Source organism: Canis lupus, chromosome 3 (assembly GCF_003254725.2).
Source record: "Canis lupus dingo isolate Sandy chromosome 3, ASM325472v2, whole genome shotgun sequence".
Lineage (NCBI taxonomy): Eukaryota > Metazoa > Chordata > Mammalia > Carnivora > Canidae > Canis > Canis lupus.
This window is the reverse complement of record NC_064245.1, coordinates 52,847,853-52,992,031: the sequence shown is the minus strand read 5'-3', so window position 1 is coordinate 52,992,031 and position 144,179 is coordinate 52,847,853. Positions and strand designations below refer to the sequence as shown.

The window sequence follows — 144,179 nt, the reverse complement described above, 5'->3', positions numbered from 1 at the left end:
AAGTAAATAAATAAGAAAAAAATTAGTGAAATTTATGTTTCTATCTTTATAGAAACATAAATTTTTATACCTAACTCATAGCTAATATTTAGAATAAAAACTTTAAGATCTCTATTTACATTTGTATGTTTATGCATTTATGTTGTGTACATGTGATATTATTCTAAGTCCTGATGGTATCACCCAAATTCATTTGTAACAAAGTTCTATTAATTGACTTAAAAAAAAAAGATTTTTAAAATTTATCTTAGAAACAGAGAGAGCACACATGAGAGTGGGGAGAGTAACTTCATGCCACCTCCTACATGGGACTCAATCTTCAGGACCCATGAAATTATGACCCTAGTGGAAACCAAGAGTTGGAGGCTTACCTGACTGCACCCAAGAAGGTACCCCTCTACTAACTGACTTTAATAAGTAAGTGCTTGGGGGCATCTGGCTGGCTCAGTCAGTGGAGTGCGTGACTCTTGACCTTGTGATTATGAGTTAAAGTCCCACTTTGGGTATAGAGATTACATATAAAAATTTTTTTAAAGGAAAAGTAAGTGCTTGTATAAATTAAGTCTTTCTAACACTTTAAAAGAAAATAAAAACTAACTTCAATGTGTTTCAGGTTCACATGATGTAATATTATCGTTAGTAAATAAGGATAGTTTACAATTGTTGGTTAGATAAAAGTGAGTGGCTGGGTGGCTCAGTGGATTAAGAATCGGCTTCAGCTCAGGTCATGATCCTGGGGTCCTGGGATCAAGCCTCACATCAGGCTCTTTGCTCAGTGGAGAGCTTGCTTCTCCCTCTGCCTCTCCTCCCCACTCCTTCTCTCTCTCAAATAAGTAAAATCTTTTTTAAAAAAGTAAGTACGTTTTCAGAATTGTCAGCACTAGACAGAGTGTAGACTTATAGTTATTCTGTCTGGGTTTACTAGTCAAATAATCTTCTTCTAGATATCTAAGATCATAAAATTATAAATTCAACCTAAGAACAAAAGATACAATAAAGATGAATTGCTTGATGTATATCGAACATGTCAGTAAAAATAAAAACAGGGGAGAAGGGAGAGACATATTTAACTTCTAGGTTTTTTGTTTCTGTGATTTTTTTTTTTTTTTTGATACTTGCCTGATTTGTCAACAACAAAAAATCAGGATGATGGCCAGCTTTATTTAATGTCTCATGAGGTTTTCATGAGCAATCCAAACATAATTATTAAGGCCAAGTGAATTAAATAAATGTAAGTGGGAAAGCATTTATAAATGAACTTTCTAAAAATAAGTTTGTTTATTTAAAGTAATCTCTAGGGATCCCTGGATGGCGCAGCGGTTTGGCGCCTGCCTTTGGCCCAGGGAGCGATCCTGGAGACCCAGGATCGAATCCCACGTCGGGCTCCCGGTGCATGGAGCCTGCTTCTCCCTCTGCCTGTGTCTCTGCCTCTCTCTCTCTCTCTCTCTCTCTCTCTGTGTGACTATCATAAATAAATAAATAAATAAAGTAATCTCTACACCCAACATAGGGTTCAAACTTATAACCCTGAGATCAAGAGTCACATGCTCCTTGGACTGAGCCACCCAGGAACCCCTGTAAATGAAGTTTTTAACAATAATTATGTCTTAAAATATATCCACTTAAAAATAGTTTCCAGGGGCACCTGTGTAACTCAGAGGTTGAGCATCTACCTATGGCTCAGGTCATGATCTTGGGGTCCTGGGATTAAGTCCCATGTGGGACTTGAAGCAGCCAAAGGGAGGCTGCTTCTCCCTTTGCCTATATCTCTATGTCTCTCTTTGTTTCCCTTATGAATAAATAAAATCTTTAAAAAAATAGTTTGCACAATCTATTTGGTAACTTGAAACCTTTAAGTTAGTATACTAAGTTTAGTTAAGTGATAGATATTCATTCACTATCTAGATCATTTCCAAAAAAGATAAAATACTGAAACATTAATTGTAACATAAATGTAAACTTATCTACTTTGGCTTCTCAATTTTTAAAGAGAGGCAAAAAGTACTTGGATCTGTTCATAAGCATGTCTTTTTTACCACACTGAAAAATTATACTATGAAAATTATGTAGAAATTATGAAATGGTATATTAATAAATTTACTAATCTGAAGAATGCTGACATACGACAGTTCACAATTGCCTGCTCCCCAATTTTCGCTGGAAATTAAGGTCATTAAGACTTAAGTATTCTAATCTATACATGTAAATGACCTACAAGAATACTATGGGTAAAGGGAAAAACTCTATGTGCAGAGCATGCAAGGAAAGTAAGATAGATTTTTAAGGAAAGATGAAAGGTATGACAGCTTCAATTTTTTAAAAATGTTTCTTTAGATTTTATTTTTAAGTCACTTTTGCGCCCAACGTGGGGCTCAAACTCACAACCCTAAGATCAAGAGTTACATACTCCACTGACTGAGCCATCTAGGCACCCCAGGATGGGTACAGTTTGCTGAGGGAAAGGAGAGAAATTTTGTCCTCATTTAGAGGTTATTTAAGGTTGTTTCAGATTGAGAAAGAGGAAAATAAAGGACAAAATTCTAAAGGGTGTAGGAAGCTAAAAAAAAGAAAGAGAATATCTTACCTTGTGGTGTCAAGCTGGCTAAAACTGCATGGATTTATCATAAGGGTATAAAGAAGCTTTAATATCAATAAAATACCAATGCAAATGTAGAATTTGATTTTCTTTCTCTGTTAAAAAGATAAAGTTTCCTGGGATTATTGGTCTGTTCTTAATAAAAAATGTAAAAAAGTGTTTGTCTTTTAATCTACTGAGTAATATGGCTAAGAAGCAAAAATCGCTTTATCAAAATAATTTCCTGCATTTCATGTTATCTCTAGCAAGTCTTCGATTAGTTATGAAAACAGTCTTCTCAGTATTAAAACTGCTAAGGTTTTTTTGGTTTTTTTGTTTTTCTTTTCCCCTCAGCTACCTTACTTCCTATGTTTGTTTTTGACATCTTTTATTGTCACTTCGGTAAATGAGTAAGTAAGTACTGCTTCTTAGTGATCTGTAATCCTATTTACTGATCTTCCTCAATTTACTATGGAGTTATGTCCTGACCAATCTACTGTAAGTTGAAAATCATAAATTGAAAATGCATTTAATGCACCTAACTTACTGAACATCATAGCTTAGCTTTGTCTACCTTAAATGCACTCAGAACACTTACATTAGCCTATGGCTGGGGAAGATAACCTAACACAAAGCCTATTTTTATAATAAAGTGCTGAATATCTCATATAATTTATTGAATACTGCACTGAAAGTGAAAAACAGAATGGCTGTATGAATAGCGAATGGTTGTCAGTGTGTCGGTTGTGATCACACTCCTGATCTAGTGGCTGAGTGGGAGCTGTGACTTGCTGTCGCTGCCCAGCATCATGAGAGATTACCGTACTTCCTATTACTAGCCCTGGGAAAAGATCTAAATTCATGATTTGAAGTATAGTTTCTGAATGTGTATTGCTTCTGCACCATTGTTAAGTTGAAAAATCTAAGTCAAACCGTTGTAAGTAGGGAACTGTCTGTAATCAAGTGCTTAAAACTTTTGGCATTTTCTGCAAACTTTACAAAGCCAAATTCTAAATAAAGTCTTTGATTTCAAACTGACTTTGAGGTTTTGTTTTGTTTTTGAAGGTCCTTGGGAAATCTCCAAGGATTTGTTCTCTTACCTGGTAAAAACAGAGATGTTAAGCTGATTAGGTTTATTTTACATGTCAAATTACACAGAAAGCATTGCCAAATAAGAAGTGGTTTAACCTTCTTTAGATTGTAATTGTATGGAGATATGTTATTAATATATTAATATATAATATTATATAATGTTATATAATTATAATATTATAATATTATAATATAATTATAATTATATATTAATATAATATAAAATTGCAATTTTAGCAATTGCACGAAATTCCTAGAATTGTGTTAATGTTATTATCCATGTACTCAGTCATAATTTCAATTAAAATCTTACATGCCACAGAAGTAACAAAATTTCCTTGTCAATTGCATTATAATGAACTCTCATCAGACATTTCACTGTGGCATTTTAAGTCTTTTGTAATTCATAGACACTTCCTTGAAATCTTTTATAATCAGCTGTAATCCAAAAGTACTTAATCCTAAAGAAGTCTGTTGAGAAGCCTCAGACAGACACTCTGGAGTACAGTTTTCTGATAACTTTCAAAGGATACCCCTTGACTAGGTAAGAATTTCCAGAACTCTAATAAAGAAATGGAAGACTACATAAAACTGCTGACTCAGGTCAGGTAGAAGAACATTATCTATAACAGCCAAATTATGGAAGCAGCACAAGTGTCCATTGATAGATGGAGAGATAAAGAAGATGTGGCATAGATTACAATGGAATATTACTCAGCCATAAAAAGGATGAAATCTTGCCCATTGCAGCAATATGGATTAGAGCTAAAGAGTATGATGCTGAGCAAAATAAGTCATATGTGGAATTTAAGAAACACAATAAATGAGTAAAGGGGGAAAAAAAGGAGAAAGCCAAACCAAGAGAGAGACTTAACTATGGAGAACACACTGCTGGTTACCAGACAGGAAGGGGGTTGGGGGGATGGGGGAAACAGGTGGTGGAGGTGAAGGAGGGGGCCTTTGTCAGTGATGAGCACCAGGTGACATACAGAAGAGATGAATGGGGCATCTGGGTGGCTCAGTGGTTGAGCATCTGCCTTCGGCTCAGGGCATGATCCTGGGGTCCTGGAATCGAGTCCCACATCGGGCTCCCCATAGGGAGCCTGCTTCCCCCTCTGTGGGGAAGCCTGTGTCTGCCTGTGTCTCTGCCTCTCTCTCTGTCTGTCATGAATAAATAAATAAAATCTTTTTTAAAAAAGGAAGTGTTGAATCACTATATTGCACACCTGAAACTACTGTGACACTGTGTTAACTAACTGGTATCAAAATAAAAAGCTTAAGAAAGATTAAGTAGAACAAGAAGTAATCATGGAGGACTGAATAAACTGATGAAGATGATTAGACATTTTTAAATGGCCTTTTTGTTTGAATTTTTGCTGGCTCTTTAATGTTCTATTTTCTGGATATAGGAAACACTTTTTCTCTTTTCTCACAAGCTATTTACAACGTACAGCAATGCATAGATCGTTTCTTTGTAAACAAAAATAACACATTATTTTTTCTCCCAACCTGAGAGACTGGGATTCCCAACACTATGGTGTGTGGAGGTGGGTCTTTGGGAAATGGTCAGGCCCCGAAGGTGGAGACCTCATGAATGCAACTACTGCCCAGAGACCCCAGAGAGCTCCCTCACTCCTTTGGCCACGTGTGGACACAATGAGAAGACCGCTGTCTGTGAACTAGGAAGGAGGTGCCCGCCAGACACTGAATCTGTTGGCAATGTGATCTGGGGCTTCCCAGCTTTCAGAAGTGTGAGAACTAAATTTCTGTTGTCTGTAAGCCACCTAGTCCGGAGGGTTCTGTTACAGCAGTGTGAATGGACTACACCATTGCCTGATCCCTCCAGAATTCAGAGATTCTTATTGAGCCATGTAACCAATATACCGTGGCAACAAGGAAGCTTCACAGTTTCCAAGGCTGGGTCAAAAGAAGCTCTGCAGTTCCTGCCTTGTTCTGTCTCCCCAACACTCTCTCTTGGAGCCCTGGGCTGTATAAGAAATCTGGCCACCCTGTTGGGAAGACTCCGTGGAGGGAGCTGAGACTATATTGACAGAAAGAAGGGCCAAACTGAGCTGATATTTTCAGCTCTTCTCCCTAGAGCACTAGACATGAGAAGGAAGCCTTCCTGGACTTTCCCACCCAGCAATGCTTATCAATATCATGTGGAAGCTGAAGAATCAGTCTTGCTCAAATTCTTGATCCAAAATATTGTGAGATATTTAAAAGGCTTTAGAAATTTTTAAATTTTATTTTATTTTTTATTTATTTATGATAGCCACAGAGAGAGAGAGAGAGAGAGAGAGAGAGGCAGAGACATAGGCAGAGGGAGAAGCAGGCTCCATGCACCGGGAGCCCGACGTGGGATTTGATCCTGGGTCTCCAGGATCGCGCCCTGGGCCAAAGGCGGGCGCCAAACCGCCGCGCCACCCAGGAATCCCTAATTTTATTTTTTAAATCACTAAGGGCACCCAGGTGGCTCAGTCAGTTAAGCATCTGCCTTTGGCTTACGACATGATCCCAGGGTCCTGGGAATAAGCCCCACATTGGGCTCCCTGCTCAGTGGGGAGCCTGTTTCTCCCCGCCTCTGCTGCTCCTTTTACTTGTGCTCTCAATCTCTCTCTCTCTTTGTCAAAAAACAAAACAACAAAAATACTAAGTTTCAGGGCAGTTTGTTACATGGCAATCAATAGCTAGCTGGAACAATATTAATACAAGTCAATCACCTTCATTTTATTTATTTATTTATTTATTTATTTATTTATTTATTTAACTCCAGATGCACAAAATTCGAGGTTTCTTTCTCATTGGTCTGTGCAAATTCTCTTTTGTTCTCTTTTATTACTTTTTTCTTCTATTCTTCTGTTCTTGTAGGAATTTATTATAGGTGTCTGACATGTACTCTTTCAAACTACCACGTCTATTTATTTAGATATATGTCTCTTCTTAAAAATATAGCAAGTCCTGTTTTTTTTATATACATTTATTTATTTTTTTAAAAAAATATTTATTTATTTATTCATGAGAGGCACACAGAGAGAGGCAGAGACACAGGCAGAGGGAGAAGCAGGCTCCATGCAGGGAGCCTGATTTGGGACTCGACCCCGGGTCTCCAGGATCAGGCCCTGGGCTGAAGTCAGCGCTAAACTGCTGAGCCACCCGGGCTGCCCTGTATATACCTTTAAAGTTATAGAATTGGTATTGTACTATAAGCCATGTTCATTAAAAAAAAATTTTTTTTTGCACTCAATTCGTAAGTTTCTGAGATCTCACAATATTGTTTCATGGAATCCAGGTTGTTTGTCCAGAGTGCTGCATAACATTCCACCAAAAACATACTCCATCTTTTCCTCATTCATCCTGTTGATATCAGAACCAGCAATTTGTTATGACACATGGTGTTGTTGTAAAGGTTACAAACTTCTGCAAGACAGTGTTTTGAGAGGTAAGGAGGGGAGAGATCGCTGTATTGTAGGGACTGTGTGTTCTTTATTTCACTATCATACTGCTCTGCCACAGCTACACTGCTTTAGAGTCATATCAGGAAGACCTGAGGGCCTTTTATTCCCCCACCTTCTCCAGAACTTGATAACATCTCACTTCCTGATTTTAGTGAAGTGGTATCTGTTGTTTTGATTTGCATTGTTCTCATTACTGGTAAGATCAAACGCTTACCGGAGGGTGAGTTTCCCCTTTAGTGAATTATCTATCAAATCCTTTGCCCATTTATAAAATTGGGTTTCCTGTAAAAAAAAAGAAAGAAAGACAGAAAGAAAGAAAAAAGAAAGAAAGAAAGAAAGAAAGAAAGAAAGAAAGAAAGAAAGAAGAAAGAAAGAAAGAAAGAAAGAAAGAAAGAAAGAAAGAAAGAAAGAAAGAAAGAAGAAAAGAAAGAAAGAATTGGGTTTCTTGTCTTTTTCTTGCTGATCTGCAGTTCTTGAATGTTCTAGCTATGACTCTGTTCTTGGCTTTGTACAGATTTCTCTCAGGCTGTCAGTCTGCTCCCTTGTCTATGGGGCACTTTACTGAACTCAAATCTTTGAATGGTTAAATCCATTGATTTTTTTTTTTAACTTTATGTAATTTAAAAATCTTGTTTAAAAGATCCTGCCTCCCTCTCCACCCAAGGTGATAAAGCTGTTTTTCTGTTTTCACCTGATAGATTTTACCCCTGACCTGCCACTGTACCATCTGAGATTCCAGGCCTCTTACCAGCAAATCCCTTGCATCTTCAACACTTTCTTTGAATGCTACCGTCACTGTCACCTGCTTCCTCTGGAAGAATCCTGGCTTTCCCTGGAGAATCCTCCTGAACTCAGGGTGGGAGGCTTGACTGGAGAGTGCTTTCTGGTAAGTTAGAAAAAGCCAGCCCCTCTGGAGGGCAGAGCCCCAGGCACAGGGATGGTGAGGGGAGTGTGGACGGGTCTCCTCCCCCACTGGCCTTCTCCCTGCATATGCAGGGCAGGGAGGGCACACTCCTGGCTATGCAGGGCACACTCCTGGCTGAAGTGTGGTTTTATCCTCTCCTCATCATAAGGATAAAGGATGATGATCCTTTATCATCTCCACCTCATAAGGCTGAATTCTTGAGGTACCTGGCTGGCTCAGTTGGGAGAACACATGACTCTTCTCAGGGCTGTAAGTTCAAGCCCCACACTGGGTACAGAGATTACTTAAAAGTAAAATCTTGACCCCCTCCCAAAAGCTCAATTCTTAAGCACTATGCTCTCTGCCCACCTCCTCCCATCCTTCCTGTTTCCTCAATGCCTCAACTCTGTGGGAACCTCCAGTACACCCACAGCCACTTTCTCAGTGTGCACCCACAGTTCTCTCTCTGGGCCCCTCCCTCCCACGACTCTGGGACACAGTTTAGCTCCCACCATCACATCATTATAACCACACTTTGTACCCCCAACTTGTCTGGAAAAACTCTGCCCCGACTTACCACCAACCTTCTGCTAACTCTGAAGCTGCACATGAGCTAACCAATGAAAAGTCAGGGTCATGTGGAATCATCTCACTTTTAAATTATGACCAAACATCTGTATGTCCTCTTGACTGTTCCTTCTACAAGGAATGATCCTCCACCAGAGGTCAAATGGTTCACTCCATTATTTGATTATATCTCTGCTCAGATCACCTCTTTGGAAAGGCCCTTATCAGACCATATAGAATCCCCCTCCCCCAGCACTACCTAGTTCCCATGACACAACTTTATTTTCTTTCACAGCACATAACATAATATTTAATTATGTACTTGTTATTTATCTTGCCTTTCCTCAGCTTGAATGGAAGCTCAGTAAAAGTGACTTGCCTGCCTATTCTGTTCTGGGCTGTGTCTCCAGTCTAAAATGCACAGGAGGCATTTAATAAATATTTTTGAAATTAATGAATGATGGCTGGCTCCAGGATGGATGTCCCCAAAGTATTAAAAACACTGATATGTTATCTGATATGTTTGATAGTATTGAGAGGCGTTTAGGAGTTCTGGTAGAGAATTTGGGTATGCATTCATGATAAGCACATAGAAAAGCAAGCAAATTTAAAAATAAGTTTTTATTTTATTTTTTTTAATTTTTATTTATTTATGATAGTCACAGAGAGAGAGAGAGAGGCAGAGACACAGGCAGAGGGAGAAGCAGGCTCCATGCACCGGGAGCCCCATGTGGGATTCGATCCGGGGTCTCCAGGATCACGCCCTGGGCCAAAGGCAGGCGCCAAACCGCTGCGCCACCCAGGGATCCTGCAAATTTAAAAATAAAGTAATTACTAATTCCAGGGATATAAAAACAACAAAAGGTTGTTTCCAGAAAAGAAATATAATTATAGAACCATACATGGCTCAGCTACAAATATTTATTTCATCATAGTAAGGTAAGCACAGAACAATAATTTAACCCCAAACTGTGATGTACCTATTTTGGCTCAATGGAAAGGAGAGAGAGAGAAGAGGAGGGACAGGTGTCTCTATGTCCATCTGGTGGGGGTATGTGGCTGGGATTTGTGTGTGTGCAGGTAGCTAATCCTAATCTTCTGTGGTGGAAAGTCAAATGGTAATATTCCAAACTGAAAAATCACAAAACACTTGTTTACACACAACCTACTTGTAAGAAGAGATTATAGGGAAAGGAAAAGCTTTCCTTGACCCTCTTAGCATCCCTGGCTGGGTCTGGAAATTAAACTGACAAAGATTAAGAGGAGAAAAGCCTACACATTTTACTGAATTTTTACATGTTCAAGGGAGCCTTCAGAAGAGAATGAAGACTCAAAGCAGTGACCAGAGCATGAAGCTTTTATACCTTTAAGACAAAGAAACAATGAATTTGTGAAGAGTTGATAAGACAAAGGGGTAGTATATATTGAAGAAGTAACTAGGAAGAGAAGGGTTAGTTTAACAAGGTTTATTTATACAGCCTCTTGGCCTCCAGTTTCCCATCTCTGGTGATAAGAATGTCTTCCTTCCTTCCTTCTGGTACAGGAAGGTACCTTCACTTAGGACATTTATGACCTGTTTCACAGTAGAAGGTTAATGGGAGGAGGGGTGATCAGAGTGACCTTTCTGCCATTTAAAAAAATTCCTTCAGCTTAAGATATTTCATATGCCACAGTGCCATATTTGGAGATAGCATGTCTTCAACGCTATCAAGCTAGATACCAGAAAGAATAATTCCTGAAGTTAAAATGATTGCTGTTGAGCAATGAGACCGAGGGTATGATGAGAGATGAGAGCCAAAATTGCTGCTTTCCACCAGAAGTCTTTTGGTTCTAGTGGCCTTCACAATGAACTATTTAGTTGTATCACTAGAATAAAAGATAAAATATTGAAAACATTAAAAAATTAACTTTTATGCTGCTAAGAACTAACACCATTTAGAAAACTAATATGGTATTATAATAAGATGTGAGGATTAAAATATAGGAACATGTTTCTCCAGAGAAGATCTACAAATGGCCATAAGCACATAGAAATATGATCAACATCTCTAATCATTAGGGAAATGCAAGTTAAAACCACAATGAGAGGGATGCCTGACTGTCTCAGTCTGGTGGAGCATAGGACTCATTATCTTGGAGTCGTGAGCTTGAGCTTTAACCTTGGGGGTAGAGTTTACTTAAACAAACAAACGAACAAACAAACAAACTACAGGGGCACCTGGGTGACTTACTTGGTTAAATATCTGCCTTTGGCTCAGGTCATGATCCCAGGGTCCTGGGACTGAGTCCCATGTTGGGCTCCCTGCTCAGTGGGGAAACTGCTTCTCCCTCTCCTTCTGCCTGATGCTTCTCCTGTTTGTGCTTTCTCTTTCTCCCTCTGGGTCAAACAAATAAGTAAATTAAATATATTTAAAAAAAACTACAATGAGATACCATTAGGATGGCTACTATCAAAAAACAGATTAAAAAAAACAACAACTAAACAGAAAATAGGGATCCCTGGGTGGCTCAGCAGTTGAGCATCTGCCTTTGACTCAGGGCATGATCCTGGAGTCCCCGAATTGAGTCCTACATCAGACTCCCTTCATGGAGCCTGCTTCTCCCTCTGCCTGTGTCTCTGCCTCTCTCTCTCTCTCTCTCTCATGAATAAATAAATAAAATCTAAAAACAAAACAAAATCAGAAAATAACAAGTGTTGACAAGGATGTGGAAAAATTGGAATTGTTGGCAATTTTGTTGGGAATGTAAAATGGTGCCACTACTATGGAAAACAGTATGGAGTTTCCTCCAAAATTTGAAATTAGAAATACTCTATGACCCAGCAACTCCACTTCTAGGCATATACTCAAAAGAATTAAAAGCAGAGACTTGAATAGATATTTGTGTGCCTGTGTTCAGAGTAGCATTATTCATAATAGTCAACAGGTGGGAGCAACCCAATGTCCATCTACAGATAAGTAGATAAACAAAATGTGACATATACATACAATGGAATACTATTCAGCCTTAAAAGGGAAGGAGATCCTGTCACATGCTGCAACATGGATGAACCTTGAGGACACTGGGATAAGTGAAACAAGCCAGTCACAAAAAGACAAATATGGGGGCTCCTGGGTGGCTCAGTGGTTGAGTGTCTCTACCTTGGCTCAGGTTGTGATCCTGGTGGCCTGGGGTTGAGTTCCGCACTGGGCTTCCCACAAGGAGCCTGCTTCTGCTTCTCTCTGTGTCTCTCATGAATAAACACAAAAAAAGCTAAAAAAAAGAAAAAAAAGAAAGACAAATACTGTATGATTCCACTTATATGAGGTGCATAGAGGAGTAGGTAGGATGGTGGTTGTCAGGGCCTGTGGGGAAGGAGGACATGGGAGATGTTGTTTAATAGAAACAGAGTTTCAGTTTTGTAATTTAAAGAGTTCTGAGGATAGATGGTGGTGCTGGTTGCACAAAAATATGAATGTACATAACACTGAACTTCATTAAAAATGGCTAAGATTGTAAATTTAATGTTATATATATTTTTAATGTTATGTGTTTTATACCACAATTGTTTGCAAGGTGAGATAATTTTACAATGAAAACAAAATGCAAAATTTGGAACATATAAATATTATAAGTAAACATGGGCTTAAAAAATTAAATCATGTTTAAAAATTTATAAATGAGGGGTGTCTGGATGGCTGGGCCAGTTAAGAGTCTGACTTTGGCTCAGGTCATGTTCCCAGGGTTCTGGGATTGAGCCCTGTGTCAGGCTCCCTGCTCAGCACAGAGTCTGCTTCTCCCTCTCCCTCTGCCCCTCATTTATAATTTTTTTTTATCAATAAAGATTTTATAAATAAAATCTTTTAAAATTTTAAAAAATGAAATAAAATTAAGTTCTGTTATAATCCAATTGTGCCTTTAATAAATTGGTCCCAATCAAACTCAAATTTTGTTTAGGTTTTTTTTAAGTGGGTTCCATGCTGGCTGTGAACTCACAGCCCTGAGATCAAGACCTGAATTGAGATTAAGAGTCAGACACTTAACTGAGTGAACTACCCAGGAGCCCCTCAAATGATATTTTACTATAGACCTATAGAAAATTTCTACTTAAACTTTCTGGGTAAACTTATTAAACTGTAATATTTCTCTAATTATTATTAACATTATATTAATATTTTATGTTTATAGTCACTTGATTTTATTTTTTGACAATCTTATGCTTTGGGGATTTCAGACAAAAACAATACTAATTTTAAAATTATGTCAGTTTGGGGTGCCTGGCTGGCTCAGTTGGAGGAGCATGTGACTCTTGATCTCAGGGTTGTGAGTTTGAGCCCCACATTGTGTGTGGATCTTACTTAAAAATAAAATCTTAAAAAATAGTAAAACAAAATAATTTCAGTTTATCCAAAGATTTGTGAATAGTTGGAGTTTAACAGAATAATGCCTGTGATAAAAGATAAATAATGTTATAGATAAATGTATTCACTAAATTTTTCAAGAGTCCATATTTACCTCTTCAACCTAAAAGCAAAAGGAGATTTTGCTTATACCTCAAAAGTGTGTATTTCTCTATATTCCAACTTTTATTACTCTTATTAAACTCTGTCAACAAATAGGTGTTCTCCCTAATATGTCCCTTAGGGTATATTAAAACTTCTTTTCTTTTAAAAATAACCATTGTTGTGTTCACAATGATGCTGATCATGAAAATCATCTAGATCTCTACACTAGAAATCAGTATCAATACATGTGACCCTACAAGTAAAGGAAAAAGGATTTATTGCACAACACAATCCCTATGTGAGATCTAACTCTGTATTTTTGTCTAATTTTAAAATAAACCAGTTCTTCCTAAACCCAAAATGTTACTAGGTACTTACTAGTAAAACAATGTGTTGTAGGTTTGACAGTATAATTTTACCACTTAAAATTTAATTATGTTTTAAAATTATGATTTTTTTAAAGATTATATTTATTTATTCATGAGAGATACAGAGAGAGAGAGAGAGAGAGAGAGAGGCAGAGACACAGGCAGAGGGAGAAGCAGGTTCCATGCATGGATCCTGGGATTCCAGGATCATGTCCTGGGCTGAAAGCAGGTGCTAAACCACTGAGCCACCCAGGGATCCCCTACAATTATGATTTTTAAAGCTCTAAGTAAGATAATAATTCACTATAGTTTGCTATGACAATCTCTCATACCTATGTATATTTATATGTGTGGGATGTGTATATATATGTATCTATCTATCTATCTATCTATCTATCTATCTATCTATCATCTATCGAGAAAGAATAAGCTTACCTTGCTTCTATTTCTCCCCATATCCTGAATGAACTATTAATTTTTAAAATCTGTCATAAACCCACATCCCTTTACAAAGTTTAATGTACTATGTTTTACATGTATGATTGTATACATATATATGTGAATCAGGACTAAAAGAAACAACAAACAGACCAACAAAGAATCCTGGTAATTCAAACAGGAGGTGTGGTAGTGGAGATAAATGTAAAGTTTGCTTTTATAAACAGTAGCCAAATGGAGATATCTCGCAAGAATTCTTATGTAGAAACTTTGCACTTGCAACCAGTTGCTGAACCAGAGAGAGAGGCCCATCCAAATTCTTGTACATGATGGTGGCCCATGTTTTCCATCCATTTCTTTTCATGTTAGCAACTAAATATATCTGTCAAGTAAGAAGCATAAATTGTAAATTACTAGAGCAGTATCACTTTTAATTTGAAAATAAGTATAAACAATTGGATCAAGCTAGACAAGTGTTTATACAATCACAGCAGAATTGGGAATTATTACCAATACCCATCACCAGGTCGATAAATTCACCAGATGGCTACCAAGGACAGCCATAATACGAAATTTCATTATGCACGCCCTAGTTATATTACCCATGTTGGGATTATATTTCATCTTGGGATAAAACAAATAAGCAATTATAGTTTTAGTCAAGAGTTTTAATTAAGGCTTACTACTTTACAAAAGGAAAAGGGTAAGAAATTTAAACACTGACAACAAAAGGCTTTTGAAAGATCCCATCCCCCAATGAGAATGCACTTGTTCATTGACAGTACCAGGGTCACAGACTTTACTGGCCAAATTATGAAGGGAATCTGCATCACTCAGAATTAGCAGGAACTTGAGAATACAAAATAGGATTGGAAAAAAATAAACAGGACAGATTTTCCACAGAGACCTAATTCAGATGGCCAGATGCTTTTTCACTCTACATACAGTCAACAAAAAGTTGGAACACTCTCCCTGCAGAGTCAGGATAAGCCCCTTTGATATTCTCTGCAGATATGTATCAAATGTAACCATATTCATTGACCTATTGAACACACTCTTGCATGTGTTTTTGAACACACTGAAAGGTTTTTGTTGGGATAGATTGATTATATTTGAACATGACTATATTCACAAAAAGCTTAAACCAACCCATGAGTGCTCCCATCTGAGAAACCTAACATTCTTTGAATATACAGATATATTCCCTATGCATGATTTTTTTTCATGCCAAAACATGGAATTGATGAGCCACAAAAATAAATAAAATGATTACCCATAGGAGAGGAATGAGACGAGATGGGAGGGACAGTGGTAGAAGATGCACTTCTCTGAACCAACCTTGTTTTGTAGATTTGACTCTAGAATTATGTGAATGTTTGGCATAAGAGTAAAACAAACTTAAATCAAAATGTATCGGGAATTTGTGTCTTCCTTTCTTTTTTCTTGATCAGTCTGTCTAGAGGTTGATCAATTTTATCGATCTTTTCAAAGAACCAGCTTTTGGCCTCATTGATTTTTCTCTAATGTTCTCTAATGTATTGATTTTTGCTCTCATCTAATTTCTTCCTCTCTACTTGCTTTGAGTTTAATTTACCCTTATTCTAGAAATTTCTTCTTTTTGAATACACATACTTGCCCAGCTATAAATTTCCCTCTAAGAGTGTGGCATGCTTGTGAAGACTTTGTTTTCAAATTACAAAGCCAATTTCTTTAATAGACACAAGGATATTCCAATGGTCTATTTCTCCATATTCTAGTTTTTACAATCTGTGTTGTTTTTTTTTTTTTTTCAGTGACTTTTTTAAGGAACACCCAGGGTATTCCACAAGACCCTTCCAATCAGGCTCACTGGAGCTCTAACATCTCTGCACCCTGAATGGCTATGGGCACTGTTGGGCTTAGAGCTCTTGGACAGTTGTCCCTTGCCTGCCCTGTGGCTATGGATGCTTAGGTGTGTGCGTAGTTTCGGAGTGTCACTTCTCCCAGGCCCTCTCAGTGGACAGAACTGGGAACTACATGTAAGAGTATATCTATATGCAAACATGCCTATGTCAATTTCTTACCTATTTATATTGAAAACAGGCTTCACACATGGTATCTCCAATTCCAATCTAACCCTACGGAGTGCACTGTAGTGCTCTCTGTGAATATCTGTAACTGCCTTTTCTGACAGTGGGAAACTTGGTTCCCCTTGTCTTTGCTATACTAAGTTATATAGTTAACCCCCTTGTATGTAGCTAATCTCTTACTGCTGTCACCTCTTCTCCCCCATGGATGTCTCCCTCACCCCTCTTGGGCTCTATCTCCCCATGAGGGTCACTTCCCCCATGAAAGCCTCCTTGCCCCTCAATTCATGCTAAGTTGTAACCCCCCCTCAGTGGTTCCTAACCTTGTTCAGACTCTGATGCTCTACCCTAAGCTGCCCCTTGGTGGGGACACCCCCTCACCTTGCTGGTGCTGTCCCTTCTGGTAGACAAGCTCTCACCCTCTATGGGCTCTGATAACCCTAGCCAGGCTGTCCCTCTGTGTGGACTTTGCTCTGACCATCTAAGCTTTGATATTGAATTTTTCAGGGAGGAAAAGGCTGCTCTTTTTTTTTTTTTCAGGATTTTATTTATTTATTTATTCATGAGAGACACACAGATAGAGGCAGAGACATAGCAGAGGGAGAAACAGGCTCCCTGTGTGGAGTCTGATGAGGGACTCGATCTAGGGACCCCGAGATCACATCCAGAGCCAAAGATAGACGTTCAACCACTGGGCCACCCAGGAGCCCCTGAGAAGGCCATTCTATAATGTTCTATATTATTGGAAAAAAGACTTAATGGTGTTATAACTTTCAATTAGTTATTCCCAAATAGTAGTAACATTTATATTTGGATTAACCATTACTCCTTGGCTCATAACACATTCTCCAAGCAGGGCCTGCCTTTATTTTTATTTACTTATTTTTTTATTAGTTTAAGACTTTTTTTATTTATTTGAGAGAGAAGGAGTACTCATGAGCATGAGCGGTGGGGAGGGGCAAACAGAGAGGGAGAAGCAGACTCCCCACTGAGGAGGGACCCCACACACACTGGATCCTGGGACCATGAGATCATCATGACCCAAGCAAAAGGCAGGTGCTTAACTGACTGAGCCACCCAGGTGCCCTGGGCCTACCTTTATATACTTAGTTTTAATAATATAGGGGGTACCCATTAACCCATCACCTAAAAGGAAAACAAAAACTGTGACAATATTTTGCATCTAACCATGTGTCCCCACCATACCTCTCTTCCAGACTTCTACCAAGATGAGTATTATCTGTCTCACTATAGTTCATTCATCTGACTGCTAGATATTTGATTTCTATGACTTCTCCATAGTTAATTCATCTACTCCTCTACTGATGGGCATCTAGATTATTTCCAGGTTTTGTTTGTTTGCTTCACAATTTTTCTCTTTTTCTTGGAATTTGGAGGCTCCTTCAGGATGTGACAGTGTGCGAATCTTTTTCCACATATTGTCCCAGCATGTGGAGGATTCTTTCAAACTTGACCCCTCTTATCTTTTTCAGTGTACAGACTGTCACAATTATTTCAGTTTTTGATAATACTGCTATAAACATTTTTTATGTGTTTCTCAGGATGTGCATGTGTAAGAGTTTCTCAATATATATCTAGGAGTAGACTTAGTCATAATAACTTTGTTGTTTTCTAAAGTGTTTGCATCAACTTACATTTCCATCAGCAATATTTAAGAGATATTATAGATTCACATCTTTTCTAATGCTTGATGGTATCAAACTTTCACATTTTTGCCAATCAGATATATGTGAAATAGTATCTCTTTGTGGTCTTGAGTTGCATTTGCCAGATCACTTTTGAATATCCCTTCATAGATTTATTTATATATATGGTTTTCTTTCTATAAAACGCCTGTTCACATCTTTTACCTATTTTTTTAGTGGGCTGATTGTCCTTTTTATATTAATGAATGTTCTTTATCCATTTTTGGACTGAATTCTTTGCCAGTGTGTGCCTTTGTTTTCTTAAGTTTTCCTTTGAGATAATAAATCTTAAATTTAATATAGCCAATTTGTCAATCATATTTTATTGTCAATGTTTCTTACAGCTTGCTTGAGAAATTTTTCTGTATTCAATGTTCCAAAGGATAGGCCTCTACATTTTCTGTTCAATTTTTCCAGTTTTGTTTCAAAATCTAAATTCTTAATTTTTCTGGAATTGATTTTTGTGTATGATAATAAGGTAGGGATCCTTTTTCCTACATAGTCCGTTTTCCAGCTCCTTTCTCACTAATCTGACACATTATCTCTGTCATTTGTGTATCATACACCTATGTCAAACTATTTTAATTATAGTAACTTCATATTAAACCCTGATATCGGGTAGGGAAAATCTTACTCTAGCCTTTTTGTCTTTAAAAATATCCTGGCTATCTTTGGCTTTTTAGTTTTCCATGTGCATGTTAGAATAATCTTAACAAGTTCTATGGCAAACGTGATTGAAGTATTGATTGAACATGCCTAGAATATACAGATCAGGGGGATCCCTGGGTGGCGCAGCGGTTTGGCGCCTGCCTTTGGCCCAGGGCGCGATCCTGGAGACCCGGGATCGAATCCCACGTCGGGCTCCCGGTGCATGGAGCCTGCTTCTCCCTCTGCCTGTGTCTCTGCCTCTCTCTCTCTCACTGTGTGCCTATCATAAATAAATAAAAAAAAAATTAAAAAAAAAAAAAAAGAATATACAGATCAGTCTGGGGGAAGATTGGTATCTTCATAATAATACATTTTCCTACCCATAAACATGATACATCTTTATATTTATTTAGGTTATCCTTAATATGTCTTAATTATGATTAATTATTTTCCTTAAAGTTCTTGAATATCTTCTCTTGAATTATATTTTCTAGTTGTTTGCTGTTGGGGTATCAAAATGCACTTGATTTTTGTATAGTAATCTTACATCCTTTCATTTTGTTAAAATCTCATTTTTTTAAAAGATTTTATTTATTTATTCATGACAGACACAGAGAGGAGAGGCAGAGACACAAGCAGGCTCCATGCAGGGAACCTGATGTGGACTCCATCCCAGATCTCCAGGATCACACCCTGGGCTGAAGGCAGCGCTAAACCGCTGAGCCACCAGGACTGCCCCCAAATCTCATTGTTTTTGATACTTACCTGTATATTCTTTTGAGTTTTCTGTGTTAATAATGTATTACCTACAAATAATGCAAGCTTTGTTTTTTCTCAATCCTTAGGCCTCCAATTAATGTTTCTCAGATTGTTGCCTAGAGCTCACCTATAGTGTTAAATGAGAGTGAAGATAGTGGGCACCCTTATCTCATTTCTGAGTTTAAAGGGAATATTTTTAAAACATCCCCTTTAGAATCATGTTTGCTTTGGTTTTTCTGATCTAGGAGCTTCTTTCTGTTTCTAATTTACTAAGACTTAAAAAAAATCCATATGGGTGTTGAATTTTTGCAATACTTTTTCTGTATCTATTGAGCATATATGGATTTCTCTCTCATAATTTTTTTTAAGATTTTTATTTATTTATTAGAGAGAGGAGAGAGAGAGATAGAATGAGCTGTGAGGAGGGACAGAGAGAGAGGGAGAAGCAGACTCCCCACTGAGCAAGGAACCTGATGTAGGGCTTGATCCCAGGACCCTGGGATCATGACCTGATCCAAAGGCAGATCCTTAATTGACTGAGCCACCCAGGCACTCCTCTCATAATCTTTTAATATGGTAAATTATATTTGGGGATTTTCTATCATCTTTTGATTCCTGGGACAAACCTACCTTGGCCATTGTGTATTGTCTTTTTTATACACTTTGGATTTGGTTTGATAATATTTTGTTTAGAATTTTTGCATCTATATTTATGTAATTGTCCTTTCTCATAATCTTTGTCTGGTTTTAGCATCAAGATTATGCTGCCGCTGTAGAATGCGTGTACTAAATTGGTTTGGTCTGTTCCTTGAAAGTTTGGTAGAACTCTCTTTAAAATTTATGGGCTGAGGGATGCCTGATTGACTCAGTCGGTGGAGCATGCAACTCTTGATCTTGGGGTTGTAAGTTTAAGCTCCATATCATACATTGAGCTTACTTAAAAAAAAATGTTTCGGGCCTATTCTTTCCTTTGTGGAAAGATTTTTGAGCACCGATTAACTTCTTAAAATACTTATGGGACCATTCAAGCTTTTTCTTTTTGAGTTAATAATGATTAGTTCTATTTTCCTAAAACTCTGAATATTTTGTCCAAGTTCTCAAAACTGCTAATTGTTGTTTCTTCTCTTCTTCATCTGTACTTTATGTGTAGTTATATCTCTATTTTCATTCATAGAATTTTGTGTCTTTTCTCTTGACCGATGTTGCTAGAAGTTTGTCAATTTTATTTGTTTGTTTTTAAAGAAACAATGTTTACTTTTTGATCAATTCTGTTGAATCTTTGTTTTCTATTTTATTAGTTTCTGTTTTTATAGTCTTTTTCTTTCTATTCCATTGTTCTTTTTTTAGCTTCTTAACATGATCACTTAGTTGGTAAGTTTTAAGGCTTTCCTCTCTTCTAATATTTAAGCAACTTGAAACAAAGATTTGCAGTGCCCTCCATCCCAGGACCTGGAGTTCATGACCTGACCTAGAGGCAGATGCTTAACCATCTAAGCCACCTGGGTGCCCCAGATCAAATCTGTTCGTTGTGTTGTTCAGATCTTGAACATCTTCACTGAATGTTTTTCTGCTTGACCTATCAATAGTCAAGAGAGATGTGATGAAATCTCCCACTCTGTTGGAGTTACACATAAGAATTTCTCTATAGGGTTCAGTTGTTTGGGCATCTGACACTTGGCTTCGGCTGGGGTCATGATCTCCTGGATCATGAGATAGAACTCTTCGTTGAGCTCCATGCTCAATGGGGAGTCAGCTTGAAGATTCTCTCCCTCTAGCCCTCCTCCCACTCACATGTATGTGCTCTCTCTCTCTCTCTCTTTTTTTTTTTTTTAATTTTTTAAAAAATTTATTTATGATAGTCACACAGAGAGAAAGAGAGAGAGGCAGAGACACAGGCAGAGGGAGAAGCAGGCTCCCTGCACCAGGAGCCCGACGTGGGATTCGATCCCGGGTCTCCAGGATCGCGCCCTGGGCCAAAGGCAGGCGCCAAACCGCTGCGCCACCCAGGGATCCCGCTCTCTCTCTCTCTTAAATAAATAAATCATAAGATTTCTGTTTCTTTTTGTTTTTCTTGTTTTTTTTTTTCCCCAAAGATTGAGGTCTACATCTCCCCCTCAATAACACAATACCCCTATCATATTAATATTACGGGTATGTTTACCTTTTAGTTTTATCTTTAAAAAGTTTTTTAGAAGATTTTATTTTTATTATTTTTTTTAAAGATTTTTATTTATTTATTCATGAGAGACACACACACACAGAGAGGCAGAGACACAGGCAGAGGGAGGAGCAGGCTTCATGCTGGAACTCGATCCCCGGCCTCCAGGACCACATCCTGGGCTGAAGGCGGCACTAAACCGCTGAGCCACGCGGGCTGCCCAGAAGATTTTATTTATTTATTCATGAGGGACACAGAGAGGCAAAGACACAAGGAGAGGGAGAAGCAGGCTCTCTGTGGGGAGCCTGATGCAGGACTCAATCCCAGGACCCCAGGATCACGACCTGAGCCAAAGGCAGACACTCAACCACTGAGCAACCCAGGTGCCCCTCATCTTAAAATTTTTTAAAGACAAGCTTGACCAGGGGCAACTGGGTGGCTCAGTTGGTTAAGTATCCAACTCTTGAGCTCAACTCAGGTCTTTTCTTTTCTTTTTTTAAGCAATCTCAACCCCCAACATGGAGCTCTGACTTACAACCCCAAGATCAAGAGTTGCATGCTCTATCCACCGAGCCAGCCAGGTGCCCGTCAGCTCAGGTCTTGATCTCAGGGTCTTGAGTTCGAGCCACCCAATGGCCTCCATGCTGGGTGTGGAGTCTCTTTTTTTTTTTTTTTTTAAAGACAAGCATAAGTACTTTTAGTTCTTGTATCTCTTACAGCATCTATGAGATTTGTCTCTGCTGCTATTCAAATACTTTATGCAAAAGTATTTCTAGTGCGAATCTTTCTGTGGCAAATCTCCTCCAGTCTGGGATACTTCATGATATTTCTTATCATGCCCTTCTACTTGAGTGAAACTTTGGCTGGATGTAAAATTTTATGTTTCTAAATCCTTTTCCTCCAACAGCTTGAAAAGAAGGCTCTTTTGCCATTCTGCATCCAGCACCAGTATTGAAAAGTTTGATTTATTTATTTATTTTTTTTGAAAAGTTTGATTTAAATCTGATCTTTGTTCCTGTGATAAAATCTGTTCTTTTTCCTGTAAATTTTAAAATTTCTCTTTGTCTTTGACATTCTTCAATCTCACTATGATTGCTCTAGGTGTGAGGTTTCCTTATCTCTCTTCTGGGGCCCTCATGGCCCATTTCAATCTGAAATCCTTCTTCTTAGCATAATTCTAGTGAATTTGTCTTTACTGTTTTTCTTTTCTTTTTTTAAAAGATTTATTTATTTATTTATTTATGATAGAGAGACAGAGAGAGAGAGGCAGAGACACAGGCAGAGGGAGAAGCAGGCTCCATGCTAGGAGCCCGACGCGGGACTCGATCCGGGAACTCCAGGATCGTACCCTGGGCCAAAGGCAGGCGCCAAACCGCTGATCCACCCAGGGATCCCCTGTTTTTCAATTATTTATTCCTCTCTACTTTTTCCCCTTTTCTAAAGTTTCAACTATTTTTTTTTTCTGTTTAAATATGTTTTCTATTGGCTATACTTTTTTGCAGTGGACAGAATCATATCCTCCCAAAGACATCAGCCTCCTAATCCCCAGAATCTGTGACTATGTTACTTGACTTGGCAGAGGGGAGTTAAGGCTGCAGATGGAATTCAGGTGGCTAATCAGCGAACCTTGAACTGGGGAGAGTATCCTGAATTGTCCAGGTGGGGCCAACATAATAATGTGGGTCCCTAAGTGTGAAAGAGGGAAGTAGGTGAGTTGTGTTGGAGTGATGAGAAGTGGGACAGACTCAGCCATGCTGATGTGCAAGATGGAGGAAGGGCCATGAGCCCAGGAATGTGAGGGACCATCCCCTAGGATGGGGTGGGACCTCTGGAGCTGGAAAAGCTAAGAATATGGATTCTATCCTAGAGCCACCAACAAGGAATGCAGCCCCACCCACCTCTTGATTTTAGCCCAGTGAGATCCATTTTGGACTTTTAAACTTCTGGAACAGTAAGCTAACAAATTTGTGTTGTTTTAAGACACTAAGTTTGTGATGATCTGTGATAGTAACAATCAGAAACAAATATGCCTTTTTTTAAAAGGTTTTTATTTATTCATGAAAGACACACAGAGAGAGGCAGAGACATAGGCAGAGGGAGAAGCAGACTCCCTGTGGGGAGCCTGATGCGGGACTTAACCCCTGGAGTCCAGGATCACGCCCTGAGCCAAAGGCAGACACTCAACCACTGAGCCACCCAGGTGTCCCACGAATACATTTTTAAAAACCCTAACACACTTAAAAGTTGTTTTTCTTTTTTAGGGAAGCCATTTAAAAAGCCATTTTATTATATATTTTTTATTTTTTTCAAGTAAACTCTACACTCAGTGTGGGACTTGAACTCACGACCTGGAGATCAGGAGTCTCATGCTGTACCAACTGAGCCAGTCAGACACCCCTGTTGTTTCTTTTTCTACCACTTGTTGGCTTGATCACATTTTATTTATTCCATTTTTTTTTCTTACAGATGGTTTGCAAGATCTATATCCTATTTTTATAATTCTGGTGGTTAACCTTAACATGTTCACCTTTATTGAATATTGTATATGTGCTTAGTGTAAGAGTCCAATCACTGTTCAAGTTCTGTTATGAAAAATAGCAGTCTCGCCCTTCCTCCCCCCTACATTTCCTCCTCACCACCGGAAACCACTTTCACTCCAGTAGCTGATTCTTCTTATATATACTTCTTTATATGTGCATAATATGCATGTACTGCTCCTCTTTATTTTTCAGTTTTGGTCATCATCTGTTGAGTTTCAGCTGGCAAGGATGAAGATGGAACTCTTTTATTAGTACACATGTACGCACATACATGCGCACAAAACCCCTCCTCCTAATCCTCCCAAGCTGGTAGGAGGTAGGAGAAGGAGAGAATAAACTTTGGTATGTTCACAAAGCTGTGGAAAGGACTGAACTATAGCTCCAGGCAACAACAGACATGAATCTCAACAGTCTAATAATGAGAGGAAAACCACATCTCAGACAACCACACAAAGTGACACTCTTTTTTAAAAAATAAGATTCTAAACCAAATAAAATAAAACCTTCATTGTTCAGGCCCTTCTATGTGTGATTAAAAAAACATTTTTAAAAAAGTAAAGAATGATAAACACAAATTTCAGGATGGTGGCTACCTTTGTGTGTGTGTGTGTGTGGCTACCTTTCACTGGGGGGTCCTGGGGATGGGGAAAGCAAGGGGCTGCAGAGGGTTGTTGGCTAGTTGGCTGGTTGGTTGGTGGGTTGATAGGAGTTTATTATGTAGACAGATGTGCACTGCATACATAATGCAAGTCTAAGTGAATCAAATGAGAGAACATGCATGAGCTACGCAATGACAGCGTGTTCTTAGCACTGTAAAAGTGTTCACAGCAGACTGTGCTTCATGGCAGCAATTCTGGAACATTTCATCAAATTACATTGTTTTGTAAATAATTTCCACTCCTCCATTTTCCTGGTTTTCTCTGTCTGGGGTAATTATTGGACCATTGGATCTCCTGAATGGATCCTCTATTTTATATCTTCTGTCTCCTTGTCTCTTGCACTGTTTGCTGGGAGATTTCTTCCACCTTAATTTCCAACTCTTCACTTCTACTGTCATGTTTTTAATTTCCCAGAAGCTTATTTTTTATTCCTGAAATGTCCCTTTTTTATACTTTTTTTCTTTTTTAGTTTTAGTGGAGGCATTTTGCCTCTCTTAAGGATTTCTTTTTTATCCTTGGTGTCATGAAATATTACCACTCTGTCTCTAGGTGTAGATCATTTTTTTCCTTTTCTCTTGATTGGTCTATCTTTCTGCTCTATGCTTCACATTTCAAGTATGTCCGTTCTGACTTTGAGATTGGTTTTTTTTTTAGTATCTGATTGAACTTTTTGCCAAAATCTCTAGTGATTATTATTTTTTAAAGATTTTATTTATTTATTTGACAGCTATGATCCCATAGCTGTGACATATATTCACCAGAGGGAGAGGGAGAAGCAGGGTCCCTGCTGAGTAGGGAGCCCGATGTGGGGCTTGATCCCAGGACTCTGAGATCATGATGGAGCCAAAGGTAGATGCTTAACTGGCTGAGCCATCCAGGTGCCCTGATTTTTACTTTGAATGCAAACCCCTCTTTTATTTATCTGAGGTTATTATATATAAGTAATGTCTTATTGTTTCTTCTACTTATTGGGTTTGGGATCTCTGTTTCAAGGTGTTGTGAATTCTCAAGTTTTTTTGACTCTTGGATGTGTGATTGTCTCTGTGTTCAAGGCTCCTATTAACTTCTACAGAAGATGAATGGGCTACAGATAGGTGTTCCTCACTTCTTGCTTCTAACAGAACCCTGATTGTGTCTGGGCAGTCATATGCCCAACCACCTTAGGTGACAGATCCTGATTGTACTAAGTCAATTCTAGTTCCAGTGCCTCTCTTTCCCAGCCTCCTCTGCAGCTAAGCCTGGCATGTGACAAACTTCTAGCCAATGAGATAAAAGTGGAAATCTCAGGGAAATCTTTTGTTGTAAAAGGGATGCTTGTTTGAGGAGAAGTCAATGGTACTTCCTCTTTTCCTTTCTTCCTTCCTTTGACATAGATATAATGCCTGGAGCACTGCAGCCATTATGTGACCATGAGGCAGCTATACACTGAGGATGCTAAAGTGGAAAGTATGAAATTGATTTTGTGGATAGCTTTAATTGGGTCAGAGCTGCCAAACCTAAAACTGCCTCTAGACATCCTGTGATGTGGTTTAATGAAATGTCTTTTTTGCTTCAGCCAGGATTAGTCATATCTGTTATTAATCATTAAAGATTTCTGACAACTAGGGCCAGTGTGCAAACATTGTACCTGTTTCCTACATCCTGAATCCAGGGATTCTGGTGGAGGGATGGAAGATTCCACTGGTTGGGACAAACCAGGAACTTTTTTTTTTTTTTAAAGATTTTATTTATTTATTCATGAGACGCACAGAGAGAGGCAGAGACACAGGCAGAGGGAGAAGCAAGCTCCATGCAGGGAGCCCGATGTGAGACTCGATCTCGGGAGTCCAGGATCACACCCTGAGCCGAAGGCAGATACTTAACCGCTGAACTACTCAGGAGTCCCCAGGAGCTTATGTTTGACCAAAGAAACTCCTTGCTCCTAAGCGTTGATGGCCTTCACAGGGACTATCATTATTTTTAAGCTCAAGTGCCCACTTTTCCACTGAGTGCCAGCAGATACTTCTGTTGTCCTCTTCTTGGCATAATAAGGGTAGGAAAACAGAGAGCCAGTTTCCTGTTCCTACTGTAATGAAAGTGGTTCCACAAACCACTTTCAAGAAGCCAGAGATCTTTTTTTCTGTTTTCTGTATCTACCATTTCTAAGCTTAGAGCCTCTCAGCTGCTCTCAACTTCTTTAAGTTGTCTTCTCTTGCATGTGGTTTCCTCCTCCAGTCTCGTCTCATTGTCCTTCTGTCTTTTAAGAGTTCCTGATCATGTCTGGCCTACTGAGAGCACTCATATTCTAGTGCCGCCCTAGCATGCATGTGTGTGTGCACGAGCCTGCGCCTGTGTCTGACTATCTCACACTTGATCCCATAGCTGTGACATATATTCACCAAGAAAATTGCCCAACTTTTAAATATCTAAACCCTCTTCTAAGAATCTGTTTGAAGAAGAAACAGAATTGTGGTCAAGGTTGTATATTCAGAGTTTGTTTCCAGCAGCATTAATGAGGTTAAGAGGATTAATATCTCAGAAAGTATTAGAATCTTTCCAAGAACACGACTTTCTGTTTGACTGGAAGCATCCACATGCCTAGAGGTAGAAGATGAGGTGTGGGAAGGAGAAATATTAAGGTTTACTATATAATACATCATTTCTAAGACTTACATTTCTTTGGAATTGGGTGTGTCCTGTAATCAATGTTGGCTGACAGTAGCTGTTGGCTTGGCAACAGTCGTGACATGGTTGTCATTGTCGGTGTATATGCAAACTTGGTCTGAAACCTTCTATTAACACCTTTTATAAGGCTTTTAAAATGCTGGGGAGAGGTAGCATGAAAACTTGCAGGATGAGTGTCAGCAGTTTGGAAGAAAATTCTAGAGGCAGTGGCAGATCTCTTAATTCGTCTCTGAGTTAAGAGATCCTGTGTTGACAACACTCTCAATGCACAACTTTGAGTTGAAAGGGGATCAGAAGAACCCTCTGTATCAGTCTCTTCTGTAAAGAAGTTTTTCTTTACTGTAAAGAAGTAAAGAAGTTTTAGGAATACTTTCCAATTTATTTCACTTCTGTTTTCCTTTATATTGATGCACAGGGGTGATATATATATAATAACTTATATATAATAACCTCAGATAAATAAAAGAGGGGTTTGCATTCAAAGTAAAAATCAGGGGTGATATACGATAAAAAAGTATGTCTAAATAAGTCCAAAAAAGAGCTTTTGCAATAAGTATAAACCAAAATTCTAAGTTATAAGAAAGCATCACTCATAATTTAATTGGCAGCTTGTTTTTCTTTCTTGGGAGTACCTAAAATAACAGTGCATCTTACAACTGATGGCATTCATTTCAGTGAAATGCAAAATTACAGAAAGAATGAAGACAGAAAGAAGGAATTAATATCCAGCTTCTGACATTCAGAATAGAATTATGCAGCACGACATTAGCCTTGCAAAACGGGTGTCTGTCTTAAAAGAAGATCTTCTAAATTATTTCCTTTTGATCCTAGGTATCCCCACAACCCCCCTTCTTCAGCATTTCAAGAGCAGAGCTCAGAGACTCAGCCTGTGGGGTCCTCCCTAAGTGGAGGAGATAATCCTTCCATCTCTGGAAGGCAGGCCAGGAGGCTTGCCACTCTTCACTGTAGGGACAGGAGGCAAAGCCCAGTGGAAGCCGCCTGTGTAAGGCCCTGGGAAAAGCAGGAACATAAAAGCAAAGCAGGAGGGGGGTGAGGGGTGCCGGGAGAGGGCACATCAGGCAGAATGAGATGGGAGAAGTCAGTAACTCATCGCACCCATGATGGCGGGAGGGGGGGGTGCAGTTTGCCTCTCTTCCTGCTTGGAGCCCCTGGAAGAGGCAGCCCCACAGTAAAGCCCTGTAACTAACCCAGGCGCAGTCCCAGTGGAGGGGCCCTGCCTCTGACTCCTCCAGCCTCTGTACTGCCCCCACATGGGATCCAGGAGGAGCTGAGAGAGAGCTGCTGGAGGGGATCGCTGTGATGGGACATCACCTGGGACTCAGAAGGGAGCTGAGGAACCCCCTGGCCAAGAAACCCTGAGCATCCCTTCCACCCTTGGCCCTGGGATCCCAGAAGCCATACTCCTTCCCAGGCTCCTTGGAAAGACTGAGCCTCATGTATAATTGACTAGGACTGATATTTGAAAGGTAACTTTTTCCCCCAGACTAGCCAGAGAATGAGGAGACCCCCCAAAACGAAAGAGCTACATTTTTCTTGACCCCCCCCCCCAGATACAGTTGCATTTTGAGACCCTGCTACATTGATAGAAGTAAAAGCTGGAAACAATTGGATGTATTGTAACAGAAGGATGGTTTAGCCAGTTATTACACATGCATAAACATAACTGCACATTTATTAACATGATCTTTATGGACTATTCTAATTATACATAAAGTGAGAATCAGGAATTAAATGTGTATATACTGAAAGACCTCAGTTATAAATAAAAACAGACTGGAGGAAATTCACTTAAATGTTAACAGTGGTACTCTGAAAAGAGAAGTATGCGTAATTTTAATTCTTTATACTTCTTGGGACACCTGGGTGGCTCAGTGGTTGAACATCTACCTTCGGCTCAGGGCGTGATCCCGGGGTCCTGGGATAGACTCCCACATTGGGCTTCCTGCAGGGAGCCTGCTACTCCCTCTGCCTGTGTCTCTGTGTCTCTCATGAATAAAAAAAATTAAATCTTAAAAAAAATAATTCTTTATACTTCTCTGTATGTTTCAAGTTTTCTACAATGAGTATGTAAAGCTGAAAAAATAATAAAAACATTTAAAAATAAAATCTTATGTAGCAAATGTCACAAATGGGTTTTGGAAGCACCTCGCTCTTCTCAAACATAACCCACCTGCAACCAGATGTGGGCGACTTGGCTGAGGGGAGATTGTGAGAAATGATCCCTTTTTTCCTGTTCCCTAATATCCATCCCAAGTATGACAGTTTTCTGGGAAAAACTGACAGGATATTTCTATACCACCAGCCCTCAAAGCAGAAATACGGGAGTAGTTTCTTCAAGATCGTCCCCACACCCTACCACATAACACCACCCATTTCTTTATGAACACGTCAGTGACACATTTCCCATTTACGCTGGCATCCAAGCTGGTAGCTCTAGGAGAGCCCCTGATTCTGGCATTCTAAGTCCCAGAAATAATTTACTATTTACTTCTCCATAGGCCCCTAAGATGAATGCAGATGTAAATACAAACAAAATGTGACCAGATGAAGACAGCCTGTCTGTGTGATCAGGAAGGACAGAGTCCAGTGGTCAGAGCAGGGGAGCGTGGCCAGAGGACCCTAAAGTGACACTCACTGAGCTCACCCTGGCCTATCCTGCTTCTGCTCTGTCAAACAGTTTCCTTTACAGGCAGCATGACAACATTTACAACTTTGAACATGAGGACATTTATTTTCTAAAACTCAGCATCTTGCAAAAAGCATCAAAGATAGAGACACCTAATACTGTGTCAGGAGTCTCTAACACCACAGCTCCCTTGGCAGACCTGTGCCCAGTGTAGGGGACCTTCTAGGTTAGGAAAGAAGTAGGTTTAATCTCTTCCTTGAAACAGGCAGGTTTCAGGTGCTCTGAGCAGATCAATCACACCTGGGTGAGATGCAGCAGACCAGCAATTGGAAAAGGATGCTCTTTAGCCTTCTGGAATGTGAGTCTGGCAATAAATGGGAATCCCCTTAAGGACACCCTGCTTCAAAGGTTGGGGGGACGGCTACTGTCACTCAGACTTGCCTTAGCATAGAAATTCCTGTTGGGCAGACCTACACCTGCTTGGGAGCCCAGCATCACCATGCTCTAAGCTTTGAAGGTCAAGTGTCACCCCAGGGGCTCTGATTTGTCTAGAATAGATTGATACACTAGGAAAAGAGGTGTAGGAGGAAAATTCAAGGTGAAATTGAGAAGAGTTACAAAGAGGAACTTGCCTTATCGGTTATTGGAATATCCCATAGGACTACAGAAATTAAAATAGTCTGGTACTACACGGATAGATCAGTGGGCCAGAATATAAAGCCAAGAAATATTTGCGAGCAGAGCACCCACATTTAAAAAAAAAAAAAGGAAAAGCAAAAAAGGATAGAACAAAGATGGCATTTCAAGTAGGGATGTATTCAGTTCTGAATATTATATTCAGGCAAAACTGGGGGTTGGGGAATATCAGGAGCTGCTATAGATTGATAAAAATTAGTGCATATACTTAGTAACTGTGAACTCTATGGCTTACATACATGCTTTCTAACACCCTCCATGCTTTGGTCTTCTGGTTTATTTATTTTGGGTCTTGATTTTTAAATTTTTACTTCTGTTTTATTTTTTTACATGAGTAAGTGCTTTTCCTTTTTTAAAAACATCATTTTCATTTTAGTTTATTTTTTCATCATAATAAATGTACTCCTTAATCCCCACACCCTATTTCACTCCCCTACCATCACTCCTCTGGTGACCATCAATTTGTTCTCTAGAGTTGAGTCTATTTTTTGGTTTGTCTCTCTCTCTCTTTCTCTCCTTCTCCCCTTGGTTGTTTTGTTTTTTAAAGTTCACACATGAGTGAATTCATATGGTATTTGTCTTTGACTGACTTATTTGGCATAGCACTACACTCTCTAGCTTCATCCATGTTGTTGCAAATGGCAAGATTTCATTCTTTTCCATGGCTGAGTAATATTTCATTGTGTATATACACCATATCTTCTTTGTCTGTTCATCAGTCAATGGACAATTGGGCTGCTTTCCTAGTTTGGCTTATAGATAATGCTGCAGTAAACATTGGGGTGCCTGTATCCCTTTGAATTAGTATTTTTGTATGCCTTGGGTAAATTCCTAGCAGTGTGATTGCTGGATCATAAGGTAATTCTATTTTTAATTTTTTGAGGACCTTCCACACTGTTTCCAAAGTGCCTGCACCACTTTGCATTCCCACCAACTGTGCATGAGGGTTCCCCTTTCTCCACATCCTCACCAACACCTGTTATTGCTTGTGTTGTTGATTTTATCCATTCTGACAGGTGTGAGGTGATATCTCATTGTGGTTTTGATTTGCATTTCCCTGAGGATGAGTGATGTTGAGCATCTTTTCATATGTCTGTTGACCATCTTGTATGTCTTATTTGGAGAAATGTCTATTCATGTCTTCTGCCCACTTTTAAATTAGATTATTTGTTTTTTGGGTAATGAGTTTTATAAGTTCTTTATATATTTAGGATACTAACACTTTTAATCAGATATGTCATTTGCAAATATCTTCTCCCATTCAGTAGGTTACCTTTTAGTTTTGTTGATTGTTTCCTTCACTGTGCAGAAACATTTTATTTTGATGAAGTCCTACAGTTTATTTTTGCTTTTGTTTCCCTTCTCTCAGGAGACAGATCTTGAAAATGTAGCTATGACCAATGTTAGAGAAATTACTGCCTGTGCTCTCTGCTAGGATTTTTACAGTTTCAGGTCTCACGTTTGGATGTTTAATCCATTTTGAATTTTTGTGTGTAGTATAAGAAAGTGACCCAGTTTCATTCTTTTGTATGCAGCTGCTCTGTTTTCCCAACACCATTTGTTGAAGAGATTTTCTCCTGTTGCATATTCTTGCTTCTTTTGTTGAAGACTAATTGACCATATAATTGTGGGTTTACTTCTGGGATTTACATTCTATTCCAATGATCTGTGTGTCTGTTTTCATGCCAGTACCATACTGTTTTGTTTGCTACAGCTTTGTCATATAACTTGAAATCCAGAATTGTTATGCTTTACTTTTCTTTTTTAAGGTTGCTTTGGCTATTTGGGGTCTTATGGGGTTCCATACACATTTAGGATTGTTTGTTCTAGCTTTGTGAAAAATGCTGTTCATATTTTGATAGGGATTGTATTAAATGTGTAGATTGATTTGGATGGTATAAGACATTTTAACAATATTTGTTTTTCCAAGGCACCTGGCTGGCTCCATTGGTGGAGCATGTGACTCTTGATCTTGGGGTTGTGAGTTCAAGCCACAGATTGGATGTAGAGATTACTTAAAAATAAAATCTTTTAAAAAAATGTTGTTCTTCTAACTTAAGAGCATGGAATGTCCTTCCATTTCTTTGTGTGGTCTTGAATTTCTTTCATCAGTCTTTTATAGTTTTCAGAGGATAGGTCTTTCATATCTTTGGTCAAGTTTATTCCTTAGATATTTTACTGGTTTTGATGCAATTATAAATGGTTTTGGTGCAATTATAAATTATTTTCACTTTCTGCTTCATTATTCATGTATAGGAATGCAGCAGATTTCCATACATTGATTTTGTATCCTACACATTTACTGAATTTATTTATCAGTTCTAGTAGTTGTTTGGTGGAATCTTTAGAGTTTTCTATATATAATATCCTGTCATCTGCATATGGTGACAATTTTACTTATTTCTTACGATTTGGATGCCTTTTATTTCTTTATGTTATCAAATTGATGTGGCTAGGACTTCCAGCACTATGTTGAATAAAAGTGGTGAGAATGAAAAAAATAGGGCACCTGGGTGGCTCAGTTGATTGGGTGTCTGCCTTCTGCTGGGGTCGTGATCTCAGGGTTGTGGGATGGAGCCCCGCATCAGGCTCCCTGCTCAATGGGGAGCCTGCTTCTCCCTCTCCCTCTGCCATTCCCCCTGCTTGTGCTTTCTGGCTCTCTCTCTCTTTCTGTCAAATAAATAAAATCTTAAAAAAAAAAAAAGAATTTTTTAAAAAGTGATGAGAGTGGACATTGTTATCTTGTTCCTGACCTTAGGGAAAAAGCTTTCAGTTTTTTACCATTGAGTATTATGTTGGCTGTGGATTTTTCATATAGGGCCTTTATTATGTTGAGATATGCTCTTTCTTTTTTTTTTTTTTTTTTTTTTTAATTTTATTTATTTATGATAGTCACATAGAGAGAGAGAGAGAGGCAGAGACATAGGCAGAGGGAGAAGCAGGCTCCATGCACCGGGAGCCTGACGTGGGATTCGATCCGGGGTCTCTAGGATCGCGCCCTGGGCCAAAGGCAGGCGCCAAACCGCTGCGCCACCCAGGGATCCCGAGATATGCTCTTTCTAAACCTACTTTGCACAGGGTTTTTTATCATGAATGGTTGTTGTACTTTGTCAACTGCTTTTTCTGCATCTATTGAAATGGTTCTTATTCTTTCTCTTATTGATATGACGTATCATGTTGACTGTTTTACAAATAGTAAATCACCCTTGCATCCTGGGAATAAATCCCATTTGCTCATGGAGAATGATTTTTTTAAAAAAATATATTGTTAGATTCAGTTTGCTAATGTTTTGTTGAGGATTTTTTGCATCAATTCACAAGAGATCCTGGCCTATAGTTCTCTTTTTTTATAGTGTCTTTATCTGGTTTTGGTATCAGGGTAATGGCCTCATAGAATGAATTTGGAAGCTTTCTTTCTTCTTGTATTTTTTGAAATAGTTTGAGAAGAATGGTATGAACTCTTCTTTAAATGTTTGATAGAATTGGGGGATCCCTGGGTGGCGCAGCGGTCTGGCGCCTGCCTTTGGCCCAGGGCGCGATCCTGGAGACCCGGGATCGAATCCCACGTCGGGCTCCCGGTGCATGGAGCCTGCTTCTCCCTCTGCCTGTGTCTCTGCCTCTCTCTCTCTATCTGTGTGTGACTATCATAAATAAATAAAAATAAAAAAAAATAAATGTTTGATAGAATTGGGATGCCTGAATGGTTCAGTTGGATAAGTGTCTGACTTTTGATTTTGGGTCAGGTCATGATCTTGGGGTCCTGGGATCCAGGTCTGTAGGGGGCTCTGCTCAGTGGGGGTCTGCTTGAGGATTCCTTCTTTTCCTCTCCCTCTGCCCCCGCTTGGCTCTAGTGAATGTGCACTAGCTCTCAAATAAACAAATAAATAAATAAATTTGGGGGTGGGCAGAGGGAGAGACTTAAGCAGACTCCATTCTCACCCTAACAGGGGGCTTGGTCCCACAACCCTGAGATCATGACCTGAGCTGAAACCAAGAGTTGGAAGCTCAACCGACTGAGCCATCCATGCACTGCATAAATAAATAAGTCTTTAAAAACAAATAAATGACTGCTGGGTAGAATTTGTCTGTGAAGCCACTTGGTCTGGGCTTTTGTTGGTTGGAAGCTTTTTTTTTTTTTCTTTATTACTGATTCAATTTCATTCCTGGAGATTGGTGTGTTCAAATCTTCTATTTCTTCCTGCTTTAGTTTTGATAGGTTCCATGTTTCTAAGACTTTATCCATTTCTTCAAGTTGTCCAATTCGTTGTCATATAGGTTTTCATAATAATCTGTTACAATTGTTCGTATTTCTGTGATACTGGTTATTTCTCCTCTTTCATTAGTAATTTTATTTCAGTCCTCACTCTCTTTTTTTAATGTATCTTGCTAGAGCTGTCTCAATTTTATTATTTTTTTGAATTTAAATTCCAGTTAGTTAATATACTGTGTACTATCCCTGTAGTCTCAGGAGTAGAATTTGTTAATTTTTTCAAAGAACAAGCTTCTGGTTTCATTGATCTGTTCTACTGCTGTTTTAGTTTCTATATCATATGTTTCTGCTTTGATCTTTATTTCCTTCCTTTGCTGGATTTGGGTTTTGTTGTTGTTCTTTTTCAGGCTCCTTTAGGTGTAATGTTGGGTTATTTACTTGAGATTTTTTCTGCTTCTTGAGGTTGGCCTGTGTTGCTATAAACTTCCCTCTAAGAACTGTTTTTTGTTTGGTTTTTGGTTTTTTTTGCATCCCAAAGGTTTTGGAGCATTGCTTTTTCACTTTCATTTGTCTTCATATAATTTTTTATTTCTTCTTTGATTTCTTGGTTGACCCACTCACTGTTTAGTAACATGTTATTTAACCTCCATATATTTGCTCTTTCTAGATTTTTTCCGTGTGGTTGATTTTCAGTTTAACAGCATTGTGGTAAAAAAAGATACATGGTATTACTTCAATTTTTTTGAATTTGTTGGGACTTGTTTTGGTGCCTAATATGTGATCTAATCTGGAAAATATTCCATGTGCACTGGAAAAGAATATATATTCTGCTGTTTTAAGATGGAATGTTCTGAATACGTCTGTTAAATCCATCTGTTCCAGTGTATCATTCAAAGCTATTGTTTTCTTGTTGATTTTGTGTTTGGATGATCTGTCCATTGATGTAAGTGGGTTGTTAAAGTCCCCTAATATTGTAATACTATTGATTATTTCCTTTGTGTTTGTTATTAACTGCTTTATGTGTTTGGGTGTTCCCATGTTGGGTGCACAGATATTTATAATTGTTATATTTTCTTGTTGAATTGTCCTGTTTATTATTATATAGTGTTCTTTTTGTTATTTTTTTTTAAGATTTTATCTATTTATTTGAGAGGGAGCACGAGTAGAGAGGGAGAGGCAGAAGGAGAGGGAGAGGCAGACTCCCCGCTGAGCAGGGAGCCCTGATGTGGGGCTACATCCCAGGGCTCTGGATTCATGACCTGAGCTGAAGGCAGCTGATTAACTGACTTAGTCCTCTTCCTTGTTCTTAAAGTCTATTTTGTCCCATATCAGAATTGCTACCCCAGCTGTCTTTTCACATCCATTTGCATGATAAATGTTCTCTATTCCCTCACTTTCAATCTGCAGGTGGCTTTCAGCCTGAAATGAGGCTCTTATAGGCATCATATAGATGGGCCTTATTATTATTATTTTTTAAACCCATTCTGCCACTCTATGACTTTTGATCAGAGCTTTTAGTCCATTTACATTCAAAGTAATTATTGATAGATATGTATTTATTGCCATTTTGTTACTTGTTTTGTGGTTCTTTCTATTGATTTTTCTCTGATCCTTTCTTCTCTTTCTTTCATTGTTTGTTGGCTTTCTTTAGTCGTATACTTGGATTCCTTTCTCTTTATTCTTTGCATATGTATTGCTGGTTTTTGATTTGTGGTTATCATTAGGTTTGTATATAACATCTTCTGCATGCAGCCATCTATATTAAGTTGATGGTCACTTAGTTTAAACCCAATCTTTATTTCTCTCCCTTCCACATTTTAGGTATATGGTGCATGTTTTACATATTTATATTTTATGAATCCCTGGACTGAATTTTACAGAAATATTGATTTTTACTGCTTTTGTGTTATTTTACTTTTCATACTGTCACTTATAGTCTTCCTTGCCACTCTAAAGTCCCCTTTAATATTTCTTGTAGGGCTGATTTAGTGGTCATGAACTCTTTAGTTTTTGTTTATCTGAGCAACTCCTTATCTCTCCTTTTATTCTGAACTGATAGCCTTGCTGCATAGTTTTCTTGGCTGCAGATTTTTCCTTTTCAGCACATGAATATATCATGCCACTCCCTTCTGGGAGTGCTGAAACATCTACCAATGGCTTTACAGGGTTTCCCTTGTTCAAAATTGTTTTCTCTTTCATTGCTGCTTTTATTTTTATTATTATTTTTTGAAGATTTATTTATTTCAGAGAAAGAGAGCACAAGCAGGGGGAGAGCAGAAGGAAAGAGAGAGAGAAGCAGAATCCCACCAAGCATGGAGCCTGATATGGGGTTGATTTCATGACCTTGAGATCATGACCTGAGCTGAAATCAATATTCAGATGCTTAACCAGTTGAACCACCCAGGTGCCCCTTCTCTTTCTGCTTTTAAATTTTTTCTTTATTGCTACTTTTTGCCATTTTATTTATTTATTTATTTATTTATTTATTTATTTATTTATTTTTAAGTAAAGTCTATGCCCAATGTGGGCTTGAACTAATGACCCCAAGATCAAGAGTCATGTGCTCTAGCAATTGAGCCAGCCGGGCACCCCACTTTTTGCCATTTTAATTACTATGGGTCTTTTTTTTTTTTTTAATTTTTTTTTTAATTTATTTATGATAGTCAGAGAGAGAGAGAGGCAGAGACACAGGCAGAGGGAGAAGCAGGCTCCATGCACCGGGAGCCCGACGTGGGATTCGATCCCGGGTCTCCAGGATCGCGCCCTGGGCCAAGGCAGGCGCCAAACCGCTGCGCCACCCAGGGATCCCCCTTACTATGGGTCTTGATGTGGACCTCCTTGGGCTGAATTTTTGGGGAGATCTCTGCCTCCTAGAACTGAATATCTGTTTCTTTACCCAGATTAGGGAAGTTTTCAGCTATTATTTCTTCAAATGAATTTTCTGCCCCCATCTCCCTCTCCTTTTTCTTAAAATGGGACTGTTATCGCTTTTGATGGAGTCACGGAGTTCCCTAAGGCTATTCTCAATTTACATAATTTTCTTCCTTCTCCTTTCCTCAGCTTGGTTACTTTCCATTACTCTGTCCTCCAGAATAAAACATTACTTCATTCTGCTTCATCTAGTCTGCTATTTAGTCCATCAAGTGTATTTTTAATTTCATTTATTGTGTTCTTGATCACTGGTTCCTTTTTGTCTCTGTGTTAAGGATCTCACTGATGTTCTCCATTCTTTTCTCAAATCCAGTGAGTATCATTATGATCATTATTTTATTTAAAACATTTTAAAAATTATTTATCTTTTAAAGATTTATTTATTTAATTTGGAGAGGGAGAGAGAGTATGGGTACACACACAAGCATGAGCAGGAGGAGGGGCTCAGGAAGAGAGAGATAGAATCCTCCAGCAGATTCCCTGCAGAACACAGAGCCAGATGTGGGGCTCAATCCCAGGACTCTGAGATCATGACCTGAGTTGAAACCAAGAGCCTAGAGCCTAACTGACTAGGCTACCCAGGCACCCCATGATCATGACTTTAAATTCTCTATCAGGCATTTTACTTGTATCTGTTTCACTTCAGTCTCTCGCTGTGGTTTGTTCCTATTCTTTCATTTGGGACATATTCCTCTGTTTTCTCATTTTGTCTGATTTTTTTAAAAGATTTTTATTTATTTATTCATGAGGGACACACAGAGAGAGGCAGAGACACAGGCAGAGGAAGAAAGGGGATTCAATCCCAGGACCCCGGGATTATGACCTGAACCAAAGGCAGATGCTCAACCGCTGAGCCACCCAGGTACTCCTTGCCTGATTTTCTGTGTCTGTTTCTCTGTGTTAGGAAAGTCAGCTACTTCTCTTACTTTTAAGACAAGAGGTCTGGGATAGTGCCCTTGCTCTCCAGGGCCTGGCCTTCGGGGAGTGTCTCCTATGTGGGTTGCATGTGCTCGACTGTTGAGTGTTGGCCTTTTTTCTTTCAGTCCAGTTGTCTGCAGAGGCTCTATTTGCCTATTTGGAGAGCAAGGTGTGTAGTGGTCTCCTTAAAAATTAAGACCTGTAGGCAGCCAGGGTGGCTCAGCGGTTTAGTGCTGCCTTCACCCCAGGGTGTGATCCTGGAGTCCCAGGTTTGAGTCCCACATCAGGCTCCCTGCATGGAGCCTGCTTCTCCCTCCACCTCTGTCTCTGTCTCTGTCTCTCTCTGTGTCTCTCATGAATAAATAAATAAAAATCTTAAAAAAAAACCCCACAAAACCAAAATAAGACCTGCCCATACCACTGCTGGAAATGAGGTCCTCTGTATTCTTTTTTTTTTTTAATAAATTTATTTTTTATTGGTGTTCAATTTGCCAACATACAGAATAACACCCAGTGCTCATCCTGTCAAGTGCCCCCCTCAGTGCCCGTCATGCATTCACCCCCACCCCCTGCCCTCCTCCCCTTCCACCACTCCTAGTTCGTTTCCCAGAGTTAGGAGTCTTTATGTTCTGTCTCCCTTTCTGATATTTCCTATCCATTTCTTCTCCCTTCCCTTCTATTCCCTTTCACTATTATTTATATTCCCCAAATGAATGAGAACATATAATGTTTGTCCTTCTCCTGATTGACTCATTTCACTCAGCATAATACCCTCCAGTTCCATCCACGTTGAAGCAAATGGTGGGTATTTGTCATTTCTAATGGCTGAGTAATATTCCATTGTATACATAAACCACATCTTCTTTATCCATTCATCTTTCGATGGACATCGAGGCTCCTTCCATAGTTTGGCTATTGTGGACATTGCTGCTATAAACATCGGGGTGCAGGTGTCCCGGCGTTTCATTGCATCTATATCTTTGGGGTAAATCCCCAGCAGTGCAATTGCTGGGTCTTAGGGCAGGTCTATTTTTAACTCTTTGAGGAACCTCCACACAGTTTTCCAGAGTGGCTGCACCAGTTCACATTCCCACCAACAGTGTAAGAGGGTTCCCTTTTCTCCGCATCCTCTCCAACATTTGTGGTTTCCTGCCTTGTTAATTTTCCCCATTCTCACTGGCGTGAGGTGGTATCTCATTGTGGTTTTGATTTGTATTTCCCTGATGGCAAGTGATGCAGAGCATTTTCTCATGTGCGTGTTGGCCACGCCTATGTCTTCCTCTGTGAGATTTCTGTTCATGTCTTTTGCTCATTTCATGATTGGATTGCTTGTTTCTTTGCTGTTGAGTTGAATAAGTTCTTTATAGATCTTGGAAACTAGCCCTTTATCTGATAAGTCATTTGCAAATATCTTCTCCCATTCTGTAGGTTGTCTTGTAGTTTTGTTGACTGTATCCTTTGCTGTGCAAAAGCTTCTTATCTTGATGAAGTCCCAATAGTTCATTTTTGCTTTTGTTTCTTTTGCCTTCATGGATGTATCTTGCAAGAAGTTACTGTGGCCGAGTTCAAAAAGGGTGTTGCCTGTGTTCTCCTCTAGGATTTTTTTTTTTTAGGATTCTTTTTTAAAAATTATTTCTTTATTTATTCATGAGAGACACAGAGACACAGGCAGAGAGAGAAGCAGGCTCCATGCAGGGAGCCCGATGTGGGACTCGATCCCGGGACTCCAGGATCACGCCCTGGGCCGAAGGCAGGTGCTAAACCGCGGAGCCACCCAGGGATCCCCCTCCTCTAGGATTTTGATGGAATCTTGTCTCACATTTAGATCTTTCATCCATTTTGAGTTTATCTTTGTGTATGGTGAAAGAGAGTGGTCTAGTTTCATTCTTCTGCATGTGAATGTCCAATTTTCCCAGCACCATTTATTGAAGAGACTGTCTTTCTTCCAGTGGATAGTCTTTCCTCCTGTATCGAATATTAGTTGACCATAAAGTTGAGTTGAGTTGGATGGTCCTCTGTATTCTTTTTTTTTTTTTTGTCCTCTGTATTTGTATAAGCACCTCCAAATCTTTTGTAGAGCAAGACTAGGCATAAATAATTAAAAGTCAAAAATTTAAAAAGATAGATATGGTAAATACAAAGTACTATGAGTATTTGAGAGAGGGAGAAACCACATTTGCCTTTGAAGTTTGGGATAAGTTTTAAAGAAGGGGTGGCATTCTAGATGAGTCTTGGAGGTTGACTCAAATTTTAGGAGATGGAGATGTTGAAGGAATAATTTCTCAGTGGAAGGAACAGAAAGTATGAAGACATAGAGGCAGAAAAGAACTAGGTGTATGAGGCACAGGGAGTGGTCCTGTGTGGAATAAGTATTCATTCATTCGCTTATTCCAAAATATTTGTTGAGGACTTAATAGGTTCCAGATGCTTGCTTCTAGAGTTAGCTCAGTAGCTCAATTATATGATCAAAGACTTTAGCCTTTTTTTTTTAAGATTTTATTTATTTATTCATGAGAGACATAGAGAGAGAGACAGAGACATAGGCAGAGGGAGAAGCAGGCTCCATGGAGGGAGCCCGACGTGGGACTCGATCCCAGGTCTCCGGGATCACTCCCTGGGCTGCAGGTGGCGCTAAACCGCTGCGCCACCGGGGCTGCCCAAGACTTTAGTGTGTTTTTTTTTTTTTTTTTTATGATAGTCACAGAGAGAGAGAGAGAGGCAGAGACACAGGCAGAGGGAGAAGCAGGCTCCATGCACCGGGAGCCTGATGTGGGATTCGATCCCGGGTCTCCAGGATCGCGCCCTGGGCCAAAGGCAGGCGCCAAACCGCTGCGCCACCCAGGGATCCCAAGACTTTAGTCTTTTATAGATTTTCAATTGTCCATATTCTGTGTATCAACAACATTCCTCTCTGGGGGACACAATGGCTACAACAGCCCCTAGCACCTAATGCTCATATGACAACATGCCAGAAAGCAGTCTTCTTTCACCTGTCCATTAATAATATTAAGGAGGATGCCTTAGGAGCCACTGCAGACCTCTCTTAGGGCCTTGTTTCCTTGCCCAGTTCCATTTATTGCCTGATCTGTTCCTCACATTCTGCCATTCTACCTTCAATACCAATAAATGGAGCTTGGCAAATTGATTATCCATATGGGGAAAAAAACAATATACCACATCTCTTCTCAAACCAATATGAAAAATCAACTCTGGGCATATTATAGATCCAAATGCCAGAAGTAAAGCTTAAAACCTTTTATAAAACAATATAGGGAATATCTTTCTAATTTTAGAGTAGGGATAGATTTCTTAATCCAGAGGCTAGAGAGTTCTAAGTATAAAGGAAACGATGTATACATTGCATTTAAATTAAGGGCACTTAATTATCAAAAGACAATGTAAAAAATTGAGGGAAGAAGAGGCAAAAATATTTACAACATATGTATCCAAATAAAGAATGTTGTCAAGAATGGGTAAAGAATGCCTTCAGATCTATCAAGAAAAAGATAACGTTATTGGAATAGAGACAAAAGGCATGAATAGGCATTTCACAAAAGAGAAAACACATATGGCTGATAAGAACATGAAAAGATACTCAATCTCCATCGTATTTAGGGAAATGCAAATCAAGACCACAAGGAGATACTATTTAACATCCATGGGATTGACAAAAATTAAGAAATTGAGTTACGTGTTAGAGTGTTAGAGAAAATATGGATCAACGAGAACTCATAAATATTGTTAGTGAGTTTGTAAATTGATTCAATTACTTTGACATAATTTGGCATTATTTTGTACATGAACATTTTTATACCCTATGGTCCAGTGAGGACTCATATATATGCACCAAGAAACACTATGAAGATGTTTACAGATGCATTGTACAGAGTAGCGAAACACTGGAACTGATGCAATGCCCACTGGTAGGAGAATGAATGAATACACTTTGGTATATTCACACAATGGAATAATATGCAACTCTGAATATGAAGGAACTACATATATAGTTGCAGGCAACAACAGGTATAAATCTGGGTAACATAATATGAATGAAAGGAGTACTTCTTAAAAGACCATATGGAGCACAATACACTTTTTAGAAGACTCTAAAACAAGGAAAACAATACATTGTTTAGGCATCCATATATGTGATAAAACCATTTTTAAGGGCCATATGGATATGAAATCAAAAGCACAGGCAACACAAGAAAAAATAGATAAATTGGACAAACGCCTGTGCATTGAAAGGCATGATCAACAGTGAAAAGGCAACACATAAGATGGGAGAAAACTTTTGCAAATCATATATCTGATAAGGGATTAAAATCCAGAATATATATAAAGAACTCCTACAACCTCAAACAACTACAGAACCCTAACCTGATTTTAAAAATAGGCAATTTCTTATATAGATATTTCTCTAAGGGAGATACACTAATGGCCAATAAGCACATGAAAGGTGCTCAACATCACTAATCATTAGGAAATGCAAATCAAATGCACAGAGAAAAAAAAAAAAAAAAAAGAGAAAAAAAAGAAAAAAAAAAAAAAAAAATGCACAGAGATAGCACCTCACATACATTGGGTGGATATAAAAAAAAAACAGAAAATAAAAAGTATTTGTGAAAGTCTTGAGAGGTTGAAATCCTTGTACACTGCAATAGAAAAAATTGTGACAGAAGCAACCCAAGTGTCTGCTGAGGGTTGAATGGATAAAGAAAGGTGGTATATACATATAATGGAATATTATTCAGCCTTAAAATGGTTGGGAATTCAGTCACTTACTACAACATGGGTGAACCTGAGGATATTATGCTAAGTGAAATATGCCAGTCACAACAGGACAAAATACCATAGGATTCTCTCAAAAGAAGTATCTAGAGGAGTGAAATTCATAGAGATAGAAAGTAGAATGGTGGTTGCCAAGGGCTGGGCGAAGGGGAACATGGTTATTGTTTAATAGATACAGAATTTCAGTTTAAGAAGATGAAAAAAGGTCTGGAGATGGATGGTGGTGATGGTTGTATAACATTATGAATGTTTTTAATACCCCTGAACAGTACACTTAAAAGTGGTTTATATGTTAATTTTTATGTGATGTATATTTTACCACATTTTTAGAATAGAAAAATGGGGAAAAGCTAGGGAATGGTCTAAACAAAATTCCGGATGGTATTTACTTTTGGTTGTGGGAGGATGGAGATGAGAAAGGCAAAGAGCCCATGGATAGTTATTGGCAATATTCTGGTTGGGTGCTAGATTCATGGGAGTTCACTATAGAAATGCGTACAAAAACATATCAAAATAAATAAAATGAAAGTGACCATGCATGGGCTAAACAACGACAGTGCATTCTTATCTCAAAATTATAATCTAATTACATGCACTTTAGGTCCAAAAAAGTAAAAAAAAAACATTTGAAAAATGCACTTTAAGCAAAACGAAGAGACTCTAGGGGCACCTGGCTGGCTCAGCCAAAGGAGCATGTGACTCTTGATCTCGGGGTTGTGGGCTTATGCCCTAGGTTGTGTGTAGAGATTACTTTAAAAAAAGAAAAGACTCTAAATCACTCATGATTTATTAACTATTGTTAATATTTTTCCAGTCTTCATTTTGTATAGGTACTATGTATACATATATTTGTGCTAAAATTGGAATATGAAGCACTCTCTTTTATAACTTTATTCTTCACCTAACAATAAATTAATAACATTTTTGCATGTCATTAAATATTCTTTAACAGTATTTTAAGTGTAGTCATAAAATACATTGTATGGATATACCATAGTTCATTTAAAGAGGTGACTGTTGGGTTGCCTGGGTGGCTCAGTGATTGAGTGTCTGCCTTTGGCTCAGGTCATGATCTTGGGGTCCCAGGATCAAGTCCCACATCAGGCTCCCCACCAGGAGCCTGATTCTCCCTTTGCCTATGTTTCTGCCTCTCTGTGTATGTCTCTTATGAGTAAATAAATAAAATTTAAAAAATAATAAAATAAAGAGGTGACTACTGGGGTGCCTGCGTGGCCCAGCTGGTTGAGTGTCCAACTCTTGATTTTGGCTCAGGTCATGATCTCAGGGTCATGAGATTGAGCCCCATGTCAGGTTCCATGCTCAGTGTGGAGTCTGCTTGAGGTTCTCACTCCCTCTCCCTCTGCCCCTCCCACTGGTGCTCACTCACTCTCTCTCTCTCTTTCTCTCTCTCTCAAATAAATCTAAAAAAATAAATAAACAGGTAGCTATCATTAGAATTTAACTTGCTTCTATAATTTCCCTATTATTATCATGCTGGATTGAATAACCTCATAGTTTATTATTTGTACCTGTTCCTGATTCTTTCCTCTGGAGAAATTCATGAACATGGAATGGTTGAGGTGTGAATACACTAAAAAGTTAAAGCCTTTAATATCAAAAATGTCCAGAGATGCTCAAGAAAGTTTTACCAATGCTCATGCCCACGACTTAATATACAAACAATACATGAGTCCGTTTTCTCATATTCTCATCAACTATGAGACTTATGAGTTTTTGAATCCTTTCTGAAAAGTCTTATTTCCCTGATGTTTTAATTTGCATTTCTCTGATTATGACTGAGATTGAATATTTTTTTTTTAATTTTTATTTATTTATGATAGTCACAGAGAGAGAGAGAGAGAGGCAGAGACACAGGCAGAGGGAGAAGCAGGCTCCATGCACCGGGAGCCCGACGTGGGATTCGATCCCGGGTCTCCAGGATCGCGCCCTGGGCCAAAAGCAGGCGCCAAACCGCTGCGCCACCCAGGGATCCCTATGACTGAGATTGAATATTATGATGTTTCCAAAGTTTAAAAAATTAAGTTTTTAATTGAAATAGTAATTCATGTACATGGTATAAATATCAAACAGCATAAAAACATACACTATGAAACGTAAGTTTCCTTCCTGTCCTGGAGCCCTAGTCTTCCTGAGGCAGTTACAGTGATCGGTTTCTTGTTTCTCCTTCCAGAAATATGTACATAAACAAGCACAAACACAAGAAAAAAATGCATCTAAATACATATATATCTTTTTTGTAACACAGCAAGAACATGTTTTTAGAGAGAATACAGATCCCAAGCCCTGCCTACTGCTCAGACCCCATCTGGGGTGCCCTCCCCACCAGTCACCACACTCTGACTGGACTGGCTGTCTTTGTAGCCCTCACTCTGAGCTCTTTCCTGCCTCAGGGTCTTTTTTCTTGCACCCTACTGCCTCTACTCCAATGGCACCTGTAGAGAAGTCCCCACCACCACGTGTTCTAAAGCAGTCCCACTGCCCCCAATCTCTCATGGTCACATCCCTTTGTGCACAGTTTCCTTTGCAGCATTTACCACTATGTGAAATGATCTCATTTCTGAATAGTTTATTTGTTCCTTATGCCCGTCCTCTGACAGAACATAAGCTTCAATTTGAGCCATTCTGTTTATCTCCATTTCTCCAGTGCCTAGGACAGATCATGGCGTAAAGTAAGTCCTCAACTAATATTTGTTGAATGAATGGCTCTTGGGCACACTGTACTGTACTTTGCTGTTTTTACTTCATAATGAGTGAAGTAGTTCAGTATCACATGCACACACATATGTATGTTGTGTGTATATATGTTCCATTCATTTTACTGCTTCATAAATATTTCATAATTCATTTAGCCTGTTCCCCATGGACGGACAATTAGATCATTTGTAGTATTTTGGTATTTCGAACATGCTCACATATATATTATTTCACACACATAGGAATATATTCCTGGAAATAGAATTGCTGGATTAAGTGGCATGTTGTGTGTATAGGTTTTTATATTTTGTTGAGGTGTGATTGACATATGCCATTATGCTAGTTTCAGGTGTACGGTGTTCGTGTATGTTGTAAAAGGATCACCACAGTAAGTGTAGTTAACATCCTCCACCACACATAGTTACAAAATTTTCTTTCTTGTGATGAGAACTTTAATGATCTGTGTTTGTGCTTTTAATAGATCAAGTGCCCTTTCAAAAAAGTCACACCAACTCATGCATGTATTTTCCCCAGAGATGTATGTGTCTGTTTATCCACGTTGTAACCAAATTTGTATTACCAAATGCTCTGATTTTCATCAAACTGGGGGAAAATATGAATACAAGTAAAAATCAGCTTTCACAGAAAATATAAATATAAATGGCTTATAAAACATGTTAAAAGATGCTCAACCCTACTTACTTTTTTTTTTTTGCATAGCTTTCATGATGAATGAGGAAGAACATCTTTTACCATGTTTATAAGGCAATTATAAATCTAGACCAGTGCTCCCCCCAGCTTGCTTTTAGGCCATTTGCATGTTGGTGCCTTTTTTTTTTTTTTTTTTTTTTTGGTGCCTTTTTTTTTGTGGCTGAGACTTTAGGGTTTGTTTGGAGAAGCCATACCACTCTGAAATTATTAAGCTTTTCTTGCATGTTTTTTTCTAGTATTTCTACAGTACTTTAGAATTTTCACCTTTAATAAACTGGGATTCAATTTTCCCAATACCACTTATTGATCTGTCCATCTCTTCCCTGCTGATTTGCAATGGTACCTTTATCATACACTGGTGTTCCATTTATCTAACACACACTTGCTATGAGAACGTAAAGTCACAGATGAATTGTGACACCATCTTCCTAGAGATTTTTTTTTTTTACTTTTTATTTATTTATGATAGTCACACAGAGAGAGAGAGAGAGAGGCAGAGACACAGGCAGAGAGAGAAACAGGCTCCATGCACCGGGAGCCCGACATGGGATTCGATCCCGGGTCTCCAGGATCGCGCCCTGGGCCAAAGGCAGGCGCCAAACCGCTGCGCCACCCAGGGATCCCTTCCTAGAGATTTTATTGTGGGGAAGCCCAGGAATCTTGAGGCACAATGCCATGGTGAGGGAAAAGAAGTACCGAAAAGGAATATATTCCAAAACTAGAGCTCTCAGGGGGGAGCACTCCTGGCCCTCTATCTGAAGGGCACAGGGCTGGTGGCAGGGCCTGAGAGGGTTAGAGCTTGGGGTAGTGGCTCAAGGGGAAATTTACAACTTTACAAACTGAGGTCACTAAACCAGATAGAATGAAAACAAATGGGTTTTTAGCATTCAATTCTGGGCATTTTTTAAAGGAATAACAAAATAAGTGTAAGGAAAGCAAAAGGAAGGAAATTATGTAGCTGAGAGAAGAGGTTCAAAATGCCAGGACAGGAATGGTTTTTGAAAAGAAAAAAATTAAAAACTGGTAAACAACAGTGCAGAAAACAGGGTAAAGCACACTCATGGCAAGATGCTATCCTAAGATACTAACAAATAATTTTTGTCTATTTCATCTGTTCTAGCCTGAGAAAAGTAAATTAGTCCACAATTTCTATTGTATTTTTTAAAGTTTTTATTGAAATTCCAGTTTGTTCATATACTGTGTAATATTAGTGTCAGGTTACAATATCGTGATTCAATGCTCCACTGCATCACTGGGTGCCCATCATAGCAACTGCCCTCCTTCATCCCCATCACCTATTTCCCACATCCCTCCACGCACCTGCCCTCTGGTAGCCAGCAGTTAGTTTTTTGTAGTTAAGGGCCCGTTTCTTGGTTTGTCTTTCTCTCTCTCTTTTGTTCTTCCTTTGCTCATTTGTTTTGTTTCTTAAATTCCATAATTGAGTGAAATCATATGGTATTTGTCGTTCTCTGACATATTTTGCTTAGCATAATACTCTAGCTCCAGCCATGTCATTGCAAATGGCAGGATTTCATTCTTTCTTATGCCTGAGTAATATTCCATTGTACATATATACCCATCTCCTTTATCCATGCATCAGTTGGTGGACATTTGGACTGTTTCCATAAATTGGCTATTATAGACAATGCTGCTATACACATTGAGGTGTATGTATCCCTTTGAATTAGTGTCTTTGTATTCTTTGGGTAAATACCCAGTAGTGTGATTGCTGGATCATACGGTAGGTCTATTTTTCACTTTTTGAGGAAACTCCATGCTGTTTTCCAAAGTGACTGCACCAGTTTACATTCCCACTAACAGTATAGGAGGGATTCTCCACGTCCTCATCACACCTGTTATTTCTTGTTTTGTTGATTCTAGCCATTCTTACGGGTGTAAGGTGATATTGTGGTTTGGATTTGCATTTCTCTGATGATGAGTGATGTTGAGCATCTTTTCATGTGTCTGTTGACCATCTTATATGTCTTATTTGGAAAAATGTCTATTCATGTCTTCTGCCCATTTTTAAATTAGATTGTTTGTTTTTTGCATGTTGAGTCATATAAACTCTTTATATATTTTGGGTACTAACACTTTATTGGATATGTCATTTGCAAATACCTTCTCCCATTGCGTTTTAATTTTGTTGTTTCCTTTGCTGTACAGAAGCTTTTTATTTTGATATAGTCCCAATAGTTAATTTATTTTTTAAGGTTTTATATTATATTATATTTATATCTCTTACCCAATGTGAGACTTGAACTTAGAACCCCAAGATTAAGAGTCCTATGCTCCACTGACTGAGCCAGCAAGGCACCCCCAGTTTGTCTTTGCTTTTATTTCTTTTGCCTCAGGAGACATATTTAGAAAGAATTTGCTATGGCTGATGTCAAAGAAGCTATTGTATGTGTTCTTTTCTAGTTTCATTTTGCATGGAGCTCTCCAGTTTTCCCAGCACCATTTGTTGAAGAGATTGTCTTTTTCCCATTGGATATTCTTTCCTGCTTTTTCAAAGATTAATTGATCATATAATTATGGTTCATTTCTGGGTTTTCTATTCTGTTTCATTGATCTCCGTGTGTGTTCTTGTGCCAGTACCGTATTGCTTTGATCACCACAGCTTTGTAATATAGCTTAAAGTCCAGAATTGTGATGCCTCTAGCTTTTCTTTTCTTTTTCAAGGTTGCTTTGGCTATTCTTTTGTGGTTCCATACACATTTTAGGACTGTTTGCTCTAGCTCTGTGAAAAATGCTGTTGGTATTTTGATAAGGATTGCAATAAATATGTAGATTGCTTTGGGTAGTATAGGCATTTTAACAATATTTGTTCTTCCAATCTATGAGCATGGGATATCATTCTAGTTCTTTGTGTCATTCTTGATTTCATTCATCACTGTTTTGTAGTTTTTAGAGTACAGGTCTTTCACCTCTTTGGTTAGGTTTATTCCTAGGTAACTTATCATTTTTAATACAATTGTAAATGGGATTGATTCCTTAATTTCTGTTTCTGCTGCTTCATTATTGGTGTATAGAAATGCATTAGACTTCTGTACCTTGATTTTGTGTCCTACAACTTTACTGAATCCATTTGTCAGTTCTAGCAGTTTTTTTGTGGAGTCGTTCAGGTTTTCTATATGTAGTATCATGTCATCTGCAAATAGTGAAAGTTTGACTTCTTCCTTGATGATTTGGATGCCTTTTATTTCTGTTATCTAATTGCTGTGTTTAGGACTTCCAGATGTTGAATGAAAATGATGAGAGTAGTGATGCCTGGGTGGCTCAATGGTTGAGTGTCTGCCTTTGGCTCAGGTCATGATCCTGGGGTCCTGGGATAGAGCCCTGCATCCAGCTCCCTATGGGGAGCCTGCTTCTCCCTCTGACTATGTCTCTGCCTCTCTCTTTGTGTCTCTCATGAATAAATAAATAAAATCTTTATTAAAAAATGGTGAGAGTAGACATCCCTGCCTTGTTCCTTACCATAGAGGAAAAGCTCTCAGTTTTCCTCCGTAAAGGATGATATTAACTATATTTCATATATGGCTTTTAAACCTAAACCTACTTTGTTGAGGGTTTTTTTTTTTAAATGGATGTTGTACTTTGTCAAATGCTTTTTCTGAATCTACTGAAATGATCATGTGGTTTTTACCCTTTCTCTTATTGATGTGATGTATCATATTGATTGATTTGCAAATATTGAACTACCCTGGCAACCCAGGAATAAATCCCACTTGATAGTGGTAAATGATTCTTTTAATGTATTGTGGGATTCATTTTGCTGGTATTTTGTTGAAGATTTTTATACCTATATTTGTGAGAAATATTGGCCTGTAGTTCTCTTTTTTGTGGTGTCTTTATTTGGTTTGAGTATCAGGGTAATGCTGGCCTCATAGAATGAATTTGGAAGATTTCCTTCTTCTTGTATTTTTTGGAACAGTTTGAAAAGAATAGATATTAACTCTTCCTTAAATGTTTGGTAGGATTCGCCTGCGAAGCCATCTGGTCCTGGATTTCTGTTTGTTGGGAGTTTTTTGATTACTGATTAAATTTCTTTGCTGGTTACAGATCTGTTCAAATTTTCTATTTCTTCCTGTTTCATTTTTGGTAATTTATATGTTCCTAGGAATTTATCTATTTCTTCTAGGTTGTCCAGTTTGTTGGCTTAAGGCTTTCATAATATTCTTTTGTAATTGTTTGATGTCTGTGGTACTGGTTGTTATTTCTTTTCTCTCATTTGTGATTTTATTTGTTTGGGCTCTTTCTTTTTTCTTTTTGATACTGGCTACAGGTTTATCAATTTTATTATTTTTTTCAAAGAAGTAGTTCCTGGTTTCATTGTTCTGTTCTATTATTTTTTAGTTTCTATATCATGTATTTGTGCTCTAAACTTTATTATTTCCTTCCTTCTGCTGGTTTTAGGCTTTGTTTGTTGTTCTTTTTCTAGCTCCTTTAGGTGTAAGGTTACATCATTTATTTGAGATTTTTCTTGCTTCCTGAGGTGGGCCTGTATTGCTATAAACTTCCTCCTTGAACTGCTTCTGCTATATCTCAGAGATTTTTAATCATTGTGTTTTCATTTTCATTTGTTTCCATATATTTTTTAATTTCTTCTTTTATTTCCTTGTTGACATGTTCATTGTTTAGTAGCATGTTCTTTAACCTTCATATATTTGAGGTCTTTCCAGATTTTTTATTGTGATTGGCTTCTAGTTTCATAGTGTTGTGGTCAGAAAAGGTGCATAGTATGACTTTAATATTCTTGAATCTGTTGAGGCCTATTTTGTGGCCTAATAGATGATCTGTTTTGGAGAATGTTCCATGTACACTTGAAAATAATGTGAATTCTGCCATTTTAGGATGGAATGTTCTGAATGTATCTGTTACATCCATCTGGTCCAGTGTGTCCTTCAAAGCCACTGTTTCCTTGTTGATTTTGTTTAGATGATCTGTCCATTGATGTAAGTGGGGTGTCAAAGACCCCACTATTATTGTATTATTATCAATTAGTTCCTTTATGTTTGTTATTAATTGTTTTATGTATTTGGGTGCTTCCATGTTAGGCGCATACATATTTACAATTGTTATATCCTCTTTATTGTTATATAGTGTCCTTCTTTGTCTCTCTCTCTTTTTAAAAAGATTTTATTTATTTATTCATGACAAAGAGAGAGAGACAGAGACACAGGCAGAGGGAGAAGCAGGCTCCATGCAGGGCCTGCTCCATCCTGGGTCTCCAGGATCATACCCCGGGCTGAAGGTAGCGGTAAACCGCTGGGCCACCTGGGCTGCCCTCCTTCTTTGTCTCTTGTTACATTCTTTGTTTTAAAGTCTGGTTTGTCCATATATTGGTACTCTAGCTTTCTTCTGACATCTGTTTGCATGATAGATGTTTCTCCATCCCCTCACTTTCAATTTGCTGGTATCTTTCAGTTCTCAAATGAGTCTCTTGTAGGCAGCATACACCTGGATCTTTTTTTTTTTCAATCCAGTCTGTCATCTTATGTTTTTTTTTTTTTTAATTGGAGGGTTTAGTTCAGTTACATTCAAAGTAATTATTGGTAGATCTTTTATTTGTTGCCATTTTGTTCCTTGTTTTGTGGTTGTTTCTGGAGATTTTCTCTGATCCTCTTTTGTCTTTCTTTCATGGTTTGCTAATTAGTGATATATTTGGATTTCTTTGTCTTTATTCTTTGCATGTTTATTAGTGTTTTTTTATTAGTGTTTTTTGATATATGGTTATATGGTTTGTATATAACCTCTTCTGCATGTAGCAGTCTATATTAAGTTGATGGTCACTTAAGTTTGAACTCATACCCATTTTACATATGTATGATTATATTTATATTCTTTTTTGGTATGAGTTCCTTGACTGGGATTTTTTTTACAGAAATATTCATTTTTACTGCTTTTGTGTTTCCTGCCTTTATACTGTCACTTTTGGTGTTTCCACTCAAAGAGTCCTTTATAATATTTCTTGCCAGGCTGGTTTTGTGGTCATGAACTCCTTTAGTTTTTGTTTGTCTGAGCAATTCCCTTATCTCTTCTCTTATTCTGAATGATAGCTTTACTGCATAGTGTATTCGTAGCTGCATATTTTTCCCTTTAGGACTTTGAATATATCATGCCACTCCCTTCCAGCTGGCACAGTTTCTGTTGAAAGTATCCCCAGCTAGACTTACGGATTTTCCCTTGTAAGTTAATGACTACTTTTGTCTTGCTGCTTTTAGGATTTTTTTTATTACTATAGTTTGCCAATTTATTTATAATATGTCTTGGCCTTGGCCTGTTTTTGTTGATTTTGATGGGAGTTTTCTGTGCCTCCTGCATCTGGATGTCTGTTTCCTTCACTAGATTAGGGAAGTTTTTACTATTTTTTCTTCAAATAACTTTTCTGCCCCTTGTTCTCTTTTTCTGGCACCCCTACAATACGCATGTTATTACATTTGTTGGAGTCACTGAGTTCCCTAAGTCTATTCTCATTTTGCATAATTCTCCTTTCTCTCTTTTTTCAGCTTCATTGCTTTGCATTGCTTTGTCTTCTAGGTCATTAATTCGTTTCTCTGCTTCTTCCAGCCTGCTGTTCATTGCATCAAGCATGTTTCTAATCTCATTTATTGCACTCTTTGTCCCTGATTGATTCTTTTTTAACTCTTTTATCTCTGTGGTAAGGGTCTCACTGATGTCTTCCATTCTTTTCTCAAGTCCGGTGAGCATCCTTATGATTGTTGCTTTAAATTCTTCATCAGGCATGTTACTTATATGCCTGATGTGAACCTATGTTTCAATTAGATCTCTGGCTGTGGCCTTATCTTGTTCTTTCATTTGGGATAAATTCCTTTGTCATCTCACTCTATTGTATTTCTTTTTCTTTCTTTTTCTTTCTTTCTTTCTTTCTTCTTTCTTTCTTTCTTTCTTTCTTTCTTTTTCTTTCTTTCTTTCTTTCTTCTTTCTTTCTTCTTTCTTTCTTCTTTCTTTCTTTTTTTTAGAAGATTTTATTTCTTTATTCATGAGAGACACAGAGAGAAAGAGAGGCAGAGACACAGGCAGAGGGAGGAGCAGGCTCCACGCAGGGAGCCTGACATGGGACTCAATCCCGGGTCTCCAGGATCATGCCCTGGGCTGAAGGCGGCGCTAAACCGCTGAGCCACCAAGGCTGCCCATGTTCTATTATATTTCTAATATACATATATACACAGACATATACATTTTAACTTTTTTTTAGATGGGGAGGGAGAGGGAGAGAGAGAGGGAGAGAGAAAATCTTAAGCAGGCTCCATGCCCAGTGCAGAGCCCAAGGCGGGGCTCAGTCTCACAACACTGAGCTCATGATCTGAGCTAAATCAAGAGTCAGACACTTAACTGACTGAGCCACCCAGGTGCCCTATAGACCTGTACTTTCAAAAATGGCATTTTCTGGGGCACCTAGGTGGCTCAGTTGGTTAAGCATCTGCTTTTAGCTTGGGTCATGGACCTGGGTCCTGGGATCAAGCCCCATGTCTGGCTCCCTGCTCAACAGGGAGCCTGCTTCTCCCTCTCCCTCTGCCACTCCCCCTGGTTGGACTCTCTCTCTTTCTCATAAATAAATAAATAAATAAATAAATAAATAAATAAATAAATAAAATCTTTTAAAAATAAAATGAAATGACATTTCCCCTCCATTCACTATTTCCCCTCCCATTCTAATTCTGTTCCCCTGCCACTCTCAACCTCTAGCACCCACTTTTATGCATTTAACTATATGTCCTTCATTAGGTATGTATCATGTCTGAATTGTGTCTCCACCAAAGTTCCTATGTTGAAGTTCTAATCCCTAGAACCTCAGAATGAAATAGCATTTGGAGATGAAGCCTTTAAAGATATAATTAAGTTAAAATGAGGTCTTTAGGATTGGCCCAAATCCTGTATGACTGGTGTGCTCATAAGAAGAAGACATTTAGACACAGGCATGTACGTACACAAAGAAAAGACCATGTGAGATTCAGGGAGAAGATGGCTATCTACAAGCTAAGGGGAGAGGCCTTGGTAGGAACCAACCCTGCTGACACTTTGATCTTGGACTTCTAGCTCCAGAAATGTGAGGAAATAAATGTCTGCTGTCTAAGCTATTGGACTTAGTTATGGCAGCCTAGTAAACTAAGACATCCAGTGTTGGTGTATGCATGTGTTTGTTTTTTAATTTACATATATCATCTTAGATATAGACTCAAATCTGTTTCTTTTTTCCCCCTTAGTGCATTTTCTAAAAATGTTTTCTTTTTGCTTATCATATTTTCTACAGTGCATGTGTATGTTGATTTTTTTATTGTGACAAAATATATTTAACATAAAATTTACCATCTTAGCCATTTTTAAATGTACAGTTCTGTGTTGTTAAGTGTAGTCACATTCCTGTGATGTATGCCTCTCCAGAAATTTTTCATTTTCACAAACTGAAACTCTACATCCATTTTTTTAAAAGACTTTTTTTAAAAAATTAATTTATTTATTTATGATAGGCACACAGTGAGAGAGACAGGCAGAGACACAGGCAGAGGGAGAAGCAGGCTCCATGCACTGGGAGCCCGATGTGGGATTCGATCCCGGGTCTCCAGGATCGCGCCCTGGGCCAAAGGCAGGCGCTAAACCGCTGCGCCACCCAGGGATCCCTACATCAATTTTTAAAAGATTTTATTTATTTATTCACAAGAGACACACAGAGAGAGGCAGAGACATAGACAGAGGGAGAAACAGGCTCCTGGCTAGGAGCCCGATGCGGGACTCAATCCCAAGACCTCAGGATCATGACCTGAGCCAAAGGCAGAGACACTCAACCACTGAGCCTTCCAGGTGCCCCGAAGCTCATTATCCATTTTTTTCCTCTACATCCATTAAACAAAAATTCCCTGTTCTTCCCTTCCTCCGGCCCCTGGCAACCACCATTCAGTTTTCTGTCTCTGACTTTGACTACTGTAGGCACCTCATCTAGGTCGAATTATATAATATTGTCCTTTTTTTTCTGGTTTATTTCACTTAGTGTAATGTCTTCCAGGTTCATCCATGTTGTGGTATGTATCAGAATTTCCTTTTTTTTTGGTGGGGGGGAGAGCCAGGGGTGGGGGTGGAGGGAAAGAGAAAAGAGAGATAGGGAGAGAGAGAGAGAGAGAGAACCTTAAGCAGGCCCCATACCCAGCATGGATCCTGACATAGGGCTTGATCTCACAACCCTAAGATTAAGACCTAAGCTGAAATCAAGAGCTGGGATGCTTAACTGACTGAGCCACCCAGGTGCCGTGCATTTCCTTCCTTTTTAAGGCTGAATAATAGTCTATTGTATGTATATGGCACATTTTTTTTAATCCATTCATCCAGTGATGGACGTATGGGTTGTTCTCACCTTTCGGCTTTTCTAAATAATGCTGCTGTGAACATGGGTATGTAAGTAAATCTTTGAAGCCCTGCTTTCAGTTCTTTTGGGTGTATATCCAGAGGTAGAATTGCTGGATCATATGGTAATTCTATGTTTAATTTTTTGAGGAACCTCCATACTCCTCTCCACAGTGGCTACACCATTTACATACCCACCAGCAATGCACAAAGACTCCAATTTCTCTACATTCTCATCAATTTTGTTATTTCTGTTTTTGTTTTTATGTAATAGTAATCTTAATGAGTCTGAATTCAGATCTCAATTGATCCCTTTTGATTCATATTTTGTCCTATAATGTTCTATTTTTGAATTCTAATCCTGCTTTATTTGACATACCATTATTATCTTCACTTCAGTTCCTTTGTGGACTGTAATTTTTAGCACTATACAATCCCATTTAAAAAGACCCCTGAGTTTATGCATTTTGTGTTAAGTTTAACTTTGTTGGGGCCCCTGGGTGGCTCAGTGGTTGAACATCTGCCTTTGGCTCAGGTCGTGATCCTGGGGTCCTGGGATTGAGTCCTGCATTAGAGTCCTGCTGCCACGGGGCGAGAGCAGGGAGACACACCCGGGAGGGTTCAAGGCACTGCTGGATTGTACTTGCATGACGTGAGTTCTGTCATCCCACCAACAGCTGAAACCAGCAACTCTGTCACCCTTATAATCAGCTGCAGAGCCTTTTAGCAGTTTCCCCTGGAGCTGCAGGAGATGAGAGTCTCCTTAAAAACTGCCATACAGCTCCCCATGGCTTTTCCATATCCCGAAGCTGGCTGTGAGCTACTCAGAGCCTATCATCTTCTTTTCTGCAAGGTTTCCCTTATTGTTCATAAAAGCTGGCCTATTCCACATTTCTCACAATTATCATTGCCCCCAGAGCAATCAGACACTGTAGACATTCCATCTCCCAGCTGAATTTCACCTCCCACCTGCACCTCACCCCATTTAACCACAGATGAAAACCTCAGTAATTGCAATACCTCTTCATGACAAGGGTTACCACCACCCACTTTCCATAGCAAGTGTCCTGACTGCCATTGGACCACATAGGTAATTCAATTTCACAATCCTACCCTGAGAGTCTTCTTTTAAGGGCCACCCTTGGGACCAACTCTTGTAGGGGGCAAGTGTGGCAGTGTAGCTGTGAGGTGAGGCATGGAGGATGGTTTTTGTGTGAAGTCAGTTGGAACCCAAGCAGGGTTGATCACTGCAGAGAGGCTAGGACAGGACAGGTCAAGGGCCCCGGAGGCATGTGAAGACCAGAGGCTCTGATGTGGCATTAAGAGATGTCTGATACAAAGGCATGTCATAGATTTTCTTTCCCAACAAGGCTTGTCCTATTTGCATTTATTGATGTAATGTGATGGATAGGTTTAGTTCTCTTCTGGCATCTTATTTTATATTATGCTTTCTCCCTTCACTGCTTCCTTTGTTTTGCATCTTTTGCTCTGTGGTGTGTATGTGTATTTTCTTCAGGTGATTTCACTGCATTTGTGGCAATTTGGCACTCTCTTTCTTCCGGAACCAGCAGACTTTGTCAAGACAAGATGTGTCAGATATGCTAAGATGTGATGTGATGCATAAAACCTGAGACGACACACTCAGGCACTTCTGGTGTGTTTTGCTATTGCCTATTTCTGCTCTACAGAAAGCCTGATACATTCACTTTTGCCCAATGCCCACCAAAAAAGGAAACAATGTGGTAGGTTTATAATTACATGTGTAGCTTTAGCGAGAACATTCCTGAGAGAATTTCAATTTGGCTAGGGTTAATAAGAACCAATCCTCCGCTTACAGTGTTACCTGTCTGGTGAGCGGACGAATTTTCTACACAGCAGTTCCTGATTCCTTATGTTCTACAATTTGTTTCTTCTCCTCTCCCCACGAAGTCTCAGTGTCAGGCCCTGCAGCATGCATTTCTACTGTGATATGACCCCTTGCCCTACACCTCTGTGCCCTCAGCTAGGTGAGTTAGCAAAAGGCCTGGTAGGGCATCTTACCCCAGGACAGCTTGCAAAAACTGAACGATAGGTGGGAAAGACTACAGACCCTGCAAACCTATCCACAATACCCAAACTAAACATATCTCGTGTTAACTGTTCTCTCATTCATGTCCATTCCAATACCATTAGACATGAGGAAAATTCAGGCAAAAAAAAAAAAAAAAAGATAGGTCTTAACTATAACTTAACAAAAGATTGGTCTTAACTGCACCAAAAACTGCCCCACCTGTGAAAATTTTATAAAAGCATATGCCCATATGAACACATTATTAGGGATCCTCAACTCTTTCCTTAAGAGGGGCTGTGGAAGTGAGGAACCCAAAGTGTTGGTTATCTCCATGTTATAATTTAAGATAGAAACATCAGTAACCTACATATAGGTATAAGAAAGTCCAACAAAGTTCTGGTCTCTTCCCCATGATGACTGGTACTCTTTAGGAGATAAATCTCAAAACCTTTAAAAAAATGTTTTCTTGGTTTTTTTAGCTTCCTGTCTTGCCGGTGCCTGGTCTACCAGTTGTGCTGATGGGGTGAAGTCACAGAGCCCAGGAAGCAAGAGATTCTCTTCTCAAGAAAGGATTTACAGCAGTGCTGTCCCATAGAAATTCCGGTAGTGATGGAAGTGTCCTTGTCTGTTATCCAAAATGGTAGCCACTAGCCACATATTGCTAGTTATTAAGCCCTTGAAATGTGGCTAGTGAGACTGAAGAACTGAATTTTACTTAGATTTAATGAATTAAAACTAAAATTAAAACAGCCACATGTGGCTAGTGGCTGCCATATAAGGCAGTGGAGATTTGAAACCATTGGAATGGGAAGTCAACACAAAAGGGAAGAAGGGGGACCGGCCACTCCAGCCACATGGCCGCAACCAACCTGGGGCTTTTTGTTTATTTTTCAAATCATTTTATTGAGGCATAATTGACATACAAATAATTGTACATATTTATTGTATACAACTTGATGAGTCTGGAGATAATTACACACCCAAAAAACCATCACCACGATCTATGCCATAAACATATCTATTGCCTCCAAAAGCTTACTACTATTATTATTTTACATGTGCAATAAGAACACTTAACCTAAGATTTACCCTCTTGGTAAATTTTTAAGTATATATATCAATATTATCTATAGGCACTACACCGTATGGTAGATCTCTAGGTCTTTTTTTTTTTTTTTTTAAGATCTCTAGGTCTTAATTCATCGTGTATACCTGAAACTTTGCACCCCTTTGACTTCTACCTCCCCATTTCCCCCTCCCCCAGCCCCTGACAACCACCATTCTATTTTCTGCTTCCACGAGTCTATTTTAGATTCCCCATGTAAATGAGATCATGCAGTATTCGTCTTCCCGTGTCTTGTTTCTTTCTCTTCCAGGTTCATCCTTATTGTTGCAAATGGCAGGACTTCCTTCCTTTTTTTTAAAGGCTGAATAATATTCCATTGTATGTATATACTACATTTTCCCCCCAGCTACCCATTGATGAACATTTAGATTGCTTCTATGTCTTGGCTATTATGAACAATGCTGCAAGGAACATGGGAGGGCAGGCATCCCTTTGAGATCCTGATTTCATTTCCTTTGGGATGTATATTCAGAAGTCTGATTGCTGGATAATATGGTAGTTCTATTTTTAATTTCTTGCGAAAGTTCCATACCTGATTTTCCACAGTGGCTGCACCAGTCTACATTCCCACCAACAGTGTATCAATAGTCCCCTTTCTCTATATCCTTGCCAATACTTTCCTTTCATCTTTTTGATACTAGCCATCCTAACAGGTGTGAGGTGATACCTCATTGTGGTTTGGGTTTGCATTTCTCTGCTGATTAGTGATGTTAAGCAGCTTTTCATGTACCTGTTGGCCATTTGTAGGTCTTTATTTTTTTTTAAGATTGTGTTTATTTATTCATGAGAGACACAGAGAGAGAGGCAAAGACACAGGCAGAGAGAGAAGCAGGCTCCCTGCAGGGAGCCCAATGCAGGACTCCATCCCAGGACCTAGGCAGACGCTCAATCACTGAGTCACCCAGGTACCCCCCATGTATGTCTTCTTTGGAGAAATATCTATTCAGTTCCTTTACCCATTTTTTGATCAGGTTATTAGGTTTTTTTGCTATTAAGTTGTAGGAGTTCCCTTAATCAGTCAGGGCGAGTTTTGAAAAGAGAAAGCCCAAAGATGATTCTGCTCAGAAGGGCTTCCCACTAGGGCTCTTGTCCTTCTCTCTCAGACTTTCTGGAACAGTCAGGTTGGCCAGACTGAGGGGGGAGGGAAGGGCTAATCCACTTGACACAAAGCCTATGACCCATGAAAATGTTTTAATTTCTTTAAAATTAGAAGAAAAAAAAGAATTTTTAGGCTGAAGAAAATGTTTTCATATATAATATTAATACATTCATTTTTATGTCAACCCACCCATAAAATATAATTAAAAATATTTTTTTAATCAAGGAAGGAGCCTTGAAAACAAAAGTGCCTAGGACCCACCAAAGTTTTAATGTGTGTGTGTGGGGGGGGGCGGGGGTAGTGTGCTGCTTTACCACTGACAGCTCATCTTCGGCTCCCAGGTATCTAAATGGCCAACTCCCCTTTTGAATGCTCCCCCCAGAGGCCACAGATGAATTCCATGAATGAATGGGTTCAAGGGTTCCTTCTCAAACGGCAGAACCAAGGCTCCCCAAGTTCCCAGGATCAAAATAAGCTCCTGAACCTAGGCTTGGAAAGTGCCTCTCTACATTGTTACATACATGGGCAAAAGGCAGTAGGGAGCTGGGGAGGGGCTCAAGAACTGTGTGGGACGGCAGAGAGGGGAAATGTTATGTTCTAGAGTGAATTTATGAATCTTTACCACCGGAGCACCTGGGGGGCTTAGTGGTTGAGCATCTGCCTTTGGCTCAGGTTGTGATCCCGGGGTTTTGGGATCAAATCCCGCATCCGGCTGTCTGCAGGGAGCCTGCTTCTCCCTCTGCTTATGGCTCTGCCTCTCTGTGTGTCTCTCAATAAATAAAATCTTAAAAAAAAAAAAAAGAATCTTTATTACCCCTCTGATACTGACCCCCTAGAGGAGGAAGCATGGGCTCCGAGAGGTTGAGAAACTTGCTCACGCTCACACAGCTGGGATTCAACCTTAATGTGTCCTTGCTCTGACGCCCAAGCCTCGACACGGATCCCAGGAACCCCTTCCACAGCCGCAGCATAATGGGCGGCTTCAGTGCTGAGCATCCCGCCATCCCAGAGGGCTGTTCCCTTTTCTTCATTCCTGCTCCCTCCAGAGCCGATCCTATTAGGATCTCTCGGCCTCAATTTCCCCTTTATGCGTGTGTTGGGGCGGGGGTCTCCGTCCAGTACCAAGAAAGAGGAGGACGCGGCTCCCCGCACTCCCCAACGCCGAGCCCCCAGCCGCGGGTCTTCCGGGAGGCCCACCTCCCCCGCGCGCGCCGTCCCGCCGCAGGAATGGGGCTCGGCCCCTTTAAATCCCGCCGGGCCGGGCCGGGCCGGGCCAGGCCGGGGCCGCGCCCTTCCTGGATCCGCCGCTGGGAAGCCGGTGCGCCCCTCCCCGCCGCCGTCCCCCGCGCTGCCCCCGCGCCCAGCCCGAGGCCCCGCGCGCGTCATGAGCCGCATCTACCACGACTGCGCCCTCCGGAACAAGGCGGTGCGGAGCGCGCGGCTCCCGGGGGCCTGGGACCCCGCCGCCCACCAGGGGTAGGCCCGCCGCCCTCTGCGCCCGCCTCCCCGACCCCGCGGGGCGCGCAGCCGGGCTCCGGGCTCCGGGCGGGAAGGCGGGACCCTGCGGCTGGAGCGCGCCCCCTAGGACACAGATCGGCGCGAGACTCCCCCTGGCCCCAGGGCCCTCCCGACGCCTCAACGGGGCTCAGAGGCTCCGGCCTTTGTCGGTCCCCGCCCCCCGGCCGCGACTCTGAGCTCCTGCCGCTTGCCTCGCCGCCGGGTCCGCAGGCCCTGGCACAGGCCGCCGCTCTTCCCGCCCCGGAAGGGAGGACGCCGTGCGGGAGCCGGACGCGGGGAACCAGCGCGGGGCGGCGGCCTGGCGTGGCCGCGGGAGGGCTCGGGGCGCGGGGGGGACGCGGGGGGGGAACAAATGGGTCATTCCATTTGCAGGTACGGACACTGACGTATTCGGAGGTGAGGCGGTGGGTAGGGCAGGTGAAGTAGGAGTTTCCATTTTGGTCCCCATCCCTTCGATCGAGTCCCCACCCCTCTCCATTTCCGTGGCTCTACAAAGGGAAGCCCCAGGTTCTGCTTTTAAAATGCAAACTAGAAGCGGGAAGCGCTGATCTAGTTCCTCTCTGAGAGGGACCCGGCGATCTTGGGCTAGTCCTAAAACTTAGGAGTTTGGGTTTACCCACATCTAAGTGGATATGAATGAGAAGAGGAATAGAAAGTGCTTTTTAACAGGTGAAAAAGGAGGATACTTTATAGCAGCTCAGACCCCTCCCTCAAATTAAAATACAAAAATAAAATCCTTTATATTGAGTAAGCATTTAATAGTTTACAAACACCTTCGCTTACATGGTCTCATGCTGTCATAATCACAGAAGCAGAATGAAATGGCTGTTACTCTGAGGCTCTACTTACAGTAACCCCTTGCAGGAGGGGCCACAGCTTGGTCTTATAGCCCCAGGGGGAACCCCCTACCCTCTGTGCAGAGCCCCAGCCTTTGGGGCCTTGGGAGGAATGGAGGCCCCCATTCCTTTGTGCTTCCCCTTTTCTTTGTGGGAAGCACAAAGAAAAGCATTGCTCAGTACCAGGCCTGCTCAGGGTCCAGGCCTGTAGGAGACACTTCTGTCCTCAGTATAGACTTTGGCTTGGGACGTTGAACTTGTAGTTGTAGTTCTTCTCTGAGGTCTGACGGAACCAGTGAATCCCTTCTTTCTCTCTCATCCCCAGGGGAGAAGGCGTCCTGCTGGAGGGAGAACTGGTAGATGTGTCTCGGCACAGCATCTTGGATGCCCATGACAAAAAGGTGAGAGGCTTCCTTGGGGACTCCCACAGGGCACTGGCTTCACGGGTCCTCACCCACCAAGGCATCTCCCTGTGCTTGGCTCTGCCAGTGCCCAGACTTGGGCAACTCACTCCTGGAGGGGTTTGTGGACAGGTAGGGGATGGGTTGAGAGACAGCAGGCCAAAGGGGCCCCTGGGTGGAAAGGGGTCAACTGAGATGGTGCTGGGCTGAGAACAGATGGCAAGGCCTGGGATCTTGCTGACAAGACAGACCAGCCCTAACCCCAAAGGCAGATTTGGGGCCGGGATTGGGAGGGTTGAGAGTAGGAAGGGGTGAGGTGATTGGTTCACTGGCTGAGGTGTTGGGTGCTACAAGGCTGGAAGGTACTCCAAAGAGGTCCTGTCACTTCTGTTTAGAGTGCTGGGAGCCTTGCTGGGTGGGCAGGATGAGTGGCTCTTTATTCTGGGAGGGCTGAGTGAGGGGGCAGATTCCTGGCTTCTGGTCTGTTGGTTCCCACTGCCCTAGGGCCTGATGGATAAGATCAGAGTGGGGTTAGCAGCATGTGGGGGGTGGGGGCGGGGGAGATCAGCAGTGATCTTCCCCTTTCTGGGTATGCCATCTGTTCTTGGGAGGTTGCATGTCCTTGGAATTCTTTTGGAATTGCATTATTTTAAATGTTCTGGTGAATTTGAGAAGGAGCCTTGAAGTTCCCCATTTGCAAAGTGGTGAATCTCTTGGCATGGGCTCGCTGGTTTTTGAACACCACTGTGTGTGGTTGAACACTTTGGAATGTTGGATTTTTATACAGCAGGTCAGTACTGTGGATCTGGAGCTCCTTTTTTTTTTTTTTAAACAGATTTTATTTATTTATTCATGAGAGACGCAGAGACATAGGCAGAGGGAGGAGCAGGCTCCCTGCCAGGAGCCTGATGTGGGACTTAATCCCAGGACCCCAGGATCACGGCCTGAGCCAAAGGCAGACACTCAACCACTAAGCCACCCAGGAGCCCCAGACCTGGAGCTCCTTGTGCAGACAGGCAGGGACACTGGGGCAGGATGCAAGTTGCTGTGTGGGGGGCCTTTGTCCAGCCTACTTGGGAAGTCTATCTGGGGGCTTCAGTTCCCACATGGGTGCCTTCTCATGCCCTTGGGGTCATGCCCTCTATCACCATCTTGGGTGTACACAGACACCTGCTGTTCTTGCTGGTGTCGCTCTCCAGAGCACTAGTTCTGAATTTCCACCCCCTTTCATATAGCGCCTGTCTACTGTGCTGACCACCTTACCTGTAAAGCTGAGCTCACCTCAGTGTCCCGGAGGCAAGCTAGAGGCCTGGTGCTACTCAGAGCCTGTTGCTGTCCTACAGCCCCAGGGAGAGCCTCTGCTCCCTCACCCCTTCCTTAGTATGCAAGTCAGCAGGGTGGACACAGCAATGCAGACACCAACCCCCCCCCGCCCCCCCCCCCCCCCCCCCCCCCCCCGCCCCGTCTGCAAAGCCTGTAGTAGTAGCTCCAGCCTAATGTAGAGTAGTTGGCCTACCTCAGTTGCCCTCAGGGCAGAGCATTCTCTTAGCCCTGCCCAAACTTGCTTTCTCTGAGTTCTCCCTTCCTAATGATAAGGCAGTAGACCTTCCAGCCAGCAGTTGGCCACAGACCTACAGACTTCCACTGTCTCTTCCTCCTCTCCCCTCTCCCCCAGGCCGGCAATGCCTGGTCCTATTGGCCTCCTACCTGGACCATCCCTTCCCCTGTCCTGCCCTTCCTCTTTCCACTGGCCTCAGATAGGCCTCAGGAACTTGGCCTGTCCTCATCACACCTCGCACCTGCCCCTCCTGCTTTCTGGCTGCTCCTAACGCTCATTCTTGCCCTGCTGCCAACTTGTTTCCTGAAAGACATCTCTGAGGATCTCACTTCTGCTCAAAAACCTTTTGAGATTCCTTCTTGTCTACCAGATAAAGTCTAAACTCCAAATACCAATTTAAGGCCCATCTCAAACTGATCCTACTTGCATTGCCAGCCTGGGCACCCATGATGGCTCTGAGCACCCTCTAGTTGTGGCTCAGACACGTATGCAGGACCTTGAATTTATTTCTTACCTGTCCCAGGCTTCTAATAGTCTCCCTACACCCTATATCTTGCAGTTGTGGGTTTCTTCACCCTTCGAGACCTTGCCTTTTATGTTTCTCCTATGAAGTGGATTCCTCTTCTTCAATCTTTGGGAGCATGTCATCCACCTACTTGGATTAGAGTAGCTGGCAAACAGCATTGACAGCACACTCCGTGTTTTACACTGGGCTTGCTCCTCTATCATCTCAGTGGACCTTTACAACATTCCTGAACATAGGATAACGTGCTATATTATCCCCTTGCCACAGGAGAAACTGAGGCTAGGAAGGATTTTTGTTTCAGGTCCCACCTATGTTGGAAGGGCACAGTCGTGGCCCTTACAATGCCCTTTCCAGGACACTTTGGCTTCTTTCACTCCTGTGTCACAGTATTTGGGGTTCTTGGTGCTTGGGTTATGGTTTTCTGTGTCTGGCTGGGTGGAGACTTTGGAGTCAGACCCAGAGTCGGCCATCTCACAGCTGTCTACATGGTTTATTAGGTGTGGCAGGTCCTGTACTAAGCACATGATTGGATTAACCCATAAATATTGATTGGAAGGGGGGCATCTGCCCAGCTTGAATATCTTTTGGAGCTGAGGTGGGATTCGGGGTGGAGGGAGAGATTGGAGATGGTTTGCAGTGGAGCCCTGTGGGGAGTGCGTGTGTTGGAGGGAACGGGGAGTGAAAAAGCCTCCTCACTCTCTCTCTCTCTCTCTCTGTCTCTCTCTCTCTCTCTCTGGCCCCAGGAGCGCTACTATGTGCTGTACATCAGGCCCAATCGCATCCATCGCCGGAAGTTTGACCCCAAGGGAAATGAAATCGAGCCCAACTTCAGCGCCACCAGGAAGGTGAACACGGGCTTCCTCATGTCATCCTACAGTAGGTATCTTCCATCCTTCCTCCCTTAGGGCCCCCCTGTGGCCTTTCTGTGTCTCTGGGTTCTCTGGGCCCCTTGGAGTGTCTTCTCAGTGTGGGTGGCCTTGAAGTGTGTGTCTGGCCTGAGGGCCCCTGGACTGGACTCTTTCCTGCTCACCATTCACTCAGGATCCCCAGTGCCCCACCTCAATCCCAAGGGCCTAACTGGCCTTCCAACTCCTGCCGATTCCCTCAGTCTGGCAGAGTCATCCAAGTACCTGGCTCTGGGGACTCACCACCTTTGTGCAGAGCCCAGGCCAGGCCCCTGGCAGCCTCCATTCTCTAGCCCAAATTCCCTTGAGATTCTGAGGCCCTTTGTGACCTCATCCATCTTTCCAATTGTGGCTCTACAAGGACCTGTTTGATGTCTGCCCCGTGGAAGGAGGTTTCGAGGTTGAAGGAGAATCCATCCATCATCCTGTCCGTATTTCAGTTGTCTGTTCGTTCTCTGAATATTTAGATTTTTTTTTCATGAGAGACATAGATAGAGAGGCAGAGACATAGGCAGAGGGAGAAGCAGGCTTCCTGCAGGGAGCCCAATGTGGGACTTGATCCCAGGACCCCAGGATCCTGACCTGAGCCAAAGGCAGACGTTCAACCACTGAGCCACCCAGGTACCCCCATTCTCTGAATATTTAATGAGCATCTGCCCTGTGCCAGGTCCTGAGCCACATGCCAAGGGTCCAGGGATGAACAACACTTAGACCTGCACTCGAGATGTCCTCAGTCTGGTAGAGGAGATGGACAGGCCGAGGACTGGAGCTGACTGAGAAGGGGCTCTGGGCCCAGGCAGGATGGTCAAGGGCTGCCCTGGAGAAGGGAACACTGTTATAGGATGCTGAAAGGAAAGTAGGAATCAGCAGGGTACTAGAGCTTGGAAGGGTGTTTCAGGAGGGGGTTGTGTGCCAAGGCATGCTGGGTGCTGGGGGCTCATGATGCAGGTGAGGAGAAGCCCTTAGGGAGGCAGGGGCCAGGTGGAGAAGGGCTCCAGAGTCGTGAGTAGTTCTAAGTAGGCAAGTAACATGAATAGAATAGTTTTTAAAAACAAGGGAGACCAGCAGGCCTGTTGGGAGCTGCGATGGCCAGAATAAGGGCCTGTCAGTGAGGATGGAGAGACTGGACAGACTCAAGACAGAGGAGGGACAGTGGCCTTGGAGTTTGGCGATGGGGAGAATGAGGAGGAATCAGGGATGACCTTGGGGTTTGGGCTTGGGTGCAGGTGTTGGGGGAAGAGTTCTGCGTGGGATGTGTGGTCACACTTCTAGGCAAAGGTCAATGTCCCCTGAGGTCTTGGAAATACAGTTCTAGAACCCAGGAAGTAGGCTGGGCTGGCAGCACATGTTGAGGAGTCATGACACATTGCTAGTACTAAAACTGTAAAAATGGATGGAGTAGCCTAGGAGGCTGTTTTCGGGAAGACCAATGATGGGAGAATAGGGAAGAAGCCCATAAGGAGCAGAAGGGACCCCTGCAGGGGGCTGAGGGAGATGGGGAGCCTATGTGTCTCTGAGGCCCAGTGAAGGTGGCACGGGGAGATATGTAGGAGGAGGTAGCAAAAGGATCAGGTGCTGCCCGAGACCCAGTAAAGTGAAGACTGCAGAGGATCCAGCAGCCTCCCAGTGAAGGGCTCCCAGTGACTCTGATTGGGGGTGATGGGCGTCTGCAGTACTCGGTATCAGAGCCAGGATTCAGGAGGGCATGAAGGAAAGATCCAGTGTAGAGAAGAAGAGCCAGGTCCGTGAGGAGGGGGAGGGTGTTAGATCAGGAGCCCAGATGGAGGAGCTGGCTCTAGGCAGGAAGGGGACATGTGGTCCTTTGAGACAAACAGAAGGGAAGGAGAGGAGGTTTCATATGCCTATGGGTAAATTGACAGGTAGATGCTGGCCAGGGACTAGTAGCCCCACCTCTGGCTTCTGTTATCTTGGGAAGTGGCGGTGAGGTGGTTCATCCGAGGGACATTGAGCAGGGTGGGGAATGAGGAGTAGGGCAATTTGAAAGCCCTTGGTGGGAGTGAGGTATCTGGGGAACCCCAGAAGCATCCCTGAAAAAGCTTGGGAGTTTTGAATGGAATCCTGATTGGAACAGGGTGTGGGCTCCATGGGTTTGATGTCTCCAGCAGAGCCCTGCCCCAGTCTCTTGGCATGGAGAGGGCACCTGCAGGACAGCCTCGGGTTGCTGAGCTGGGCTGGCTGTGCACACCTTTGTGAGATCTCAAGGCCTTGTGAGTCCTCCTGGCCCCGTGAAGCCTCACTTCTCAGTCTAGGACACTGGTCTCCCCCTCCCCAAGTCTCCAACCTGGGATCTGCAGATTTGGGACATTTTGGGGCAGGCAGATGAGGCTCTTGGAATCCTCCCTGAGCCTTGAGCTTTCCCAGGGCTGGGATGAGCAGTCCAATGGAGGGTATGGGGAGCGCCACATTTCGCTGCTCATTCCAGCAGACCCTAGCCCAGCAAGGAGACCCTAGAGCCTGGAGAGAACCCTGTCTAGTCACTGGAGACTCAACAGGGCGGCAGAAATTTATGGAGGGTTTGAATCCTGCCTCTTCCACTGACTAGCTGTATGACCTGGGGCGACTCACTTCAGCTCTCTAAGCCTTTGTTTTCTCTTGTGTAAAAAAAGGAGTAATTACAACATTTATACTCGTTGAGGGTTTACCACGTGCCAGACACTGTGCTAAGTGCTTTATGTTTGTCATTTCATTGACACCTCACGTCAGCCCTATCAGGTAGGTACCATTTTCACTTCTACTTGTCAGGCACAGAGAGAGGTTAAGTCACTTGCCCAAGCTCACGTGGCTCGCATGCAGATTTGCACCAGGCAGCCTGGTTCCAGAGCACATGCCCATTACCCCTCTGCCTGGAGTTCCTCGGTGAGTACTGGCACCATGGGGATGCAGAGCCCTACCTTTAGGTGGTTATGACTGTGTAAAACACTCAGGCCTCACCTGGTCTCCTAAAAGACCCTCTCTATGTGCTTGCTATTACAGCAGTAATGACCTCCTTCTTTTTTCTTGTCTTTTTTTTTTTTTTTAAAGATTTTTATTTATTCATGAGAAACAGAGAGAGAGAGGCAGAGACATAGGCAGAGAGAGAAGTAGGCACCCCTCAGGAAGCCTGATGTAAGACTTGATTTCAGGACCCGGGATCACCACCTAAGCCAAAGCAGATGCTCAACTACTGAACCACCCAGGTACCCCAGCAGTAATGACCTTGTGCTGTGTGCCTGCAGAGGTGGAAGCCATGGGAGACACCAACAGACTCACACCTGACATGCTGAAGGCACTGGTACAAAAGCCAGAGCTGCTTGCACTGACAGAGAGCCTTACCCCTGACCAGACAGTGGCGTTCTGGATACCTGAGTCAGAGATGGAGGCGATGGAGCTTGAGCTGGGGACTGGAGTACGGCTGAAAACTCGAGGCGATGGCCCCTTCTTGGGTGAGCAGTACTGGCCTCACATGGCCTCATGTCCCCATGGCCTGTAGAGGCTCCTCTACCCCTCCTGCTTAGAACTCAGGTGAGCGCACCAAGTCTGCTCATTCCTGCGATTTATTCCTAAGTCTCTGGACAAGTGCCCTGGGGCCAGCAGCCTAGACACTCTGAATCCTGGGGTGCCGCCCAATCCCGTGGGTTCTGTGGGTGAAGTCTCCAATCTAGGGCCTTGAGGGTCACACTCAGGGCCTCCTTGAGGGCACCCAGGCCTGAGAGAATAGTGGTATAACCCAGGCCTTGGAGACCCCAGCAGAGCAGGCCAGCCCCCACTACGTTTCCAAAATAGGGAGATGGGCCATTCAACTTCTTTCTTTCTTTCAGAGTCATTAGCCAAACTTGACGCTGGAACAGTAACCAAATGTAATTTTGCTGGTGATGGAAAGACAGGGGCATCCTGGACAGACAGCATCATGGCCCAGAAGTCTTCGGAGGGAGCCATGGCAGAGACCCGAGAGCAGGGAGACGGGGCAGAGGATGAGGAGTGGGTAGGTCAGGGGAGTTGACTGTGGAACTGGCGTCAGTATAGCTTATCTCTTGACAGGAGTTCTGGATGTATGGCCTGAGATTGGGTGTAGGACAGGGACACAGCACCATAAATTTTATGCTCCCAGCTTTAGTGGAATTCCATGGAATTCCCGAGGGTGTGTTAGCTTCAGGAAAATTCTTTTCAGGGAATGAAGGGTGGCAACCTGAGACCTTTCTTTTTAGTGGGTCAGAACTGTGCCAATCTTCAAGAAAGTCCCAAAGGTTGATAAAAGCAAGATATGGAAAGAATGGACTATGGAGGGGAAACCAATGAAACCTGATGCCATTAAATCTCTAAACATTTTCACTTCAAGTGAATACATTAGACATGTTGTGGCAGCTGAGCTGAATGAGCATTTTTTTTTCCTCCTTCATTCTGGGCTTCCTGCCCAAAGTGGCTGGAAAAATGGCTGGCTTGGTCCTTACTAGGGTTTTTTTGTTGTTGTTTTGTTTTGTTTTTGTTTTTTTTTTTTTTTTAACTTTTATTTATTTATGATAGTCACAGAGAGAGAGAGAGAGGCAGAGACACAGGCAGAGGGAGAAGCAGGCTCCATGCACCGGGAGCCCGACGTGGGATTCGATCCCGGGTCTCCAGGATCGCGCCCTGGGCCAAAGGCAGGCGCCAAACCGCTGCGCCACCCAGGGATCCCTGTTTTGTTTTGTTTTTTGCCAAAGATCAGCCCCCTACTTGATCTCCAGTCTATCCACAGTTGATATGTTTTTCTGAAGTGTATTTCACCTGAAGATTTGAGTTGATGTGAAAAGGCCCCTAATTGAACATTTAAAACAATGTCACAGAAAAATGGGCTATTTATCTAGGTGATGCAGATGATGACATTCACCAGAGAAGGCAGGGCAGGAAGTGTCTAGATTCCCATTTGTCTTAATAAAGTGAGTCTCAGAATGAAAAATAATTGGAGCTGCCAGGCCAGCTCCCTGAGCCAGCTCTAACGAGGGGAAGCCAAGGAAGGTGGCTGAGGGTGCCACTGGTACCACTCAATTGAACCCTTGTTTATCTGATGATTTATAGGAGACTTCTATGAAATGTACTCTGTTAACGCCTCTTTACTTAACCCTAGGACGACTGAAGTGAGTGGGAGTGAAGTGCCTCTGGTCCCACCAGCACTGCTGAGAGTCTCTTCCATCCACATCTACTCTAGAGCTCAAGGGAGCAGTCTGCCAAACCTTACCTGGTTCTTCCTACAGCTGCAATGGAATAACCTTTGAATAAGTGCTGCTAAAATCAAACCTAAGACCATGACATGAGCAGTAGTGCCATGCTTTGGCTCATGGAGGGGCCCTCCCTTGGTGTGAGTCTAGATCTAGACATTTCCATGGTGGCCCTTGCCCTGAATAACAGCCTTGTTTCTAGAGGTAGGAAGTGGATGAGTCCTCCAGGTCCCCACCTCTCAGACTCTACAAGGCCACATTTTGATAACAGCTTTGTTGTTATTTTTTTGTACTTTGAGAATATTTTATGAGCGAGTAAATCTCCAAAAAAGGATTCTCTGCATTGACTGGGTTCTGTTAGGTGCAAACAGTCTTCAAGCCGAGCAGTGATCCTATGAGAAGGAAGCCATGACTTTTTGATCATGAACACTGCCTTGGTAGCTAGTGTGCCCACACAGATCTGTGACCAGATGTGGAGTTGAAATCCACATGTCCTAAGAATGGGCAGAGACTTGGTGGCATGGATCCTGCTGGCCTCAGGGACAAGAGAAGAAGGTGGTAAATGAAAAAGTATTGAGTCCCCCAGTGTATCAAACACAGCACTAGGTGCTTTCCATAATAATAATTCTAGCCACTGACTGTTGAGTAATTCCTGGTGCTAGCACACGTATCTCCCACTTTTCAAAAGTTTACATTATGACACTTGGCTTTTAGGAAAGAACTACCTTAGTACTTGTTTTTTCTAACCAAAAGAAATCTGCAGTGGGTTTTCATTTTTATGAAAGAAGGGAAAAAATGAAAATAGCATTCAGCATTTGTTTTGCAGGGAGCCGTTATAGAGTCTGTATGCACCCCAAGTAGTGAGAATGTCTCCACCAGTCACCGTCCTAGGGAACTATACTCAAGCATCAAGCCTCCATAGCTTTGAACTGTGTCTGAGCATCTGTGCTTTATCTCAATTGATTTTGTGCGTGCATTAGCAAGAGCTGCCCTAAGGTTTCAGAAAAGCCTAAGAATGCTCAAAAAATTTTCCCTGTAAGTTAATGGTGATTGCTTCTCCACTGTCTCTCATTTCAGTTTACAAAAAGTTTCATAGGAATGCTGTACTTTTTTGGATAGTGGGGGAACCCATATTTGCCAAGTGCTTGCAATAGCCTACTTTAACTGTCACTTTTAACCCATGAGGTACATGTGATTCTTTTCTTTTCTTTTTTTTTTTTTTTTCATATGATTCTGAAGCTTAGAGTCTCTATCCATAGTATATGGAGGTGAGGAATTTAAACCCAGGCAGTCATATTTCAAACTCTATATTCTTTACTGGGTTATTCTGCTTCCACATGTAGACTACAGGAGAGAAAAGAGGCTTCAGAGAGGTTAAAGCAACTTGCTCAGAGTCACAGCTAATAAGTGGCACAGCCAGGATTCAAATCCAGAGCTGTCGGGATCCCTGGGTGGCGCAGCGGTTTGGCGCCTGCCTTTGGCCCGGGGCACGATCCTGGAGACCCAGGATCGAATCCCACGTCGGGCTCCCAGTGCATGGAGCCTGCTTCTCCCTCTGCCTATGTCTCTGCCTCTCTCTCTCTGTGACTATCATAAATAATAAATAAAAATAAATAAAATAAAACAAATCCAGAGCTGTCAAAAACAAAGTTCATGTTCTTCCCATCCCCACCCCCACCCCCACTGTCCTTTGCTTCCTTGGCCTACAGAAGGACATTGGACACAGGGGCCAGAGGAGTCCTGGCCCTGTGAAGTGGGGTTATATTCCTAGACTTTAGGAAACTTGCCTAACCCCTTAACTGCTGATCTGCCTAGGATGAAATTGGTCCTATTGCTGTTGGCAGTTGAGCAGGTCCTATTATGCTTCCAGAATTTATTATCATGGTTCCAATTTTCATTTACAGTCTTGCATATTGGAGGCTGGGCTTGACAATATGGCTGTGAGGGTTGGGATTCACACTTCATTGAGGCCACCTGAACTCACCAGTCACTGGACTGCACTGTTGTTGCTCTTTGTTCAGATCCCTGTGACCTCTCACCTTGACTATTACAGAAGCTGCGCCCCTGGTGTCCTGTGTCTGAATGGGGCCAGTTAGCTGTTGAGCATGCTGGGGCCTCAACCATGGGTGTGGCCAGGGAAGTGGTTAAACAGCAGGAAGACCGGAGATACTGATCTGGCGTGGAGATACCCAGTGAAGGCATCCTGCTGTCCAAAGCACTGTGGCCAAAGGATGTGACAAGGTTAGGTAGGTAGGCCACCATCCCAAAACAGGAGGCCCAGTGTGTCAGTGGGGGAAGCCCTAGGGAACAAATGGACTTGGTGTCCTGGGAGGATCGGGAAGAGATGAAAGGAGGGAGGGAGGGAGGGAGGAAGAAAGGAAGGAAGGAAAAAGCCTTTGTGGCTGGAGCTCAGAGAATGGGTGGAGTTAGAGGTTGTTGAGATGAGGCAGGAGATCAGGTATGGCATTTTTAGCATGTTAAGTATTTTAGGACTTTATCCTCAACTTCCTAGAAGCCAGTGATTCTGGGGAGAGTGATAAGATTTGATTTGTTTATACCAAAGATCACTTGACTGCAGAGAAACTGAAGGCAATGAGCCCCACTGGTAGACTGTCACAGTGAGAGGCTGGAGTGGTTTGGTGTATAGTGGCGGGAGTGGAGATGGAAAGAAATCCAGGTAGACAGAGGAGGAAAGGGACTTCCCAGCAAGACAAAAGTATCTGCCAAGCCATGGAGGTGGGGGAGTGGCTCGTTCCTTGAATTTGCAAGTTCTGTACATGGTGGTTATACCACACCTACACATAAAATTTGATAATCCTTTTTAAAAATTTTTATTTATTTATGATAGTCACAGAGAGAGAGAGAGAGAGAGAGAGAGAGAGACATAGGCAGAGGGAAAAGCAGGCTCCATGCACCGGGAGCCCAACGTGGGATTCAATCCCGGGTCTCCAGGATTGCGCCCTGGGCCAAAGGCAGGCGCTAAACCGCTGCGCCACCCAGGGATCCCTGATAATCCTTTTTCAATTAATGTTACCTAATCACTTTCCATATTGCCACACAGATTTCATAGCCATTGTTTTTTAAGATTGACTATCATTTAATTGCTCTAACATGGTCCAATTTTGGGGTAATTAATTGATTCCTCTTTAGAGCTAATATAATTAATGTGTTAGTAACTGTTTTAGATTATAAAGTTCCCTCAATATCACCCATAGAACCTCCCTGCACCCCCAAATCCCCCACCACCATATTTTTGTATTTTGTGGTCATTTCTTTAGGGACAGATTTGCAGGAGTCACATTACGGGGAGTCTAGGAGTTTTTTTTGTAAAACTCTTTTAGGTTGTCAAATTGCTTTCCAAAAGGGTTATTCTAAATTATAATTTCACCAGCACTGTAGGAGAGGACCATTTTCATGCTCCCCTTACCAGAATTGGGTGTAATAACATTTAAAGAATGATATTTGATAAGGTAAAAACAGTACTTTAAAGTTAATACTTTGTGATTAGCCTTTCCCCCCAATTAATACTGAGCTTAAGCATTTTTTTCATGTTCATTACCTAAGTATGTTTCCTCTTTGCTTACTCAGTTTCATTGCCTGTTTATATACTGAGGGAGAAAGTCTTTCAGTTATTTACATTTTATTTTATTTTATTTTATTTTATTTTTTTTAGTTATTTACATTTTAAATATAACCACTGACCATTTTAAGAAGTTCTTTTCCACTTTTAAAAAGTTAATCTTTTTACAAACAACTCTTTATATAGATATATCTATTGATTCTTTGTGATTTTTATTGCACCTAAGCTTATATTCTCTTTTCAAATGTTACTCAGTTTCAATTTCTTCCATTATCACCTGATTTTACATTTAGGTCCTTAATTAAAGTGAGACAACTAAATAGCTTATTTTCAAATTGGTAAGCAGTTATTCCAGCATATTTGTTGGATTCCTTCTCACAAGTTATGATGTGTCCTATAACACATATTAAGTTAATTTGTACCTAAATTATTATTCTATTTTAATTAGTCTCCCTATATATAGTGACAATTTGAAGCATTATAATAGGTTTTAATAGTTGGTAGAGCTAGGTCCCCTTCATTATTCTTGTTTTAGAATTTTCTTTAATATTTCTCCTCAACATTTGAAACATTTTTTCAAGTTTCAATGCATATTTATTGACTTGGGATTTTTTTTTTTTTAAATATGCTTCATGCCCAGGGTGGAGCCCAATGCAGGGCTTGAACTCACCACTCTGAGATCAAGCCCTGAGCCGAGATCAAGAGTTGGCTTAACCAACTGAGCCACCCAGGTGCCCTTGGGCTATTTTTTTTTTTTTTTTGAGTTAAAAAGTCTGGCTACAAGAGTAATACATATTAGTTTAGAAAATTCAAAAAGTGAAAACCAGAATTTCACTGTTTATTAACTTATGTACTACTCAATCATATGCCATGCATTGTTCCAAGTGCTTACAAACAGTAACTAATTTTGTGTATACAACCATCTAAGTAGAATAATTTTTTTCAAGTGGAAAAGTTTTATAGTAAAGAATAGTAGTTTTGCAGTAAAGGAAACGGATACTATGCCAGTTTTACAGATGAAGGCACTTGACCAAAGTAGGCAGTGTTGTTACAGTGACCTACGCTCAACACTTTGCGTTGCCGCCATTCCATCAGACACGATAATTATTATTAATATTTTGATAATTATTCACATTCATTCTTGCTGTCAGACTACTTTAAGTCTTTTATACAGTGGGATATCCATGTGCATACCTTGTGTGATCTTTTCACTTAGAGATACGCCATGAACACTTATCTATACCCTAAACTTTTCACAATATTATTTTTAATGACCATTTAATACTTCTCATGTGCATGTGGAACAAGGCATTCAATAAATAACTTGATTCCGAATAGTTTGTTTCCCACTTTTCCCTGCAGCTAACACTGCTGAGATGTAAATTCTTGAGGCTTTTCCCATGTACACGATCTTTTTTTTTTTTTTTAAGATTTTATTTATGAGAGGAGAAAGAGCAGGTGCACACAGGCTCAGAGGGAGAAGGAGCAGCAGACTCCCTGCTGAGCAAGTAGCGGGACTCGGGTCTGGATCCCAGGACCTGAGCAGAAGGTAGACGCTTAACCAACTGAGCCACCGAGGTGCCCCACGTCCACAATCTTTTTATTAGAAATTCTAAAACTGGAAATCGCTGGGCCTAATGTTCTATACATTTTAAAGGCTTTGGATGCCCACTGCCTGTCCTCTGGACGGGGTGATGCTAATTTGTCGCTCTAAGTGCGATAGGGACCTGCTCCCCGTCTCCCCCACTGAGTCACTCAAAGGAGAAGCAAAATCTACCAATTTGGGGTCGCCGCACGGATTTACTGAAGATCCCTGAATTGGCCCATTCACTGCCGACCTCGGAGAAACGGCCCCTTTGCACGAGCAGGCACCTGTCCGATGCACCGCAGCCCTGCGTGCAACACGGAAGAGCGGCAAAGAAGCAAACGTCCCCCCGGCGGGCAGTGGCGCGGCGAGCCGCCCCGCGGGGGTCACGGTGAAGGCAGCACCGTAGGTTTTCGCGGGGACCGGGAGCGCGGCCGTTCTCGGAGCCTCGGCTCCGGCATCCGCTCTTCTGACGTGCTCCGCCCGGGGCTCTGCGGCCGGCGGCCCATCCCGGCGCGCGCCCCGGCCAGACCTTGACCGGCGAGCCGCTGCTAGCCGAGGGGACTACCCGGCCCAGCCCCGCGGTCCGCGCCGGCCCGGCCCTCGCCGAGCCCCTCGCCGCGCTCCTCGCCGCCCCACCTGGAGCTTCCTCCTCGCGGCGCAGGGAAGCCGGACCCTTGGGCGCGGGCGCACGTTTCCGCGGGCCCCGCGCCGCCGCGCACCAAGCGGAAGTGGCCGTGTTGTGACGGAAGGAGATGCTTTGTGGGAGCCGCCGGCGCTTGAAGAAACGTGGCCCGCAAAGATGATTCAAGCGATTCTGGTGTTCAACAACCACGGGAAGCCGCGGCTGGTCCGCTTCTACCAGCGTTTCGTGAGTGCGGCCTAGCTTCCTCCCGTCCCTTCGGCGCGCCCGTGTAGTCCCCACCCCTCGCTCCCCTGCCGGCTCCGGCCCGGGGCGTGACTCTCCCTCTCCGCGCTCCCGGAGGGACGCGGGCGCTGTCTGGCGGTCTGTCCACCCTCGCGGTCCCTCACCCCTCCCTGGACCCTCGCATCTCTCGGCTACGTGTGACACTTCCCCTGAGGTCTCAGGGCGCGCTGAACGACGGCGGGGGTGTGCCCCACCGAGCTCTCGCCTGGTGGAAGTCCCTTTCATCTCCTTGGTCCCCAAGCGCGGTTGTAGGAGCAGGAAGAAATACACCAGCTTAAGAGTTTCTGCTTGAGCCAAAAGGTCTGCGCTTATTTTGCTTCAGTGCTGGCTAGGACCGCCCAGGGACTGGCTGCCCCCTTCCTCCTGTAGAGTTGAAGAAAGTCTGCTTAAAAGTGGGAAGTGATGAGAAATTGTAAATGCTGCCGCGTGAGGGCTCAATAGTTGATAAATGGAAACTTGAGTTTTCCTAAAAAAAGAAAAAAAAAAAGAAAAAAAAAAAACAACTTCTGGGAAAACACAAATGTCATTATTTGTCCTCCCGCCCTTTGGTGTTGGATTTCTTCGTGACAAGGTTGCACAGTGTTACAGGCATAATTGGTGAAAGGAAGAGGGTAGAGTCAGAAAACTGTTCAGGCATCAGCTCATCTTTTTTTTTTCTTTTTTTGTCTCTGTTGATTCGTGTTTCTTTTCTTTCTTTTTTTTTTTTTTGTCAAATAGAAATGAACAAAATAATTTTAACCTTTTTCATAGAATTTTTATTTTTTTAATTTTTAAAAAAGATTTTATTTATGTATTCACGAGAGACACAGAGAGGCAGAGACACAGGCAGAGGGAGAAGCAGGCTCCCTGTGAAGAGCCTGATTCCAGACTGGATCCCAGGATCCTGGTGATCCTGCCCTGAGCCAAAGGCAGAGGCTCAACCACTGAACCACGCAGGTGCCCCTTCATAGAATTTTTAAAGCTAGATGACATTTTATTAAATGCTTTTGAGATAAAACTATGGACATTCAATACAACCATTCAATTTGTCTTTGCGTTTTTGTGCGTGTTTCTTTTTCCACCTTTGGGCATTACTGAGAAATAAATCACATATGTATAGCTCACTTACTTTTTAAAATTTACTTTTCATTCTTACTACTTTATTAAGATTTTATTTACTTAGAGCAATCAAGGGGGGACAAACAGAGGGAGAGTCAGGCTCCAGGCTGAGCACAGAGCCCCACATGCGGCTGGATCCCAGGACCCAGAAGTCATGACCTGACTAAGCCACTCAGGCGTCCCTATAGTTCAACCATTTAAAATATACAGTTCAGGGGTGCCTGAGTGGCTCACTGGGTGAAGTATCTGCTTTCAGCGCAGGTCACGATCCCAGGGTCCTAGGATCGAGTCCCACATCCAGCTCCCTGCTCAGCAGGGCATCTGCTTCTTTCTCTCACTCTCCCACTATTCTCTCCCTTTCTCTCTTAAATAAGTAAAATCTTTTTAAAAAGTGGATTTTAGTACATTCACAAAGTTGTGGAACCATCACCACAGTCCATTTTAGGACATTTCCAATTCCCCAAAAAGAAGCCCATACCCATTAGGAATCATTCCCTATTTCCTCTTAACTCCCTCAGTTCTAGACAACCACTAGTCTGCTTTCTACTTTCTGTCTCTAAATTTGCCTGTTCTGGACATTTCATATAAATGGTATTCAATATGTGGTCTTTTATGATTGGCTTCTTTGCTCAGTATGTTTTTAAGGTTAATCCGGCTTGTAGCGTGTATTAGTTCTTCATTCCTTTTTTTTTTTCTTTTTTTTTTCATTCCTTTTTATTGCCAAATTATATTCTGTTGTATGGATATACCACATTTTGATGTCCATCAGTTGATGTTTCTACCTATGGCTCTTGTGAATGATGCTGCTGTGAACATTCATGTACAAGTTTTTATGTGCACATATGTTTTCATTTTTCTTTTTTTTTTAAGATTTTATTTATTTATTCATGAGAGAGAGAGAGGGAGAGGGAGAGAGGGAGAAGCAGGCTCCATGCAGGGAGCCTGATGTGGGACTTGATCCCTGGTCTCCAGGATCACACCCTGGGCCAAAGGCAAGCACTAAACCACTGAGCCACCCAGAGATCCCCTGTTTTCATTTTTCTAGGTTATAAACCTAGCACTAAAATTGCTGGGTCGTATAGTAACTCTGGTGAACATTTTGAGAAATTGTCCAACTGTTTTTCCAAAGTGGCTGTACTGATTTATGTACCCTTCAGCAATGTATAGGAGTTCCAATTTCTCCACTTCCCTATCAACATTTGTTACTATCTTTCTGATAAGAAACACTTTAATGGGTATAAAGTGGATTCTCATTATGGTTTTAATTTGTTTCCCTAATGACTAATGATGTTGAGCAACTCTGCATGTCCTTATTGGCCATTGGTAAACTTTCTTTGGAGGACATAGGATTTTTATAAGAACCACATTAGCTTGTAAGTGAAAGTTACCTTGAAAATTGCAGAGAACTAAGAGATATAAGGGGTTGTTAAAAGTCTTTGAGATATCTAAGCAAGTGTTAGTTCACTTTTCTGTTGAAATTAGAAATTAGTTAGCCTCACCATTTCATAGCACTTCTCTGCTGCAACCTCCTCCTAGGGTCAGATAAATGGCTTTAGTTTGAAAGATGTTTTTGTCAGGTTAAAAAAAGTGCTGATATTTTAGCATGTTTTGTACTTCCAAGTACACAGAGTTAATCCTTTACAGTATCCTGGCGTCAGTTAGCTTTGTGACTTTAAATGGAAACCCGGAAAACAGTGACTGATTGACTCAAACTTAAAGCGAATAGTGATTAGCAGGTTTTCATTCATTCAGTAAATACTGAGCCATTGTTTATCCATGTTAAGTCAAAATTATGAAATGTAATTTCTCCACAATGACATTTTCCCTGTTTTTTTTTTTTTTCAGTCTATTAAATAACCTTTCAAACTTAAGGCAGTGCTTAAATTCAAACTTAAATTCAATGCTTTAGAAAGAAGGGATTAACATTACTTGAGTCTATTTTCTGACTCTTAGGGCAAGTCCAATCTGAAGGTTTTCTTAAGCTTTGGTACTCAAAATGTATACCCAGACCAGCAGCATTGGTACCAGCATTGGTATTACCTGGACGCTTGTTAGAAATGCAATCTTAGGGATCCCTGGGTGGCGCAGTGGTTTAGCGCCTGCCTTTGGCCCAGGGCGCGATCCTGGAGACCCCGGATCGAATCCCATGTCGGGCTCCTGGTGCATGGAGCCTGCTTCTCCCTCTGCCTATGTCTCTGCCTCTGTCTCTCTCTCTCTCTTTGTGACTATCATAAAATAGAAAAAATAAAAAAAATAAAAAGAAATGCAATCTTAGAATATACCCCAAACCTACTAAATCAGAACCTATATTTTAATAACATTCCCAGGTGATTCGTTGCATATTGAAATGTAAGGGCATTGGTCTAGAGCTTTTAATTGCTTTTGTCTTAATGATCAGTGTATTTCTTCCATCATCCTTTTATTTTTTTTAAGATTTATTTATTTATTTGAGAGAGAGCAGGGGGAGGGGCAGAGAGAGAATCTCAAGCAGATTCCCTTCTGAGTGCACAACCCATGGCAGGGCCCAATCTCACGACTCTGAGATCGTAACTTGAGCTGAAAGCAAGAGTTGGGTGACTGAGCCACCCAGGTGCCCCCCCATCGTCCTTTTTTTTTTTTTTTAAACCATAGTTACTATGAACCTCCTCTGTATAGACAGAAATCAGTATGAGTTATCAAGAGGTATCATTACAGTTGAGCTTTCTTGTGTATGGTAGTGAAGAAAAGTATAACTTAAAATTCTAATCTGTAAATAGAATTTTTTTCTGTCAATAATACTTTGTTGGTGAGTAAATACCCCATCTTATATGTAATACCATATTTTACCAGTACAAAAGATGGAAAATTCAGGTTTTAAAAACATGGTTACACAATTAAATCTTGACCTCCCTGAAAGGTTAGACCTATTGACATTTGTTATTTGCCTTGGTGTAGATATATTCTAGGGGAAGGCAAAATACTCCAGGACTGGATCTTCTAGTTATTCTTTGGTCTTTTATGAGAGTTTATTAGTTCTCCTTCCCTTGTTTCTTTCTTTTTTTTTTTTTAAGATTTTATTTATTTTAGAAAGAGAGTATGAGTGGGAGGAGGGACTGAGGGAGAAGGGGAGAGAGAATCTCAAGCAGACTCTTCGCTAAGCATGGAGACTGAGGTGGTACTCCATCTCACAACCCTGAGATCATGACCTGAGCCGAAACCCAGTCGGATGCTAAACCAATTGAGCTACTCAGGCACCCTGCTCCTTTCCTTGGTTGTTAACCATAAGGAAGTGTCGCTTTACCTCTCAGGACAGTAATGGTTAGTGACTTGATGTCCAGATAAATGTGCCCTAGCTTAATTCCTGTAACTGAGTCTTACCATTTTCCATAGATTCCCCTTTTATTTTTTCTGGAAACTGGTACCAAATCTTTAGATCGTTCCTGCTTAGAAGCACTTCTCTCCCTGTTCATCCATGGAATGTAGTTTTTCAGACATCCCCACTGATTCACTTTCTTTTATTCCATAGCCAGAAGAAATTCAACAACAGATTGTTCGAGAGACCTTCCATCTAGTTCTCAAGCGAGATGACAACATTTGTAACTTCTTGGAAGGTGGAAGGTAAATAATGGGCTTCAGTTTTCTATCCGTGTATCTACTGTTGGGTGTTCTTCATCACTGTTGCCTCTTCAAGTGGTACTCAAGTGTCAGGTGGGTACCTGAGCTGCCCAGGAAGAGACCCAGTTCTGTTTGGGAAGCTGTTGAATGATTGTGCTTCAGATGTTACTCATTTAGATGTTTGGTTTCTGGGAAGATGGTAGAAGAAAAAGTGAGGTAAAGTGGTTTTAGGTACCTCTGCCAAACCTGGTTGCTGTTCCCCTGGTAGAAATGGCCTGTTGTTTGCCTGTCTTCCCCTTTCTGTTGCGCCTATTCTCATTCTTTGGCATGGAGTTTTCTTCGATACATTTAAGATACAGCCATTTAAACATTTCCCATCTTCCACAGTTTGATTGGTGGCTCTGACTACAAATTGATTTATCGGCACTATGCTACACTCTACTTTGTGTTTTGTGTGGATTCATCAGAGAGTGAACTTGGAATCTTGGACCTCATCCAGGTATGTGTAGTCAGCTAATGATGGCAGCCACTAATGAGAATTTGCACTGGATTTTTGAGTAACCATCCTGTAGATCTTTTTGTCAGTCTCTTTATTGATGCTGGTAAGAATTGCCAGATGTCCACCATATGGTGCTGTAAGAAAGCTCCTAGCAACCCTTAAAAACTAGAGCTTTTGGACTCATTGGTTTCTACTGAGCCCTCTCACTGCCTTTGGTTTTCATGTACAATTCTGACACCAATTCCAATGTGTGTGCTTCCCCCTCCACCACCACCTAGCAGTTAACTCAGTTCTCTGTGGGCAGTGACTAGGTGTCCCACAAATTTAACTCAATTCTGACACTATCTACCTGGAGATAGATACCAATCACAACTCCAGGGTGGTATCACCTGTGCTTCTGACTGGCTATAGATCAGGGAGGTTCCCATGACTTCCTCCTTGGGTTTGATTTGCTAGAGTGGCTCATAGAACTCTTGAGAGGAACATGTTGCTTACTAGATTACCAGCTTACTATAAAAGGATATAACTCAGGAATAGCCAGATGGAAGAGATTTACAGGGCAAAGAATGGGGAAGTGAGGAAAGGACATGCCCTTTCAAGTCAGGCCACTCTCCAAAGTCCACCAACCCGGAAGCTCTCAAAACAATGTCCTGTTGGATTTCTCTGGAGATTGAGGGTGGGACTGAAAGTTCCAATCCTCTAATTGTATGGTTGGTTCTCTGACTACCAGCCTCCATTGTTAGGTGCTTTCTAAAAATCATCTTATTAACATAAACAGGACATCTTTATCATTTAAGAGCTCTATGCCAGAAACAGAGATGAATACCAAATATTTTCTTTTCTTTTTTTTTTTTTTAAAGATTTTATTTATTTATTCATGAGTGACACAGAGAGAGAGACACAGAGAGAGAGACACAGGCAGAGGGAGAAGCCGGCTCCGTATAGGGAGCCTGACATGGGACTTGATCTTGGGTCTCCAGGATCAGGCCCTGGGTTGATGGCAGCACTAAACCTCTGAGCCACCCGGGCTGCCCCCAAATATTTTCTTATTATAAATTATAGTATCATATCATCTTTTGAAATTTTTTTCAACTGTCAAACCGATTGACATTTAAGAATTCATACTTTTTATTTTCACTTGTAATTCTAGCCTAAGACAAAGAGACTTGATGTTTTAGTTAGTCTGTGCAATCTTGACATAGGTAAACATGATTTCTTTAGGATTTTTGAAAATGGCTTACAGATTTTTTAAAAGATTTTATTTATTTACATGTTTGTTTATTAATTTATTTGCGAGAGATGGAGAGAGAAAGCAAGCATCAGCAGGGGGAGAGGCAGAGAGAGAAGCAGACACCCCACCAAGCAGGGAGTCTGATGCAGGGCTAGATCCTAGGAACCTAGGATCATGACTCAAGCCCAAGGCAGACACTTAACCTGACTGAGGCAACCAGGTGCTCCTGGAATTTTTTTTTTTTTTTTTTTTTTTAAGTAATTTCTGCATCCAGTGTAGGGCTCAAACTCAGAACCCTGAGAGCAAGAGTCACATACTGTATCAGTAAGTCAGCCAGGTGCCCCTATTCCATCATTTTATACATGAAATTTTAGGCAGGCTTCCTTTAAGTGACTTAAGTTTCTTAAGTAGAAAGCACTGAAATAGAAGCTTGCATTAAAACCTAATTAACAATTATAGAAAACTAGCTACAAAAATATAAATTTTACATTCAGAAAATCATTTTAAGATGATTAATTTAAAATCATGCTTATATTCGCATACAGTATATAACAGTACAAATTATCTAAAAAAGAGTATCTCTAAGATGATTTAAAAAGATTTTAAAAAATATTTTATTTATTCATGAAAGACACAGAGAGGCAGAAACACAGGCAGAGGGAGAAGCAGGCTCCTCACGGGGACCCCAATGTGGGACCCGACCCTCAAACTGGGATCATGCCCTAGCCAAAGGCAGATGCCCAACCTCTGAGCCACCCAGACATCCCTAAAAAGCTTTCTTTTCTTTTCGTTTCTTTTTTTTTTTTAATATTATTTATTTATTTATTAGAGATACTGAGAGAGAGAGAGAAGCAGGCTCTATGCTGGGAGCCCGACGTGGGACTCCATCCTGGGTCTCCAGGATCACACCCTGGGCTGAAGGTGGCGCTAAACTGCTAAGCCACCGGGGCTGCCCCCTAAAAGGCTTTCTTAAAACACCTGAGTCAGATTGAACATTGAGAGTCAGTGTGGCATAATAGAAAGAGCTTAAGATCTAGAATCAGAAAACCTGCATTTGAGTCCTGGATCTACCATCTGAATATAGAAGTAATAGGTTATAGGATTCAATTGTGACAATGTATTTTATAGTATTATAAACTATAGAATGCTATAGAAATGTGCATGTAATAAGTGTATTAGAAGAAAAAGGAAATACATAAAAAAGGAAATGATAATATATTTTTAAAACTAAGATGCAATTGTTGGAGGAAATGCACTCCCTACAGTGGAATGGGCATTTATTAAATAGTGTGCATTGGATTTGGGAAGATAGATATGTAAAAGGTGAAAATAATAGGAACCCGGGTTTGTCTTTGAAAAGACAATAAAATTGGGATGCCTGAGTGGCTTAGCGGTTTAGCTCCTGCCTTCGGCCCAGGGTGTGATCCTGGGGTCCCGGGATCAAGTCCCACATTGGGCTCCCTGTGTGGAGCCTGCTTCTCCCTCTGCCTGTGTCTCTGCCTCTCTCTCTCTCTCTCTGTGTGTGTCTCTCATGAATAAATAAAATCCTTTTTTTAAAAAAAGAAAAAATCAATAAATAGTTGGCCTAATGTTTTGAGGATAAAAGTCAGAAAACATCACCATGTTTTTAGAGGATGATATACATAGTTGTATTACTAATGTATTTGAAATAGCTGAGTTCAAAACGTAAGTACCCAAATTAGATCAACAAGGCACTTAATCCAGTATCAGGATGAAATAAGAAAGGATTAAAAAAAAACTGACTCCATAATAGATGAGGTAGAATTTTTTTTAAATGTTGAAGTACAATAAAACCTCCATTGTATAAGGTATTTCCTAAACTGAGAATTAAAAAATCAGACTACTTAAGCATATTTTACAGTGTAAATGGTTAGTATCCAAAAGCCTCTCAAAAAAAAATGTTACTCAAATATTGCATATTAGTTTTGGTACGCAATTATTTAAAGAAGATTTTAGCCAATAGTCATTTGTAGCAAGGAGTCAGGAGACCTAACTCTTGTTTCTATCTGCCCTATTAATAAGCAGTGTGGCCTTAAATCATTTATGCATTTTTGGCTGTAGGGTTCTTGTTTTATGCTTTGGCTCCTCTGTGTTTCAATTTACAAGTATACTAGTTGTTCTTTTCTAGTTCTGAAAGTATTCTTGGGAATACTGCATACTAAAAGAATGATTCATTGTGTCCAAATTGTCTTTATCCCAAGGATACAAGCCAGTTTAACAAGAGGAAAGTTCTTAGAATCTATTACAGCAGTAAGAAAGATAGTGGAGACTGACAGAGTTGAATCAGAGAGAAATGATTTTCCAAATTATATCCCTGAAATGCTCTCGAATTGGAATAGAAAGCATTTTTATTTGATTATATAGTGCATGTTTGTTTATTATAAACTGTTTATTGTTGAAGAAATAACACATTTATGTGGTTTAAAATTTTTCTTTTAAGCTTGTTAAACTTGTCCCCGTACTGAACTTTATTATTAGCTCTAATGGCTTCTGAGTGATTATTTTGGATTTTTTAGGTATGTAATAATTTCATCTGCAAGCCACGTAAAGCTAATCCTGCATTAACTGAACTTTTCCCTCAAAACATACCTTTGCATTTCTTGGCCATTCATTCTTCCTGATAAATTCACAAAAAAGATATGCTAAACATGCCAATATAGTTTCAAGAATGCCAGTAAAATGAAACTATCACCCAGATTAAGAAACAGTACATTGCTAGTTCCATAAATCAAAGCTCCTGTATACTCTTTCTTACTTCCATCCACTCATTCATTGCATCCCTCCTCAGACTTTTGTGTTGGTCATCCCTTTGCTTCTCTTTATGGTTTTACCATGTGATGTACATTCCCTAATGGTTATTTATCTTAGTTTGGAAAATCTGAGTGGCAGGCACAAAATTTAGCTGTGTAAGGTAAGGGTAACTTGCCACTTTTAGATGAAGGCTCCCAACAGAAGATAAGTTGAACAGTGCATCTGGATCATGGTCTGGCTTCAGCATCCCTGAGAGTGTACCTAAGCTCCTTCTGGGTACATCTGAGGGCAAAGTCGTGTGGAGTGCATCTGGAGATATAGCTTGCCATAGGCAAGGCATCAGGCTCTGGCTGTCTAGCAGAAACATGGCCGGGAGGAATGGACCACTCCACACTGTCTCTCAGCTTGTCCTGACCATACCCCTGGTTTGTTTTTTCTTTCTTTCTTTTCTTTTTCTTTCTTTTCTTTTCTTTCTTTCCTTTCCTTTTTCTTTCTTTTCTTCCTTCCTCCCTTCCTCCCTTCCCTTCTCTTCTCTTCTCTTTTCTTTTCTTTCTTTTCTTTTTTTATGATTTTATTTATTTATTTGAGAAGGGGAGAGAGAGAGAGAGAGAGAGAGAAAGAAAGAAAGAAAGAAAGAAAGAAAGAAAGAAAGAAAGAAAGAAAGAAAGAAAGAAAGAAGAAAGAAAGGAACAAGCATAGGAGCAGGGGCAGAGGGAGATTCAGACTCCCCACAGAGTAGGGAGCCCATTGCGGGGCTGTATCCCAGGACCTAGAGATCATGACCTGAGCCGAAGGAAGACGCTCAACTGACTGAGTCACCCAGGGGCCCCCATACTCAAGGTTTTCAAGAGTAAGTCAAAGCACATTTCAGTGAAGGTAAAAAATGTGTGTCATCAGCTGATTCAGGCAGCAGAGAAGTAGAAGAGATATTAGATTATTTCCATTTTCCTTTTTCTTTTTAACACAAATAAAACTATTGTATGTCTTTATGCAGACAGTTAGGTCTATTCACATCCTGCTGAAAACAGAATTCCTGAGTCAAAGAGATGAATATTTCTAATTATAATGCCTGTAGCAAGATAGATACTCAGGAAAGCTATATTAATGTACAATGACTCCAGGACTGTTTGAGTTCATGTTTCTTCCTACTTCCAACATTGAAATATGTCCTTTTTAGTCTCTACTCAAAGGTAGAGTGGTGCCTCAAATATCTGAATTTTTACATATTAATCATGCCTACTTTTTCCATGTGTAAATTTACAGTTATTTTCAGATAGACCTTTTATAATATAATTGAACCGCTTGTCCAGTAAAGCCTAGATCCTGATTTATAGTTTCATATTTCATCTATTCTATGATACACACTTATTTTCCCACACTTTAGTAACTCGTACATCAGGATATATTACAATAAATGACACCTTAGATTGGTAGCATTTTTTTTCTTACCACAAAAATAGTGTTTTCTCTTATAATCAATGAAAAGTAATTCTCTGTATATTTTTGAGTTTATCTTAAAACTTTTTTCTAAACTACTATATTAAAATGTAAATAATCCATTTTACTTCCCATGTTGAAGAAACCTTAATTTATAAGATTTAGAGTAGAATCCAAACTCCCTGTCAGCCTACAAGGCGGTCATGATCTAGCTCCTTTGTTTTTCTCTGTTTGAAGTCATCATATTCATGCACACCTTCAGGATATTCTAGCCATTTCTGCCTTCTTTCTGTTCCTCAGACACAGTACATTTTTGCTTCAGGGCCTTTGCACTTGTTCTGTCCATTAGAATGCTCTCGCTTGAGTTCTTTTCCTCTTTTGCTCTTCAAATGACTGGCTTCATTATTCATGACTTTGCTCAAGCATTGATCCTCTAAGACTTTCATGAAGGCTTGTCTGAAGTAACTCCCACCCCATCATGCTGCTCGTTTCCTTTAGAGCACTTATGACAGTAGAAAAGATCTTGTTCATATCTTGTTCTTTCCACACCAAGAACATAAGCCTGACGAGAACATAACTTGTTGGCTGAGGCAGCCCCTCAGTAGAGTAGAATGATCTGTGTCTAGCACGTAGTAACCACTCAACTAAATGTTGGTTAAATAAACATTATACTTAGTGAGATTTAGTTTTTATTTATCATTTTGTTCCAGAATTGTTTCTCTTTCTGCATGAGTTTCATGCTGTTTATTTATTGTTGTTAATGTAGGTTCATATACTTAGTAAGATCAGTTATTCCCCCAGATGCAGTTCTTTTTCAATATATTCTCTGATATTTATAACCATTTATCCAGCTGTATACATTCTTGAATAATTTGCAGTAGTCCCAGAAGTCTCTGTTGGATTTATACTTAGAAAGGAATTAAAAATAACATTTCTTTCCATTTATTCATTTCTTCTTTCAGATCCTCTATTAAAGTCTTGTTTCTTTTCATATAAAGTCCTAATATCTTATGGTTTATTCTGAAATTTTAAGATATTAAGTTTTCATTCACAATGAATGAAAACTTCACAAATGTTTCATATAATTATACAACTTTCCCTTTAACTCTGTTAAACTGTTCACTCTCCATTGAAACTCTATACTTATCTCCTCTTCTTCGCTAATCATAAGTCGCTAATCATAAGTTTATCTTCCTATCACCATTGTTTCCAATTAAAAAGTATATATGTTATTAAGCTTTTTAGCACAAAGATTTAAATCTTTTTAACACAAGATTTATTTCAATATATGTTGAGATATGGAACTTTCTTCTTTTCCATATCATTATCCAGTTTCTCCAAATTATTCAGCTTCCTGTCATTTTGCTACCCCTAGCTTAAACTTAAAATTTCTATATAGATTTAGGCCTATTCCTGGAATTTCAAGGTTATTGTTTTGGGTTTTTAAAATTATATAAGTAGAAAAAATATTTTAAAAATCCTACAAATACTACATCAATATATTCTTTTTATAAAAAATTCAAATAGTTTATTAAATATAATGGAGAAGTCCTTCCCTTGGCATTCATCCCTTCTCTCTCATACAGCACTCCCCTCTCTAGAGGTAGCCCCTATTAAGTCTCAATGCATGTACACACACGTGTTATACACATTAACTTTGTAAAATAAAAAATAGTCACACAATATTAGTTCTGTAACTTGCTTTTTATCACTTAATAATAAGTCTTGGAGCTTTTTCCATTTCATATATACTTTTTATTAGTGCATGATTTTATAATAAAGTTTATTATATATATTATAATATATATATTACATTATATAAATGAATTATAATAATATAAATGAGTCTGCCATAATCTTTTATGCGGCACCCAGTATATGTTTTTTTTTTTTTTTTTTCCAGCATCTGTTTCAAACAGCACTGAGTACTACTACCCTTGCACATGTATCTGTATGCCCATGTGATAGTTTCTTTGGGATAGATTCCTAACATTGGAATTGCTGCTTTGATTAAAGGATGTGTATTTTTTAAATTGATAGGTATTACCAGATTGTTTCTCCGAAAAAGGCCTGTTTCCCCATAACTTCACCAACTTTCAATATGAAGACTATTTCCAAATGTTTGCAAATCTTATGGGTGAAAACAGAGAAATTCATTGTTTTCCATAGCTTTCTTGAATATTGATGAACCTCATGGCTCTCAGTGTTTATTGGTCATTTATATTTGAAAATATCTGACCATAGCGTTTGTTCACTTTTCTCATGGCCATTTGTTTTATTCATTTGTAAGTGTTGCATTTTTTCTTAACTTTCGGATATCAATCCTTTTTCTGTTAAACTTGCTGCAAATATTTTCTCATAGCCATTGGTCTTTTAACTTTAGGTAGTTATGCCGGTTGATATTTTTCCTGATAATTCCAAGCTATAAAAAGGTTTTCCAATATTGCAGTTCCTTTATTTTTCTTTTGAGAAAACTATTTTAAAAATTTCTTCAAATATATATATGTATATATATTTTTAGACTCCGTAAACTTGATTGATGACATATAAAGACAACTCTTATTTGTTCTCCTTATTCTTCAGCTCTTTTCTTTCATTTAAAAAAAATTTCCAGTGTAGTTAACATACAGTGTTATATTAGCTTCAGGTATACAATATAGTGATTCAGCAGTTCTGTGCATTACTCAGTGTTTGTCACTCTAAGTGTACTCTTTTTTTTTTTTTTTTAAGACTTTATATTTATTCATGAGAGACACAGAGAAAGGCAGAGACATAGGGGAAGAAGCAGGCTCTCTGTGGGGAACCTGATGCGGGACTCGATCCCAGGACCCCAGGATCATGACCTGAGCCAAAGGCAGGCGCTCAACCACTGAGCCACCCAGGTGCCCCTCTAAGTATACTCTTAATCCCCTTCACCAGTTTACCCAACCCCCCTTCCACCTCTCTTCTGGTAACCAACCAGTTTATTCTGTATTTAAGAGTTAGTTTTTTGGTTTCTTTTTTTGTTGTTCATTTGTTTCTTAAATTCCTCATGAGTGATATCATACAATATTTGTTTTTCTTGGACTGATTTGTTTCACTTAGCATAATACTCTCTAGCTCCATCCATGTTGTTGGAAATGGTAAGATTTCTTTTTTTTTTTTTTTTTTCTTTTTATGGTTGAGTAATACTCTGTGTGTATGCACACCACATCTTTTTATTTATCTATCTTTGGATGCCTTGGTTGCTTCCATACTTGGCTGTTGTACATAATGCATATACCTTTTTGAATTAGTGTTTTCATATTGTTTGGATAAATACCCAGTAGTGGAATTTTTGGATCATATGGTAATTCTGTTCTTAATTTTTTGAGAAACTTCATACAATTTTCTATAGTGACTGCACCAGTTTGCATTCCCACCAGCAATGCACAAGGGTCCCTTTCTCCACATCCTTGCTAAAGCTTCTTGTTTTTTTGTTTTTGACTCTAGCCGTTCTGACTGGTGTAGGTGATACCTCCTTCTGCATTTCCCTGAGGATGAGTGATGTTGAGCATCTTTTCCTGTGCCTGTTGGCCATCTGTATATCTTCTTTGGAGAAATGTCTATTCGTGTTTTCTGCCCATTTTTAAATTGGATTATTATTAATTTTTATTAATTTTTTTTGCTGTTGTATAAGTTCTTTTTGTATTTTGGTTACTCCTTATTGGATATGTCATTCGCAAATAACTTCTCCCATTTTCTAGGTTGTCTTTTTACTTTGTTGACTGTTTCTGTTGCTGTGCAGAAGCTTTTTATTGTGATGTAGTCCCCATAGTTTTTTTCCTTTTGTTTCCCTTGCCTTAGGGGACCTTTCTAGAAAAATGTTGCTATGGTCAGTGTCAGAGAGATTACTGTTTCTAGGATTTTTATGGTTTCTAGTCTCAAATTTAGATCTTTAATCCATTTTGAGTTTATTTTTGTGTATGATATAAGTGGTCCCAGTTTCATTCTTTTGCATGGAGCTGTCCAGTTTTCCCAATAGTATTTGTTAAAGAGACTTTCTTCCATTGTATATTCTTTTTCTTTTTAAAATAATAGTTTTTTTTTTTTTTAAGATTTTATTTATGCATGAGAGACACAGAGGAGAGACACAGAGAGAGAGAGAGAGAGGCAGAGACACAGGCAGAGGGAGAAGCAAGCTCCATGCAGGGAGCCCGATACGGGACTCAATCCAGGTCTCCAGGATCATGCCCTGGGCTGAAGGCGGCGTTAAACGGCTGAGCCACCTGGGCTGCCCTCCATTGTATATATTCTTGCCTCCTTTGTCAGAATAATTGACCATATAATCGTGGGTGGGTTTATTTCTGGGCTATCTAGTCTGTTCCATTGATCTATGTGTCTGTTTTTGTGCCAGTACCATACTGTTTTAATTACTATAGCTTTGTACTGTATCTTGAAATCTGGGATTGTGATACTTCCTGTTTTGTTCTTTTTCAGGAATGCTTTGGCTATGTGGAGTCTTTTGTGGTTCTATACAAATTTTACAATTGTTTGTGTTCTAGTTCCATGAAATATGCTGTTGGTGTTCTGATGGAGATTAAATTAAATGTGTGAATTGCTTAGGGTGGTCTGGCCATTTTAACAGTATTTGTTCTCCTGAGAAAACCATTTTTATCACTATCACCACCCAGTTTATTTGCACTAGATTATGTAGCAAATGGCCAGATTGCTTATAGAACATCTGCATAACATTTGTTTCATGTTTCAAGAGACAAAAATAACTGCAAAAGGTTCAATACAAAAGTACACAAGATGGCACAGATAATCCATGTATGAAACTTCATCCCACCTGCAGCTTTTATAAATTTTAAAAGTAGAATTCATAAACTAAAAAATTTGTCCTGTAGGGATGCTTGGATGGCTCAGTGGTTGAGCATCTGCCTTTGGCTCAAGTTGCGATCCCGGGGTCCTGGATTGAGTCCCACATCAGGCTCCGGGCAAGGAGCCTGCTTTTCCTTCTGCCTCTCTCTCTGTGCCTCTCATGAATAAATAAAATAAAATAAAATGTAAAAAAATTGTCCCATAAAGTTTAATGGAAGGAGATTTAGCCTGATTGTAACACTAACACCAGTGTCACTGATTAGATTTTTATAAAGTTATATTCCCCCCCCAGCTTTATTGAGTATAATTGATGTATAGTATTACATGTATATAGTATTGTGTGAGTTTAAAATATATAGTCTGTTGGTTCAGTGCACTTACATGTTGCAAAATGGTTAGCACTGTATCATTAGCTAACACTTCTTATTGCATCACACAATTACCTTTTTTATTTTTGTAGTGAGAATCCTATTTTTCAATAAATTAAAGTCAGTATGATACCCATGCAAGCTAGAATGCCAGCCATCTGGTGTACAAGGACCTGACATCAGAACAAGAAGTCTGTAAAGTCCAGACTTTAAAAGTGTGATTTTTTTTTTCAAGCTGAATCCATTCCTTGCATTATGTGTAGGTTTACGATCTTGCCATTTCATACTGATAGCTAGATTTCCAAATACAGTTGACCCTTGAACTGTGCTAGACCCACTTATACATGGATTTTCTTGAGTAAAAAAATATTATAGTGCACTACTGTAAGTATATTTTCCTTATGATCTTAATAACATTTTTTTAGCTTACTTTAGTGTAACAATGCAGTGTATAATACATATAACATACACAGTATATGTTGGTTGATTGTCTTTGTTATTGGTAAGACTTCCAGCTACTAGTAGTAGGCTATCAGTAGTTAAATTTGGGGGGAATCAAGTTATAGATGGATTTTTGACTGTGTGGGAAGTGTGGGAGGGTCAGCGCTTCTAATCTCCATGTTCTAAAGTCAACCATACTTCTTCCTGTTGCTTAGTTTTGGAACTTTCTACATCAGCTGAGCTATATCCATCTTCATCTTCACTTGCAATACCACTTAGTTTTCTAAATTTGATATTTTGGTTGTTTTCAAAATTCAGTATATTCTATATTTTAAGGAGGCTGGGATTTGTCCCCTTCTTTCTTGCCATGCTGAAGCGTCTGCTTTTTCCTCTTGTTCAGCTGGTTTCACTGGATTCACAACTACTAGGTTGTAATAACTAGATAAGATTATTCTGATCTCTGCCAAAGTGTTAGTTTGGGCTAACATTTGAGCCATAGCTGTTTGAGGAGTCATAGTAGTCCCCCACTATGCACAGCTTCGCTTTTCCTGGCTTTAGTCACATGGGTCAACCAAGGTCCAGAAGCTTGTCCTTCTGACTTATCAGAGGGTCAGTAGTAGCCTGATACTATGTCACAGCACTTATATCACTCACCTCACTTCATCTCACCATGCAGGCATGTTTTTATCTCTTGTCATCACAGGAAGAGTGAGTATAGAACAGTAAAATCTTGAGAGAGCAAGGAAGAGACCAGATTTATGTAACTTTTGTTACAATATATTATTATAATTGTTCTATTGTTCATTTCTTAGTGGGCCTCATAAACTAAACCATCACAAATGTATGCATATAGGCCATAGTCTGTACAGGGTTGGGTATTGCTTGTGGTTTCAGCACCCACAGGGGTCCCAAGGTGCTCCCCCGTGGACAAGGGGAGCTTGCTGTACCACCCACAAGGCCAGAGCATTGAGAACAGCCTCCTGTCGCTGTGGCTGTTTCTTGTTTTTGTTTTTCAACAACTGCCTCTTGCCAGTCTTGTCATTTTCAGCCTCTGCCCTTTCCAGGCCCCTAGCTAAAGCTTTTTGTGCAACCATAGCTATTTCTGTCTCTGAAGAAGGCTAGACTAGGAGTTTGGCTTAAAGTTTTGTGAATTCTAGGGATCCCTGGGTAGCTCAGCGGTTTAGCGCCTGCCTTTGACCCAGGGCGGTCCTGGAGTCCCGGGATCGAGTCCCGCGTCAGGCTCCTGGCATGGAGCCTGCTTCTCCCTCTGCCTGTGTCTCTGCCTCTCTCTCTCTCTCTCTCTGTCTATCATAAATAAATAAATAAATCTTAAAAAAAAAAAAAACTTCTCCTTTTCTATTGTCTTCTTTCTACCTGTCATCTCTTCCTGTGCTGCTCCTGCTTCTACCCCTATGCCTGTTGGTGCTGAGCAGGAATTAGATCTGATCCACAGTGCTTCCCCTGCTTCTGGATCATTGTTCCTTCGTTTTTCTGCTTCTAGATTATGACTTCTTGATCATTTCCACTCCCTGCTTCTATTGTGATGATGCCTTTAATGAGACGGTAGGTCTTGAGTGACTTCTGCCTCTTGATGACTTACTTTCTTTGTGTTTGTGTCTGTCCACACCATTTTCTTTTCTTTCTTTTTCTTTTCTTTTCTTTTTTTTTTTTTGTCCACACCATTTTCAGATGAATTTAGCCTCTCCTTTCCTTTATAAGAAAAGTGTTCTTTGTCATTATGTTCCTCAAGTTTGTATTTCTTATAGGATTTATTTTTAGATTCATGTCTTATTATTTTGCTATCTGAGTCTGTAGCATCTTCAGTTTGTTCATACATTAGCATATTCTTTGCTTCTGCTCTGGCTCCTGCATTTTCTTCCTACATTATCTGAATTTTATGTTCTTTTGATCTTGATCATGATCTTGAATGATGGTATCTTGAAGCTCTAAAAGAAACAGATACATCTGACTGCTCTTTTTTTATCTTTATCTGGGAATATCTTTTCTGAAGCTATCCCATCTCATTCTGTATTACTGGCCTATTTGAGAACCCAGTTTTTAGGGATTAAATTGGGTCTCCTCAAATTTATATGTTGAGGCCCTAACCCCCAGTGTGACTATATTTAGAAATGAGTGCTTTCAAGGACGTTATTATGGTTAAATGACATCATAGGGGTGGGGCTCTGATCCGATACAATTTGTGTTCTTATAAGAAGTGGAAGAGGGATCCCTGGGTGGCGCAGCGGTTTAGCGCCTGCCTTTGGCCCAGGGCGCGATCCTGGAGACCCGGGATCGAATCCCATGTCGGGCTCCCGGTGCATGGAGCTTGCTTCTCCCTCTGCCTCTCTCTCTCTCTGTGTGACTATCGTAAATAAATAAATTAATTAAAAAAAAAAAAAGAAATGGAACAGACACTAGAGATTTCTCTCTTTCCATGTGCACAAACCATAGAAAGTCCCTTCAAAGACAGTGAGAAGGTGGCTGTCTGTGAGCCTGGAGGAAATCCCTCATCAAGGAACCAGTTCTGCCAGACCTTGATCTGGGATTGTTAGCCTTCGACACTGAGAAAATAAATTTCTGTTGTTTAAGCCACATAGCCTGTGGTGTTTTGTTATGGCAGCCCAAGATAACTAATACACCAATCTTAATTTCATTAACCCTCTTTAATAAAAGCAGGCCCTTGGCACAGTGCTGTTAAGAAATACAGTCTCCTTTTCCTCACCTATGTGATGTTCCAGGCATCTTACTCCAGAGTCCTGGTTGCTGTGGCAGTGCTATTTTAACAATACCAGCCACCCAGAAGCTTCCCATGGACTGACTAAATCTGCTCCCTTTGCAAGACCTGAGGGGCACAAAGGGGATCTTCCATTGCTTTTCTAGTTTGTTTTTAACATTTAGCTCAGTAGTATCTGTAAGGTGTTTTATGTCTGTATTGGGACAGGTAGCTACCTTTAATTTTTCCCCTGAAGAATAGCCATTTGTCCCAGTACGGTCAACTATTGCATCTTTTCCCCACCAATTAAAAATTTTGTCAAATCACTTTGTCAAAAATTGTATTTTCTTGGCATGAGAGGCCCCATGTATGATGAAGTGTGTCCCCAAACCTGGTAGGGCAGGGAAGAGGAAAGGCAATGCGCAGTAAAGGGAGAGGAAGAGGATTTAGTGGTGTCAGCCACTGGAGGCTACATGAATGTGGCAACAGGTATGGGAGCTCTGGGCTTGGAAGCAGCTGGGCGTGGAAGCAGCCGGGCAACTGCAGGCTACAGTGACTCTTTCAGAGACTGCTGTGGCTTTCATGCTTTTGGTCTTCCTAGAGTACCTCTGAAAATATTACACACAAAGTCAACTTTTTAATTTTCTTAGGCTTCAAAACCCATGATATGCCCATGATGTGTCCCTGTGCTTCACTGGATTTCTCAACAGTGGCTTTTCAGCATAACTTGTCTGAAATTCTTGAAGTACAGAATTCAAGCCGATGGTAGATTTTATCATGATTTGAATTTGGTCTATTGACCCAATAATTTCAGAGAATTCATTTTTGTTCATAATTGCATAGACTTCTAGAGCCAGCATTATTAAGCTTTAAGGCAAAAGCCCACTTTTGCTTTTTATGGAAGGTTTTGCTTTAAGACATAGATACAATGCACTTTAATTTACCTTTGTCTTAATTTATAGTAGGTTTTGTATGAATTTTAACCCTTTAACAAATTTCCAAAACTGGATTATGCGTTTGACAGTAATTAAAATGATTTGCTACATCTTCGGGGAAGGGAATGTATTTTCTCATACACATCTATAAATATCAGTATTTTATATACTGTCCCATACTTTTATTCCTATGTTAGTATTTTACTATTTTAATGAGCAAAGCTATGCAGTGAATTTTGATACCTAGTAACACTAGTCATTCTTTTAAGTCCTATTGGGAACTTCCAGATTTCTAAGTTCATTTTTTTCTTTTAAAACTAGAGGCCATGTATATATATACACAAGGATAGAACAGGAGAGGAAACAATAGCAAGTAACTTTTTGGAAGGAGGAAAGAATATGGATGCTTGGTAAGTCCAAGGAAGCCACATCCTGGGCCAGCGTAGAGAAGGCTGACAGCCAAACTGCTACATTGCATGGAAGCCTCACAAGGCACTGAGCTGGCACCACAGCCACTGGGTGTGGTGTGGAGTGGGCAGGGAAAGATGCCTGAGAACCAGTTAGATCCCTAAATCCTTTCCCTAGTTCTGGTTCTCCGGTTTGGGGGACACCAGACATGATTGATGGTGCATGTCATGGGGATCAAATGAACATGTACCTTGTAAATGTTGTATACTGACTTCCTAGCCCTTTGCCACCACTTAGCACCCAAATTTTGGGTAGCTAGTCTTTTAGTCTTCAGGCTGGAAATCGTAAAATTTCTTTGGGAAATCTGAGCAATCTAAGGGGAAGGAATTTTAAAAAGGCTTAAGGGGATGAAGGGGAGGATCCCCAGCAAATAGCTAGAGTTGTGGAGCTTCCAATCAGCCTTTGATTCTTCTGATTAAAAAAACAAGGATGATCAGTAATCTGATAAAAGCCTCTAACATTGCAGATGGAGCTTAAATGAACAAACCATAAAGAGCAATGTAGAGGAGATAGAGACCATAAAAGAAAGGAAAACAATAAAACAAACAAACCTGTCTTTAAGCCACAGGGAAATAAAAAACGGACTGCTAAATTAAAAAGAAAAATGGAACAAAATGTTCTTTTAGAAATTAAAGACCTGGACACCTGAGTGGCTCAGTCAGTTAAGAGTCTGCCTTGGGTCATGATCCTGGGGTCCTGGGATCAAGCTCCCTCATCAGGCTCCCTGCTCAGCAGGAAGCTTGCGTCTCCCTCTGCTTCTGCTTGTACACACGCGTGCGTGCACTCTCTCTGCTTGTACCCACGTGTGCGTGCACTCTCTCTCTGTGTCAAATAAAATTTTTTTTAGAAAAATTAAAAACCTGAGAGAAAACTGGAAGGGAAAGGATGAGAAGGGATGCCTGGGTGACTCAATTCAGGTCATGATCCCAGAGTCCTGGGATGGAGACCTGTGTCAGGCTTCTTGCTCATCTGGGAGCCTGCTTCTCCCTCTCCCTCTGTCAACCACTCCTCTTGCTTGTTCTTGTTCTCTCTCTCAAATAAATTCATTCATTCATTCATTATTCATTCATTCATTCCTTAAAGAAAGAAAAGAAAGGATAAGAAATTGAAGAGGTCAAATACCTCAGTAGAAGCAGCTCCAAAAGATATATTAGGGACAGGAAAGGGAGGAAATTCTTAACTAAATTATTTGATAAAATTTTCCCATACTGAAGGACTTGGAGTTGCTGGATTGTAAGAGCTCACCAAATGCCCACCTAGCACAGGATTGAAAATAAGCCTCTGTTCAAGGATGTTATCCTTTCAGAAAAATATTCAGCCACTGCTAAAAATGTGAAAAGTTATGGATAGTGCTGTTATGAAATTATTATATGTTTTTTTGGCATATACATGTGTACATTTGTGGTGGGTATGTACTTAGGAGTAGAATTGCTAATACAATGAGTAGCAAGTAAATAAATAATATAAATAATGTCCAATAGTTTTCCAAAGTGGTTAGAAATATGATTTCCACTTATATTAGTTTATACCCAGTCAAAAGCTGAAAACAACTCAAATGTCCCATCTGTAGGAGAACACATAAATATTTCTATTAAATACTGTTCAGCAGTGAATATGAACAAGCTCTTTTATGACAACACAGAAGAATTCACAAGCACTGTTGAACAAAAGTCAGACAAAAAGCAGACATGTATGAAATCACCTATGTAAGTTCACAGGCAGAACTAAGCTGTGATGATTGGAATCAGGATGGTGGCTACCTTTGGAGAGGGTGTTTTGTCTGAAGGGACATGAGGAGATCATCTAGGAACTGTTAATATTCCATTGCAATATCTGGATGGTGGTTGGTTATGTGGTATGTTCATTCTGAACATTCATTAAGCTGCACCCTTATCATTTATACACTTTTCTGTTTAAATGTTATATTAAGTTAAAAAAAAGTTGTATGTTAATTGATTCGTGGAAAGGTGTTTTGAGTTAATTGAAATTAGGACAAAACTATGACAATACCATAATAAAAATTTTTTGTATGGGTATATATGGAGGCTTGTGGAAAGGACATAGTACTGCAAATAGTTGATATTTCAATTTGTTATTTTCCTATGTAAATTAGCACCTTATAGAGAGGGGAAGAAAACCCCGTGTGTTTAATACCAGTTGTATTGCTCTACCAAAAACAAGACTGTCCTGTCTTAGACTGTGCCCTCTAAATTGGGATAGGTAAGATGATTGCCTAAAATTGGTAGTTTTTTGGTTTGTTTTGAGATTTATCCTAAGGTAAATAGTATCATGACTGCCGCCCTTTACTTTTAAATGTGACATTTATAAAGATGTGAATATGTTCCTATTTCTTGATCTATTTTTCCTTGTTTCCTAGGTTTTTGTGGAGACCTTGGATAAGTGTTTTGAAAATGTTTGTGAATTGGATTTGATCTTCCATATGGATAAGGTACCTTCTCTTTCTAACCAGCGTTATTAGAAAATTAAAAGCCTAGGATGCCTGGGTGGCTCAGTGGTCGAGCGTCTGCCTTTGGCTCAGGTCATGATCCCACGGTCCTGGGATCGAGTACCACATCAGGCTCCCCTTAAGGAGCCTGCTTTTCCCTCTGCCTATGTCTCTGCCTCTCTCTCTGTGTCTCTCATGAACAAATAACTAAAATCTTAAAAAAAAAAAAAAGAAAGAAAAGAAAACTAAAAGCCTAGTATATCTCTATCTACCTCTACACTTTTATGTTCTTTCTTTTGGCTTTTTACTCTAAGTATAGTCCCAGACATGTTTCATTTAAGAATTTATTAATAGTTTTGGGAGTGTTTTGCCAAGATCAGTTACCACTTTTAACACACACATGAGATTACTGGGCCTATGTCACAGTTCATGTTTTTTACAGACAGATTTTTTGGTAGAAGGCAGTAATGTCACTGTAATGACTGGCTGCCACAACAAAGGTGAGAGAAATTGTTTCATGTTGATAGTAAAATGAGTTTCCTTGGCATAATCTAGTGACAGTGAAACTTCGGAAGAATCATGACACACGGTCTTTCATCTTGCCAGTAAAGTTTATAACTTTCCCAAAGAGTAATATAGAGTGACTCAGACATTTATAACGTAGTTTGAGGTTGGTGATATTCTGTAGGGAAGCAGACTATCAGGCAGAATTGAAGTGGTGCAAAGTACATGTTCTCAGATCTGCTGCTGACATAACTTTGACATGGCTTGTGTCCTCATGTGTCAAGTTAAAGTTGGGAGATAGCCAGCGAGGGGCCAGGAACTGCCATGTGTATTTTATGGAGCTGAGCTTATGGTGTATCCTGTGCTGTTCACCTTAGATGTGCTTGGTCCTGGTTTTCTTCAGTTGATTGTCATCACAATGCTCTGTGGCCCGTGGAGAGAGTGAATGATTTTTTTAAGAGACAATGGCTTCTTGCTGAGCCATGATCCTTCATTACTCTTTTCATCCCAGCGAGGTAGTTGTTCATAAATCTGCCATTGCCATTGCCATCTAGAGGACTTTCTTGTCATTTTGAGTCTCCATCAGCTCTCCTGTTTCTCAGATGACACTCTGGCGAATGCAGGGAGTGTATTCTTATGGTTGGATGTTGAAAGGAATGAGGTTTTCTCTCTCAACACCTAGCTTGGCTCTGAGGGTCTGTGAACAACCTGGTACAAGAGAATCACAGAAGCTCATTTTTACTGGAGATCCTTGCCTTGGGACTCCTTGACAGGCTCAAGGCATCCAGAGCTCACTGGTGCTTTTGAGGTGGTCCCTCTCCCTTTTCAAAGGAAAGAATCTTAGAAACTTCAGAGACCTTTTTGGCCCTCTTTGCAAGCATGTAGAGTTGCTTTAAGCTTGTTAGTTGTTCAAGGCGCTATATTATAATTTCTCTTAAGGAAAGCCATAGTTCAAACCCAGAGTCCATCTCTGCTAGTGGGCGTGGCTTTAAAAGGAAATAAAAAGCCATCAAATTTTTTTTCTTTCTTCTGTGTCTTATCTTCAAATAAGCTCCATAAAGTAGTTTGCTAAGGCTGCAGATTCCTTTTATAGTTTATAAAACTATTTTTAGTTCCTAACGTCAAGAAATTATCGTCCATATTTCCTGAGATTTTTGGAAAGTGATGGCACAAGGAGCCAGGGCCTCACCCTGCTCACCTTTATAGTCTCTGAAGGTGTCTTCCAGCAGGTGATGTGCCCTCACGTAGAAGTGGTTGCTAATTCAGGTGTATCTTCTACTGATAGGTAGGTAAAGGACCTGTCAGAGGACAATAGGAATGTCACCTTGAAGAAACCTCTCTATCCTAAGTCTCTTTACCTCCTCGCTCTTCCTTTCTTCCTGGCTTAGAGGAAAGTGTTTCTTTCATTCCACATGTAGAACCAGATCCTTTTCCTGTCTCTCCCTGGCATACACCACAATGTCTGTACCTGTTCCTTCTGCTGTGGCTGCACTCCGTCACAGAACCCAGCTCCCTGTCCTGCTGCTACTAAAAGAGTAACTGGTGTCTTATCTCCACCCTTGCATTTAAGGTGAACGTCTTGAATGCGTGAGTGATTTGCACTCAGTCTTGCATTTCTGCCTCATCTGTTCCCTTTCCAGAGCCCTGTTACCAGGTTTTCACTCTGACCCAAAAGGCACTGATGATTTCCTAATCCTATTTGCCGGTATCACCTGGAAGATTTCTGTAGCACTCAATGTTACTGATCCTTCCGTGGAGCACTGCCTTCTTAGTCCTTTCTCCACTTTTTGCTTCTGTTACATAGAAGCCTCCTGGCTGTTCTCTTATTCTCTTTCCACCTCTCTCACTAACTTACGTTGTCAGTCATCTCTTACCTCGTTCTTGCTGTCCTGTTTTCAGCCTAGATCTCATCCTTTTCTTTGACTTAAATTATTATCTGCCTGGGTAAGTCCCAAACTTATAATTTCTAGTCCGGTATGGCCTGAGTTCCATCTTTGAATTTCCCACTGCCAGATGGCATTTCTTCCTCCTTTCATTCCAGCATTTTATTTCTCCCTGCTACTTTTTAGACAAAGCCAGACTCAGCATGTGTCTCCTAAAAACCATTTCCTCCTCCAGCCTTCCTTTTCCAGTGGTGCTGCTATCATACTCTGGCAAATGTACTCAAAACCTCAAAACCTTGCCCCTCTTTACCACCAATAGCCAATCAGTTGCTAAAATCTGTTGCTTCTCTCCATAGACTCCTTATATCCATTCTTACATTCACCAGTTATTCACATTTGGCATACTTGCTTTTATATCTTTCTACGTACATATATGCTTTTCTTCTCTACCCATCTGAGTTAGTGGCAGGACATCATGACCTCTCATCCCTAAATACTTCAGCAGACATCTGAGAGCAAGGACATTGTCTTATATAATATATTGTACATAATTCTGTAATTAATGTAATAAATTAACCATAATATGCTTAACATATTTAACATACTTAACATAACTAATAAATGTTGTTACTCAATACATAGCTCATATTTAAATTTCCTCTCTTACCCCAGTAATGTCCATTATATTTTTGTTACTGGTTCCAACTATGGGTCAAGCACTGTCTTTCGTTATGGTTTCAGTTGTGTCTGTCAGGCTTTCAAACCTTATTTCCATTATCTTCTTGTTGACCCTGCATGTCATAATTATATTTTTTTCCCTAAAGCACCTGTTGGACTATCTGTTCCCTTGAACACAGACCAGTTTTGGTCCCTGTTATCAAGCCTTGATCTGCTGGCCAGACATTCAAGGGTGTCGACAATTGTCCCTATTTTATCTTAGCCTTGCTTACCATTACTTCTTGCCACATACCTCTTGCTGCAGCCAGACTGGACTAGTCTTAGTCATGTTGTAATTCCTGCTCAGAATCTCTGCCTGAATTGCTTTTTTACATCTTTTTATAACTGAATCCAGCCTGTCTTTCAGGCTCAGCTCGAATCCTACCCCCTAAAGCTTGTCTTCCTTACACTAGCCTATCATGATCTCTGTGGACCATTTATAGTGCTATTTCTGGCTATGTGTACCTTAGTCTATATAAGTTGGTATGTTTTCCCTACTTGGTTAGACCGTGGTTTGCCCTGTCGTCCTTACTAAATCCAGCATGGTACCTGAGTGGGGTAGGGTAGTCGTCACATGAGTGTCCCAAAGATTCCCAGGTAACTAGACTCAAAAAGGTTGTTCATGATTTAAACTGCTGCAGGCTGGATGAAGTCTGATTTCACAGTCTTTGGGATAGTCTTCAATACAGACTGTGCCATTTGGAGCTTATCTTGCCTGGGATAGTTAGTTCCCTTTTGCTTTCAGAAATCCCCAAACACAGCTCAATGTCATGACTAAGTTGGGTGTTGATGTTAATTATGGTGAATTGAGTTTTGTTCAAAGAAAACTATGTGGGTAGCCTAACATTTTGATCTACTAGTGCTTCATCAGCAAAGCTGGATTTGGCACTCGTTGGGCTTTCAAGATTTGGTCATCAGAATTATAATTCAGTGGTGGTGCCAAGGGAATTTATCTAGCCTTTTTCTAGTCTTGAGTTTGCAATGCTGTCTCAGGAGACTTGGAACATATGCTTTTGGGTGAGTCTGAAGCCAAGAAACCTCAGTATGGAATTTAAAAATCTCTGCTAAGTATAGGCTGCTGAAATGGAAAAATGCTGATTGCTCAAGATTAGAAAGAACTGGTGAGCCCAAGATGAAAGGATCATAAACGTAATAAAGGAGGGTGCTCATTTAATGTCCCTTCTGGGAACACAGCTTGTGATAACAGAGCCCATTAAGGTTCTCCACACCTTAATGACAGTCAGGTCCTCCACACCCTAGTGACATAAAGCAGGTATTCTGATTGCTAGTCTCCAAGAATGGAAGAAAAAGTGAGGGACACATATTTTGTGTGTTTTTAGTGATGAAGGAGTTGCTGTTTTGGCGTAGAAGAATAAGACATTCTGTTTGAGTTTTAGTGCTTGAGAAGGTGCTAGTTGGCCTGCTAAGCATCCTTGGCTACTTATTTCTTTCTGAAAATGCCTAAGAGAGAGGAGGGGAGCATAGGCCAGCCTTTTGTCCCATCACATCCTGAGCCCTTCTCTACTGATGCTTGATAGATAAGAATTCTGTAACAATATTTTTCAGAGGCCAATATCTTATCCTTTCAGAACAACTGACAGAGACTAGCAATGATGATTTCTTAAATTTCCTATGTCACTATACTTTGTTTAGAAAGAAAGAAAAGCTAAGACTGCTCCAAACCACTCTTATTGTCTGCTACACTACACATTTTACTTTCCTTACTTGAACTTTGCACTGCCTCATTGTCTGCCAATTGAAATTGCACAGAGCCTATTTACTTTGTTTAATCATTCCTTATTAATGGTTAAGGGCATTAGGATGACAGTGTACACAACACAGTAAAATCTGACCTTTAGAGGCCTCCGTTTGTTATCCTTCCTTTTCAATAAAACCCACTGTTTGTCAAGATTGTGGTCAATGGCAAGGCTTATTACTAATGATATTACTGGGATATGTTGCAGATAAAACAAATTATATATTGTTGATTTGTAGGCCCCCTAAAAGGCTGGGATTGAGATTAATTCTATTGTTCTTGCTGTTATCCTTGATGATTCAAGAGAGAATTGGCCTATTTCTGAGACAAAACCCAGAATTTCTTAATCCCTAGTTGAGAACCCTTTGCCAGGCTTGATGTTTGTATCAATCTAGGTAGACAAGGTAATATATAACTCCATAATTCCAGTAGCTTATATAGCCACAGGGTTTCCTCACTTATGCTGTGTGGCCATTGTGGTGTCTCTGTTCACTATAGTCACTTGGGTGTTTAGGCTGATGAAAGCCTCCTCAACCTCTACTTCCAGCTGGGCACTTGTGCCCTGGCTCTTAAAATGACACACCACCCCACCGTACTCAAATTTCATTGGTCCGGGGAAGTTACCTGCCTACACCTAAGTGACTAGAGAAGTGCACTCCTCCAATGCACCCAGGGTTAGAGGGAACCTGAAATAGTTAGAAATAATACTAATGACTACCACACTTTTTTCGTGTATTTTCTTAGAAGAAAAGCTGACATTTTCAGAATCACTTTATAAGCAAGAACTTAGAAGTTTTGTTATCTGAAAAATAGAAGAATGCTCATGTAAGAAGGAAGCATGATTGACTCTTAAAGTCAATCTCATCTCATGCATCTCATGTAGCAGCTTTTCAGTTTCTCTACCAGAATTTATGGCATTCATATCCTATACCTATCATGTAAAGTTAAGATGTTTAAGAAATTAAAATTCCTTTAAAAAAATTAAAATTTCTCAACAGAATAAATTGCTTCCATATCTGGGAGACAGTTGCCTCCTTCCTTATAGAGGCTTTCCTCAAATTGTCTATCCTTACCTTGGTTCTCTGACCTAAAGTACTAATGTCTGTTGAGAATGTTTTTTGTCTTTTTCCTCCCTCTGATTATTAGATGAATAAGAAACATTAATGAGAAGGACGCTGTGCTAGATATGGAGATACAAAAATGGAACAAATGCCCAACCCTCAAGAAGCTCATAGTCCAGCTAGAAAGGTGGGTCCCATAGAGGCATTCCTTAGTAAGCAACATTTTTGGAAAAGATTCCATAAGTTGAGTGTAATTTCTCAGTAGGCAGCGTGTTATATGAGGGGGCTCTCTTTTTACACCACCTTTTATAGAAGTGAACACAAGCACTGCATTTAGTCACATGTGTATATATATACACACATATATATTATCTTTGCATATAGTATTTCATAAAACTAAAGTATATATGTATGCTTATATATATATAGAAAATGTATATAGAAAAATATAGTACCTAATCATGAGTTCTTTTATTTAATGATATGTAATCAGAGGTAGAAAGAAGAGTGGGACTTTGAAGAGATGGCTATTTCTGAGGCTAGGCTCTGAAATGGAGGTAGGCAGGGTAGATGGTGGCCCATCTCCACTTTTGGCTAGGTGTCGGGTCCTAGACATGGGAGCGTGTTAGGCAGCCTGTGAGTGCAGCGGTCTGTTCTGGTAACAACATGGGTGAGCTTGGGAGAGTACCATAGGTGTGGCAGCCCAAAGTCAAATAGCTGGGGAAAAACCCTAGCAGCCTGAGGTGGAAGATCAGTGCTGCCACAGAGGAGCAATGAAGGCTGTATAAATTCCTGAGTAGAGCACTCATCAAGAGGAGGGGTAGTCACAGAAAGGGAAATTAATATTGATTGGGCAGCTGCCTGGTGCCAGACATTACCCTGGGAACTTTATGCCCAGTCATCTTTTGTAAAGGAGGTGGTAATATTCCTGTATAACAAATCGGCAAGCCACCCTCTTGCACTGTTGGTGGGAATGTGAACTGGTGCAGCCACTCTGGAAAACTGTGTGGAGGTTCCTCAAAGAGTTAAAAATAGATCTGCCCTATGACCCAGCAATTGCACTGCTGGGGATTTACCCCAAAGATACAGATGCAGTGAAACGCCGGGACACCTACACCCCGAGGTTTATAGCAGCAATGTCCACAATAGCCAAACTGTGGAAGGAGCCTCGGTGTCCATCGAAAGATGAATGGATAAAGAAGATGCGGTATATGTATACGATGGAATATTACTCAGCCATTAGAAATGACAAATACCCACCATTTGCTTCAACATGGATGGAACTGGAGGGTATTATGCTGAGTGAAATAAGTCAATCAGAGAAGGACAAACATTATATGGTCTCACTCATTTGGGGAATATAAAAAATAGTGAAAGGGAACAAAGGGGAAAGGAGAAAAATGAGTGGGAAATATCAGAAAGGGAGACAGAACATGAGACTCCAAACTCTGGGAAATGAACTAGGGGTGGTTGAAAGGGAGGTGGGTGGGGCAGTGGGGGTGACTGGGTGATGGGCACTGAGGGGGGCACTTGATGGGATGAGCACTGGGTGTTATTCTATATGTTGGCAAGTTGAACACCAATAAAAAATAAATTTACAAAAAAAAATCAGCAAGCCAAGTCTCAGGCTGAAATGCTTAGAACATTAAAAACCCACGTTCTTTCATTAAATTTCAGAATTTGACAGTTTTAAAGCATGAATATTATGATAGATATGTAGACAATCAAAGAATTGTTCATTTTTCATTCTAAAACCAGAATTCAAAGAGATAAAGCAGTAGGAAATGAAGGTATGGCAAAGGGTGGGCAGGAGTTTGTGAACATTAGGGGAGACTTGGACCCAACCAAACATTCAGCTACTCAGGGTCTGCCAATGGAGCCTTATTGACCTTTTGGGTAGTGTAGGTTTTCATAGAATTGCTGGTATTTAGCATCCCTGACCCCCTAGACTAAATGCCAGTAGGGCTCCTGCCTGATACATGTGCAGATGCCCTATGGGGTGCTGGCACAGTTTGAAGGAGTGAATAGTGAGCAGAATGTAGAGAGCCTCATCCTCTGTGGTGGTGAGTCCAGTGGGCATTTCCCAGGGACCTTCTCATCAAGCCATTTCCACACTTCCTCCTTAAAACATTATTGGTGGGATCCCTGGGTGGCGCAGCGGTTTGGCGCCTGCCTTTGGCCCAGGGCGCGATCCTGGAGACCCAGGATCGAATCCCACATCGGACTCCCGGTGCATGGAGCCTGCTTCTCCCTCTGCCTGTGTCTCTGCCTCTCTCTCTCTCTCTGTGACTATCATAAATAAATAAAAAAAAAAAAAAAAAAAAAAAAATTATTGGTTCCTAGTCCCCATTGCACACGTTCAACCGTACTGACCATTCCATCTGGCTTTTTGGGCTGCTGACCCCTCGTATATTAATCCCTCTTCTCTTTTCTTTTAGACACTCTCAGGAAATCTGTTATCTCTGTTGGTAACTTCTAAATTACCAACCGAACTCACTTCAGTTCAAACTCGCTTATGTCCCAAACTGAATCTCTAGCCCCCTGCATCCCCAGACTGACAACTCTGACTCACCCTTCAAGGAAGCTAGTCTTCAAAAAACCTTTCTGACATTCCTCTCCCTACCCATAGATGGAAATGAGTATCTTGCCTTGTTCTCCCCCGCCCCTCAGCACCCTTCAACTACTTTTGCGATTGCCTTTAATGTAGTGTGTTTTTGCTTACTTATCTGATTAAGAGCACAGAGTCCAGAGCCTGCATCCCTGGGCTTGAATCCTGGTTCCGCCACATAGGAACTGTATGAGTTATGCCTTAGGAACTTACATGTGGACAGGGAATCATGGTAGCACATAGCTCTTGTTTGTTTGCCCATTTTCTCCCTCATACCATTATTAAGGTGGAGATCAGACTATCTCGTTCACTACTGTGAATCTGGTTAACAGTACTTGGTAACATTCTAGTTACTCATTCGTTGAGTACATTTATCCATCCACTATTCTAGGTGCTTGGGAAAGTTAATAAAACATTCCTATCTTGATGAACCTTTTATCTGGTAGGGGAAGACAAAATATAGATCAGGTGGTAATAAGGCAGGGGAGAAAATAGAGCCGGCTAAGGGTTGGGTATATCTGGTGGCTGGGGAAGGTATCTCTGATAAGGTGGCATGTGAGTAAATATCCAAAAAACTAGGAGAAGTGAGCAAGATGTGGCTTTCTGGACAGAAGCATTCTGGGTAGATAGAATAGCAGGTACAGTGACCTGGAGGCCAGTATGGCTGGATGGAAGTGAGAAACGGGAGGTATAGTGACCGTTGAACAACATGGTTTTGAACTGTATGGGCCCACTTATATGCAAGTTTTTGTTTTTATTTTTTTAATAAATATAGTCTAGTACTCTATATTTTCTCTTCCTTATGATTTTCTTAATGTTTTCTCTAGCTTTATTGTAAGAATACACTATAGAATACGTTACAGCATACAAAGTACATGTTACTTGACTGTTTATATTATCAGCAAGGCTCCCATTTAACAGTAGGCTATTAGGAGTTAAGTTTTGGGAAAGTCAGAATTTCCATGCAGATTTTTTACTCTGTGTGTTGAAGGGGGTGGTGTTGGTCAGTGCTCCTAGCTCCCAAGTAATTCAAGGGTCACCTGTGTAATAAGAGTTAGGTCATTGTAAGCCATTGTTACAGAAGAAATTAGAGTTATTGCCTCTGGGGAGGGGAACTAGGTAAGTGTGGGGAATTACTTTTGACAAATGTTTGTACTTTTGACAATGTATTGCCTGTTTATTACTTGGGGTCTTAAGGCCAACTCCACTGAAGAATATAGGCAATTCTCTTTCTATACAAGCTTTATTGCCTAGCATTGTAAACAGTTAAATCGCTCTCTGTTGCTCTAAGGCAGAGTCTGAGCTTGAAGCCAGATAAATTGATAGATGGTTTGCAAATTAGTCGCTTTACCCTAGCCTAGGAACTATGATTTATGCCCAGAGCACAAGTGGGGAGGGCCAAGGGAGTATGTGCAGAGCAAGGGTAATGGCCCAGAGTGTGCCTTAGGATACATTTATAAGCCTGAAAGCAGATGGATCTATAGGCTTGGTGAAAGCAATATACTCCATTTAATTCTCAGTCATTGTGAAATCTTTGTGGCCTTATCTATTTATGACCTCAAGAATTAAGGTTCACATTCTGAGGAGAACAAATTATTGAACCCATTTGTGATGTCAGCCAGTTGTGCCATGGTACCATGAGATATTTTCAGCAGCTGTGGTAGAGGCCTGCCCTGGTCCACCCCCACTGGTTTAACTGCTGAGAGTACTAAAGAAGAGTTATCCTGTCAAAGCCAGGAGCTGAGCACTTGCCTGTTTTTTTGCCCAGTCACTACATAAGTGTGGCCCTTTAGATTTTTCAGAATCTACATGCCTGAATTTACCCTGTATGTGTCATGTTTAATGTTGATTATGGAAACCTCAAGAAAGGAAGGCTCTCTGCTGACTGGGCCCGATCCCCTGGGCTTTAAGACTGGTGCTCCTTTTCCTAGCTACAGAGTGAGAAAAATGGGTGTGTAGCCCATATCTCAGTCCCTGGGCACCCTGCTGGCTTTCTCTTTATGCATTCATCCTTGAGCACACATATGCTTTGATCAAAATGGTGATGATATCTACATTTCTTTCTTTAAAAAAAAAAAAGATTTTATTTATTTATTTAATTTTATTTTATAGAGACAGCAAGAGAGCAAGAGTGCGTGTGCCAAGCAGGGGGAGGGGTAAAGGGAAAAGCAGAAAATCCCAGCTCAATCCCATGACCCCAAGGACATGACTCGAGCCAAAGCCAACAGTCAGACACCCAACCAGCAGACACCTAGGTGTCCCATGACATCTACATTTCATTCTAACCAAGTTAAAGGCTGTATTTCCCAAAGTGTGCAATACTCCTTCATCTGGATGATCTGCCACCACACCCATATTCTCCTCCCCACTCTACCTCCTCTCCTGCCTACCTTTCACACACTACTTCTCCACCCAGTATCTTCTCAACTTCCCCAGCATGTCAGTACATTATCTTCCTTCAGGGCATGCAGTCTCAGAGATGCCTGCTTTACCTTCCAGTTCCAAGTGATCACCAGGTGGTCTTGGTTCTTTCAGTATTTTCAGAAGGTCTACTTCTTCTTTTTCTTCTCTTTTTTCTTTTTTTTCTTCCTCTGACCTGAATCCAGGTAACTAACATTATAGTTCTAGCAGCTATATCCAGTCTCTCCACCAACCTCCCTCACTGGTCTAATCTTCCATAGAAAATATTTCTCCCATTTTTCCTCCTGTTGACATTCTTCCCTTTTGTGTCCAAGGATCTCTGGATTGTGGACCCTCATTGCCCTTAGGATCTCTCTGCTTTGGGACACAGACCTCTCAGGCCCATCAGACAGGTCTTCCATACATACTTCCATACATACTATGCCAATTTGTACCTCTTTGCCTGTGCCCACACCAGTCCCCCTTCCTCCCAACACCCTCACTTTTCGTCGTGTCAGGCTTTCCAGGCTTCAAGGCCCAGCCCTTTGATGAAGTCTTCTCTGAATTTCAGTGTTCTAGTTCTTCAGGTTATTTGTCTTGCCCTTCTTCTAAAGTTTTTAGTCTCCGTTGTTTCCAGTATATTGAAAATTCTTGGAAGAGCGTCAGTTTGTAATGCTTTGTTGATTTTCTGAACAGCACAGGGCACTGAAATATAGTTGATCAGTTGACATGTAATAAATTTGTGTCCTAATTCTCTTTGTGTGGGTTTTTTTTTTTTAAGATTTTATTTATTTATTCATGAGAGACACAGAGAGAGAGGTGCAGAGACACAGGCAGAGGGCGAAGCAGGCTCCATGCAGGGAGCTCGACATCGGACTCGATCCTGGGTCTCCAGGATCATGCCCTGGGCTGAAGTCAGTTCTAAAATGCTGAGCCACCTGGGCTGCTCTCTATGTGTGGTTTTTAAAAATCTTTTCAAAGTGCTTTTTAGATATATCTGATCAGCACAGTGAGAGGCCTCTTTTTGTAAACCAGATTTTAATTAATCCTTGACTTTTAAGGTTTATGACCTGTGCATGCTCACTAGTTTCAAGGTAGGACTCTGCTTTGCTCTTGCTCCCTTGGGAGATGGATAGTCTTTGAATGGATGCAGAAGGAGTTCCTATATTCCTTGAGGAAGTTCTGCCTGAAGTGACTTTGTAGACTTCTGTCTTTACTGGATTCTAGTTGTGCTACATAAGCAACCCTCTTGAAGAAAAACATCCTAGTGCCTCACTGTCATCAGTTGTAAAACAGAGATGATACCATACTTCATTGATTCTTGCACTCCCATTTTTGGTATATTTGTCATGTTCATGTCCCAGGTCAGGATTTGTCTTACTTCACTGGCACTTCATAGTTTAATTGGCAATATTTTTCTCTTTTAGTGGTACATAAAATAATGGTGTTTTTATAATTGGTGGAGTACAGTAACTTGACTTTGGTGAAATACAGTAACAGCCACCACTTTTGGTTATTTTGAGGATTGGAGTTAGTAAGTGGTTGTCTATCTCAAGAAATAGTGATCTTGTCTTTATTTTTACTTTTTTCCCACTGTTCTCTTTGCCTCCAATATTACTCCCTTAAATCCGTGCTTTACACACCTGCCTAATGACATTAAAAATGTGTTTTCACTGTCTGCCTCCCTTGTTTGAGTTATTCGGTGGCTCTGTATCCTATACAGTAGTGATTCTTTTTTTTTTTTTTAAGGTTTATTTATTTATTCATGAGAGACACAGAGAGAAAGAGAGAGAGAGAGAGAGAGAGAGAGAGAGAGAGGCAGAGACACAGGCAGAGGGAGAAGCAGGCTCCATGCAAGGAGCCCGATGTGGGACTTGATCCCAGGACTCCAGGATCATGCCCTGGGCCAGAGGCCGGCTGTAAACCGCTGAGCTACCCAGGTGTCCCACAGTAGTGATTCTTAAAGAGAAGGTGTCCCACAGTAGTGATTCTTAAAGAGAGAACCATTTCCATCCCCTGCCTCACTCCTTGCCCTGCCTCCTGAGAAGCCTTATGAATGCGAAATGACACCTGTGTGATTGAGGAAGCGTGTCATACAAATGCATTTTCATTAGTGTAGAAAGAGTTGGGGACCATTGCCAAAGTAATGGCACTGAGGCCTTTTCACATTGTTTACGAAGACCTCTGACACCTGTCCCAGCCTGCCTCTCTCTCACCATTTCCTGCTTTGAACTTTGTGCTACAGCAATACTGAGTTACTGATATAACTTGTATTTAGGGATGTAATAAATTCATAAGTTTCTGATCCAGCATGTAAAGGGCTAGAGAGAGTGGAGCAGGGCCCATGACCATCCCAGGAGCAGTGCTTTAGAAGGAATGGGAGCTAAGGGGATGTAGATCATCTCCTTAAAAACAGGTTTGTGGATTAGAGCATGGCACTTGAAATTTTTTCTTGATGGTCAAATAAATTGTGCTTCCCTTACTTGACTTCCTGCCATTTGGTCAGATAAAGAAGAGTGATAATCCCAGAGTAGAGGGCAGGGACTTATTTTTTGCAGCTTCAGCAGGCAGAGGTAAGGGCAGGGGATGGAAATGGTTCCAAGCACATCACAGCTCAGAACGATTAAGAACATTTCTGACAATTACTGTTGCTCCACAGTAGGCTGGGCAGCTTAGAAACGCAGTGGACTCTCTCCACTTAGGGGAAGGATCTGTTCTGCCTCAAGACCTAAAGAATAAATTCCTGCATTGGGAAGGAGGTTGGACAAGATGATTTTGATTATAATTACTCTATTGACAGGACGCCTGGGTGGGCTCAGTGGTTGAAAGTCTGCCTTTGGCTCAGGTTGTGATCCTGGGGTCCTGGGATCGAGTCCCACATTTGGCTCCTCGCAGGGAGCCTGCTTCTCCCTTTGCCTGTGTGTGTGTGTGTCTCTCTCTCTCTCATGAATAAATAAATAAAAATTAAAAATAATACTAATTATTAACTAGTATTCATCAAATGCTTATTTACATTTCAAGCACATAATAGCTAAGTGCCTGAAATACAATGTCTCATTTATTTCCTGCATCATTTTATTTTGTCTTTAGATTAGGCAAAAACTCTAGTTCTCAGGTAAGAACTCTAGTTCTCTCCATTTTACCAAAGAAGAAGCTGAGCTCAGAGATAGGAAACCTCAGTTTCTCGAAGGCCACACAATTCTGATACGTAGCAGAGATGGAATTCAGACCCTGGATTTGCTGGTTCCAGAGCCACATGTTGCCCTTAGTGTCGTCTCCTGCTCTAGCATCCTCAGTGTGGAAAGAAATGTATCTGGGTCATGTTTTGTTAGTAGATAACCAATCAAAGAGAGGATGAAACTCAAGAGGACAAGGCCTGGGTCATTTCCTTTACCCAGTACTGTGCTTACCATTTGGGACCAGCATTGCAAAATACTGAAGATAGGCAGGAGGTGAAGGAGGATGAAACAGTAGACAAGTAAGAAAGTCTTGCTGGCATATCTTTAAGAACTTATTTCACGGAGCATTCTGACTCACAATAGGCATTCTTTGGGAAAAAGAAAAAAATTGGAAAAAAGGAATAATATACAATGAGCATGCTTTGCTGTAGTCAACTGTAAACACTCAAACAGTGTCAAACATGAAGCCAGTGAGTGAGGAGTCCTTTATTAAAGAACTGTTAGGGGAGCATGGAGAATAGTTCATGAGTTACAGGGCAATGTGCCGTCTCCTCTGCCCATATACCTTCTCCTCCATTTACCAGTTTGAGGCCCACCCTCCTCTGAACTTCCGTAGCATTTTGTACTAGGATCAGAGTACTATTACAGCCTTCCTTTTATCAGTTCATTTTGTCCATGCTTTATCTTCCTTATTTGATTCTAAACCCTTTGAGGACAGGGTTCACATCTTATCTTCATTTCCTCCTTCCAGCTCTTACCATTTTGTGATGTTAAGCATATTTGAAAACAGATACTGCTTGAGGTCACATTCTTCTGGTGAAAATGAGTGAATGCCCCGAACTAACACATCCTCTTGTGTGTAGGGAGTACAGGTGGGCTCAGATGAACATATTTAGCTCATACAGATTCAACTCTCACCATTTGGAAAAAAGATAAAGGATGAAAATTCCAAATACAGACTGATGTCATGCACAATTCTGCTCCATTCATGTGTGCCTGGAGTGAGTGTGAAATAGGAGCCTGGGATCGGCTCTTCTCTGTCTCTGCTCTTAATGTGGCTGTCAAGTGCCTCTCATAAGCATCTTCTGCTGCTTGGAGTGACTTTAATGCTTATAGACACAATACAGATTTCAGTCTGTATGGTCCCTAGCTAGTGCTAGCTGGAAGAAAAAAAGCAGCAGTGCCATTGAGGAAGGAAGACTACGGCAATGTCAGGGATGGGGGGCTACGTATGTTTCCACCTCTTTTGATGGCTTACAGCTTAAACTCATGTAAGATGAGATTCCGCTAGATTCCCTTCCTGTTTCACTGAAAGAATGTGTGATTATGTGAATGTGAAAAGGAAGGAAAATCAAGGGCGAGGAATTGAGGTTTGTGGAGTTACATGACAAGAGGACATCTGGAGGAAACAGTGCAAATGTCCTGTCTTCATCTGAAGATTAAGGAAGGTCATAAATGTAGTTCAGGAGACACTCATAACAAGGAAAACAGAAAAATCGAACTTTACAAAGCAGTTTGTTTCTTTGCCTGCTTTCTTTACTTCAGCAGAGTTGCTTGGGACCAGACAACCCTGTGCCTGCATTCCCAGAGGGTATCTCAGAGTCAGAGTGCATTCACTGACAGAAGTTAACAGCGAGCAGCAAAGAAAAAGCTAAATTGTGTTCATGATACTCTGTTTTAGAAGTCATAGGAATGTGAAGTATACTTTTTCGGTCTTTTCTTACTATTCTATACCCAGTTTATTTTTTACCTAGTAATTCAGCATCCATAGTTTTGTTAGGTAATATTTCTTTACAGCATAATTTTTTGGCAGTGCAGATATCTTATAGTAGCAAAATAATCCTAATGCCTCTCTGCTGTCCCTTGTGTCATTGCTGTCGTTTATCTCATTTATACATAAGCATATACACGCGCACACACACACACACACAAGTGTGCATCATAAAACACTTCTTGCTTCTTTTTTGGTTTTCTTTTTGCCTTGCTTGCCCTTTAATTTTTTATGATAGCTGGGTGCATCAATCTACAAATTCCAATTTGGAAGTCAGTTTTCTCATCCCTCCAAACAATATAAAACCTGAAGCTCTTAGTCTTTTTTTTTTTTTATAAGATTTTTTTTATTCATGAGAGACACAGAAAGGGAGAGGCAGAGACACAGGCAGAGGGAGAAGCAGGCTCGTTTCAGGGAGCCCGATATGGGACTTGGTCCCAGACCCAAGGGTCACACCCTGAGCCAAAGGCAGGTGCCCAACCACTGAGCCACCCATGTGTCCCCTGAAGCTCCTAGTCTTGTGTTAATCATTCTGAATCAGTTTTTCTGGGATATCATCTGATCTTTTCAATATGTAAAATCAAATTACATGTTTTTTTAATTAATCTTTGAGTATACTTTCTCTCTCCTATTGTTCCATTTCTTTTTCTGGCATATCAGTAATACATATTGTATCGCTCTTTTAAAAATTTTTTTACTTTGTGACCTCCTTCACATATTTCTCCCATCCCCTTCACCATCATCCCCTTTCCTCCTACCTCTGACAACCACCATCTGTTCTCTATGAGTTTGTTTGTTTATTTGTTTTTAAGATTCCATATATTAGAGGGGCACTTGGTTGACTCAGTTAAGCGTCCAACTCTTGGTTTCGGCTTAGGTCATGATCTTAGGGTTGTGAGATCAAGCTCTGTGTGGGGCTCCACACTCTGTGGGGTCTGCTTGGGATCCTTTGCCTCCCTGTCTGCCTCTTCCCCCACTTGCAGGTGCACGTATGCTCTCCCTCTCTAAAATAAATTAATTAAACTTTAAAAAAAGATTCCATATATAAGAGGTCATACAATATTTGTCTTTCTTTTTCTGACTTATTTCATTTAGTATAATGCCCTCAAGGTCCATTCATGTTGTCACAAATGGCAAAATTTCCTTTTTGTGGCTGAATAATAATCTGTCATGTATATATATTCTGCCGTTTCTTTATCCATTCATACATTGATGAACACAGATTTTTTTCATATCTTGGCTATTGTAAATAATACTATGGTGAGCATGAGAGTACATACATCTTTTCAAGTTCATGTTTTTATTTTCTTCAGCTAAATATCCAGAAGTGGAATTGCTGAATCTATTTTAATTTTTTGAAGAACCTCCGTATCCATACTGTTTTCCAAGGTGGCTGCATCAGTTTACATCCCACCAACAATGCATGACGATTCCCTTTTCTCCACATCCTCACCAATACTCAAATTATTTCTTGTCTTTTTGATATTAGCCACTCTGATGTGAGGTGATCTCCTGTGGTGTTGATTTGCATTTCTCTGAGAATTAGTGATTTTGAGCATCGTTTCGCATATGTATTGGCCATCTGTATGTCTTCTTTCGAAAAATGTTTACTCAGATTGTCTATATTCTTGAAGGTTTCCGTTAAAATAGTTTAATGGAATGGTAATTTACTGTTTGACTCTTTTTTTATGGATATATAAAGCATTTCTTTTTTTTTAAATTAAAGTTCGTTTTGCCAACATATAGTATAACACCCAGTGCTCATCCCATAAAGTGCCCTCCTCAGTGCCTGTCACCCAGTACTCCATGCCCCCTCCCGCCTCCCCTTCCACTACCCTTTGTTTGTTTCCCGGAGTTAGGAGTCTCTCATGTTTTTCACCCTCTTTAATTTTTCCCACTCATTTTCCCTCCTTCTCCTTATAATCCCTTTCACTATTTCTTATATTCCCTGTGTGAGTGAAACCATATGATGATTGTCCTTCTCCAATTGACTTACTTCACTCAACATAATACCCTCTAGTTCCATCCATGTCAAAGCAAATGGTGGGTATTTGTCCTTTTTTCTTTTCTTTTTTTTTTTTTTTAATATTTTATTTACTTATGAGAGTGAGAGAGAGAGAGAAAAGCAGGCTCCATGCAGGAAGCCTGACATAGGACTCGATCCCGGGTCCCCAGGATCACACCCTGGGCCGAAGGCAGGTGCCAAACCGTTGAGCCACCCAGGTGTCCCCAGAAGCTTTTTATCTTGATGAAGTCCTAGTAGTTCATTTTTGCTTTTGTTTCCCTTACCTTTACAGACAAGTCTAGTAAGAAGTTGCTGTGGCTGAGGTAAATAAGGTTGCTGGCTGTGTTTTCCTCTAAGATTTTGATGGATTCCTGTCTCAGATTTAGGTCTTTCATCCATTTTGAGTTTATCTTTCTATATGGTATAAGAGAATGGTCTAGTTTCATTCTTCTGCGTGTGGCTGTCCAATTTTCCCAGCACCATTTATTGAAAAGACTGTCCTTTTTCCATTGGATATTCTTTCCTGCTTTGTCGAATATTAGTTGACCATAGAGTTGACAGTCCATTTCTGGGATCTCTGTTCTGTTCCATTGATCTATGTGTCTGTTTTTGTGCCTATAACACACTATCTTGATGATCACAGCTTTGTAGTACAGCTTGAAATCCGGCATTGTGATGCCCCCAGATTTTTCTTTTTCAATATTCCCCTGGCTATTCGGGGTCTTTTCTGATTCCACACAAATCTTAAGATTATTTTTTCCAACCCTCTGAAGAAAGTCCATGGTATTTTGATAGGGATTGCATTGGACGTATAAATTACCCTGGGTAGCATAGACATTTTCATAATATTCATTCTTCCAATCCATGAGCATGGAATATTTTTACATGTCTTTGTGTCTTCCTCAATTTCTTTCAGAAGTGTTCTGTAGTTTTTAGGGTAGAGATCCTTTACCTCTTTGGTTAGGTTTATTCCTAGGTATCTTATGATTTTGGTTGCAATTGTAAATGGGATTGATTCCTTAATTTCGCTTTCTTTTTTTTTTTAAGATTTTTATTTATTTATTTATTCATGATAGACATACACACAGAGAGAGAGAGAGAGAGGCAGAGACACAGGCAGAGGGAGAAGCAGGCTCCATGCAGGGAGCCCGATGTGGGACTCGATCCCGGGACTCGATCCCGGGACTCCCAAGATCATGCCTGGACCGAAGACAGGTGCCAAACCGCTGAGCCACCCAGGGATCCCCAATTTCTCTTTGTTTAGTCTCATTGTTAGTGTATAGAAATGCCACTGATGGGGATCCCTGGGTGGCGCAGCGGTTTAGCGCCTGCCTTTGGCCTGGGGCGTGATCCTGGAGGCCCGGGATCGAATCCCACATCGGGCTCCTGGTGCATGGAGCCTGCTTCTCCCTCTGCCTGTGTCTCTGCCTCTCTCTCTCTCTCTGTGACTATCATAAATAAATAAAAATTTAAAAAAAAAGAAAAAAAAAAGAAATGCCACTGATTTCTGTGCATTGATTTTGTATCCTGTCACATTGCTAAATTGCTGTATGAATTTTAGCAATCTTGGGGTGGAGTCTTTTGAGTTTTCTATATACAGTCATCTATGAAGAGAGAGAGTTTTACTTCTTTGCTAATTTGAATGCCTTTTATTTCTTTTTGTTGTCTGATTGCTGAAGCTAGGCCTTCTAGTACTATGTTGAATAACAGTGGTGAGAGTGGACATCCCTGTCGTGTTCCTGATCGTAGGGGTAAGGCTCTCAGTTTTTCTCCATGGAGAATGATATTTGCTGTGGGCTTTTCATAGATGGCTTTGTCTCTCTAGCTAGAGAATCAACTTCCTAGTGGAATCAAGTATGCCTGGTACTTCTCTGTGTGATCCATATTGTTCTTTGCAGTTGCATCTACATAGACACTTGACTGACAGTGGTTAAGTCTAATTACCATGGTTCATTTGTAGACAGGTGAGATGAAAGGCAAACCACAGAGTTGAGGATGGGCAGTCCTTAGCATGTTTCAAAACACTGATAAAATATTGGACTTTGGAATGAAAGTAGGGAGAAGAGAGAAGGCTTAGGTATCAGGTTTCTGAAAGGCCTTTTATGTCCTCTTCCCCTTTTCATTTCTCTCTAAAATTGAAAATATGGGAACTAGAGGCTGACTCTTGGCCAAGATGACTCAAATGATTTCTACTGTCAGTACTGAGCCCACTTAGAGTATCCTTCATGCTTTGGTCTGTTGAGAGCCACTACACTCTAGCATGGACAAGGAGGTGGATGATGCAGACCTCGTCCTACCAAGAATTTCTTCTCTCCTTACTCTCCAGAGGCTTTCATTAATTCCTGGGCTTTCCTAGGAGCCTTTCTCCCAGCCAAACCAGGAAGAGGTCAAAAAAGTTATCAGCATTTGCCTTTTTTTTTTTTTTTTTAAGTAATCTCTGTGCTTGATGTGAGGCTTGAACTCACAACCCTGAGATCAAGAGCCACATGCTCTTCTAACTGAACCAGGCAGGCACCCCAGCACTTAGCTATATCTTATCAGTGATTCTTTCTTAAAACTTAGATATTAAAATATTGATATCCTCCTGTTCCAGTATAAGGACTGTGACCATGCTCTTTTTGTTTGATTAGTTTTTAACTATTTTCTGTGTGATAACACAGTTTTTAGAAAAAAATGAAAGTATGGATAATAGAGCCCTTGCCTTTTGTGGTACTATAGGCTTTTGTCCTCTAATGCAAAAATCTGGGGAAGGGTTTATCTAGTCTAGAGGTTTCTGTGGATATGATTAAGCTTAGAGTATGGTGTGCTAAGCTTAATGTGCTACTAGTATCTCAGAAGATCTTACTGATCCCCTCTGCGTGAGGAGTTCTACTAGATAGGCTCCTGTCATCCCAATAAGAACTGCATTTTACTAAAGAAACTGATATAGGGGATCCCTGTGTGGCTCAGCGGTTTGGTGCCTGCCTTTGGCCCAGGGCGTGGTCCTGGAGTCCCGGGATCGAGTCCTGTGTCGGGCTCCCGGCATGGAGCCTGCTTCTCCCTCCTCCTGTGTCTCTGCCTCTCTCTCTCTCTCTCTCTCTCTCTTAAATAAATAAATAAATTAATTAATTAATTAAAAAAAAGAAACTGATATAGAAATTTATATATTTTACTTTATAAATTTGTAAAGAAATTTATTTAGCTGTAGACATAGGGCTGCTCACTGGTACCATATTCTGGGTACCATTATGGATTTAAGTCTGCTTTTATGAGCTGCTAGCATGAGAACCTTACTTATATCTATAGAAAAATTAATTGTAAGTTTAATACTTAAACTTATGGAACATGGCAGTTTAAGATGTGAAGACTGTGTTTTCACTAGAGGAGAAAATAATGTCTTGTTTGTTATCTTTAAGCTCCAGATCAGTTTGGTTTTAGTGATAGAGATGTTGAGCTAGGATTGGATTCGGAATTTTTTTGACTTAGTGAGAAACATAACCAAGTGTAGAACTCTGGCAGATCCTGGAATCCTCTGTCCTTGGATAGGGATGTTGAAATCAACTTATCTCCATCCCCAGCAGTTCCGGAGCTGTGTCCCTATCTAAGGAGCATCTCTATCCTTGAAGTGATACTTTTATGTACCCTCTTAGACTCTCGATCCTGACACAAAACTAACAAGTTTATTTTAACCCACTTTTATCTGTAGAGGATAACTCTGTGTTCTGGGCAGTAGAGTTTGTTTCTCAGTGCCAAAATGGGAAACCAGACCAACTCAAAAAGCTGTGTCTCCTCAAAATCAGGACTTCTGAACCAGACGAGCTTCTTTCATCCATTCAGCCAGCATTAATGAAGGCTCTGCTGTTACCAAGCACAGTGCTTAGCACTAGAGGCCCAAAGATGAATATGACCTAGAATCTACCCTCAAGGGACCTGGGTGACACATTCAATTGACCTGACGGTTGGTTTCGGCTAAGGACATGATCTCAAGGTCATGGGATTGAGCCCCAAGTTGGGCTCCTTGCTCAGTTGGAGTCTGCTTGCCCCCCTCTCTCTATTCCTCCTTCTGCTCTCTCACTCGCTTACTCTCTGAAATTAATTAATTGAATGTTAAAAAAAAAACAAAAACAAAAAAAATGTACCCTTAAGGAAAATCATGGTCTAGGGGAAGAGGCAGACAAGTAAAAAATATGACAGTGAACTATATTAAGTACCTCAGTATAAATGCATACTGGCCCCAGTACTATCACTGAGAAGAATGTGATGGTCTCAACCAAGAGAGTCTTTAGCTTTTCTTGAGTTTACTTGACCCAAGCCATGGGTATTCAGCACCTCAGATCCTAGAAGAATGTCTCTGATTTTTATAGCATTTCTTGACAGAAATGATTTCTGTCAATCTGATTTCTATGATCAGCATAAAGAATGGTAGAAGGTAGTAAAGGTTAGGATTAGAAATCTCCGCAGAGTCAGTAACAGTGCCAGCCCTTGTTCCAGTTTGGAAAAGGGCTTTCTTTGCTTTAGGGGGTCCCAGCATGTTCAATAGTCATTAAACTCTCCACTGTTGCCTCCCTGTATCATTTTCCCCTTTCTTTGCATCTTTGCAGTGGAACTGCTGGCCAAGCCTCTGTTGGTCCAGAACCTCTGACTCAGGCTCTTCAAAACAGGAGAATCACACTTCCTAGTAGGAATCCCAGAACTTGTGCCCAAGCACTGCTGAATCCTCAGACACACCAGATTTGTTCTTCCTGTTTCATCTCTCCATGAACTGGGTCACAGAAAAACTTCCTAGGGGCGCCCTACAAGCCACAATCTTGTAGGCCTCCATCCTGAAGGACACTCATTATTGCCTGTAGGAAATGAGACGGGGAAGGTCTCAGACAGTTAACTTATATTGAGGTCACATCAGATGCCCATAGGATCCAGTTCTAGAAGTAGATATCTTCAGGGGAGAGAGGACAATGTAACAGCTTCCTAGAGAAGAGAAACAAAGAAGACCGTTATCCAGATGTGTTAGGAAGATAGTACAGAGGTTTAATAGGTTAGATTGCCTTTAGAGGTATAGACTTTTTTTTTTTTTTTTTTTTTAAGATTTGATTGATTGGGGTAGGGGGCAGGGAAAGGGAAAGGCAGATTATCCCTGCTGAGGAGGGAGCCAGCCCCAGGGCTTAATCCCAGACCCTGGGATCATGCTGAAGGCAAAAGCTTAACCACTGAGCCACCCAGGCACCCCAGAGGAATAGTCATTTTGATTCTGGTAATTACATTTGATCCTTGAACAATGCAGGGTTGGGAGCACCAATCCACAACACAAGAATCCAAATAAAACTTTTGACTATCCCAGAAACTTAACTACTAATAACCACCTGTTGACCAGAAGCCTTACCAATAACATGAACGTTGATTAAAACATATTTTGTATGTTATATGTATTCTATCCCATATTCTTACAATAAAATAAGCCAGAGGGATGCCTGGGTGGCTCAGCGGTTGGGCGGCTGCCTTTGACTCAGATCATTTTCCTGGGATTGGGGATCAAGTCCTTCATTGGACTCCTGTGAAGAGCCTGCTTCTCCCTCTGTCTGTGTCTCTGCCTCTCTCTCTCTCTCTGTCTCTGTCTCTCTCTCTCTCTCTCTGTCTCTCACGAATAAATAAATAAATCTTGGGATCCCTGGGTGGCGCAGCAGTTTAGCGCCTGCCTTTGGCCCAGGGCGAGATCCTGGAGACGCAGGATCGAATCCCACGTCGGGCTCCCGGTGCATGGAGCCTGCTTCTTCCTCTGCCTATGTCTCTGCCTCTCTCTCTCTCTCTCTGTGACTATCATAAATCAATCAATCAATCAATCAATCTTAAAAAAAAAATAAGCCAGAGAAGAAAAATTGTTATTAAGAAAATCATAAGGGAGGGCGCCTGGGTGGCTCAGTTGGTTAAGCTTCTGCCTTCAGCTCGGGTCATGATCCCAGGGTTCTGGGATAGAGCCCCACATTGGGCTCCTTGCTCAGCAGGGAGGCTGCTTCACCCTCCCCCTCTCCAGCTCCCCCGCTGGTGCTTTCTCTCCATCAAGTAGTAAATAAAATCTTAAAAATTGTAAGGAAAAGAAAATACATCAACACTATTGGAGTGTATTTATTTAAAAAAATCTGTATAAGTGGACCCACAAAGTTCAAACTCTTGTTGTTCAGGACTCAGCTATATCTTTCTTTTTGATTGTTTTGAGGGATTTTAGGAGAAAAATTTAAATAGGACAGAACTATAAAAACCAATTTTTGCTCATTAAAGTGTGACCATAGGGGCACCTGGCTGGCTTAGTCGGTTAAGCATCTGCCTTCAGCTGGAGTCATGATCCCGGGGTCTTGGGATTGAGCCCTGCACTGGGCTTCCTATTTAGTGGGGAGTCTGCTTTTCCCTCTCCCTCTGCTGCTCCCCCTGCTTGTGTACTCTCTCTCTCTCTCTCTCTGTCAAATAAATAAAATATTTTAAAAATAAGGTAAAATAGGGGATCCCTGGGTGGCGCAGCGGTTTAGCGCCTGCCTTTGGCCCAGGGCGCGATCCTGGAGACCCGGGATCAAACCCCACGTCGGGCTCCCGGTGCGTGGAGCCTGCTTCACCCTCTGCCTGTGTCTCTGCCTCTCTCTCTCTCACTATGTGTCTATCATAAATAAATTAAAAAAAAAAATTAAAAATAAATAAATAAATAAATAAAATAAAAATAAGGTAAAATAAAGTATGGCCACAAATTTATGCTTCTTTGATCTTATAAAATATCATTTCCACCCTGCATTTTACCTGTTAAGATTTCAGATTCATCACCTAGTATCTTTTCTGTTGCCTTCCTCTTACATCAAGTTGACCATTTGGTTTATTGGGGTTATCTTAATCTTATGTTCAATTGAAACTCCTGGTTGTGATTATTTCCTAAGTCAGATTACCATTAGATTTGCCAAGAACTAAGAAATCAGTAGTGCTTTTGTTTAAATTCTCTTAACAGGTACTTCTGAATGAATTTTGCTGTTGTCATTGTTTTAGGCAGTTGTGAAAATATCAGAGAGCTATGAATTATTATTACTTGATAATTCATGTTTGTTCAGCGCACATGGTGTTAGGCTGGGTTTAGGGCTCCTGAGGACCTTTAACTCTTCGCTTTCTTCTATTCTTGTGAATTTTATTGCCACCTGCATTACTCAGATTTTAGATTTCCTTTTCCCCTGTCTCCTTTTTGTTGGTTTGGTACTTTTGACTCTCTGTGTTCTCTGAGGTACTCACCTATATTTCTGCTGGTGTCCTCAAGGTCAGTCCATCCATCAGCTCTGATCATTTAACAGAACCATTCTTTGTGATCTGCCTGTATCTAGTTTCTTAGGTACATGAGTTTAATATTGATTTTTCTTTTTTTTTGTGTGTGTGAGTATAATTAACAACACAGTGTTACATTATTTTCAGGTGTAAAATATAGTGGCTTCAACAATTCTATACATTACTCAGTGCTCACCATGGCAGGTGTAGTCATGATCCTCTTTATCTATTTTACCCCTCCCCCCACCACCTCCCCTCTGGTGACTACCAGTTTGTTCCCTGTTTTAAAGAATCTGGTTTTTTGTATATCTCTTTTTTCCTTGTTCGTTTGTTTAGTTTCTTAAATTCCACGTATTATTGAAATCATATAGTATTTGTCTTTCTCTGACTCACTTCACGTAGCATAATACCCTCTGGGTCTATCTGTGTTATAAATGGTAAGATCTCATTCGTCTTTATTGCTAAGTCATATTTGTGTGTGTGTGTGTGTGTGTGTGTGTGTGTGTGTGTGTGGTTCTGACTCTTGGCTGCCTTTTCTACACACCCATGCTTAGCAACCTCCAACTCTGTCATGTCCCCTCTGTCTCCACTTGAAGAAATGTTACTCCTCTTTCACAGTGTACTTCATGCTCAGTGGAAGGCATCTTCATGGACTTGGATTAACCCAGGCAGCTGGTAAGCTGACTCTTAGTTGCTCATCCTTTGCTCATTTATAGCACATGAGTCACTATGCTGACCAAAGATCAGCTGTGATATTTGTAGACCTGTGGTGACAAACTGATATTGTAATTATATAACTTAATAGTATACAGGTAAACCATAAATGAGCAAAGAGAATTGTTCTCTGAAAACTAAGGTGAACCCTTTAGAAAGGCTAGTTACTTAAAAAAGGAAATGAAATTGAATCAGGTTTGGGCAAGATAGGTGTAGAAGACTAGAAGTGGAGGCTCCTAAAAATCTAGGAGTCTGTGCTTACTGCTTTATGGGGGTCTGAGTTCTCCCTGCTTTAGAGAAACTGATGCATATGGGTGACTTTTATGGAAGAAAAGTGGCATAGAACTCTGGTCTGCAGGGAAGATCTTGTTGGCCTCAAGTCACAAGTTTGGTGGCTCTTAAAGTTTTGTTGATAGCAGGTGACTCTGGGCTTGGACATGGTGAGAGAGGGGTCACAGTAAAAGTCATGATAACTGTATCTTTATTACATGAGTTGTTGTTTTAGATGATACCCTCTGGTTCTCAGTGACTGAGGAGGAGAGAATCAGGGTTCTTGTTCTCCCTCTTTCCTGTCTCCTGCCCTCGTCCTAATTTTTTATAGCTGTAGTTTTTCGACATCATAAGGCATGTAGCATTGGCCTCTGTTATTGCTCAGCCTCATACAGAGTTCTTGGATTGCACTTTCTCTTTTTGGGAATTGTGTAAGTACTGCATCTTTTTCTGCTAGTGCTGGATTTTACTGTGGGAATTTTTAAGAGTTTGCCCCTCTTTTAAGTGATTTGATCTTTTTGCCTAGTTGCAGAAATCTTACCCTTGGGGTCTGTCTTAGCACTGACTGTTCTGGAAGTTTTCCTGGGGTGCAGTGTGCCCTTTTAGTATGTGGATTTTGGTTTCATAACATCCTGCAGTAGATCTTCCAGTAGATCTGCCTGTTTGTTTGCTGCATGTTACAGATCTTGTTTCTGCATACACTGGAGTCCTTGGCAGTCTTCTGTAGCTCCCCTTCTCTCTATTCTGTTGAACCCCTTTTCTGTTTCATTTTATGTGCTTTTTTCATGTCCCTCCATTTGGTTCCTTACCATTCTTTCCACAATGTCTCTTCTCCCTTTTGTTCCTTCTGGTTTCACCCTCATTTGGGGTCATTTTTTTCCTTCCACTTTTGCCCTGAGCTGTGCTAGTCGACACCTTCTCTTCACACTGTCATCTCCCTACCTCTCCTGTGAGCTCTTGCTCTTCTGCTCTGAGTGCTTGCTCTGTGGTTTTCTTTTTTCAGTTTTGTAAAAAATTTTATTGCCATTCATTTGCTCTGTGACAGCGTTTTCCAGTGTGTAGACTTAGTCTGCCTTTGGTTTTCCAGTTTCTTCCTTAATTTTTTCTTGTTGTATCTTTGTATATATCCTGTGCAGATTTCATTTTTATAACTCATCTTTAAATAGGTGAGTTTTTCAGGGACTAGCTGTTTGCAGGATGCTTGTTTAGAAGAGGTGCCAAGTCTGTGTTCCAGCCTGGCTGTGGTCATTCTCATGATTTAGGATTCTGGGTGAGTTCATTTACCCTTTATCTCTATCCAGCCAGCAGAGATAGGCATCTGTGAGCTTTTCCACGACGCAGACGCTGCCACAGAGTTTAACTCTGTTAGGCGAATATAGCTTGTTTGTGTGGTTTCTCAAGTAGTTCCAGATCCATGGAAATTCCTGCCTCTCAAGACAAGGAATCTGTTTGGTTCCAAAGAACATGCCCTTTACCTACAGGAAGTATATTTTGGCAGGTCTTTCTCTCCAGCTCCCGTGTCCCATTTCCATAGTATCTTTTCTTCTCCTTCTTTTTTTTTAAGATCTTTATTTATTTATTAATGAGAAACACAGAGAGAGGCAGAGACATACGCAGAGGGAGAAGCAGGCTCCCTTTGAGGAACCTGATGCGGGACTCGATCCCAGGACTCTGGGATCAGGCCTCTTGACTCAAAGGCAGATGCTCAACCACCGAGCCACTCAGGCACCCCTCTTTTCTTTCTGTGAAGGAAAGGAATCTTGTTTGCGCTCCCTACTTTTGACAGCTTTTCTAGCTTAGAGTCAGATTTAGGTTGTCTTCCAGTTGTGTTGAAAATGGAGTTTGAGGGGTACCTGGTGGCTCAGTCAGTTAAGCATCTGCCTTCGGCTCAGGTCATGATCCTGAGTTCCTGGGATCAAGCCCCACATTAGGCTCCCTGCTCAGTGGGGAGCCTGCTTCTCTCTCCCCCTCTGCCTGCCACCCTCCGGCCCCCCACTTGTACTCTCTCTCTGTCTAGTAAATAAATAAAATTTTTAAAAAAATTTTAAAAATGGAGTTTGCATTTTTATTTTTCCTTTTTGCTTTTAGAAACACATCTTGAATAGCACCTTAAAATTATGATTTTGTGATACAATGTTAAAAGAAATCTTAACTCATGTTTTTTTATTAACCAGTTGCTGGTCACCATGATATCCTGTATTAGGCCTTTTACTACACCTTCTCATCAAGCCTCCACCACCACACTTCCATCCATCTCCCAAGCACCTAAAGCCCCAGGAATATACTACTCAGACTTAGGAAAGATGCCTACTTCTCACTAGGCATTGTTCAGTCAACATACCTACTTCTCAGTAGGCATTGTTCTAGGCCTTGGGGTTAGAGCATGGAAGAATTCACACAAGATCTCTGACATACCAAAAGCAAGTCTTAAAATGATTCCATATGGACTAGCGGTAAGGGATGGACAGGATGAAAGACACCATTAGGGATTTTGAGGAACAATGGTGGAAAGCCTGTAGAACATGAGCTCTGGAGTCAGTCAGACCTAGACTCGGTGCTCTGTTCTGCTACTAATACATGTGACATCAGAATAGTTGATTGACTTTTCCGTACATCAACTTCCTCATATATAAAGTGAAGATTATATTACCTACCTCACATGGATATTATAAAATTAAGTTACACGCGAAGTGTTCATTGTATAGTAGATGCTCAACAAGAAGTAGAAGCCCATGAAGAAGGGGCTCATTAAACAAAAGGAATAAAATACTAGGAGTACTGGTATAGAGAATTGTTTCTTTTAGTTGTGGTAAATTTTATGTAACATAAAGTTTACCATCTTCATTTTGAAGTGTACTGTTGAGCAATGTTAAGTACATTCACATGGTTGTGCAAGTCTTCTCCAGAACTCTTCATCTTGTACAACTGAAACTGTCCCCATTCCCTCCTCCCGTCAGGCCTGGCAACCACCATTCTACTTTCTGCCTCTATTTTTGGCTACTAGGTACCTCAGATCAGGAAATCATCTGTATCTGTCCTTCTGTTTCTGGCTTATTTTACTTAGTGTAAGGTCTTCAGGGTTAATCCAGGTGGTAGCTGGTGTCCGAGGTTTCTAACTTTTTAAGACCAAATAATATTCCTTTGTACATACATGTCACATCCACTCAGCCATTGATGAGCACTTGGGTTCTTCTGCCTTTTGGTTGTTCTGTGGATAATGCTGCTGTGAAGACAGGCATACAAGTGTCTTTTGGAATACTTGGTTTTAATTCTTCTGAGTATGTGTCCAGAGGTGGAATTGTTTGATTATATGGTTATTCTCTTTTTTAAAATTTTTTGAGGAACAACCATACCAATATACTTTGTATTTAAACAATGATTTTTAAAAAGATTTTATTTATGTATTTACTTATTTATTTATTTATTTATTTATTTATTTATGTATATGTATATCATACATATATATATCAAGAGAGAGAGCGAGAGCACACGGTAGGGAGGAACAGAGGGAGAGAGAATCTCAAGCAGACTCCCTGCTAAGCACAGAGTCCAACAAGGGGCTCAGTTTTACCACCCCAAGATCATGACCTGAGCCAAAATTGAGTCAGGTAGTTAACCAGCTGAGCCACCCAGGTACCCAAAAACATATGTTTTTATTACACTTCCTCCCTGAAGCCAGAAGAAGTACCCTAGTTACATCTGGGCAAAATACCAGGGACTGATGTGCCAGAGAGCTTCGTGTGTCAAAAATGCACACACAGGGCAGCCCAGGTGGCTCAGCAGTTTAGTGCCGCCTTCAGCCTAGGGCGTGATCCCGGAGACCCGGGATCGAGTCCCACATCGGGCTCCCTGCATGGAGCCTGCTTCTCCCTCTGCCTGTGTTTTTTGCCTCTCTCTCTCTCTCTTTCTGTGTCTCTCGTGAATAAATGAATAAAATCTTAAAAAAAAAAAAAAGAAATGCACACACATAGGCACATGGACATATATACTGTCTTGACTCTCCATTGTCTGCAGTATAAATTGGCCCTCAGATCCTCCATGGTCCATTCTAGATGCTAGACCAATGAGTCTTATCTGGGGGCGATTTCACCAGGAGACATTGACCGTGTCTGGAAGCATTTTTGGTTGTCACAGCTGGAGGGGCGCTAGTGGAAAGTAGTGAGCAGAGTCTAGGGGTGCTGCTAAATATGATACAATGTACTGGACAGGCCCCTGCAACAGAAAATTATCCAGCCCCAAATGGCAGTAGTACCCAGACATTAGGCCCAAACTACCTTGTTGGCATTGTCTCTAGACTATTGCATAAATCTGCAATTCCTGCCAGATCCAGTGCTCCTCATACCCAACACTAGCTGAATTGCTTCCTCCGGTGCCTTTCACCTAAAGTCCTTCTCTCTGCTTCTTTGATGTCAGAGCCCCACTCAGCCCTCCCACCATCTCAGTGATTCTCTCTGGTCCTTGAAGCCATTGCCCTCTTCCTTCTCAGACTGCTAATTTGGTGCTTAATTAATAATAGAAGGTGGTCCCTGTGATCTTTCCAGCATGACTGAAAGCACCTCAAAGGCCATGTTTATATGATTTGATTGGAAAGAGGAAGTTCCACCCCTCACCCTGGCAGGTACCTGTGACCTCTAACCCTCTGGGGGTTTCCATGGCCACCTTCCTGCTGCACTGTAGGGTACAGTGGTTGAGTCAGCAGCACGGCCACTGGCACAGCAGTCGAGTACACGGAGATTCAGCTTTGTTGGGAAGTACTGGCTGGATGGAACCTGGGCCCACACGTGAGCCTGCTGACCAGAAAAGTATTCATGCTGAGGCTGGTTTCTTATCCAGGCTCTAAGGAAGGGATGAGGACAAGTACAAAGGAGTGGCCTGTTTTGCCCCCGGTAGAGCACAGGCTCTGTAGGGTCTATCTTAGGAAGGCTGGGAGACACCCCTTGGGCAGGGCTTGTTCTGGACTAGTCATCAATGGTGACAATGATGGGGATACTAGTAATGAAAGCCATCCTGACTCATTTAGAACCCATTGTGGGGGGCAGCCCGGGTGGCTCAGCAGTTTGGTGCCTGCCTTTGGCCCAGGGCATGATCCTGGAGACCTGGATCGAGTCCCATGTAGGGCTCCCTGCGTGGAGCCTGCTTCTCCCTCTGCCTGTGTCTCTGCCTCTCTCTCTCTCTCTCTCTGTGTCTTTCATGAATGGATGAGTAAAATCCTTAAAAAAAAAAAAAAAAAAAAAAAAACATTATGGGGCAGACATCAGGCCAGGTGTTAGATACAGGTTATCGCAGTCAGTCCTCATAATTCTGGAAGGAAATTGGAGAACTGAAAGGGTAGTTTGCCCCAAATCACTCAGCTAACAGAGAGCGGAGCTGAAATTTAAATACGATCTGTCTGACTTTGGAGCCTGTGCTCTCAGCCTTGAGTGTGGCCAGGCAATTCAGCTGGTAAGAATGAGCTATCACTGTCTCATGGAAGAGGTTCATGTTAGAGAATGCTGAGACGTGCGGAGCATCTGTCTGCTCTCACTGGAGAGGTCAATGACCAAGGGGCTCAGATATCTGTTGGGAATCAGGAGCTAGTGTCAGGTCCAGCTGCTGGGCTGGTGCAGGAAAAGCCGTGAGGTCTCTGTTTTGGCCACACCCCAGCTACCACAGAGTGCTCTAACCCTTCTTATTTTTATTTCCTCTTTAGGTGCACTACATCCTTCAGGAGGTGGTGATGGGTGGGATGGTATTGGAAACCAACATGAATGAAATTGTGGCTCAGATTGAAGCTCAAAACAGACTGGAGAAATCCGAGGTGAGTGCATCACTATGATTTTGCCCCAGCCAGTTCGAAGAGACTGAGGCAGAATAGGGAATGGATATGTGTGTTGGCTTGTGTTGCTATGGAACCTTAGGGATATTTATGCTCTTCTTTCTTCCTTGGTCCATCAAAACCAATTGATATGAATGCCAGTGGTGAAAATTAAACCTGTAAGAATTATGGCTAAAAGTATGAACGGGAAAGTCAGATGGCACTGGAAGACAAACAACATGGGGATTATGGCCCATATTTGTGGTTTGTCATTCCTCCTTTTAAAGCTGTACATTCCCTGGAGGGAGCCAGAATGCCCTTTCCTGGTCCCAGCATGGTTTCCTAGTGCTATGGCAGTCTGATCTACCCATGGCCATTTCTTTCGGTGTCTTTGAGACCTCAGAGTTGCCAGTTTCCTTATTTCCAGTTAGCTTTATACTCGGGCAGTAGAGTGTTTGCAAATAACACTGTATAGTGCTCAGTAGGGATGCCTGGCTGGCTCAGTTGATGGAGCATGCTGATCTTGGGGTTCTAAGTTTGGACCCCAACGTTGGGCATAGAGGTTACTTAAAAAAAAAACTCACAATAAATTCTGTCCTACTCATCTGAAGTCTCTCCGTCACCTCCATAAGCCTTACCAGAGAGTAGAGGCTACAGGCATATACCTTCATACGTGACAGAGAGAACAAAAGAAGTTACCTCTTTAACGAGCTGAGTGTCTTAAAGGCTTCATTGCCTTTTGAAATGGAACTTGATCTTGCAAAACCAGGAATTCCTCTTTGAGGACTGGTAGCCCTGCTAAAGAAGCTTTTCCAGTCCACAGCTAGAGTGGCATGACAGTTTTTTTAGAGATACAGGCTGGGAAGCTTCCAGGAATAGTAAGTGAGTCAGAGGCAAGGGGTTTGGAAAGCGGAAGAATGGAGACGTGCTGGGCAAGAGTGTAACTGGAGTTGGTCTCCTAAAAGCAGTCACTAAGGAGGAAATGGTTCTGAAAGTCTTATTGGTTCCTCCCCTTCTCTGCCCTCCATGGATGAGCCAGAGGGGCTTGCCGAACATGGACACCTTCCTCTGTTTATTAACCAGCCTTTCTATGGGTGTGGGTACATCGGACCCACATCCTTCCTCCCACTTGTCGCCACATGACATTTCCAAAGCCAGCTCTTTCCCATCTCACTGTGTTAGTTGGCAAGCAGTTGCCCGAAGCGCTGACTTCCTTTTACTTTTAAGAATTTCCCTGTGAAATGAATGAATGAATGAATGAATGAATGAATGAATGAATTTCCCTGTGATGACACTTGTCTCTGAGAGTCTCTTCAAGAAAGCATTTTGTTTCAGAGCCTGAAAAGTGCCCCAATACTATGATTTGGTTAAACCATCTCAGGTTTATTGCAGCAAGCATTTATTAAGCGCCTGCAGCATGCAGGGGACTCTTAGGTGCTGGGGCTACAACACTGCATAAGCCACAGCTCCTCTGAGAGCACGGAGTGTAGGTCCCTACCCCACAGCTCCCATCTAACCTCAAGATCATTATGTTGGCTATCTTTGAGGGATAAGGAGGAAAAATCAAAACACGCATTGTGTATACTTAGTATGGACGGTTCCAGGTCTCCGTCACTTGTGTTCCTAAGCATTAGACAGATGATGCTGAGCGTGTCTCATGCCCCTCCTGTCTCTCCTCAGGGTGGCCTTTCTGCAGCCCCTGCCCGGGCCGTGTCTGCTGTGAAAAACATCAATCTGCCAGAGATTCCTCGCAACATCAACATTGGTGATCTGAACATCAAAGTCCCCAACCTGTCCCAGTTTGTCTGAGAGTCCACAGCTACTGAACTGCAGTCCTTGAAGCAAGTCAAGCTGGTCCTGCCACAGAGCCCACCTGAGCCTTAGAAGGGTCAGGCCCTGGGGCCCTGACACCTGCAGCCGTGGAGTTGGGGGTGGGAGGGAATCCTGGGTTCACGGCTAGCATGTACCTGGTTCTCATATGTCCCACCTTGCCGGCCTCTGATACATGTGGCTGCTGCAGATGTGGGAGGGGGCCCTGGCTTCCTCCGTGGGGGTCAGTATGCCCGAGCCACTTGTACCTTTACCTCGCACCTGTAGCCACTTCCAGGGACTGGGCACTATACTGGGACCCATCTGCTTCCTAGAACCCACCACTAGGACATTCCCTGACAAGAGTCTTCATCCTTAGCACTGCGAGGCTCCTGGGGACCTATAGCATTCACTTGCTGGCAGGGTGCCATAGCTAGGAAAGGGCTGACACTTCATATGAGGGTACGTGGTGAGTGGCAAACAAGGGCAGAGTTTTATGAGAACTGGAGTTGCCTGCTGGCTCTACTAGGGTTGTCATGCCCAGAGTTCTTTCGTATAGGCAAGTTTTCTGGTTACCACCACCTACAGAATGTTTCCCTCACTGCCACTGCCCTAGCTCGGTTTGCCCAGGACACACTCCAGATCATGAACCTGGCGCATGCCAGGAGGGAGAACACCCCCTTCCCCACGGCTGTTTCTCAGCACAGCCACAGGGTCCCTCATCCACAGGGAGAGGCCCCGTGTCTGTGGAAGGCAAAGCTGACAACATGTGGAACATCTCAGAATTATGACTCTTTCGAGGTTTAAAATACATTCTTCTCACGAGGAGCAGACGGGTCAGTTGCTGTGTTATAAATGATGAGTTTTCTCCATACAGGAAAGCCATTGCCATCTGTACCAGTTTGTGGAGTATGAGAGCCTAAGCTGGGATCACTTGTTCTAGAACTGGCACTGGGAAGGTTGGGGACATGGAAAGCGTGCTGGCCAGGACTGGTGGCTGTGTAGCATCATCTCCCTAACTTGGGAGGAGTCCCTTCCTAAGCTCTGCTTATGGGCCCTCGCCATTCCCCTCAGGTGACTGCCTCCCATAGCTGGCTTTGGAAACTTGTAAATTTTTCTGTGTGCTGAGAATCTTTCTGTCTGTGGTTAATTTAGAGCTAAAACTGCACTTTAGAGTAGTGCCTCTTCCTGTGCTGCGTCAGGGGGCCAGGTCTCAGGACGTTAGGGAGCTCACTGCATCATGGCAAAGCCCCCCAGTCTGGAGGTTTCCTGTGCCTGCTGACAGAGGGCCCAGACTGCCTGCCTGAGTCTCCTGCTGCTGCTGCAGAGCCCATCTGAGGTGGTGCCCATGGGACCACAGTGCTTCTGTCCTTGGCGCCCACTGCTCCCTGCAGTCTCTTGTCCTCACTCCTTCAGACTGTCCCTGATAGCCTTGGAGATGAGTGTGGTGATCAGAAGTTAGGCCCTCTTCTGTCAGAGATGGAGGTTACTCTATCTGATGTCCCCACTGATACCATTTTTTTTTTGAAGGGTTTAATTTTTTTTAGTAGACATTTCAGCACATTCATATCCCCCCCCTCACATTTCCGAATGTGGAAGAAGAAGACTGACACTTACTTTGCACCTACCGTAAGGCCTTGTGAGCAAGATCCTTCTATAGCCCTTAGAACAGACAGGATTGTCTCCATTTTGCAGGTGAAGAGAGTAAGGCTCAGGTCAAGTAACCTGCTTATATAGGACTAAGAATTGAGACTCTGCCTAAATCTAAATTCCATTTTCCTTTACTGCTCGTGATGGCTTCTTCAGTTTTATCCTTTTTGTTACAGATAAGGAAACAGATTAGTGGCTTCTCATAAACACTGATGAAGCCAAGCCTGATTTGCTCAGTGGACCAATGACAATGTCCTTGAGGGCAACAGCTGGAGGCCCCTTACTTGCTCCATGGAACTGATGAGGGAACAGTAGCCCAGAGTGTTCAGTGTTGGATTGAGAGTCACAAAGCTAGAACCTAGTCCTTTTTCTTGCGTTTATTTAGTTTTGTGGTTTCGTGTACTACTTCAGGACAGCTGGATATACTAGATTTCCATGGACAACCTTCAAATGTTTTTAGCTGCCAGAAACCATTGGTTTCTGCTCTGCTCCCACGAACCACTGACCACTGACAGGTCCCGTAGACTCCCAACAAGTGGAGCATCCCAGTGACATTCCTCAGACTGCCTCTAAAAGTAGCCTAAAACTTCATCCTAGCATTTTATTTGGAAAACTCTGTGCCTTTGGACAAGCCACAGTAACTTCATTAACTACTTGAGGTTACCTGTAAATCCAGCCAGCTCTCTTGCCTGCTACCAGCAAAGCCATAAACTTCTCTTTTCTTTTTTTGTTTTTTTAAATTAAGAGGAAATTGTATGCCTTTTTTTTTAAATAAGATTTTCTTTATTTATTCATGAGAGACACACAGAGAGAGGCAGAGACACAGGTAGAGGGAGAAGCAGGCTCCCTGCAGGGAGCCCAATGCAGGACTTGATCCCAGGGCCCCAGGATCACGCCCTGAGTGGGTGTAATGCTTAACCACTTAGCCACCCAAGCATCCCTATATGCCTTTTTTGAAGAAGGATATAGATTCTGCTGAGAAATGTCAATTATGAAAATAGAGACTGGGCCTAAATTTTGGAGTCCCTGGACTGTTTACACTGAGGGCCTCCTGACGTGGGACAGAATACTGGGTTTTCAGTGCTCACTGCCCCTAATTAAAAAATTTTGTTATGCAGTTTCTGAGTGCCTGGCACATGCCAGGCTCAGCTTCCTGCTCTTGTCTCTGCTGAGTACCTCTGAGTGCCCACATTGAGTGGCTAGCAGTCTGAATTTGTAGTCTGAATTTGTACTCTTGTCTCTGCTGAGTACCTCTGAGTGCCCACATTGAGTGGCTAGCAGTCTGGAGTTGGTGACTATGTTAATATGGAATATTTAAAGGACAAGAACCATTTCCCACCCCCAATAGCCCCATCATGCCTTTCTGGGCAATACTCTAAATAGCTTGTCTTAGTTCAAGCTGCTATAACAAAAAGACCATGGACTGGATGGTGTTTGAACAAACATTTCTCACAGTCTGCAGTCTGATCAGGATCAAGATGCCAGCAGATCTGATGTCTCCTGAGAACCTGCTTCCTGTTTCATGGGCTGCCGTCTTCTTGCTGTGTCCTCACGTGGCAGCGAGAGAAAGCTCTGGGTTCTTCATCCCCTTATAAGGATGCCAGTCCCATCGTGGGAGCTCCACCCCCCTGACCTCATCCAAATCTAACAACCTCCCAAAGCTCCTCCCCGCCCCTCAAAACCATCACACTGGGGATTAGACTTCCTTCAGCATCAAAATCTGAAGGACACACATTCATCTATACAAGGCACCTAATTACTTAACTTTTCTTCTTGGCCTGGTCACAGCACTGTGTTTGTTTCAGCCTCCCACACCTGCCCTGCCTCCCAGGGGTGCCTGTCTCCCTGTGCTCATGGTTATTCTAGTGCCCACACACGCCCTTGTGCCACCTGGCCCATGCTCACAGGCTGCTAAATGGCTGTCCCCCAGTGTGAGATTTTGCCCTCTAAGGAGCACGAGAGGGTTCCCATCTGCTCTGTTCTGGGAGCTGTCAGCAGATACGCAGACAGGCCCCCTTTAAGGAAATGGTTCCATAGAAATGATTAATCTTTTCCGAAAGACTGCACATTCTTTCCTATTTCAGTGAATCATGTTTTAAGAAGGAAATCTGTTCATGTAGTTCAAAATTTAAGATAACAGAAGGCTGTTCAGCCAGATTCCCACTCTGTTCCCATAAACCACAGAGCCCCCTACCTCTAGTAGCAACACGGGTTTCCAATTTAAAGGATTAAGAAATAAAGTCCCTGGATTTTTATAACCAAAACTTGAGAGTGTTCTCTTTCTGAAAGAGTTAAATTCCTTTTGACTTTGGTGATTGATCTCAGCCTGTTATAGCATGTCCCCCACTGGACAGAAGAGGGGCCTCTCAGACCGCCCCACATAAAGTAGCTTCCTGACTTCTGCATCCCTATCCTTGCCCTGCATTTTCTTTTTCCATGGCACTCTGAAATATATATATTTGGGCTACAGACAGTAGCTACTGTCTGTCCCCAGATAGGATGTATGCCCCTGGGGGCGATGAGGGAGGCTCATCCTTTGTTTGGTACTGTGTGGACAGTGCCTGGTGCATACTGCTCCGTCAGGAGCTGGTAAGTGAGAGTCAAGGCAAACTGCAATTCCATCTTACGGTAATGTATAACTTGTGCTCTCTGGGGCCCTGTGCTAGTCCTTCGGGAAGGAGAACCAGGGCAATGGCGCTGGGAGCAGCAGGAAGGAAAGGACCAGGTGATGGCCTGTGGAAACTGAGGGGGAGGAAAGCGACAAAGCTGATGACTGAGGAACCCGAGTTACTGGAAGACCGGCGAGGGAATTACTTGAGAGGGGAGGAGGTGGTTTGGGAGGAAGAGAAACCCAGACTTTGGATGTGAACATGTTAGACTGGAGTTGCCTGAGAGTAGCTGGGGCAGACATCCACCAGCCAACAGGGAGCCTGGGAGGAGGCAGGAGAGGAAACCGGTTGAAGCTGCAGGGGTGCGTAGTGTGGACATGGCCTGTGGGCAGGGGAAGGGAGAGGAGACGGTGCAGCACCTCCAGTCAAGGGGCCTTCAGTAAGAGGCCAAGGGGCTGAAGACATGGTCTCTGGGCTCATAGTTGTCCACATGTGAGACAACACAGTTCAGGAAGGGTGTTGAAGGGTGGCTCCAGCCAAGTGGCAAGGCATATTTCAACTGCAAGACATATTTGAACATGTCTGTGTAGGCCACAACTCCACTCTGGGACATACACAGCCTGCAGAAGATCAGCATCCTCAGCCATAAAAAGCGGGAACCAGGGACCCCTGCCTCCAGGGGTTGTGAGGGTTAACAGAACTGCTATAGACCACGGAGGGCCCCCAATCCCTGGCTGATGTCACCACTGGGCGTTTTGCAGAGAGTGACAGAAGATGCAGTAAACTAGGAGGTTTGGAAGGTGGGAGGGGACCCGAGGTGGGCCTCAGAGGGCAGGCTGCTGGCCCAGCCCCAGCAGTGAGGCCAGGCTCCTATCCACAGGCCACCCCTGGGTAAAGCCATAGTGGAAGTGGGGAAGTCTCTGGAAAGCAAAGCTTTTCTTACAATGAGGAGTTTGAAGACAGAAGAGCAAACTTCTGATCATTAGGACCTGAAGTGTGGGAGCCGCAGTCTGGAACCCCCTCCCAGGCAGCAGGGAAGTGGAAGGTGTCTGTGTTTGTCCAGGACTGGGGTGAGGGCCTCTGGACAAGCAGGCCTGGCTGAGAGTTGGAGTTCTGTAGGGACTCCACACTTTCCACGAGAAGTGGAATCTCTGAGCCTTCGCTAGAGCAAATCTTACTTTGTTGTTCAACTCTGACATCATCTGGCCTCCTGAGAGCACTTGAGAACAGGAATGCCCTCTCCTGCCTCCTAGAATTGGCCCCTGGCTTTAAGAGGGCAGGTGGAAGGTTTTCTTCTGCATGGCTGAAAATGAATGCCCTCTGCAAACACCTGACATCAAGACACAGCTGAAAATGATATAAAGGTAGAACAGGTAAATTCTCAAAGACTGGAGTCCACTGGTCCTCCAGATTGAGATGATCCTCAAAATATTTACCTGCCAGCATGGCTCAGGCAGTGACTCCTCAGAGTGGAGGTATGAGACAGGGAATAGGGGTGTTACCAGTGGTCCATGTCGATCTGCCACCAGGAAGGACCTTGTCTCTCTTGAGGCAATAGAAGAGGACCCAGGAAGAGCCACTCCTTTACCACCGTGGGTGCAGCCAAGATAAGCCCCTGGATTTGCCTGTGTGGCTACGTGAGCCAGCGTGCCTCCTCCAACATGGGGCGATGCAGTGGGAGGAAGCCTCCCCATACCCTATCTCTGGACCCTCACAAGCAGGCAGTGAAGCTGGCGGTGAAGAGACAGCCACAAACCCAGGGCACATGCCATGGTCGAGATCACTGCTTTTGCCCTGGGCAGACTGGGCGAGCTTCCCTCCAGCTTCTTAGTTCTCAGCCCTGGTCTCCTCCCCTGGCCTCCCCCAGCTAGCCACAGGCCACACGAATCTCGCTCTGGCTGCCCAAAGATGGCGACACATACAGCCTGGGAAGTAATTCTTGCTGGGGAAAGTGAGGCAAGTTGGGTTTTTTTTGTTTGTTTGTTTTGTTTTGTTTTGTTTTGAGGTGCCAGCTGTTTAGCCAGCTTTCCTGGAAATGCCTTTATGTGGCTGGGAGGTATGGGCATACCTTCTTCCCCAGCACCCATCCCCTGGGAAGGAGGCTCCCGCTCAGATGCTGGGCTGGCACTTGGGGGTGTTTTCTGCTGAAATTCCCTGCCTGAATTTCCTAGCCCCTAACTGCCTTCTCTCGAGCAGCCAGGCCCTTCTGGGCCCTCGTAAGTGCCGACCAAGCCATCAACTGTTTAAAGTGCACGATGACATTACAGCTTTGGAAGGAAATCCCAGAGTCCAAAGTCTGTGCCAAGCAGGCAAGTGCTACAGTGGTGCTACCTGGCATCATGCTGTCCCTGGCTCAGTTTGAGAACCCAGAGGGGGCCCTCCCTGTCAGCCCCACCTGAGCTGCAGTGCTCACTCAGGGTCATAATTCTTCCCGGTTAGCCACCTCATTCCCAGCTCCCACCCAGCCCTGCTGAGCTGCTCTAGGCTCATGTGGCCCTAGAAGAGGCCACGAATCCAAGGCCAGGCTGGGCTCCCCTGGTCTTCCAAGTGACCTCTAGCTCCCATGTGTCCTCAGAAGTGGTACCTTTGTCCTGAGCCTACAGTCCCCAGCCTTGTGCCTGGATGAAGCTCAGGTGGCCCAAACCACTATGTTCTGACTCCTTCAGAGCCCTCAAAGGTAAGCCGCCTCCCCAGGAGCCACTGCCCACCACTCACAAATACTGTCTCACAACCAACCGACTGTCCCAGAACCCACAGGTTACCTCCATGCCCCACCCCCTGCCCTCATCCCTTCCTGGACACCATCACAGCCCCTAAATTGTTGTTCTACCCCTCCTTTGCCTCCTTATAGCTTGTTTTATCACCCAGCAGCCAGACTGAACCTTCTAAAGCATTCAGCAGACCACAACACTGCCCTGCAGTGTTTAATACCTTCCAAAGGCTTTCCACTAGCCTCTGAACAAAGCACAAGGCCCCGCCTAGCTGGCCCCTACCTGTCTCTCTGTCCTCCTCTCCTGCTCCTCCATCTGATTTCCCTGCTCCAACCACAATGGCCTTCATGGTTCCGTGAACATGCAGGGCTCACTGCCACTGCAGGGCCTTCACCCTTGCCTCCCAATGGCCAGTCTTCTGGTCTTCCTTACTTTGGGAGTCTCTGCTCAACTGTCTTCAGAGGACCTCCTTGTCCTGCCTGTTTTTCCAGTCACTCCCTCTCTACCACCCCCCTTTGTCCTTCGTGGCACTTGTTATCTGACATGATAGCATATGTAATGTCTCCTCTGCTTTTTTCACTATTTTCTGCTGCTATTTTGCTGGTACCCAGCACAATGCCTGATCCCCATTAGCCGTTAGTAAATAAATAATGATTCAACGCTTGAATGCATGTCCCTGTTTCCCTCTCAAAGGACTGAAGCTCCACACTCACTCCAGGCTTCAGGCCAGGAAGCTCTGAGGTGGGAGTCATGGGATCTGACTTCATGATTCTCTATGTGACCCTGCGTGAGTCATTTAGCTGCCTGCTTCAAGCTGTAGGAATAGTGTATGAGAAACACTGATCATATAGACAGAAAGCCCTAAATGGGGTATAAACTTGGTTTGAGTCCTGGCTCCAGCAAGTCAGCTGTGTGACCTTAGGCAACATACTTAATCCTCTGTGTTTCTGTTTCTTCACCTCTGAAATGGGAATAAAATAGCTCCCTTGAATCAGTTGGGGTTCTTGGTTACAAACAATAGAACCAACCTAAAAACTTCCTGAAGGGCTATGGTGAAGCTCTCACAGACTCAAAAGGAAGGTGGAAAAGCTCAAAACCAAGCTGACCCAGACACAAAGGGAGAAAAAAAAGATCCTCTGGAACATGTCACCAACACTGCCAACCCTGGACTTCAGGGCCACAGACCCTGCTGTCCATCCTTGAAGACACAGATTCCTAGGCAGGTGCCTTTGATTGGTGAAGCCAGGGCCCAGGGGCTGGCAGCAGAAGTAGAGGAGGCTGGCCCCAGCCTCACACAGTGGGGAGCTTGCCAAGCGAGGTAGAGACAGCTGTCCACCACATTGCATGCCAAGGGCTATTGTGTGGGTCAAGAGTTAATGCAGAACTTTCCTTTACAGCTGGTGGGAAACTGTCTGGTGGAATCCACTGGAGTTAACATATGCTTATCATGTGACTCAGTGGTACCAAATGAGTGCATGTGTCCTACCAAAAGATGTGGACAAAAATGTTGATAGCCCTATGTATAATTGCCAAGGAAGAGGAACAACCAAGTGCCCATCTGAATGGAATGCATGGGGTCTCCTGGCTGCCTCAATCAGTTAAGTAGTCTGCCTTTGGCTCACATCATGATCCTGGGGTCCTGGGATAGAACCCCACATCGGGCTCCCTGCTGCTACTCCCTCTCCCTTTGTCCCTCCCCCTGCTTGTGCTCTCTCTCTCTCTCTCCCCCCCCCCAATAAATGATTAAAATCTTTTTTTAAAAATTTTTTAAAGATTTTATTTATTCATCACACACACACACACACACACACACACACACACACAGAGGCAGAGACACAGGCAGGGGAAGAAGCAGGCTCCGTGCAGGGAGCCTGATGTGGGACTCGATCCTGGGTTTCCAGGATCAGGCCCTGGGTTGACGGCAGCACTAAACCGCTGAGCCACCCGGGCTGCCCAAATAAAATCTTTCGAAATATAAATGGAATGAATGAATAAGTACGTACCCAGGAATGAGAAAAAGCCAGCTACACCTGCATATGACATCATGGATAAATCTAGTGAACATAATACCAGGCATAAAAAGCCAGGCACAAAACCACATAGACTGATTTCATTTCTTTGCACCTGCAAACACAGGCGCTCTGAACGAATGGTGGTAGAAGCTGGGATAGCAGGTGTCCTCCTGGAAGGCTAAAGGCGGAAGTGGGCAGGAGGGGGGCTCCTGGGGCGCTGGGCATGTTCACTTTCTTGATCTGGGTGCTGATTTTGCTTGTGTGTTCACTTTGTGAAGTTTCTTCATTGAGTTCTTCACATGATTTCATATTCTTAAACTTCATTACAAAATACCATGGATTTAAGAGAAAAAAAAAAAGAATCCATGGGAAGCACTTGGGATAGTGTCTGACTCATGGTATGAGCTGAATAAATGTTAGGTCAGTGTCATTACCATTGTCCTTGTCACTTGTCGGTCTCTGAGGATGCACAGAATGTAGTGGGGTTAGAGCTGACAAGGCTTGCGGCTCGTCATGTGGCATGGAGGAACGTGATGACCAGAGCTTTGGGCAGCCATGTGGATGATGGGGCCCTGTGTTGCCAGGCGCCATGGGAAGAGCAAGATTAGGGGTGCAATAAGTTAGGTTTGGGGAACTGAGCAAGGAGAGATGAGATGCAGTGGGCAAAGTCTATGAGAGGCCAGGTCATGGAAGGAAAGGGAAACCATGTCCTCAGAGAATGATTAGGAGAGTGGGGGCTGTGGAAGGAGCGTTTCTGGGGCTCAGTGGGAAGGAGGGTGCAGAGAGAGCTGTGGCCAAGGATAACCGAGATGTGGGGTCTGGTGGACTTAGCTAATCTCTACATTTCTAAAACAGTGAACTGGGCACTGGTGAATAGGGGGATATTGTCATGGGGAGAAGAGAGTCCAGCATGGGGTGATGGTGCCTGGGACGTCAAGCTGGACCACGTGTGTGGAGCCTTTGCACAATCTCCATCTCGTAGAAAGGGTTGTTTCAGAAACAATGGTAATAATAGGGAAAGCATCGGTGGTAGACATTATTACTGATCAAAAAGATCCACTGCCTCTCTCTGCTCTGGAGGAACAGGACACCTCCCACAACTTTACCATCAGGCTTGCTTTGGTCAGTGACCTGACCATAAGTGAGGTACGCCACCTCTAAGGAGAAACTTCTGGAATCATGGTATGGTGCTCCCATATCTGCTTTCATCTCTGCCCAGAGAACCAGTGGTGTCCCAGATGGGGGCC

The 144,179-nt window shown here is 41.6% G+C and overlaps 2 protein-coding genes and 2 long non-coding RNA genes across 7 annotated transcripts; 3 read left to right on the top strand and 1 right to left on the bottom strand.

The window, feature by feature from the left end:
• The first annotated feature begins 61,636 nt into the window (after positions 1-61,636).
• ARPIN (actin related protein 2/3 complex inhibitor) lies at positions 61,637-71,610 on the top strand. 3 transcript variants are annotated; one of them, XM_025438622.3, is made up of 6 exons: positions 61,637-61,816; positions 63,020-63,095; positions 65,923-66,055; positions 69,321-69,527; positions 69,903-70,066; positions 71,186-71,610. In XM_025438622.3, the coding sequence occupies exons 1-6, from the start codon at positions 61,725-61,727 to the stop codon at positions 71,192-71,194; spliced, it is 681 nt and encodes a 226-aa protein (XP_025294407.1). In that variant the 5' UTR covers positions 61,637-61,724; the 3' UTR covers positions 71,195-71,610. The 3 variants fall into 3 exon arrangements, with proteins under 3 accessions (XP_025294407.1, XP_025294408.3, XP_025294409.1); XM_025438623.3 differs by lacking the exon at positions 61,637-61,816 and adding an exon at positions 62,194-62,230; XM_025438624.3 differs by lacking the exon at positions 61,637-61,816 and adding an exon at positions 62,199-62,254.
• Positions 62,596-66,375, bottom strand: LOC112654158 (uncharacterized). The gene is made up of 2 exons (XR_003132840.3): positions 66,238-66,375; positions 62,596-63,032 (listed from the first exon to the last, which is right to left on the bottom strand). It is a non-coding gene; the product is annotated as an uncharacterized LOC112654158 (long non-coding RNA).
• Positions 66,062-69,314, top strand: LOC125754872 (uncharacterized). The gene is made up of 3 exons (XR_007409886.1): positions 66,062-66,705; positions 68,848-68,961; positions 69,127-69,314. It is a non-coding gene; the product is annotated as an uncharacterized LOC125754872 (long non-coding RNA).
• Positions 71,611-77,153: 5,543 nt separating the features above from the next.
• On the top strand, positions 77,154-134,778 carry AP3S2 (adaptor related protein complex 3 subunit sigma 2). 2 transcript variants are annotated; one of them, XM_025438625.3, is made up of 6 exons: positions 77,154-77,312; positions 81,973-82,064; positions 82,449-82,560; positions 100,145-100,216; positions 132,037-132,144; positions 133,822-134,778. In XM_025438625.3, the coding sequence occupies exons 1-6, from the start codon at positions 77,244-77,246 to the stop codon at positions 133,948-133,950; spliced, it is 582 nt and encodes a 193-aa protein (XP_025294410.1). In that variant the 5' UTR covers positions 77,154-77,243; the 3' UTR covers positions 133,951-134,778. The 2 variants fall into 2 exon arrangements, with proteins under 2 accessions (XP_025294410.1, XP_025294411.1); XM_025438626.2 differs by lacking the exon at positions 100,145-100,216.
• The last annotated feature ends 9,401 nt before the right edge of the window (positions 134,779-144,179 follow it).

Excerpts from the sequence above, each read along its gene's own strand:
- AP3S2 (XM_025438625.3), top strand. The coding sequence starts at position 77,244 with ATGATTCAAGCGATTCTGGTGTTCAACAACCACGGGAAGCCGCGGCTG. Across the intron at positions 77,313-81,972 it reads TCCGCTTCTACCAGCGTTTC|CCAGAAGAAATTCAACAACA; the intron begins GTGAGTGCGGCC and ends TTTATTCCATAG. Across the intron at positions 82,065-82,448 it reads AACTTCTTGGAAGGTGGAAG|TTTGATTGGTGGCTCTGACT; the intron begins GTAAATAATGGG and ends CATCTTCCACAG.
- ARPIN (XM_025438622.3), top strand. The coding sequence starts at position 61,725 with ATGAGCCGCATCTACCACGACTGCGCCCTCCGGAACAAGGCGGTGCGG. Across the intron at positions 63,096-65,922 it reads TGGATGCCCATGACAAAAAG|GAGCGCTACTATGTGCTGTA; the intron begins GTGAGAGGCTTC and ends CTCTGGCCCCAG. Across the intron at positions 66,056-69,320 it reads CTTCCTCATGTCATCCTACA|AGGTGGAAGCCATGGGAGAC; the intron begins GTAGGTATCTTC and ends GTGTGCCTGCAG.